Source organism: Schistocerca gregaria, chromosome 3 (genome assembly GCF_023897955.1).
Source record: "Schistocerca gregaria isolate iqSchGreg1 chromosome 3, iqSchGreg1.2, whole genome shotgun sequence".
NCBI lineage: Eukaryota > Metazoa > Arthropoda > Insecta > Orthoptera > Acrididae > Schistocerca > Schistocerca gregaria.
In genome coordinates this window covers 640,511,908-640,656,086 of record NC_064922.1, presented here as the reverse complement: position 1 = coordinate 640,656,086, position 144,179 = coordinate 640,511,908, and the positions used below count along the sequence as shown (strand labels likewise).

The 144,179-nt window shown below is 42.6% G+C and overlaps 2 protein-coding genes across 2 annotated transcripts; one reads left to right on the top strand and one right to left on the bottom strand.

Moving 5' to 3' along the window:
- The first annotated feature begins 31,586 nt into the window (after positions 1–31,586).
- On the top strand, positions 31,587–52,555 carry LOC126354312 (uncharacterized). The gene is made up of 4 exons (XM_050003866.1): positions 31,587–31,680; positions 31,836–32,059; positions 49,635–50,096; positions 51,617–52,555. The coding sequence occupies exons 2-4, from the start codon at positions 31,936–31,938 to the stop codon at positions 51,724–51,726; spliced, it is 696 nt and encodes a 231-aa protein (XP_049859823.1). The 5' UTR covers positions 31,587–31,680; positions 31,836–31,935; the 3' UTR covers positions 51,727–52,555.
- A 662-nt stretch (positions 52,556–53,217) lies between these two features.
- Positions 53,218–88,176, bottom strand: LOC126354311 (uncharacterized). The gene is made up of 5 exons (XM_050003865.1): positions 87,727–88,176; positions 85,298–85,520; positions 78,101–78,384; positions 58,364–58,598; positions 53,218–53,728 (listed from the first exon to the last, which is right to left on the bottom strand). The coding sequence occupies exons 1-5, from the start codon at positions 88,108–88,110 to the stop codon at positions 53,724–53,726; spliced, it is 1,131 nt and encodes a 376-aa protein (XP_049859822.1). The 5' UTR covers positions 88,111–88,176; the 3' UTR covers positions 53,218–53,723.
- Between the last annotated feature and the right edge of the window lie 56,003 nt (positions 88,177–144,179).

The window sequence follows — 144,179 nt, the reverse complement described above, 5'->3', positions numbered from 1 at the left end:
CACTAATGAAACATGGAATGCGACAAGCGAATGTCACAGCGGAGGCTGCTGTCAAAGTGATGTCTCTAGAAAATGGAACCACTTTTAGCGACAGGGTCAGTTGAGGTTTGTCTCGGAAGTGGTCGCGGAAGGAAAACAACAGGTGGTGTGGAGCACCGATAACTGAGGTCAACAGCAACGCTAAACGTCTTGGGCGGTCATTCCCCAACAGCTACAGGACTGCAGGTGGCAACACAAGCGACATGAAATAGGCTCTGTGGTCAAGGATTACGTTCCAGAAGACCTCTCAAGACTCCTGCTCTAAATCGGTTTCGGATTCCTGGACTACGCAGCAATGGATCACAACGTACTTTTCTGATAAGGCCAGTATTAGCCTCCACGCTGAAAGGACTGATGTTCGTGTGTGACGGCAATGAGGCGGTTCAATCATGATTTGGGGTGGAATCATTTATGACCCACAGGACACTCCTTGTGCCAATACACGGGAGGATGACGGGTGTGAAGTATGGGGACGACATCCTTGCGAGCATTGTGGCTCCATTTGGTGAACATATTGGACCGAGATTCACTCTGACGGACGACAACGCATGCACTCATCATCGCAGTCTTGTGAACAACTTGGGAATGGATTAGAGAATCAACCTGATGGAATGGCCTTCTTATTCTCAAAATCTGATATGGGCATCAAAGATGGGCGAACTGAAAATAACACCTTACGTCTCACCGTCGGCTGCAAGATAGTGTTAAATCTGTGAGCTACTTGCCAAGGACGCAGTGCCAAGTAGCGCGGAGAGGTTCACAGCACCCAGGGACCACATACTGCAGCCGCAGAGTGTCTCGTGCACTTGGCGCTAATGACAGCTGGGTATCGCGTGCGACACGATTGTGGCTCGTTTTTCATGGCCATCAGAGCAAGGACACAGAGCAGTGCAGCCGAAAATGTGGCAAGTGACAGCCTGAAACACAAGGAAAGTTCTCACATGGGAACACGGCATGCACGCTTTCCCTCTAAGGAAACCACCTATGAACCTCTCATACACTCTAAGGCAAATAAAAACGACATACCACGAAGCAGTTATCCGAACGGGACGCTTCGCTGGTGATGGGGCTCATTACGAAGCAGGATTCATCACTGAAGAGTCAATGAGATTTTAGGCCGGAAACGTGTCTTTACAAGCCCCAGACTGCGGTCGGATACTAACTTGACTGTCGCTCGCCATAGGGATCGACAATCAGGAGTGATTGTCTGGAGTGGCTGTTCTTTTTATAGCAGGACTGCTTTCGTTGGCATTCACGACACCCTTCCAACACAACGATACGCCGACTATATACTACGCACCGTTTTGTTGCCCTTAGTGGCAAGCCATCATGGCTTCACACTTCAGCAAGACAGTGCCCGCCAGCACTCGGCGAGAATTCCTGGTACTGGACTTCGCGCTTGCTCTCACCTGATGTCTTCAGTCTAGGCTGTTTATTTTATTCAGATGGGTTGTGACGTCATTCCGACAGCGTTAAACAAGCCGTGCGTCGGTATTACAATTATGAATGATAAGTTTCATATAATTTTAGTTACGCTGATGGCCAATTATATGGATAGTTTGGTGCACTTAAGTGAAATTTCGAGTTTCTCGCGTATTGCTAGTTCGCATCCAAATCATGTTTATAATATATTGATTATACCTAACTGGACGGGGGCTGGAAGGGCTAAAAACAAGCGGAAACAAAAATCACTAGAGAAATGCAAAAAAAAAAAAAAAAATCAAACAGATTGTGAATCTGAAATTTGATTAAGGTAGTTACTGGTGTATCTTTATCGATGTTTTCATCAAGTGGTAGTAATTGAAACAGCATCTTTTCAGTGAAACTGCAGTAGTCAGCAAAATCGAGGTATTCTGAGGTATTTTTGAGGTACCTAAGTGCCTACTTCGTATAAAATGCTTTGTTAAAAAGGTGTCAAAATTAAGATTAGCAGTGTTCTTCTATCACGCATTCCATATTAGCTCATGGAAGCTACCCCCAGAAAAACTGATACACATATATTTATTTTTGATATATTTTTTTGGCAAGCTTAGGGCTTCCAGGCCCTCTCTTATATCCAGTAAGACTTACTCAGTAAACACTACAATCTGTACTAAAACATGATCAATGTATAATGATAACAACAATAAAACTTTAATAATAACAATTTTAATAATAATAATAATAATAATAATAATAATTATAATAATAATAATAATAATAATAATAGCAATAATATCTATATTAAGGAATATGAGGAAGTCAAAAAAATCAGTCTTATTAACATTAAGCAGTTTCTCATTACGTTGCTGTCGAATGTGGCAATCAGATGCCACGGAGTGAGAGATAATAGGATAAGCTTAGCAGATGAGATGTAAAGAAGAAAAACAGAAATAGAAAGGGATGAGTAATGCATTGTGAAGGAAGCTGCTCCCAGAAAGCAGAGCGCATTTGAATAAGAAAGAGGTTACAGGGAAGTTTCTTCCGTAGTCATGCGACTCAAATGGAGAAATATTTAGTGTTGTGAAATGGTACAGCCGATATGCTTGACATACACTACCTGACCAAAAGTACCCGGACATCTCCGAAAACATACGTTTTTCAAATCAGGTGCGTTGTGCTGCCACCTGCCGCCAGGCACTCCATATCAGCGACCTCAGTAATCATTAGGTATGGTGAGAGAGCAGAATGTGGCACTCCGCGGAACTCACGGACTTCGAAGGTGGCCAGGTGACTGGGTGTCACTTGTCTCATACGTCTGTACACAAGAGTTCCACGCTCCTAAACATCCCTAGGTCCACTGTTCCCGGTGTTACAGTGAAGTGGAAACGTGAAGGGACACCTACAGCACAAAAGCATACAGGCCGACCTCGTCTGTTGACTGGATGAGACCATCGATAGCTGAAGAGGGTACTGTGTAATGGGCAGACATCTATCCAGACCATCATACAGAAATTCCAAACTGCATCAGGATCCACTGCAAGTATTATGACAGTTAGACGGGAGGTGGCAAAACTTGGATTTCGTGATCGACCGGCTGCTCATGAGCCACACACGACGCTGGTTAATACCAAACGACGACTCGCTTGGTGTAAGGAGCGTAAACATTGGACGATTTTAACATTGGAAAAACGTTGTGTGGAGTGGCAAATCATATCTCACAATGTAACGATCCGATGGCTGGCTGTAGGTATGGCGAATGCCCAGTGAACGTTATCTGACAGCGTGTGTAGTGCCAACAGTAATATTCGGAGGCGGTGGTGTTAAGGTGTGATCGTGTTTTTCATGGAGGGGGCTTGCACCCTTGTTGTTTTGCGTGGCACCATCACAGCACAGGCCTACATTGATGTTTCAAGCACCTTCTTGCTTCCCACTGTTGAAGAGAAATTCGGGGATGGCCTTTGCATCTTTCAACGAGATCGAGCACCTGTTCATAATGCACGGTCTGTGGCGAAGTGGTTACACGACAGTAACATCCCTGTAATGGACTAGCCTGCACAGAGTCCTGACGTGAATCCTATAGAACACCTTTGGGATGTTTTGGAACGCCGACTTCGTACCAGGCCTCACCGATCAACATCGATATCTCTCCCCAGTGCGCCATTCCGTGAAGAATAGGCTGTCATTCCCCAAGAAATTTTTCAGCACCTGATTGAACGTAAACCTGCGAGAGTGGAAGCTGTCATGAAGGCTAAGGGTGGGCCAACACCATTCTGAATTCCATCATTAGCGATGGAGGGCGCCAGGAACTTGTCATTCATTTTCTGCCGGGTGTCCGAATACTTTTGATCACATAGTGTATAAGATCTGGTACTGCAGTTGTGGAATGACGATAGGTGCTTCATATGTGAGGAGAGATACTGGGAACCACAGTAGCTAAGAAACAGATAAGTTCACAGAGGGCGTGAAAGCCGCACCATCTGTCTCACCGACGTGAATATAGGAATGTCTGTCAGGCAGCAGCCGACCGCTGATAAATAGCAGAAAGAGGGAGCAGGAGCAAACAACATACTTCCATATGTGTGATTTAGTAGTTTAATTTTTGGATCTCTGCATATTAAACGTCTGTGTCGGATAATAAATCAGTTTTGTGACATTTTACGAGTTACTAACCAGGAACGAACTATTTAGTCTCTCCTGCGTGCTTTGGTAGTTAAGTTTCTGAATGTCTGCTTGTGAATCTAATTCATTAGACACGGTTCGTGCGTTCTCGTCAGTGTCTACAGTAGAGTTCCACAGCATGTGTCGATAGTCTTTTTTTTTTTTGTCTGTGTAGCGTAGTTTCCCACGGTCTTTTAGTATGAATAAGAACTGTGATTATATGCTCAAACTGTGATACTACCGAGGACAACACTCAATGAAAATATGAGAAAGCACCAATTTTTGGTGGTTTATACATCATTCCAATGAAAAATTTCGGCTTAGATACATTTACATAAAAATTTGCTGCCCTTCCACAATTTGTATCCTATGTCCTTAGTTATAGATCATCCGCAACACCACCACAATTAGTTGCACGGTCAACGTTTACAAATGTTTAACCTTTGAAACGTACAGAGTCGAAGGAGATGTGTAGTTTGAGCGACATGTCTGATAGACACTACTATTCTGCAGTTGTGAGTCCATACATTTTAAATAACCAAACTTAAGATGGTGACATTCAATAAATTTAGCCTTTCGCATATGAGATCTTCCGTGCGAGTAACTTCTGTCTGGACGATTTTCCTCTTCTGGCTAAACTTTTCCGCTCTTTCCCAGAACGATATAAATGTAATTACTAAGTGCCTGGATTTCGTGGCAACTGGTAATCTGCATTACAGACGACGGCTTCTGTCGACATCCGCAACGTTAACCTGCACGCCAAGTGTCTCACGCGCAGTACTGATAAACATATAGCTTTCGGTCATTCCGAACAAGCGCAAGTTGTAGTTCTCTGGTATTGCTCTAGCTCGCCGGTGGCCACGGACGGTTTATTTTTTAAATCGTCAGACTTTTCCTCGTATTCAGCCTAACACTTCCTTACAGGTCGGGTTTCGGGCCTATTACGTCCGACTTTCTCCTGGATTATTGTCCATGATCGCTGCCGTCACAGAGTCCGTGACTGGTTCTACAGTGAGGTCTCTCGTGTCGCTGCTGCGCACCGCGGTGCCACACATTAGGTGGGACGGGACATGAATCGTTAGCGCTAGGATTTCACCTGGAACAAGTCCCGCCCATTCACCCCCGGCTTTCCCGGTCTTTGTTCGGCGCCTGGGCATCGCTTCAGTTGACCCACGTGGTTTACCGCGTTCGGCTGCACTAGGAGTGAATGTTACATTAATATCTTGCTAGGTCTTAAATTTTGCCAGATAGTTAAAAGACACGTTACAAAATCCGTGCACAATTGGCCTCAGCTGTGCCAGGTACTTCCACAGCAAGCATAAGAGGAAACAATTTAGCACTGAATTCTCTAACTACGGGAACTCAGTATTCAGATGAATAGCCATATGAAGAAACATACTTCTATGTGAGAAAAAACACCCAAAGCTACAAATGAAAAACCTACCTAATTTGCTTGGAGAAACAGGAACCACAGCACACTTGACAATTGTTTCAGAACTCAGACAGTATATGTGAAACAAGCACCAACTTTCACTATACTTCCAGATGGCATCAAGATTATTTCGTTCTTGCTAGATCGGTCCTAGCTGTTTTGCGTCTTATTCACTGAATAGTTTTGCTGACAGGTTTTAGGGGTGGAAGAAGAGCGAGCACAGCATGAAGGACGTTTTACAGCCGCGAAACACTGCACTGTGCGGCTGGTCCCGGTGGAGGTTCGAGTCCTCCCTCGGGCATGGGTGTGTGTGTTTGTCCTTAGGGTAACCAGTGTGTAAGCTTAGGGACTGATGACCTTAGCAGTTAAGTCCCATAAGATTTCACACACATTTAAACATTTGAAATACTGCAGCATTTATATCCTCCATAAGTGCTCTGTGACAAACATACACATCATCATTATTATTTTTAAGAAATGGTTTGAATGACATTTACGAAATTAATAAATCTTTTGGTTAAAAACAGACAGGAGAAAGAATAACGACAGATTATTTTCCTGAGACGTTTGCAACAGCATATAGGACACTAATCACACAGAAACAGCCACAATTCTTTATAACCTCGTTTATAAAGCGCATTTACGGCATTGGAAGAATTTACAAGTTAAAATTCACCCATTACCCATGCAAATACTAACGAAATACGTCATATAAGCAAATATCTTACTGCTTTCATTAGGAATTTCTACTTCATGGCATTCTTATATTCTTTAATTTTCGTGAGCTTCTATGAGGACCTACATAAACAAAACGACTTTCACTTATTTCTATATAACGCTGTTTTTAGACAACAGAGTTAGTCGAGTGCATCTGTGGCTTTACTACCGACATGACACATACAAGACCATTGTTTTCGCACGGTATGTTTGCTCTGCTGTTTCCCTCAAATAAACGTATTATAAAAGTGAATTACTTAATGAAAATTTGTCCCTATTGCTCTTAAATAACATCACGTTATTTTTTGTTTTCTGTTGCTGGCGATGCTTTCAATGCTCTATAAATACTTTCATTTCTTTAATAATGCACATTCATATTATATTACTATCCAGAAAAACTTAAATTTCTTATCATAACAGACTCTCTTCACAGTGTAACGTGTGTTGGACTGTGACGATAACAAGTTTGATGTAGCTTCCAGTTTGTGGAACTGGCGGCTGTTCAGGGGAGAGCCTTACGCGTGGAGGGGGGTGAATGGGCGGGACTTGTTGCGGGTGAAATCCTGGCGCTAAGGGCACGTGGACGGGACCAGCTCCACGATGTCGGGCAGCGAGCCCCCCCCCCCCCCCCCCCCCCCACCACCACCCTCCACCAGCGGCGCTGGGGCCACTCCTGCTGCTACCACCCCTTGGTTTTCCCGTAACAACACGGCTATCATTCGGCATATCCCACTGAACACAACACAGCAAAGCAATCAGCAATTCTGTGACATGTCACACGTGTAGTGAACTACCGTACTGCTCTATAACACCACATCTTAGTAAGGCTGGGATGATTTCTGAAATAGAAACCAAACATTAAAACTTGAACCATAGGAAGAAAGCTGATAAAGATAATGGTCGATGTTGAAGGGGACGGGTAAACAAGCAGTTTTGTGCAGTGCAGTAAAGTGTCTATTACGTTATCTACACCACTCGATTACTAAAATTTGGAATGGCCACAATCCTTACCAGATTTACAGCGAGAACGGACAGCGTTCCAAGCTGTGTGGCTTCGAAACGAACTGCCACAATCCAATTTTATACCCCGCCTATGTCTACAGCATCGATTTCATCCCTACTACAGACGTGATTCTACTCTGTATTCACGATCACAGTGAATAGATTAAGATTGGAATGGAGCAGCTCAACTTTACTTTAATAAGAGTCGACTGCAGACACAATACGAAATATGTGCACTTTCACAAAGACACACCAGCGTATAAAGAACGAAGATCACAAAACTCCGCTACAGAGTGAAAACCTCATTCTGGAAACATCCCTCAGGCTCTGGCTAAGCCATGTCTTCGCAATATCCTTCCTTTCAGGAGTGCTAGTTCTGCTAGGTTTGCAGGAGAGCTTCTGTAAGGTTTGGAAGGTAGGAGACGAGGTACTGGCAGAAGTGGAGCTGTGAGGACGGGGCTTGGGTCGTGCTTGATTAGCTCAATCGGTAGAGGACTTGCCCGCGAAAGGCAAAGGTAGCGAGTTCGAGTCTCGGTCCGGCAAACAGTTTTAATCTGCCAGGAAGTTTCATATCAGCGCACACTCCGCTGCAGAGTGAAAATCTCATTCTGGGAACGAAGATCATAATTAATTGAGGTAAAAAATGCACTGAAATATGTGGAAAAAGTGTCTGGATACAAGAATGTTATCACTGGAGCGGTAGACAACGCTCAGTCGACCAAGAAAAAAGAGGGCACAAAGTAAAATGAAACAGGACCAGCGAGAGTCTGAGTGAAGATGATGGTGGCAGCCCCCCCCCCCCCGCAGGTTATCTTCGCGACTGTATAGGAGCTTGGTGCTCGGGAAGCGACCTAATTGCGACTTACGATCGTAATTCTGGATTGTCAGACTGGCGTAACTAGCGAGCTGCTTCTCCAACCAACCTACGATCTTTTAACGAACTTTCCGGAGTCTAGCGTTCAATCAAACTCTCACAACTTGACGCCTATGCAGTGCGGACATGAAGTTAGGAGATAAACTATATCAGCATCGGAAACGCATCTTGAGGGCAGAAGAACTCCGGGTGCAGTAAAGGACAGTTCTTGCTGTGAGGGTTATTTGACACCTCGGGTTTCGAAGTAACTATTCAACTGCGAAGGGGGCTCTAATTTTCGGGGCCAACCTAACAGTGCTCATTTGCACAGAGAGATGTCTTAGACACACTTCTTCCAATGGCCAGACTTCTGTTGTGACTCTCTGTTTTGTTGATCTGCGAAGCACCATTCGAACTTAACACGAAGGCCTTCCTCAGATCGGAAAGCGCCATCTTGGTGAAAGTGACTAACTTATCAGTTAACTGCAATTACGATTAGCAAAAGAGGCAGACAATACCTTTATACTTAGGCATCATTACTAACTATTTGTCAGTTCGTCTCATCTATTGGCTATTGACAGTTAATCTTCTGGCGCCCTGGTAGACATGACGTCTTATGTTACAGGAACGATGTTTTGTCGAAGTATGATGTACATAGTAGTTTTAATTTTGACATGCCATCGCATCGCTCATTTCATGTTTTATGTACCTGGAAATTCAATGGAAAATTTTGTTTGTAACTGGCACATGTTCATAATAACCTTTATGTAGATCTGAAGATGGCAACTTAGTTTTACCGAAACCGGTTACCTACAATTAAGTTTTTTATAGAGATTTCGGCTAAGAAGTTCTTCTTCTAAGTAGATATTTAATATCAATATTTCCTATTTCATTACGGTCTACAATCATATAGTAAAGTTACCAAGACTTTTGGAGTATTGAGTCTTCTGACAGATTTGGTTCGGCCCGACACTAATTCCTCTCCTGTGCCAAACACTTCATCTCAGAGTAGCACTTGCAACCTACGGCTTCAATTATTTGTTATATTTATTCTAACCTCTGCCTCCTCTACAGTTTTAACCCTCTACAGCTCCCTCTACTATCATGGAAGTTATTCACTGATATCTTAAAATATGTTCTACCATCCAGAACCTTCTCCCCGTCAGTTTCTTCATACACACATTAACGTTTTGCATCACCTCGGTTCCGAGAGTTCCGGAATCTGTACAGAAAATTGGAATAGAGATCAACATAAACATCATTTCTGCTCTTTTTATTGCTCATCAAAACCACACATTCCATGTGTTGTACCACCATACAGCGTGACCTTCAGAGGTGGTGGTCCAGATTGCTATACACACCGGTACTTCTAATACCCAGTAGCACATTCTCTTGCATTGATGCATGCCTTTATTCGTCGTGGCATACTATCCACAAGTTCATCAAGGCATTGTTGGTCCAGATTGTCCCACTCCTCAACGGCGATTCGGTGTAGATTCCTCAGAGTGGTTGGTGGGTCACGTCGTCTATAAATAGCCCATCTCAATCTATTCCAGGCATGTTCGATAGAGTTCATGACCAGAGAACATGCTGGCCACTCTAGATGAGGGATGTCGTTATCCTGAAGGAAATCAGTCGCAAGATGTGCACGATGGGAGCGCGAATTGTCGTCCATGAAGACGAATGCCTCGTCAGTATGCTGCCGATATGATTGCACTATTTGTCGGAGCCTGGCATTCACGTATCGTACAGCCGTTAGCGCGCCTTCGATGACCACCAGCGGTGCACTAAATGCCACCCCAAAACAGCAGGGAACGTCCACCTTGCTGCACTCTCAGGACAGTGTGTCTAAGGCGTACCGCCTCACCGGGCTTCCAAACACGTCTCCGACGATTGTCTGGTTGAAGGCATATGCTACACTCATAGATGAAGAGAACGTGATGCCAATCCTGAGCGGTCCAATCGCCATGTTGTTGGGCCAATCTGTACCGCGCTGCATGGTGTCGTGGTTGCAAAGATGCACCTTGCCATGGAGCTCTGGAGTGAAGTTGCGATTCATGCAGCCTATTGCGCACAGTTTGAGTCGTTATACAACGTCCTGTGGCTGCACGAAAAGTATTATTCAACATGGTGGCGTTGCTGTGAGGATTCCTCCGAGCCATAATCGGTAGGTTTCTGTCTTCCACTGCAGTAGTAGCCCTTGGGCGGCCTGAGCATGGCATGTCATCGACAGTTCCTGTCTCTCTTTATCTCATCCATGTCTGAACAACATCGCTTTGGTTCACTCCGAGGCCTGGACACTTCCCTTGTTGAGAGCCTGACCAGGCACAAAGTAACAATGCGGACGCGAGTGAACCGCGGTATTGACCGTCTAGGCATGGTTGAACTATAAACAGCACGAGCCGTGTACCTGCTTCCTGGTGGAATGACTGGAACTGATCGGCTGTCGGACTCCCTCCGTCTAATAGGTGCTGATCATGCATGGTTGTTTACATCTTTTGGAGGGTTTAGTGACACCTCTTAATAGTCAAAGGGACTGTGTCTGTGATACAATATACACAGTAAACGTCTATCTTCAGGAGTTCTGGGAACTGGGGTGATGCAAAACTTTTTTAGATGTGTTTATTTTCCTTTCCTCTCTATCTGTAGAACATCATCATTCCTTACCTTAGCAGTCCACCTGCTTTTCAGCATTCCAGGCCTCTCTGCTGCCCTTGAAGTGGAAAACTACCCCTAAAAGGCAGAAGATCAGCAATAATCAACGGCATGAGGATGCAGAAAGCATGGGAAACCACTGCATTAAAGATACATAACGTGTATCCCCAGGACATGTGGCCTGTAATTGTAAAAGTGTCATGATAATTTCTCCATTGGCAAAAGATCCCAGACTAGTCCCCCACTGGAATTTAAGGGAGGAGACTGCTAAAGCGGAGGTGGCCATGAAAGAAAGATCGAGTAACCTTCGAAAGGACCACGTACTAGGAGTCGGAACGTGAATTTTCAGGTCTGAACGTGGTAGGGAGGCTAGAACATCTGAAAAGGGAAATGCTAAGGCTCAGTCTAGATATAGTAGAGGTCAGTAAAGTGAAATGGAAAGAAGACAAGGATTTCTGGTGAGACAGTACAGTGTAATATCAACAGCGCTACAAAGTTGAATAACGGGAATGGGATTTGTTATGAATAGTAAAATAGTGCATAGTGTGAATTACTATGAACAGTTCAGTGAAAGGGTTGTTCCCATCATCAGAATCAATAGCAAACCAACACCAGCAACGATAATTCAGGTATACATCCGGCGTCGCAAGGCCAAAGTGAAGAGATAGAGAAAGTGTATGAGGATACTGATCGGGTAAATCAGTATGTAAAAGGAGATGAAAATCTAAAAATCAAGGAGGATTGGAACGCAGTTGTAGGGAAGGCATTAGAAGAAGAGGCTATAGGAGAAAATGGTCATCGTACCAGGTATGAGAGTGGAGAAAGACTAATTGCGTTGTGCGATAAGTTCCAGTTAGTAACAGCGAACACTGCTCAAGCATCAAGCGCTGACGAGAAGGTATACTTGGAAAAGGCCGGAAGACACGGGCAGATTTCAATTAGATAGCACCATGCTCAGGCAAGGGTTCCAAAATTGATGCTAGATCGTAAGGCGTACCCTGTAGCAGATATAAAATCAGATTACAATTTAGTAGAGACGAAGAGTAGGCTGAAATGAGGAAGAGTGAATGCGGAAAGAAGTGGTATATGAAAGTGCTAAGGAATTAAGAGATACGCTTTACGTTCTCTGAGACTATAGATACTGCGATAAGGAGTAGCTAGTAGGCACTTCAGTTGAAAATGAATGGACATCTTTAAAATGAGCAATCAAAGAAGTCGGAAAGAAAAACATAGATACAAAGAAATACTTCAGTTGATCGATGAAAGAAGGAAATACAAATAATGTTGAGGGAAAGTCAGGAATACATAAATGCAAGTCACTTGGAAATGAGATGAATAGCAAGTGCAGGGAAACTAAGCGACATGACTGCATGAAAAATGTGAAGAAATCAAAAAGACATGCATATCACAAGGCCTGACTCTGCATATTGAAAAGTTAGAAGAACCCTCGGTGAAATTAAAAGCAAGTGTTTCAACACTAAGAACGCAATTGAAATTCCGCTATTAAATGAAAAAGAGAGAGTAGATTTTTTGAAAGAGTAAAGTGAAGACCTCGTGCAACGAGGAAACCGAAGGGTAGGCAGGATTCCATAGAATTTCTCAAATCTTTGTGGGAAGTGACAACAAAACAACTATTAACGTTGGTCTGTAGAATGTATGAGACTCGTGACGTAATATCTGACTTTCGGAGAAACATCATCCACACAGTTCCGAAGATTGCACGTGCGAACAAATGCGGGTATAACCAAGCAATCAGCTTACCTCATGCATCGAAGCTGATGACAAGAAAATGTACAGATGAATCGAAAAGCGAATTGAAGATGTGTCGAATGGTGATCAGTTTGGCATTAGTAACGGTAAAGCACCAGAGAGGCAGCTTTGGCGTTGCGGTTAATGATGGAAGCAAGACTGAAGAAAATTTAAGACACGTTCATAGGATTTATCGACCTGTAAATAACGTGTGAAAGAATATTAATGATAAGATCCGCTGATGACATTGCTATCCTCAGTGAAAGTGAAGAAGATTTATAATATTTTCTAAATGGAACGAACAGTCCAGTAAGTACAGAAAATGGATCGACAGTAAATCGAAGAAAAAGGAAAGTAATGAGAATTGGCAGAAAATAGAACAGCGTGAAACTTAATATAAAGATTGGTGATCAGGAAATAGATAAAGTTCAGCAATTCCTAGGCAACAAAATGACCCATGACGGTCGGAGGGTGGAAGACGTAAAAAAATACAAGCACAGCCAAAAGGGGCTTTCCTGGCCAGGATAAGTCTGCCAGTGCCAAACATAGGCATTAATGTGAGGAAGAAATTTCTGAAAGTTACCAACGCAAATCGTCATTTCGTAGCATCACGTAGATATATCACAAAATTTGTTGAGAAGCAGTAGCAAATACACTCATGGAAATGGAAAAAAGAACACATTGACACCGGTGTGTCAGACCCACCATACTTGCTCCGGACACTGCGAGAGGGCTGTCCAAGCAATGATCACACGCACGGCACAGCGGACACACCAGGAACCGCGGTGTTGGCTGTCGAATGGCGCTAGCTGCGCAGCATTTGTGCACCGCCGCCGTCAGTGTCAGCCAGTTTGCCGTGGCATACGGAGCTCCATCGCAGTCTTTAACACTGGTAGCATGACGCGACAGCGTGGACGTGAACCGTATGTGCAGTTGACGGACTTTGAGCGAGGGCGTATAGTGGGCATGCGGGAGGCCGGGTGGACGTACCGCCCAATTGCTCAACACGTGGGGCGTGAGGTCTCCACAGTACATCGATGTTGTCGCCAGTGGTCGGCGGAAGGTGCACGTGCCAGTCGACCTGGGACCGGACCGCAGCGATGCACGGATGCACGCCAAGACCGTAGGATCCTACGCAGTGCCGTAGGGGACCGCACCGCCACTTCCCAGCAAATTAGGGACACTGTTGCTCCTGGGGTATCGGCGAGGACCATTCGCAACCGTCTCCATGAAGCTGGACTACGGTCCCGCACACCGTTAGGCCGTCTTCCGCTCACGCCCCAACATCGTGCAGACCGCCTCCAGTGGTGTCGCGACAGGCGTGAATGGAGGGACGAATGGAGACGTGTCGTCTTCAGCGATGAGAGTCGCTTCTGCCTTGGTGCCAATGATGGTCGTATGCGTGTTTGGCGCCGTGCAGGTGAGCGCCACAATCAGGACTGCATACGACCGAGGCACACAGGGCCAACACCCGGCATCATGGTGTGGGGAGCGATCTCCTACACTGGCCGTACACCTCTGGTGATCGTCGAGGGGACACTGAATAGTGCACGGTACATCCAAACCGTCATCGAACCCATCGTTCTACCATTCCTAGACCGGCAAGGGAACTTGCTGTTCCAACAGGACAATGCACGTCCGCATGTATCCCGTGCCACCCAACGTGCTCTAGAAGGTGTAAGTCAACTACCCTGGCCAGCAAGATCTCCGGATGTGTCTCCCATTGAGCATGTTTGGGACTGAATGAAGCGTCGTCTCACGCGGTCTGCACGTCCAGCACGAACGCTGGTCCAACTGAGGCGCCAGGTGGAAATGGCATGGCAAGCCGTTCCATAGAACTACATCCAGCATCTCTACGATCGTCTCCATGGGAGAATAGCAGCCTGCATTGCTGCGAAATGTGGATATACACTGTACTAGTGCCGACATTGTGCATGCTCTGTTGCCTGTGTCTATGTGCCTGTGGTTCTGTCAGTGTGATCATGTGATGTGTCTGACCCCAGGAATGTGTCAATAAAGTTTCCCCTTCCTGGGACAATGAATTCACGGTGTTCTTATATCAATTTCCAGGAGTGTACTTACATAATACGAGTACATGTTCAATGAAAATTGAAATGAATGCGTTGTTCCGTAATTTTTCAACTTTTTAACACTGCGTTACATAAAAAGAAGTTAATCGATTCTTTGATGAATTTTCATATCGTTACTTCTAAAATATTATTCAGAAAGTGAAAAAAACATGCCTCAGTCTACAACTGGTTATTTGGATGATTCAGGTTGCCATTTTTTGACCTATAATGCCAGCAGAAATCTGCCAAATGTTACAGAATTTTCTTCTGAAAAAAAAAAAATGAAATTTCGTCGGTCATTCAAGCCTGAGATCCTATGATGTATCTACAACCTGATTTCACTATAAATATACTTTCCTGACAAAATGTGAGTTTCTATGGCGATCATGTTGTAAGCCTTTTACTAAGAAGAATCGTCACTTTGGAAACAAAAGTACGAGTGATCTTTGAAATTTTAGTATATCAGCACGACACATTTACGACAAATGTATGTTTAAAGTGTTACGTACAACTCCGTAACAAACAAGCTTGTGTTACAGCTTCAAATCGATCTTAAGAAGCTGTGAAGTGACCACAGTCAGCAATTTTAGATAACTGGAATGCATGAGCAGGTGTAATTATATTCAACCATTGTCAGGCTCGGAAAGAAAATGCAGAACTTTACACATGCTGAGGAAATTCATATCCTCATATTGACACCGAGGTTTTTTTTTTTTTCCCCTCTTCTGACTGGTTTGATGCGGCCCGCCACAAAGTCCTCTTCATCTCCGGGTAGCACTTCCAACCTACGTCTTCTATTATTTTCTGGATGTATTCCAATCTCTGTCTTCCTCTACAGTTTTGCCTTCTACAGCTCCATCTAGTACCATGGAAGTCATTCCCTCATGTCTTAACAGATGTCCTACCATCCTGTCCCTTCTCCTTGTCAGTGTTTTCCACGTATTCCTTTCCTCCCTCCTCATTCCTTACCTTATCAGTCCGCCCAATTTTCAACATTTGTCTGCACCACCGCATCCCAGATGCTTCATTGCTCTTTTGTTCCCGTTTCCTCACAATCCATGTTTCACTACCATACAATGCTGTGCTTCAAACGTACATTCTCAGAAATTTCTTCCTCAAATTGAGGCCTATTTTTTATACTAGTAGACTTCTCTTGGCCAGGAGTGTCCTTTTTGCCATTGCTAGTCTGCTTTTGATGTCCTGCTTGCTGCGTCCGTCACTTGTTGGTTTACTGCCTAGGTAGCAGAATTCCTGAACTTTATCTACTTCAATCCTGATGTTAAGTTTCTGGCTGTTCTCATTTCTCCTATTACTCATTACCTTCGTCTTTCTTCGATTTACTCAGAACCCTTACTCTGGATTCATTAGACTGCTCATTGATTTCAGCAGATCATGTAATTCTTCTTCACTTTCACTCAAGGTAGCAATGTCATGAGCGAATCGCATCATAGATATCCTTTCACCTTGAATATTAATTCCACTCCTTAACTTTTATTTTCATCATTGATTAATCGATGTACAGATTAAAAAGTAGGGGCAAAAGGCTACATCCTTGTCTTACATACTTTTTAATATGAGCACTTCGTTCTTTATCGTACACTATTATAATTCGCTCTTGTCTGCTGTGCATATTGTATACGACCCGTCTCTCCCTACAGCTTACACCTACCTTTTTTTAGAATTTCGGACATCTTGCACCATTTTACAATGTCGAACGCTTTTTCCAGGTCGACAAACACTATGAATGTGTCTTGATTTTTCTTTAGCCTTGCTTCCATTATTAACCGCAACGTCAGAATTGCCTCTCTCGTGCCTTTACCTTTCCTAAAGCCAAAATGATCGTCATTTAGCCCATCTTCAATTTTCTTTTCCATTCTTCTGTATATTACTCTTGCAAGCAACTTGAATGCATGAGCTGTTAAGCTGATTGTGCGATAATTCTCACATTTGTCAACTCTTCTAAGGCGCTGCAGTCATGTACTATACGGCTGGTCCCGGCGGAGGTTCGAGTCCTCCCTCGGGCATAGGTGTGTGTGTTTGTCCTTAGGATAATTTAGGTTAAGTAGTATGTAAGCTTAGGGACTCATGACCTTAGAAGTTAAGTCCCATAAGATTTCACACACATCTAAACATTTTTTTGTCATCTCTTGCCGTCTCCGGAATTGTGTGGATGATGCTTTTCCGAAAGTCAGATGATATCTCTCCAGACCTATATATTCTACACATAAACATTAATAGCCGTTTTGTCGTCACTCCCCCAATGATTTTAGAAATTCTGATGGAATGTATATCTATCCCAATATCTGCCTTATTGCATCTTAAGCCCTGCAAAGTGCTTTTAAATTCTAATTCTAATACTGGATCCCCTATCTCTTCTAAATCGACTCCTGTTTCTTCTTCTATCACATCACACAAATTTTCCCCCTTCATAGAGACTTTCAATGTATTCTTTCCATTTATCCGCTCTATCCTCTGCATTTGACAGTGGAATTACTGTTGCACTCTTAATGTTATTACCCTTGCTTTTAACGTTACCGAAGGTCGTTTTGACTTTCCTGTATGCTAGTCTGTCCTTCTGATAGTCATTTCTTTTCCGATGACTTCACGTTTTTCCTCCATTTCGTCTTAGCTTCCTTGCAATTCCTATTTATTTCATTCCTCAGCGACTTGTATTTCTGTACTCCTGAGTTTCTCGGAACCTTTTTGTACCTCATCCTTTCATCGATCAATTGAAATATTTCTTCGTTTATCAATGGTTTCTTCGCAGTTACCTTCTTTGTACCTATGTTTTTCTTCCCAAATTCTGTGATGACCCTTTTTAGACATGTCCAGTCCTCTTCAACTGTACTGCCTACTGAGCTATTCCTTATAGCTGTGTATATAGCCTTAGAGAACCTCAACCGTAACTCGCAATTCCTTAGTACTTCCTTATCCCACTTCGTATTGATTCTTCCTGACTAATGTCTAAAACTTCGGTCTACTCTTCAGCGCTTCTACATTGTGATCTGAGTCTATATCTACTCCTGCGTACACCTTACAGTCCAGTATCTTCTTTAGGAATCTCTGTCAGACCCTGATGTAGTCAATTGAAATCTTCTCGTATCACCCGGCCTTTTCCAAGTATACCTCCTCCTCTTGTGACTCTTGAATAGGGTATTCGCTATTACTAGCTGAAACTGAATTAGTCTTCCTCCTCTCTCATCCCTTTTCCCAAGCCCATATTCTTCTGTAACCTTTTCTTCTAGTCCTTCCCGTACAACAGCATTCCAGTCCCCCGTGTCTATTAGACTTTCATCCCCTTTACATACTGTATTACCCTTAAAATATCCTCATGTAATTCCTCTAGCTCTTCATCTTCAGCTTGCGACGTCGGCATGTGTACCTGAACTATCGTTGCCGGTGTTAGTTTTCTGTCGTTTCTGATAAGAGCAACCCTGTCACTGAACTGTTCACAGTAACACACCCTCTGCCCTACCTTCCTATTCATAACGAATCCTGCACATGTTATACCATTTTCTGCTGCTGTTGATATTACCCTATACTCATTTGACCAGAAATCCTTATCTTCTTCCCACTTCACTGACCTCTACCATATCTAGACGGAGCCTTTGCATTTCTCTTTTCAGATTTTCTATTTTCCCTAGCAGGTTTAAGCTTCTGAAATTCCACTCCTCGACCCGTAGAAAGTTATCCTTTAGTTGATTATTCAATCTTTTTCCCATGGTAACCTCTCCCTTGGCAGGCCGGCCGCAGCGACCGAGCGGTTCTAGGCGCTTCAGTCTGGAACCGCGCTGCTGCTACGTTCGCCGGTTCGAATCCTGCCTCGGGCATGGATGTGTGTGATGTCCTTAGGTTAGTTAGGTTTAAGTAGTTTAAAGTCTAGGTTACTGAAGACCTCAGATGTTAAGTCCCATAGTGCTTAGAGCCATTTCGTTGTAATGTTGTGCACCAACCAAAAATTACCTCTTCATAATGGCAAAGTGTGAAGTAAGAAATTTTGAAACAAAGCTTTGTATTTCAGACTGTTTTTAAGATTATGGTGCTCTTCCATTACATAATGTAGGTTCTTGTCTATACTGTCATGTTTATTCGTAATTTCAAAATATGCGTACTGGCCGATAATCCAAGTGCAGCTGTTGTTCTTTGTTTCAGGAAAGAAATGTCAGTCTGATTGAAGTACTTCTTTGTTATAGCAGAGTCTGTAGTTCTAGTAATTATTGCGAGTTTTTTTCTAGTCAAGTACCATATGTGGCATTGGTCTCGTCAGATGTGGATGTGTGCCGAGGTATCTACAGTATGGCAATGATCGAAGTACGGACTCTGCTTCAATTTGATATTATGCAGTTTTTCGCCCGTGGGGACCTTCTCGTTTACAATGTCATAGCCTGTGGACACTACTTTGGAGTGGAGGATGGGATTGTTAATATTTTTCCAGACGCTTCTCCAGTTGACCTCTGGATATTTCGCTTCCATGGGGTTTTGCCTATGGTGTCTCGTGAGGTGTTAATCAATCTGTCTGGTGTTAAGCTGCTGTGGAGTATCTTGAATATAGCTCATATCCAGACAGTGAGTTCGGACGTAGTCGAGTTGAGCGCTGTTGTGACCAGCATCGACTGGAGCCTATTTGCTTTGTTTTGTAATTGTCGGATGGGGTGTCTACAGTATTTTGCGGATACGGTCCATGTCTATGCCAGAGAATTGTTTCTGGATGTCTTTGACGGCCAAACAAGCAGCAGGGCGGGTTGACACTGTGGTTGGCATGTTGACTTTAAAGATATTTCCGCTACAGATGAACCAATACGCTGTAGCCAAAACCTTGTGCACTATATCGTTGGATACTGGTGACACTGCTGCGATGTGGTATATTTTGCTTAGAGCATAGCTGTTAATCAAGAGAGTATCCAATTTAGTGTTCTAGTTTTGAGTTCACGGCGAGTAGCCCTGAATATATTTAGTTTATGGTCCCTGTTGGCAACTTTCATCTCTCATGGGTTGGACATTTAAATCATTATTAAGTGATTCGTCTTCTCTGTTCTTGGTAGCCACGTTATTTGAATGTTCTCCATATGGGCTCCGAGAGGTAAAACTTTAGATTTCTGTTCATTGAGTTTGGCTCCAGAAGAAGTGGTTTAAGCTTGGATTATTTGTTGAACAATTTCAATATCTGACTGCGTGTTAACTGTTGCACTGCGGTAATCCGCATAAGCGTGACACACTGTTTCTGTGCCCAACACCTGTAGACGTTGTAACCTGTGATGCAGGTTTAACAGTAACGGTTCTAAGGCGATTGCGCACAGCGTCATAGAAAGGAGGCAGCCTTGTCTCACTGACTGCTTGATCGGGACTGGTGAACTGAGTTTGCCATTAATTTTGATTCGAGAGGAAGTTCCGTATTGCGTATGATCTGAATAAAATGAGCACTGGATCCCATCCGCTGCATTATAGTTAATAGAAAGTGGTGGTTGATGCGGGCAAATTCCTTACGAAAGTTTAAAAACATGAGACCAACATTGCATTTACATAGCCACGACAAATATATAATATTTCGATATTCATATAATGCATTTGACATTGATCTCCCTGGGACAGCACTCATTTGATAAGGGCCAAGTTCCTTCCGCAGTACCGTCTTCACTCTACGATTTATGAGTCCGGTGAAGATTTTATAGTCGGAATTGAGCAGAGTTAATGGTCGAAAATCCTTCAGCGTAGTGCTACGTGGTTTTTTGGGGATCAGGACAATCATTCCTACCGTAAACTGATATGGCATCTGCACTTCTCCCAATAATTCATTGCATATTTTGGTGAACCCCGGTCCTATGACGTGCCAAAAGCAAGCATAAAATTCTATGGGTAGGTCATCTAAACCAGCCGATTTCTTTGTAGGCGAATCTTTGAGTATGGTAAATACTTCTTCCTCAATTATGTTGGCTACAAGGTCGGCGTTGTCAGTTGGATGGACCGTGAGTTGAATGCAGGATAAAAGCAGCTCACTTGCCATCGAATCAGTCTCCGACGGGGCGTAAAAATCTGTATAACGTTCTACCACGTAGCTTTTTATTGTGACTTGTTGATCGTATTCGTTTCCCCCCGTTCATTATTGAGAGTATGGAGTAAATTTTGTTTACCTCTCTTGGCTTCCCGGATCGCGTGATATACGGACTATTCTCCTGCGTCATTTCAATTGGAGGACGCGCTCAAACTTTTTTTCCCTCTAGAGATTGTCGTACCAACGCTGTTATTCTTGCTTTAGTGCGTTTTATTCTACAGCTGTTTGCTACTAATCGCATCAGGTCATCAGATAATTCGCGGGGGCAAAGAAAGTGATCATCCAAGGTGCGATTTCTCCAATACGCTTTCATGCGACCATATCTGCTGTTTTGCAGACTGTGACCACCACATGATGCGTGTCGGATATCTGGATTGCATCCAAACACATCGTTGCCATGTATCATGGATCTCCTGTTTCAGTTTGCGTCCTCCAAAAGTGACACGTTTAACTGCCATACGCCCCTTCCCAGGAATGTTTTTTGTGCAGTGTGCTGCGCTGTTATATGAAATGCGCAGTGATACGAGTAGTTAAGACGCCAAATTTCGCAGTTAATTACATTATGGATAAAGTCTGTCTAGTCTGCTTGCCGAATTACGTGTATTCTTGGGTGTGCGAACGAAGACGGCACCAAGTAGCTATCATATCTAGTCCATAAGTTAACAACAACAGCTCCCCGCAAAAGTTGAAGTTCGAGACTTGATCTTCTGGACGCAATACGCAGTTAAAATCTCCACCCAAAATTATGTGCAAACAAGTATCCGTTATTAATGGGATAATTTCGTCCCTAAACGGGTTGCTCCTTGCTCGTTTTTCGCTGTATCCAGAGGGAGCATATACATTAACAAGAAGTAGATCATATATTTTGGCAGTTATGTCTTGTCCAGATTCAAGTATAGGTTGTGCTGTACATGGTATGCCGTGTTTGAACAATATTCCGGTTCCACATTCATTGCGTATGTTTAAGGTTGCCTCATATCCGTACACATCCGCTATTTTCGTCGTAACTACCTCTTGTATCATTGTTATGTCAATGTCGGCGGCATATAAATAGTCCTTCACAGATTATAACTTTACGCCAGAAGCTATTCTGTTTACATTGAGCGTGGCAATTTCATACGCCTAATCGCGTTCAGTGTCGTCAGACCATGCGGTCCCCTTCCATTGGTTCTTTAATTGGAGGGGCGAGGTTCATGTGTACGTCCTCATTCGTGTTTGAGATGTCTGTTTTTCCGAAGTCTACCACGTCATACTTTCCTCTTCGATCTGTTTTTAGAATATTTTTGGTACGTGGTTTTCTCCAGGTCCTGAATCTCTTCAGGGCTTTGTTTTCGTGTTTGCCGTTAAGGTTTCGCCGGCTGCTTTCTGATGTTGTCTTTCTCGGTATTCTTCAAATATTCTGAGAGAGTGGTGTATCGAGCCAAAATATCACCAGTGATCTTAGTGGATGATGGCGTCACCAGAGAAATCGGTTCACTATAAGGTTGCTTATTCAGGGTTGGTTCTTGCGTAATGTCAATCTCAACATCGGAGGAATTGGAGAATTTGCGGTGATTGCCAATATCTTCCGGTGTTTGCTGTGTTGAAACCGCCACAGCTGTACGGGTGGTCTCCCTTTTGTTGTGTCAGCAGTGGTGGCAATCTGGGCTTCTGGTCCGTGTTCGCATTAGGGCTTTCGGTCAGGATTTGGCCCCGGGCAGCCGTAGCGTAAGTTGCTGGCAGCGCAGTCATAGCGGGCAGTCTCGGCGACTCGCCAGCCGGCAGCTGCGCTACTCGCCGCTGTAAACACTGAGCTCGGACGTGACCGGGATAGTTGCACGTCCTCTGCTGGCCGCCGTATACAGGATGGTCCATTGGTAATGACCGGGCCAAATTTCCCACGAAATAAGCACCAAATAAAATAATTACAAAGAACGAAACTCGTCTAGCTTGAAGGGTGAAACCAGATGGCGCTATAGTTCTCCCGCTAGATGGCGCTGCCATAGGTAAAACGGATATCTACTGCGTTTTGCGTTTTTTTAAATAGGAACGCCCATTTTTACTACATATTCGTGTAGTACGTAAATAAATATGAATGTTTTAGTTCAACCACTGTTTTCGCTTTGTGATAGATGGCGCTGTAATAGCTACAAACGTATAAGTACGTAGTATCACGTAACATTCCACCAGTGCGGATGGTATTTGCTTCGTGATACATTACCCGTGTTAAAATAGACCGTTCCCCAATGCGGAAAAGGTCGATATCGTGTTGAAGTATGGCTATTGTGATCAAAATGCACAAAGGGCGTGTGCTATGTATGCTGCTCGGTATCCTGCCCGGATCGTTCACCGGATAATTACGTTATTTAAGGAAATAGGCAGTGTTCAGCCACATGTCAAACGTCAACCACGACGTGCAACAAATGATGATGTCCAAGTAGGTGGTTTTAGCTGCTGTTGCGGCTAATACGCACGTCAGTGGCAGACAAATTGAGCGAGAATAGGGAATCTCAAAAACGTCGGTGTTGAGAATGCTACATCGACATCGATTGCACCCGTACCATTATTCTATGCACCAGGAATTGCATGGCGACGACGTTGAATGTCCTGTACAGTTCTGCCACTGGGCACAAGAGAAATTACGGGACGATGACAGATTTTTTGCACGCGTTCTATTTAGAGACGAAGCGTCATTCACCATCAGCGGTAACATAAACCGACATAATATGCACTATTGGGCAACGGAGAATCCACGATGGCTGCGACAATTAGTGCATCAGCCACCTTGGCGGGTTAATGTATGGTGCGGCATTATGGGAAGAAGGATAATTGCCCCCATTTTTTCTATGGCAATCTAAATGGTGCAGTGTATGCTGATTTCCCATGTAATGTTCTACCGATGTTACTACAAGATGTTTCACTGCATGACAGAATGGCGATGTACTTCCAACATGATGGATGTCCGGGACATAGCTCGAGTCCGGTAGGAAGCGGTACTGAATAGCATATTTCATGACAGGTGGTTTGGTCGTCGAAGCACCTTACCATGGCCCGCAGGTTCACCGGATCAGACGTCCCCGGATTTCTTTCTGTGGGTAAAGTTGAAGGATATTTGCTATCGTGATCCACCGACAATGCCTGACAACATGCGTCAGCGCATTGTGAATGCATGGGGGATCGTTACGGAAGGCGAACTACTCGCTGTTGAGAGGAATGTCGTTACATTTATTGCCAAATGCGGACATATTATTGAGCACTTATTGCATTCATGTGGTATTTACAGGTAATCACGCCCTAACAGGATGCGTTCTCAGAAATGATAAGTTCACAAAGGTACATGTATCACATTGGAACAACCGAAATAAAACGTTCAAACGTATCTACTGTATCTAAACGTATCTTCTGTACTTTAATTTCTAAAAACCTACCTGTTACCAACTGTTCATCTAAAATTATGAGCCATACGTTTGTGATTATAACAGCGCCCTCTATCACAAAGCGAAAAAAGTGGTCCAACTAAAACATTCATATTTATTTACGTACTACACGAATATGTAATAAAAAATCGGGGTTTCTATTTTTAAAAAACGCAGTTGATATCCGTTTGACCTATGGCAGCGCCATCTAGAGGGCCAACCAGAGCGCCATCTAGTTTCCCCCTTCAAGCTAGACGAGTTTCGTTCTTTGTAATTATTTCATTTGGTGCTTATTTCGTGGGAAATTTGGCCCGGTCATTACCAATGGACCATCCTGTATACGGCGGCCAGCAGAGGACGTGCAACTATCCCGGTCACGTCCGAGCTCAGTGTTTACAGCGGCGAGTAGCGCAGCTGCCGGCTGGCGAGTCGCCGAGACTGCCCGCTATGACAGCGCTGACAGCGACTTACGCTTCGGCTGCCCGAGGCCAAATCCTGACCGAAAGCCCTAATGCAGCCCTACAGCAACCTACATCATTCTGAATCTGCTTAGTGTATTCATCTCTTGGTCTCCCTCTACGATTTTCACCCTCCAAGCTGCCCTCCAACGCTAAATTTGTGATCCCTTGATGCCTCAGGACATGTCCTACCAACCGATCCCTTCTTCTGGTCAAGTTGTGCCACAAACTTCTCTTCTCCCCAATCCTATTCAATACTTACTCATTAGTTACGTGACCTACCCAACTAATCTTCAGCATTCTTCTGTAGCACCACAATTCGAAAGCTTCTATTCTCTTCTTGTCCAAACTATTTATCGTCCATGTTTCACTTCCATACATGGCTACACTCCATACAAATACTTTCAGAAACGACTTCCTGACACTTAAATCTATACTCGATGTTAACAAATTACTCTTCTTCAGAAAGGCTTTCCTTGCCATTGCCAGTCTACATTTTATATCCTCTATACTTCGACCATCATCATTTATTTTGCTCCCTAAATAGCAAAACTTCTTTACTACTTTAAGTGTCTCATTTCCTAATCTAATTCCCTCAGCATCACCCGACTTAAATCTACTGCATTCCATTATCCTCGTTTTGCTTTTGTTGATGTTCATCTTATATGCTCCTCTCAAGACACAGTCCATTCCATTCAACTGCTCTTCCAAGTCCTTTGCTGTTTCTGACAGAATTACAATGTCATCGGCGAACCTCAACGTTTTTATTTCTTCTCCCTGGATTTTAATACCTACCCCGATTTTTTCTTTTGTTTCCTTTACTGCTTGCTCAATATACAGATTGAATAACATCGGGGAGAGGCTACAACCCTGTCTCACTCCCTTCCCAACCACTGCTTCCCTTTCATGCCCCTCGACTCTTATAACTGCCATCTGGTTTCTGTACAAATTGTAAATAGCCTTTCGCTCCCTCTATTTTACCCCTGCCAGCTTTAGAATTTGAAAGAGAGTATTCCAGTCAACACTGTCAAAAGCTTCCTCCAAGTCTACAAATGCTAGAAACGTAGCTTTCCTTAATCTTTCTTCTAAGATAAGTCGTAAGGTCAGTATTGCCTCACGTGTTCCAGTATTTCTACGGAATCCAAAGTGATCTTCCCCGAGGTCGGCTTCTACTAGTTTTTCCATTCGTCTGTAAAGAATTCGTGTTAGTATTTTGCAGCTGTGGCTTATTAAACTGATAGTTCGGTAATTTTCACATCTGTCAACACCTGCTTTCTTTGGCGTTGGAATTACTATATTCTTCTTGAAGTATGAGAGGGTATTTGGCCTGTTTCATACATCTTGCTCACCAGATGGTAGAGTTTTGTCAGGACTGGCTCTCCCAAGGCCGTCATGGATGCATAGCGATACAAAAAATGCCAATACATACTGGATTTCTCTATACCACGACCGGGCTATGAGTTTTAAGTACAAAATCATAGGTAAATCTTTTTTTTTCAAGAAATAGACGTGTGGGGTTTCTCAATATTCCCATTCACTTGTTCTGACTGCACTCACACCACAATTACAGTCGCTAAATTGTCACGAGCTTATACGGTAATTACTGATTCCTTAGAGAACGGTCCCTCGTTTTAATTCCGTATCAACTTCCCCTCTACGAAATTAGTCCTGAGCTTCAAAATTACTGTTTTATTCACGGAAAGTTTTCTCACATACATACTCGCCCAACTCGTTTAATGGCTCTCATGCGACTGGTTCACTCCTGCTCCAAACTATCCCCAGGAGCTAGCTTGTCCCCTCTAGACCGATGGAACATTCCCGTCAGCGACGTCGCTTCGGTGAAGCACAGAAGTGTAAGCTGTATGGTTTCTAGCATATTTTTGGTATCCAAGTAAATTGATGAGCTCCATTTTCATTCCATATGTCATCCTCGATATCTGCATACTGGATATTTTTCAAAAAAGAGGTTTTCAGTAATCAGTATGTTACGCTACAGGTTTCTGAGTACAAGCGATGTGAGCTTTGGTTGCTAGTGGCATCGTCGTTGCTGTAGCATTCTCAGATAAGTAAGATAAGCAGGTGAGGGAGTCGAATGTTGGCTACTCTTCTGGATGGTCTGCAACAGCTTGCAGAGAACAGAGACAAAAATACAGAGGAAGATGAATTTTGGAATATGTTATGGTAAATATTAATTCGATAAATAAAGACCTGAGATAATGTTGTTGCTGTACTGCTTGCTTGCAAGTAGTTATGATGTGTTTGAATAACAGAAGGTTTTAATGGAATTTTCTTGATTCGTTCCGGCTAGTTAGTTTCATTGTTCAAACATTGAATGGTGACTGCCGGACATTTCGGGAAAGACTGGACCATGGGTTTACAGACTTTCATTCATCTTTTTGTTACACAGTTTTATTCACCAATAAATTTAAAAATTTACCCAGCGATTAAATATCTTTGTAAAAGTTTTACAGGTTAAATAACTACACACAGACATTTTGCATGCTGTAAGTTAAGAAAAAATCAGTTAACAGAGAAGGCATTTAAATCCCAATGAAAGAAACCCAGTTAGTCAACTATAATTATAATGTTAATTTAATCTTCTATAAGCACCTGGAACAGAATTTTATCATAAAAAGCATATCTTAAGGCTTCTACCCAAGACAGAAGAAAGCAAGGTCTAAACTTAGGATAAGCAGCAAGGCCGAACTATTTCCGGTATACAAACACTCAGGAGTATATGAATTTTACATTGCTATTAATGAGCAGAGTAACAAGATCACCAATACTGCTCCCACAAAGGGAATTTTAACATACAGGAAGAACAAGGTACACAGTGACTCCATTAAAGGCATACAAGCTTATGGCCAACTTAATAACTGATATCTACCTAGTTTAGGACCAGCGGACCCTTGGGGTGTTTGAACTCTAGTGGCTTATCTGGAAACGACCCGGTAAGCAACTTCTGTCCCGGAGCCGCAGGACGTTACGGCATGGTTTAGTCTCAAGTGCCACGACCGAACACAGGACCATGGAAACGATAGCACGGGCGCAACTAGTCCCCATGGCAGTAAAATTCCTTTCGACCGGCCCCGAAAGACCAATCAGGAAATGAAATCCTCAGAGAATTTTGCTAACGATATGCGCAACCATCAATCCGAGATAGGACTAACGTAATCGTGAGGCGGCTACCTGGTATACAAACCACCGATCAGTACATTTAAATAACAAGGTTAAAGTTAGCATACAAGGATCAGATGTAAGAAACAAGAATCCAATAGGCAATTTATCATAGGATTCAGCACTTGCGGCCACCCTGATCCACTGACTTGTAACCGACACCTGAGAAGCATTAAGTATTTACATGGATACACGATAAGCAGATTATACTTAATAAGAAAGTTACTTCCGCGCTGAGGTGAACGGAATATAATATTAAATATGACTCCAGGTGAGAGTGCTTGACCTTGTACAGTACAGATTGGCAATCATTTATAAATACAAACATAAATATAAAAACAAACTTTAAAACCACTTACGTGACCAGATCTGATTATTATCCTGGCTTATTTCAGAGTCACACTAATACCAAATTTATGTAATTGAATGCATATACACTTAAACCGTTGTGTTAAATGTTACACACGATAACTGTCCACAAAGGAAGGAAACGTAGTCAAACATTTTAAGCTCCTTGAAGGAGAGAGAGATTAACAAATATAGCACTTGCTTCTCGCTGCACAAAATAGCCTGTAACAGCAAAAACAAGACTTTAGAGAGAAAAAACACTTAAGCAAACGAATTCGTAAAATATAGCATATGAATGCTAGCATATGACAAACAAAAACTTAATAGTGTTACAAATCGCATGACGTCACTGCTCGGGAATAGGCTAACTGAAAACTCACTTCCTTTTCCCGTCGCAACATAAAACTATCAGTCTATTCAAAACGTTGCGATCATGTTAGAGACAAGTACACTGCGGTCGTAATTACGCAGGCCAAAATATATGTCACTGGAAACAGAGACAGTCACTAGCACCTAAACGCGTGGCTTCAGCTTCACATGTGGCAATCTCACTGAAATCAACAGCATTCCTTGAGTGATGTAAGGTACCAGCTACACTCTATCTTTCTGTCTGTCTGTCTCTCTCCCTCTCAACCACGGAGCGATCCATTTCTCTCTGTGACGTTTGCCTACTCTCGTCTTTACTGCGACGGGGCCTAACTCTTAGCTTCCCCCAGACGCCTCCAGAACGCGCCAGCACCCGTTTACCACTCCTTCGTAGGGAAACCCTGCACTTAAGTGAAGAACTGATAAACAGAGAGCCACAATGGCTCAAACGTGATTCAGCAAAGTTATCTTTTCACTTGGGTTCCACTTACGGGCTACAGTTTACCATTCCTTTACTCATTCAATAATATTAATTTCATGGTAGAGTTTCTTATAAAAAGAAACATTTTAGAAAGATCACTGTAATTCACAAAATATGAGTTTTAGCTTGCGCAACACAATTTTTAAAAAATTAAATTTTTTCAATCATTTAGCAAGTTCAAATTTCACCGTCAACTCATGACAGTTTTTTTCTAATTATTATGCGTGTTTCCGCATTGTACTCTGAGGAATACATTGACTAAAGTCGAAACATGATCTACATAAGAACAGTTGCATGTCCTTGTATTCCATTGTGCAAGGTCTGCTCTACTTTCAATTAGGTTGCCGCTGCGCCGTATTTTTTGTGTTCATCTCTTTGAGCAGTATCGAGCTCCTGTAGCTGCAGACAAGCCATATAAATTTATTAGGGTCAGCCTTCCCGCATGGTAACACTGGTCCCCTTCAGATCACCGAAGTCAAGCACTGTCGGGCTTGGCTAGCACTTTCATGGGTGACAGTCCAGCTCTATCGAGCGCTGTTGGCAAGTACGGCGCACTCAGCCCTTGTGATGCCCATCGCGAAGCTACTTGTTTGGGAAATATCGGCTCCGGTCACGAAAAGTGACAGCGGCCGGGAGAGCGGTGTGCTGACCACGTGCTCTTCTACATGCGCATCCAGTGACGCCATCCTGAGGATGACACGGCGGACGGTCGTTACCACTGGGCTTTCAGAGGACAGTTGGAACGAAGCTTTACATTGAAACTACCTCTTTAAATATTTTTTTACTAAACACTGACCTACAGAATTTTCCCTGACAAAGACAACTCAAACTTAACCTATTCATTTACTACGCACAATATACAAGCCCAATGCAAATTGACTGCTATACATTGACAACATGACGTCCAATAATCTACACAAAAGAAAGGCCCTGGACTGCAAGAAATCCTAACACTAACACAGATTCAATAAAACATGAAATTAAAGAAATACGAAATTACCTCCAACTCTGATAATTGCCTAAACTCATTTCAATTACGAATCCCGATAGTGGAAAACCCATTCTTTCTCTTAAGTTCTTTACCTCAGAGAAAATCTTCATAACGCGATCCACAGCAGCTAAATAAAAAGATTCTAACTACTATAGACTCTAACAAGTAGGAGGCATATGGTTACCGAAAAGAAAGATTTTGTTGAAGAGCAAACGATGTATTTAGAAAACGTTACCTTATTCATGTGCCATCCGGTTCCAAAAATTATATAGTTGTCAATAATTCCACTACCCAAACATTATCAACAACACCCATCATCATACGTTTCCTTGCCTATTTTGTAACAAACACATCATTTCATCTCTCTTTACAATGGATGTCCTACCAACACAGAGTCTCCACTAAGAATATCATGTCCATACACTTCCCTGGCCACTCGATAACTGCTATTTCGTCCAACCACAGAATCTCTTCCCGAGGGCGCTGCGACATTAACACAATCCATAGCGCTACCAACATACAAACGGGTTACTTACATCAGTTATGAAACAATAAAACCATTCAAAATTCGTTTCAAAATTAATGTCAGGGTCATATGAGGTGAAGCTCATTTCAGATCTCATTTCGTATGCAGACAGTTTTATTCTCACAGTGTCCGCCCCATTAGCTGAACGGTCAGCCTGTTGGAATGCCACGCCCGGGGGCCCGACACCCGAGCACCGTTTCACCTGCGGGGATGCCACCAACATGTGGGAAGCATGCCAGCAGATGGTGGCCCACAGAACGGCGCCGGGAAGCGTCGCAGTGGAAGCAATCACCATACGATCATTTCCATTTTATTCTCACAGTGCAGTGTTACATTTGCGTGTGTATCATGCAGCGTTTGGAAATTTGTTTAGGCAGTTCGCGCAAGTAAATTCACAGGATTTTTAATAGAAACATTTTACTTATTCATTCTTTCAAAATTTGATTGGTAATTTTACGTAGCATCTTTTATTCTGTTAGTTTTGTGTGTTGCATTTGCTAGTCACATATTGGGACGTCTCACATCGTAACACTGATCACTGCACTACGTAATACAGACTTACACAGGATCGTTTCTTTAGTTTACAGTCCTCGTTTTCTAATTAATTTAATAGAAGCTAATTGCAGTACTGATGTACAGTGTTACAGTTTCAGGTAGTTTGGTAGTGCATTCATAATTACATCACTTGCATTGTTCAGGACAATAACACAATGACGAAGAGTTAAAGATAGGAAACCAGTACAGGTTTATACTGCAACATATGAATTTTATTTGTCCGGAAAAGCTGCAAAGGGTAGATTCGATCCGTCAAGTACCGGATCGATATCTGTACCCTTACACCCTGCTACATAGACATCTTCTGTACTTGCAGTGTGAAGTTGGATGCAAAAAGATTAAAGTACGGCTAATATCTATGCGTCGCAGAATGCACAACAACAAGAAGGCGCCCCTTAGGACAGCAGCCACGTGTTTTCTAGGCACGCTCTGAAAACCCGTGCGGAACCGGCAGTGCCTCCGTGCACACGCGATAGCCGGGAGTCAATAGCGCGTGCTTCCTTCCACTAGCCAATTAACACGTAATATTTTTGGACCATTCCTCACAGAAACAGAGCCATGGAGGCAGGGGGGAGGAAGTTCGTTACGCGTGCTGGGCTTGCAGACTTCTCCAAGGCTCTGCCGCCGCCAGGCTTGGCTGCTGCTGTGTGACTGCCATAAAAGATACACGCGTCTGCTGCCGCGTCCCACAACACAGACGCAGATCCTCACAGTGCGACCCACGCGACACCTCTTGTTGTACGTAGCTAACAGAAAAAGTCTTCTTTTTTAAAAACAAAATCACCAAAACACAGCTACGTTTGAATCATGCACCACAGTGTTCAATATGTCTCGCTACTAACTGTTGTATTGTTGCTGAAGACTGCTAACAACTCACCTATTACCGCCTTCAGCGCGTCTGAAGTTGACGCAGAGGAAAACGAGGTGGTGGATGTGCCGTGTCTCTTTGGTAGACTCAACTGTGACGAAAGCTTCGGGAACAGCGATGGACTGATGGGCCGCACTCTTCAGGAAAACAGTTCGCCGGTGTTCAGCGACAGAGCAACAATATCGACGACCGAGAGAGGTGCCAGCAACGACGATGCCGAAGAAACATCCGTAGCTCGAGACGCAAGAGGTTTGTCGTACACTTGTTTCATTAAAAATTCACCTTCAGGATCTACAGAAATCCTTGCGTCTTAGCTTATTGTATTGATACCACTTTTGGGGCGCAAAAAATGGTTCAGTTGGCTCTGAGCACTATGGGAGTTAACTTCTGAGGTCATCAGTCCCCTAGAACTTAGAACTACTTCAACCTAACTAACTTAAGGACATCATAATCATTTACAGGGACGTTTTAAGCCCATTTGATCCAATGCAAGTGTAAAAAAATTAAATTTCTAGTCACATTAAAAGCTTTTTCAGTAGCGAAGTTATTCTGATTCTATGTTCGCGGATAAATGACGGCTCTAGATCTACATCTTCTGCATGCATACTCCGCAAGACACCATGCGGTGCATGGTGGAGGGTGCCCTGCACTATTACTCGTCATTTCCTTTCCTGTTATACTCGCAAACAGAGTTATGGCAAAACGACTGTATATGTGCCTCCATACAAACTGTAATTTCTCCTATCTCATCTTAGTATTCCTTACGCGAAATGGCTGTTGGCGGCAGTAGAATCATTCTGCAATCATCTTCAAAAGCCAGTTCTCTAACTTTTTTCTGTAGTGGTCCTCGAAAAGAACGTCGCCTTATCTCAACGAATTCCCATCTGAGTTCCCGAAGCAGCTCTGTAATACTTGCTTGTTGTTCGAACCTACCGGTAAACAATCTAGCAGCCCGCCTCTGAATTGCTTCACTGTCTTCCTTCAATCAGTCCTGCTTTGGATTCCAAACACTCTAGCAGTACTTAAGAATAGGTCTTACTAGTGTCTTATGTAGTGTCTCCTGTACATACGAACCACAATTTCCTAAAATTCTCACAGTAACCGAAGCCGATCATTCACCTTCTCTGCCACAGTCATTACATGCTCGTTACATTTCATATCGTCTAAATATTTAAACGATGAGTCCTTGTCAAGCAGCAAACTACTAATGCTGTTTTGGAACATTATGGTTTGTTTTTACCACTGGTCTGCATTAGCTTACTTTTTTCTACATACAGAGCTAGCTGCCACTCACCGCACCCCTTAGAGTAGTTCTCGTGATTTCTAAAGGATAAGCTACAACAAGCGTTAATTTTTTCATGGGCTGCAATCTAGCTTCTTGCCTCCTGGTCAGCCTTACAATAGCTCTCACAATGATAACATTACTTCTCGTGTCTGCTAAAAACTAGTCAAAGCACGCTCATGGTTTATATTGTAGATCTGTGGTATAAATCTCGATTTTTGTAAAATATTGCTCAGTCAAATTACATTTTCCCCAAGAAAAAATATTTCCCCTAGGGAATTGTATCTGCAACAGAAATTATCTATAAATTATATGCATTAAAATCGAAAATTTCTAGCGAAGTTCCATACATTCTCCATGAACGAGTTCGCTTTTTTAAAAATTTGGTTTCTAAGAGTAAGCATCAAAGAGTCTCTTGAGGTAATTAGCGCACAATCTTTCACAGAATTCAGTTTTTCTATCTCTGTGACTTAACAAGATGATGGTAAGCACAGAGCCCTTCGTGAATATATTATAATAGATAATTATGTTCTTAAATTCTATTTGAACAGCCCAAGCTCCTGGACTGCTGGGATGTCCTCAGCTTTTTTGACGTAAATATTCTGAAACAAAATTTTATGAATGTGTACAAAAAGCAACATAGTGTTCAGTGTGGCAAACATAAATATACATTGATTGTTGACATTTAATTACCTCTGTGTGCTTCCATTTACAGTAGTCATATACATTTAGCTAGTAGAATATAATTATGTCGGAAATCAGTAAACTGTAATTTTAAATTAATTTATTGGTTATACGTATTTTTAGGTAATTGACTGTTTTTCCTAGAATTTTGCAGTAGTATGAATACCGGACAGTGGGAGGTGGCATATTGGTTACGAAACTGAATTTGTATTATGGAGGAGCGTTGTTCAAATCCCTTCCTAACCATCTAGTCTTAGATCTTCCATAGTTTCCGCAGATCGACTAAGATGAATTCCGTCATAAATCTTTTGCACGGACGCAGCCGATTCTTTTTTTTTTTCAATGATCGTCGAAAGCGAGATCTAATGACCTAATTGCCGACAGGACAATAAAGACAAACTTTCTTCCTTCGATGCTCAATACAGCGCAGTGACACATCCATCACGTATCTGGGCTTCTTGTTGTACTATATTTCGAGTTTTATGTGGTAGTCAGGAATCACGTGTAACAAGTTGTGGAGTGCATGATTTTTCAAGACGCAGTTGTGACCTTGCTAATGAACTTAATCATGAAAATGTGCCATATCACACTCGAAACTGACAGTAAATTCGTTACTATTTCTTTGCAGTTTTCGAGAGTAACTTACTTTGGTATCATCATGCTTCCATCACCCTCAACGGTCTCTTTGAACTCCATAAACTAAACGACAACGTTGTTACGGTCTCCATTTTGAGATCGAGGTCACATTTCAGAAATTGATGATTCACTTCATAGTAAGTTACTAGATTCATGTTAACGGATTCAGTCATCTTCATGGATAATTTCGTTCCTTCGTAGTTTCTTGTTAGTGAAATACGTAAACGGCGATTCTTTTTCATAACATATGCATTAAACTAATACGGTGTTTGGAAGAGAGTACATCATGTACCACCATCATTTCCACATTTTCTGTCGCATTTCCGAATTGTGTTTGGGAAGAAAGTTTGCTGGTAAGACTTTATTTCGGCTCTAATTTCTTTGATTACAGCATCAACGTCATTTCCCGAGGTAGACACGGGAAGAAGTAATATACTGCTTAACTATTCTCCCAATGTACGTTCGCAGAATTATAAAGGAAAATGACGTCTTTTTTAGGACAAAGATACTATGAACAAATATTTTCCGTAACTTGCAAATATACGATAGGACCATCGTAAAATTATTTTAAATTCAATGCCTAACTTAAATTCAAGAAATCGATACATACAGTGTAATCAAAATTGTTGAAGGAGATTGTTGAGGCTTTCGTAGCCACTTGTAAACATATGCCTGTTGGCTTCTGTCTCAAGAGCTTCGGTCGACGATTGTTTCGCGAATTTCCTGACTTTCGCCAGCACATGTGGTTGTCACTGTCAAAGGTTAACCCCTCCCCCAACCCCAAGACAGCGAATACGTTGTGTTTAAGAAAACTTACTATCGTATAGAAAGACAAAGGGCGACCTACGTAATTTCAATGAAGATGCAAGACAGTATTCTGCGCGCTATTCTGAGACGTTTGATTGTTCCACGTTGAATGATTGTTGTTGGTTTATATTGTACGATAGCACGTTTTTAGTCGAACGCTGAGGGTGTGGTGTTATAGCTGTTTCACCTGAGTTTCTCTGTTTCTTGTAGGACAGCGTTACGAAAGAGAGCTAGTTCAATAATGAAGCATCAAAAAATTGAAATAAATTAGGAAAATCAACTTACACAAAAGTTGTGTGTGGCGTTACAGCAGTAGCGCTGCAGAAATTCATCACATTCAGACTACCGTTACTGGAGTCCACTTCGGTCCTCTGTTCGTAACAGACAAGCGCTATGCATCTCATGCGCCTCCTGGAAAGCGTCCTATTCGCCAATTATGGTTTCCGTTATCCAGTTTGTAATTATTTTAGTGTCGTGTAAAAATTAACCTCACTAATTCATTTATCCAGACATCATATTCGTATATTGAGTGGCCTAAAGCCGAGGATAGAAATTGGGACAGAAGGTGGTCGCCGGATGCATAGGTCTAAGCCTGCAGAAATATCGATGGGTTTCTAAAGCTACACGTTCAGATCGGTAGTGATCTGCTTTCTTTCCTCAGAGACCTGGAGCGATTTAAGGCTGTGGAAACATTGTCTCGGCGACATTTAAGTTCAACCCTAGATAGTACCGACCTCAGAAACCCGACTATGCTGTGCTCTATGGCTAAAGCACTGGTTATCATTTCAGAATGAAAGTCGTATATCTCGCTGTTATTTCAATGAACATATCGCTCAGATGTCGCATCTACATTCGTACCGAACGCCGGAACAAACTGACGCAGTACACGGCACGTCTTCAAATGGGACAAACCTTTCCGTGACTTCGACCAATCAATGAAAACTGGAGAGATTTTTCTGTGTCATGTATAATGACCTAAGCTGCTGCTGTAGCCGTCCATAACTGCGAAGCTGTAGCCGGTGCAAGATTCTGTGGACAAACTGGCCTCTCGATTATGTCCCAAACATATTTGGCAGGATTCGTGTTGGAGGACACTGATGGAAGCCATTCGCTCTAATCGTCTAGAATATTCTTCTAATCGATCGTGAACAACTGTGGTCTGGTGACTTGACGCATTCCCATTCAAAAGAATTCCACTGTTGTTTAAGAACATGACGTCTATGAATAGCTGCAAATGGTCTCCAAGCATCCAGAGGGCCCAGTCCGCTTCATGTAAACACAGTCCACACCATTGTGGAGCCACCACCAATTTGCAAAGCGCCTTGTTGAAAACTTGGCTGCATGGCTTCAGGGGCGACTGCGCCACACCCGACTCTCGCTAAATGAAGTCGAGAAGCAGACCAGGGTCCAGTCGATATGGTCACGAGCCCAGGAAAGGCGCTGTACGCGATGTCGAACTGTTAGCACACACACACGCGTCGGTCTTCTGCTGCCATAGCCTATTAACGGCAAATTTCACCCCACACTCACAACGGATACGTTTATCGTACGTCCTACATTGATTTCTGAGGTTATTTCACGCAGTGTTGTTGGTCTGTTAGCACTGACAACTCTGCTCAAACGCCGCTGCTCTCGGTCGTTAAGTGGCCATGTCGTTGTCCGTGGTGAGAGATAATGCCTGAAATGTGGTATTCACGGCACAACTTCGACACTATGGGTCTCACAATATTGAATTCGGTAGCGATTTCTGAAATGGAATGTCCCTTGCGTCTAGTTCCAACTAACATTCTTCATTCAAAGGCTGTTAATTTCCGTCGTGCGGCCATAATTACGTCGTATACTCTTCCCATGAATCACCTAAGTTCAAATGACATCTCCGCCAGTGAACTGCCCTTTTAAACATTATATAAGCGGTACTGCCGCCATCTGTGTCTGCGCATGCCGCTCACCCATGACTTGTGTCACCCCGTGTATGATTTCTGCATTGTTACACCAAATATAGCGTGATAAACTCGTCAGTCACTTCTCAACTACAGTGCTAACGTCATTAGCTCAAATGAGGTAAACCAGTCCTGAGCATAAGAAATCTGAGCACTGCCTCTCCTCACTGATAACACCATAGTCATTATTCAAAAACTTTATTGTGTCCAAACATTTTGACAGCTGATGCTTATACTTTTCGTAATATGTTTTGTACACACCAACGATTATCTTTTGCCGACACGATGATACTTTCTGTTAAGATCACAGTGTCCTGGCTTTTAGCGTCATCAGACGCGACGCCTTATCTTCTTTCTGTGAGATTTTGTTCGTAATCTCAGAAGACTGAACAGTGAGTTCCGATGTATATATGTAGAAACGAACAGTTTAATCGCTTAAAATATGTACCTAATATATTTTGTGAATTATTGTCTTGATAATAACTTCTACAGTAAAACATTCTAATTGCAAGCTTGACCGCAGTTCGTATTTACACGTGTAGACTGCGAAGAATAGAATTATTAAGGAAGCGCGAGTAGGTTCAGAAATGGCTCTGAGCACTATGAGACTTACCATCTGAGGTCATCAGTCCCCTAGAACTTAGAACTACTTAATCCTAACTAACCTAAGGACATCACACACAACCCTGCCGAAGATAGTATTCGAACCTGCGACCGTAGTGGTCTCGCGGTTCCAGACTGTAGCGCCTAGAACCGCTCGGCCACCCCGGCGGCAGCACAAGTAGGGAAAATGATGTAGGATGAAATGCTTGTTATGTTATACCTCTGAATGTTCGCTAAAAATGTAAAGTTTGAAGTGAGAGGTGATCAAAGTTGGAACATTTTAAGGCCAGGAATTTTCTCTGATACTTCGAAGTTGAATAACAGCAGCCTAGAACGACGTAACAAGTGCTGGTAATGTTAATATCAGGATGTTAAGTAGCACATGGATGTACTGTGAGTGGCGTCACGACCGAGGTATTCTCCTAGGGCCAAGAGGAAGCCAACATGCTGCGAATTTCCACACGCACGCACACGCTGGTGAAAGAACAGACAATACTTTTTTCTTTTAAATTAAAGGACCTATTGAATGTGTGAATGACGATAAACATTTGATAATCTTAAGTAACTGTAAAGCTGTAGAGAGGAAGGGTATGGAAGACTTGGATATGGGTTTAGGGAAAGGATCGAAGTGGGTAGAAAAAATGGTTCAAATAGCTCTGAGCGCTATGGGACTTAACTTCTAAGGTTATCAGTCCCCTAGAACTTAGATATAATTAAACCTAACTAACTGAAGGACATCACACACATCCATGCCGGAGGCAGGATTCCAACCTTCGACTGTAGCGGTCGCGCGGTTCCAGACGGCAGCGCCTAGAACCGCTCGGCCACCCCGGCCGGCTGAAGTGGGTAGAAAAGCATCTAGAGTTCTACAATGTTTCACCTGGTCGCAGGGAACATTCTTTGCCTATATTACAAGAGAAGAAAAGACAAAGAAATAGAGATGAATGCAGATGAGGACACAGATCCAGATCGTGGAGTAGCAGTGATTACTAGCACGCTGAAGATTTAAAATAAACGATTAAGTAAGATACTGAAAATGTATAAGAAAATGAAATACGTCGAAATTGTTGGAGTTTGTAACAAAGGCTATAAATAAACGTGGCAAGAGTAAATGATGGAACTGAAATGTAATAAAGAAGAAATAATGAAGTCTGACAACTGGTCGTGAGCACTGTGACATAGAGCCAAAACTAGCTGACATGGGTAACGCAGGAAAGACACTAACGAATCGATGAAACAATAAAAACGTTATATATGAGAGTGGAAGGTAGTGGTACATGTTTCATAGAGATGGTACTAACAGGATGTGCAAAGAGGATTAATCACAATGAATGACAAAGGAATTTAAAAACTTTTCGAAAGATATGATCGTAGAAAAAATCACTGTCAAAGAGGACGTGTAGGTAAGGGGTGCAATTGCTAAACTTCTGTTCAGAGTAGAAGAAGAGGTGTTATGTAGCAGGACTACACAAAACTTGTCGACGATGGCAGGACCTATGCCATCCAGGGGCGAGTGCTCTATCAACATAAGTATCCAAGTAAGACTGACTACCAATCCTCATAGTCTCCAATCTTCCAAACTTCAGAGAAGTTCCTCTGCGACATTTGCACGACTAGCACTCCTGAAAGAAACGATATTGCTGAGAGATGGTTTAGCCACAGGCTGCGGGATTTTAAAGCATGAATTTTTCACTTTGCGTCGAATTTTGCGCTGATATAAAACTTACTGGCTTATTAAAAGTGTGTGCAAAACTGAGTGTCTAGTCAAAGACTTTTGCCTTTCGTGGGCAAGTGCTGCTCCTACTTGGTTAGTTCAGTTGGTGGAGCACATACCCACAAAAATCAAAGATCTTGGATTCGAGTTCCGGTACAGCACATAGTTTTAATCCGGTAGTATGTTTCGTATCAGAGAACATACCTCTGCTGAGTGAAATATTCGTTCTTGGAACTATTTTATCTGAAATGAAAAGTCAATGATGCCAGAGACTTTAGTCGGATTTCCATGTGAGCGTTATCTTCACACTAACGAAGGAAGTACCAATGGATAATCAAATACTCAGTCTTCGAAAATGTCAGATCCAGTAATAATACTTGCTATCGTGGGAAAAAAGTACAGGGACAAACGGACAACCAGCAGAAACTAAGAGGGAATAAGAAAAGTGAATGATCAAGAAAAACAAGTTTGTGAGAGTGGCAGGTGGGGTTGCAATTTATTCTCACTGCTGGACAAACTGGACGTCGAAGGAACAGCAGTGAAAGTGTGAATGAACAGACATCAAATCTACACTTTGTAGGCAACACATTGCTGTGTGCGGGCATGGTGACGGGTGTCTACAGTGGAAGATACAAGGGTGATATTGTTCTCGAGAGACATTTTAAGATCAATCCCTGTGTCACGGAGCAGGCAGGCGTCAATTTGGACTTCAGATTACCACTGTGGTCACATATTCCGAGAGCTCAGTAACGTGTCTCTCCTTATTTTAGATGCCATGAGATTGATTATTCGTATCGTCTTTCCATGCAGGACTTGTTGCACACCCTTTCAGATGCAATCAAGATGTTACGGTACTTTTGCTGCAAGCAGGACATCCAGTCGTCTACGAGAGAACAATCTATCGCCCAACAAAGCAGTTATTGTTTCAGTCGCTGAACTGTACTACAAGCTTTAGTGTGTTTTGGATTCGTTGAATCACTTAAGACACGTAATTTGTTTCTTTTGCACTATTTCTTTGGATTGTTTGACGTTTTTATCGATGTGAATAAAGTGCTTAACTAGTTATTTTCAGCTTCCTCTTAATACTTACCTGTCATAATTCTGAGGCCACTGTAGAGACCATAAAAAATCTATCAATCTGATTACCGCCTCTTATGTTTTTCATAAGTTTCCCTCAGGTTTGACAACTTCGACATCATTTCACAGATTAGACATCCATTAACACAGACACCACAGAACGAATGCCTGTAACAGAAAAGCTTCTCTCAGTGACCTGTGTTTGTTGGTAAACAGAAACGGGGAATGCATCCTATCGCTATAATGATACTAACAATACAGAAATGCCTTTCCCTGTAACTAGTCTGAGATTCTACATTTTTGGCAGCATTTATACGAGTTTAAACAGATAGGATGTCAGTACCGGCTTAGCAAGGGCTACGAAACTGTACACCCTGCTTTCGGCTACACCATCTACTACGCATTCATAAATGTAGTTATTTAAGATTTGCAAAGTTCTGCTGTACCAAAGGAACGAATGTTATTGTGTAGTGAACTCTGTACTGTGGTATCGTATCGTAGATATAGTATTTTCCGAGCAAAGTGGTGACGTGATTGAATTATATGTGTGTTTGGGACAGAACTTCGTTTCGAACAACTTTCATGAAAAGGAAAAAAAAATCAAAATCCAAAACAAATAACATCCCAAAAACCACGATTAAAAAAAAAAGCGTTCAGCGTCCTGTGAAGTTTCACACCAAACATTCCATCAACGGAAAAAGGAAAGTTTTCACCCAACACCAATGACATATAAAAATTTTTTCATATAACTGACGCTTTCTATTAGACACGTTATGTTACAATCACACTTCCTTATGTCTTTAGTAGTCGCAGTCTGTCGTGTTGAGTGAAAACCCATGACGGTCAGCGCTGGCACACTGAAAAATGCTTCAGTTCTAACTGTTGTTATCATTTTGTCGTACTTTATGCCCTTCCTTTGTAGATATGCAATCGTTTTTCTTGTGCAACCGTGTTTCGTTACAAGTAATACTTTCTTGTATCTTCCACCAACAGTCGACGTCGTAGCTCCAAATTACTCGTAAATGCTTCATCGAAGTATTTCAATTTCAGTGACGTCTTCGACGTAAGAGGAAATTTAAGAATGCAAATCAAAAGTTCCTATTGAGTTCTTCAACTCTCGTAAATTCTATTGTCTTATTAAGTGAAGTAATGGTGGAGTTGCTATACCATGGAATGAAAATAGCACATGATGGACGATTCAGTGAAAGTAAGCGCGCAGCTCGTGGTCTAGTGGCTAGCGTTGCTGCCTCTGGATAACGGGTTCCCGGGTTCGATTCCCGACCAGCTGGGGATTTTCTCTGCCTGAGGACTAGGTGTTTGTGCTGTCCTCATCATTTCATCATCATCACATCATCATTAGTGGCAGTGGCAAAATTGGACTGTGAAAAAATTGGAACTTTGTACGGACGTTGATGACCGAGCAGTTAAGCACCCCACAAACCAATCATCATCATCATCATCATCATCATCATTAGAGAACATAAGCAACAGAATACCACTGACACAGAGAAATTTGCTGTTACTATAAACGGAACTCAATTTAAAAAGATGTTTCTGAGCATGTGCATCTGAGTCAGAGTATTGTGTGGAAGTGGATCATGGACTGTACAAAACCCGAAAAGTATCGAAGAGTTTGAGATATGGTGTTACTGAAATATGTTGAACATTAAGTATATCCATAATATAAGAAATACTAGGACTCTAAGTAGGTCTGGCGAGTGAACGAATATATGGAAAACACTAAGACGAGACCAGATGATCGAACATGTGTTAAAGTTGCAAGGTATTACAAGAACCACAGGCAGCAAAAAGTCTATGGGGAAACAGAGATTGGAATATATACAACATGTTACCTGGAACAAACTGTGCTAATCAAGGCACATTAAATAATAGGATCTTACTAGATGAGGCAGCGCAGGTGCCGAGACACTGACTCATATCCGTAAGGATGGAACTGCTCTGCATGGCCGTCTTGATTTGGGTTTCCGAATCACTTAGGCAAGTATTGGGTTGGTTCGCCAGTCAAGGCCACGGCCGATCACCTGTCCTGTCCTCATAGACTACCTGTTCTATACTCACAAAGCACGTTATGTGTACTGTGTGTTGTACAACCTGACTTACTCATCTGCGTTGAGGTACCTTAACAAATCCTATATGATTGTCAGTTGATCCTTGGATGAGTAAAGACATATAAGAAATTATTATTTATTTCTTATGGCACACTGTGATGGGTACTATAGAATGAATAAATAATTGCACTGCTTGTTAGAGGCTGTTCTGGGATGAACTGACTGACCTAGCACAGTGCTCATATAAGTTTTGAGTTTGTTATATCGTAGTATAGGCAACTGTAATTTTGATTAATAGGAATACATCAGTAACAAGTTATAGTGTATTCATCGACAAAGAAAAGTATCTCTCAGCATTCAGACAATCAAGCATAGTCACAATATTAAATTTTAATTTTAGATGTGTGAACTCGAACGTATTGTATTATCTGTGATTGTTGGAGAACACGTGGCTGATTTCGTAAATATCACTGAAGGAATAACTGCAATCCGACATACTTTTTGAATGAATGATTTATTTCGCACTGCACACTGTAAGAAACCAAGATTTACTGCAAATACCCGCTTCAACCAAAGCTTGCGAACCCACCTTCTTCTCAGTAATGGTTTTGTTTCTCCGTAATAATGTTGTCCTGCAAAAGTTAGTTATCTACAAATTTCACTTTATAATGATCAAAATTCAAAGAGGCGTATGTACCTAAGCAAAACACAGTCAGGTACTTATTTTTTTACATCATTTGTAATTAATGACACGTAGACACGATTACTTTCGAAATGTAATTTACATAATGACAAACAGGACTGTATTGAATATCTAACTGAGAATCATCATTACATTTCAAAAACACATTCAACATCTTAATGTAAAATCTAAAGATAACCTTAAGAAATGGAATATTTTCGAAATTATTAAATGTATTTTATAAAGCAGAAATACAAGTCACTTAGAGATGACATAAATGGGAACTCAAGGGAAGGCAAGGCGAAATAGCTACGTGAAAAATGTGCAAAAATGTAAAAGAAATTATTGTCAGAAGGACTGGCTCAGCATGTAGAAAAGTCAAAACAAACTTTGGTGAAATTATAAGCAGAGTGCTGCAACATTAAGACTGCACTGGGAATTATAATGTTAAATGCAGACAGTTCAGATAGGTGGGAAGCGTACATTGAGGGACTCTGTGAAGGGAAGGACTTATCTGATGTGACAGAAGAAGAAACAGGAGTCGATAGGGAAGAGAAAGGGGATGCCCTATTGGGACCAGAATTTAGAAGAGCTTTGGTAGAACTAAAATCAAATAAGACAGAAGGGATAACTAACATAACATCTGAATTTCTAATATCTTGGAGGGGAGGGGAAACAAACTTCCATTCATTGTGGTGTGTAGAATGTATAAGACTGGCGATATGCAATCAGACTTTGGAAAAACATCATCCACACAATTCCCAAAATTGCTAGAGCCTTACAAGTGTGATAACTGTCCCACAGTCAGCTTAGCAGTTCATGCATCCAAGTTGCTGATAATAATATATAGGAAAATGGGAAAGAAAGTTAAGGATGTGTTATATGACTATCAGTGTGCTGTTAGGAAAGGTAAAGGCACCAGAAAGGCATTTCTTACATTTTGGTTGATAATAAAATCAAGACTGAAGAAAAATCAAGACACGTTCATAGAATTTGTCAACCTGCTAAAGCGTTCGACAATGTAAAATGGAGAAAGATGTTCGAAATACTAAGAAAAATGGGAATAAATTATAAGGAAATACATGCAAGATGCAATATGTACAATAATACTACGAAAAGAATAGATTACTAGTCATTGTTAAAATGAGTCATTAATTTTCAGAGAGACACAACGAAAAGACTGTTACACGTTTAGCTTTCGCCCGAAGTCTTCTCCCGAAAGAAAACATCCACACATCCACACAACCAAGCACACTTCACAGACACATGACTGTTATTTCCAGCAGCCCCAGTCAGAATGTTTTCTGGTCAGAGCTGCTAGAGACAACGGTCACGCAGTCTAGCTGTGATGGCTTTTGTGAACGCGTGTATGTATTCTTTTTTGATGAAGGCTTTGGCCAAAAGCTAAGTGTATAAGAATATTTTAGTCGCGCCTGTCTGCAGTTAAACATGTCATCATTATGGTGAGTAGTAATCTATCCCTTTCCGAACAGTGTTGATATTTTAACCTGGACGTCCCATTGTTTAAGGATTACGACTTTATTATATTTTATAGTCTTTCCTGATTACACTGATATATGCACTATAGGATTTCAAGTGAAAAATGGCCTCTAGATACCAAATTTTAAAGTTATGGTCATGTATGCCGCCATTCCCCCTTTATTTCTGTTACAGAAACCAGTATTATTTCGAAAAGAACTGTGAACATTCTGTTTCCAACGATTATACGTATGATACATTGTATATGTTGGTAACAGTGCAGGTTTCTAGTGTCTGTAAATGAATATTTTTGCTATTATATACTTTTGTTTCGCTGAAACAGTTTGTTCATGTGTTACTGAATGTTCGTTGCCCAAGTGCTACATATATTTGTGGAAGTACATATCCTTTAGTGTGCAGTAAATACGAACTCTGCCATGCATCAAGAAATTCAATTAAAGGAAATTCCGTAGTAACCAGTTCACAAAGAAAGAAAGCCACACTGTTGAAAGTAACCTATGTATCAGTTATTCAGGGAAGGAACTCCCACATGGGACGCCTCCTGGTGATTCCAAATTTTGAGTTAACAATAACGCTGTTTGTAGTTGATTTGTTGTTGTTTCTGTAGAGTCGTTTGAAAAAGCTTGGAGATTGACCAGCAGGCATGTGTCGTTTGTTTCGTCTCGAGGGTTAGCCAGCGTATGCTGTGGCGTCAGACTCTAAGCAGGATTCGCGACTTGCCAGCAAACGTAGTATTTAGAGGAACTTACAAGGAAAACAGCAACGGAGCTATCACAGAAAACGTGCATAACTTCCTGTAATATAACAGGCTAGCAGACGGCAAAGCCTGCTAGGGAACTGTCGCATCAGCGAACAAATAAGTTTACAGTGAATCTTACTAGTAATAAGATTGGGTTTCGCAGTATGCGCCTGTTGGATGAGTCGCGTTTGGCGACTAACAACATAATTGAGCGGCCCTGTATGAAAGGAGCAGGGGTCAAGCATGTGTCTTGCTGTTCGCAGTATGTGGGGGAGCAGTGGTTCTGTAGACGTGGAGTGTGTGGTTGCGGTAACAGGTGGCGATTGGCTCTGGCAAACTGTAGTAGCATAACCGTGTACCAGGAGGACAGAGCAGCCCCTGTAATCTGGGTGACAGAAAGAGTCTGCTGGGGAGCAACGCTACAGCCTAGTTTGAAAACATACACTTGCGCATCTGAGTGGTAGCTGATGGCTGACTATATCGAGAGAGCTTTGCTGGATACAGGAATAGTGGATCGGGTCGTGTTCTGCTCGATCCCAGGAAGATTGTGCCTGGAATGCACAGACATGGCTGTGATTAATCATAACACCTGCAGCTGGCTGAAGATGTTTTAATTCGACATTTTACACACATCAAAAAAGGTTTACATCACCCCAGTTCCAAGAACTCCCGAAGACAGACGTTGACTGCGAATATTGTATCACAGACACAGTCCCTTTGACTATTCAGAGATGTCGCTAAACCCGTCCAAGGATGTAAACAACCATGCATGAGCAGCGCCTATTAGACGGTGGGGGTGCGACTGCCGATCAGTTCCAGTCATTTCCCCAGGAATGTCTGTAGTTCAGCCATGCGTAGATGGTCATTACCGCGGTTCGACCACATCCGAATTGTTACTTTGTGCCAGGAAGGGCTCTCAACAAGTGAAGTGTCATGGCGTCTCGAAGTGAACCAAGGCGGACAAGGAGGAGATACAGAGAGACAGGAACTGTCGATGACATGTCTCGCTCAGACCACCCAAGGGCTACTACTGCAGTGGACGACTTCTACATACGGATTAAGGCTCGGAGGTACGCTGACAGCAACGCCATGTTGAATAGTACTTTCTGTGCACCCACAGGACGTCGTGTTACGACTCAAACTGTGCACTTGCAACTTCACTCCCGACGTCCATGGCGAGACCCATCATTGCAACCACGACACCATGCAGCGCGGTACAGATGGGTCCAACAAGATGCCGAAAGGACTGCTCAGGATAGGCATCACGTTCTCTTCACCGGTGAGTGTCACATATGCCTTCAACCAGACAATCGTTGGAGACGTGTTTTTTAGGCAACCCGGTCAGGCTGAACGCCTTAGACACACTGTCCAGCGAGTGCAAGAAGGTGGAGGTTCCCTGCTGTTTTGGGGTGGCATTATGAAGGTCCGACGTACACCGCTGGTGGTCATGGAAGGCTGTACGATACGTGAATTCCATCCTCCGACCTATAGTGCAATCATATCGGCGGCATATGATGAGGCATTCGTCTTCATGGTCGACAATTTTAAAAAAATGGCTCTGAGCACTATGGGACTTAACTTCTGAGGTCATCAGTCCCCTAGAACTTAGAACTACTTAAACCTAACTAAGCCAAGGACATCACTCACATCCATGCCCGAGGCAGCATTCGAAACTGCGACCGTAGTAGTCGCGCGGTTCCAGACTGTAGCGCCTGGAACCGCTCGGCCACCTATTCCGGCGACGACAATTCGCGCCCGCATCGTCCACATCTTGTGAATGACTTCCTTCAGGGTAATGACATCGCTCGACTAGAGTGGCCAGCATGTTCTACAGACATGGACCCTATCGAACATGCCTGGGATAAATCGAAAAGGGATGTTTATGAACGACGTGAGACACCAACCACTCTAAGGGATCTAAGCCGAATCGTCGTTGAAGTGTGGGACAATCTGGACCTACAGTGCCTTGATGAACTTGTAGACAGTATGCCACGACGAATGCAGGCAGGTATCAGTGCAAGAGCACGTGCTACTGCCAATTAGAGGTACCGGTGTGTACAGGACAATCTGGACTACCACCTCTGAAGGTCTCACTGTATGATACAATATGCAGTTTTTGGTTTTTATGAGCAATAATAAGGACGGAAACCATGTTTTTTGTTGATCTCTATTCCAGTTTCCTATACAGATGCAAAACTGTTTTTGATGTGTATATATTGAACAGCCGGGTTCTCTTAACCGTCTCTATAATGATAGACGTATAGAGACTTGTATTTAATGCTAAGTACTGTGTACACAATATTGCTGAAGGGAGCATTGCAGTGTGTGGTTAGCCTCCTTTGATACTTGTTACGTATTTCGTGGTTCACCACAGTTAATTGGCTTAGTTGTGTGCTCATTGTGTTTTGAAATTGTGCTGGTGGTTGTTCACTATCTACTACAAGAGACTGCACATCCAACTTCGATAACACAGTGACCTTACCTACTTTAGTTAGTCTCATTGTTATTGTTTGTAGGAAGGCTTTACGGAAAATTAGTTTTTACACTGTAAAAACATAGTTAATAAATTATCAAGTTTTGATGTTGGTATTTTGATACCTTCCAGTACTGAGATTTAGCTACCTTGATGTCTAGTGAGAGTCTTATAACTTGATATTATTCATGTTGCGATATAACGTGTGTTTGCAAGGAAGGTTTAGAATTTGTGTAATATTTTAGCTTAAGGCTGCGTGCAATGTACAGCATCAGTTATGTTAACATATTTATTCTGTGTAATTTTGCTTTTAATTGAAATGCTATTTTTTATTTTAGGGTTTTAGTGCTGGCTTGGTGATTAGTCTCTGATCAAGGATTTTGAGTATTATTGAACTAGAACGGCTTATGAATTGTGAGACTGGTAATATGCATGCATAATTACTTAGTCCATTGATAGTGAAGTATTGATACTAGTACTCCTCTCAAAGAACATTTTATATTGTTTTTAGGGATTATTATTATTTACTTTGAACTATCAATAATAAAGTTATATTATTGTTTTCTTTCAAACTGATTGTTTTACGACAAATTAATTAATATTTTAGTGATTGTGTTCAAAAGCTGTGTTGCTAATAAACAGTTTTACTGTTAAATCATCATTACATCTTCACAACTTCCAGCCACTTGCATTCCACAGCCTTTGTTCCTGCTAATGCTAATTTTTTACACAATTCACCAAACCATCTGCGAAGATTAACTACCTTTTCAAAGATGCTTTTACCAAAAGTATGAAGTTAAAAAACAAAGTAATGTGGAGTGAGGTACTGGGGCCATGACTGCTTGTCTGAAACATTCGTTGTGACAACCAGTCTGCAGTCAACACCGCTTAACCAGGGCTCTTGGCCCTGGACATTCAGGAGCAGTGGACATGCTAGACCTCATCGTCGACGCTCATGAGCTGGCAGAGAGACAGCTGTGTGACGATGCGTTGCAACGGTGAGATGTTGTGTATCATCTACCTTGCTCCATTGTCGTTGGTTTCTCCCTGTCCAGAAACCGTTCATTGCCTCGCAGCTTTAGTATAAATAATTAGCATAAGACATAAATAGTGCTTCCAAAAAGGAGATGACGAATGCCTTGAGCTTAGGGCGTGACTACGTTAACATACTGACTTAGCTCTTTTTATTCTGGCTTGGGAACTCAAGTGTGTTCCTGTCCTGCACATGCTGTATCAGAATGTAGGGACAGTGCATTGTGCAGCATGATACTGGAACAGGTTTTTAAAACGTCTCAAGCAACAGGTACCTTATAGCATCGTAAACACACCAGAATGTAGTAAACAAATAAATAATAATAAAGTAGAGAGTAAATTGTTGGGAGTCACATCAAACCAGTCACAAGGCAGATGAAGCAAAAGAAATAGAAAGGAAGCTTTAGTGTCTCCCCCACACATTCCTCAAAGATTCACTGTGGTTTGTAAATTTTATTGACTCTGGGACATAACATCTATATTTTTTGTCTCTGTTATTTGCTCTTATAACCTATTTCTTGTTTTGGCAAGTTGTGTGTTAACTTCCATTGTCGCCTCAATACTGATGCTGTGTGACTGCTTCCAGGATACATGCGGCGCGCAAGTAAGGTGATCGCGCCGCTGGTGCTGGGCTTCGTGCTCGCCAGTGTGGTGATGGGCGGCGTGACGACGGTGAAGCTGTTCCTGGTGAAGGCGCTGCTGCTGAGCCAGCTGGCGCTGGGCGCGGCGCTGCTGCTGGCCGCCAAGTCGCTGCTGTCCGCCGCGGGTGGGGGTGGCCACCCCTCGCACCAGCCCTACCTGCACCACGTGCAGCCGATACACTCGCCGCTGGTGGAGCCCTCGCCCTACCACCACAACCCCTACGCAGCTGAACACCACTTCGCTCCCTCTATGGAGGGCTATCCAGACTATGGCTACCACGCAGTTGGAAGATCACCAGAGGCAGTTCCAGTGGAGCAAGAAGATCTTCAAGCGCACTATTCCAATCAAGTGGCGGTAACGGCGCCAGCTGCCGCTGGAGCGCGGAATGCCACCTCCAGGATGGACGGTGAGTGAGCTATAAACCGTCCCCACATCTCTTTGCTTGCTCCAACCTCTCTGTCGCCACTATGAGTTCCTCATGAGATCCGCATTAAGTGTTCTTTATTCCTTAACCACAAAAAGAGAAGCCGCTACTTCATCAATTAAAAAGTGAAGCTGTTACTGGCCCTGAGGTTGACTTGAACATCACAGTGCTTTACTGGTTCTATTAGTGGTATGCGGTCGCCTTCCTGCAACTCATGAATTGATTAAACCAATCATGTAAAGGGAGACCTGCAGTTTTTTCCTCTTCTTACTGGTGACTATTCTCGTATATCTGCATTAATGTTGCTCAAACTGCGACGCAACATTATCTCTGAATCCTCGCTATTCCATCATTAAGATATAGACATTTTCAGCGAAACGGTCTACTTCGTAATGGAATCTGTTTTTCAGGATATTAGTGAAAGAACGAAGTAACATACCAGTAGAAGGGCCTTAGGGAGAATCGGTTTCGGTTCCAGAGAAACGTTGGAACATGTGAGGAATACTAAAGCTAGGACTTACCTTAGAAGACAGGTTGAAGAAACACAGCTTACTTTTACAGCACTTACAGATTTAGAGAAAGCATTTAGCAATGCTGTCTAGTCTACTTCCTTTGAAAATTTTAAGGTAACGGAGATGGCACTAAGAGCCACGACTTCAGGTGAACATTTGCATAACAAATCAAGAAGGATAACTGCTCTGAGACATCCACCAATACTCTAATCTTCTTACACTATTTAAAAAAACTTTTGCACAAGAATATTAAAATACCTGTACTCACATTATCAAAACATTGGAGCAAAAGATCCGGGAGCTTTGCACAAAACATTCATTGCCCGTCAAAATAAACACTGCTAAAAGATCATGTCAGTGAATAAAACAGCTTGATGCATGGATTCCACTCGAATACGGTGGATGGGGCCAAAACAAATTGTACCATACTGACCCGGTGTTAAGGTGCAAACATGTGAAAAACTAGATTAAAATATCTAAGAGCGCTTATAGCAAAGTTGAGAGATATTCAAAGTAATCTGGATAAACTGAGTCAAGCAAACAGCTTTGACAGAAAGTAAAACCTGAAAATATTTGAGTAAATTTTAACATTCTTATTCAAAAGTTTTCTTAAGTTTTTGAAATTTTAAAACTCTTTAAACAATTTTAGAAAATTATCATATCAGGAGATGTCTCAGGGTAGTTATTCCTCCTTGACTTATTATTATGCAGATTTTCACCTGAAGGTGTGATTCCTAGAGCCACTAAACCGTTATTGATCTAAAACTAAAGGACTAAATACAGCTGAAACGGTTTAGTAATATCCAAGATGATTATGCATATCTGTGGTTGCCCTATCTACAAGGGCATACCTCAAAGATGTCTTAGGTGTAATGTCAACTAGCCATAACATCGATAGTTTGTTGCCCAGTTTGCAGATTGAATAGCCTTCAGATTCTTGTAAACATGCTGTTCCCTCACTAAATTATTACGTGTGTTTCTGCGTTTCAGTGCGGCCGGTACCAGCAGGTGGCATCACTCTGGTCAAGAGCCAGTCACACCACGCGCCTGTCGTGGTGTACCGCAAGGTGGTGTCCACGGGACGTGCTGCCACTAGTTAAGAGATGCGAACCATCAGCGCTCTGAGTCTTTCGTTTATACACTTATTTATTAATTAATTTATTTATTTAATCATCGAGTAAACATTTTCTTACATTTCAGCAAGTTGCCCTGAGATAATATTTAATTCCAGGGAACATCTGCTTCAAAGAGTCGTTATGTTGTATGGGCGGGCTGCCATCAGTTAAGGGCAGCACTCTTATGTCTTTCGATTAAATACTTATATATCTATTTATTTAATCAATGAGTAACTTCTTCTCAGCTCACAGTTCAGAAAGCTGGCCTGAGATAACATTTACTTTCAGGAAGCTGAAGCAACGAAACAACTACTTCGGAGAGTCATTACGTTGTATGGGCCTTCGTTTGTACAGTACTCCGTACAAGATACAGCAAGTATTGTCTCTGTCTGATACTGAACTTTGTTCATTACGTGTAATATGTTTGAAAGAATCAAAAACAGTGCCGTTGACTAATTACTGTAACATAATTTTCAATAAACAAGCAGTTTTCTTAATGTGTGTTTAGGGAAAATAATGTATACTAAATTTTCCAAATCCATCACTAAATACTAATAACACCCGTGTTTCTATAAATAGTGCGTGTTGAGAATATAGAAAAAGAATCTTTTCTATTGTTTTACTTTTTAGTGGTGTAAAATCAAAGCATCTATTGGTTTTGTAACTATGAAAGTGAGCATATGCAGTGTCTAAGAACGTAGTAATAGATACAACGATGTTCATTACTGTATTCTGTGAAGAATCTACTTTAAATTTGATGTCTGCATGTATTGTGTGTTGATTTCGGAACTTCAATGTACGTTGCTAAATAGTTTGACATATTGAGACATGTTGGCACCTATAACATCTTATAATGGCTTGTATGGCCCAAACTGGCCATTCATGTGAAACTAAACGAAGTGAATACGTGTAAACAACAGCTGAGGCGGGACCATTAAAATGTCCTTCAACAAATAGTGACGCATTTCACAAAATCAGACAAAGTTATCATTTCCATAAGACTGTTTCGTTAAAATAAGTATTTTATTTAACACTACTAGCCACTGACGAGATTTAACTTGTTTTCAACTGCAGGAGGAGGTTCAGTATTTAGTTTTGGTTTCTTCTGTGGTAGTAATTTTCATAGGAAACATCGCTGCTTTTAAAAAGTAAAGGTAACTTATGCTATGATTCCGTGTGATTTGTAACAAATGGCTTTTCATGTAATATGCTTTCGGTTGCGCTAGTAACAGTCATTTTTGTTTCTCTAAAAACTTATCAGCTAATATATATTGTAGCTGGCAAAATGGCGCAGTATTCTCTGTAAAAATATACAAGATACGTAAATGTTTACGGTGTGATTAGGCATTTTATGCTTACATTCCAACATTCTCCAGAGGTATTCTTCCTTAGACGTTACAAGTTTCCATAGTACATAATTGTAGCTATCAAAACGCGACGTACAGTGAATAATTGCTTCTTTTAAAAGAACTAAAATGCTTTGTATTATTCAGTTTAATATAAAACTGTTTCATAACAAATAAATAAATAAATAATGATGTAAATGGAAATAAGGCGATGAGTGATACATTTCAGTGTGAACTACCATATGAGTGTATGGAATAAACACTCACACATTACAACTGAAGAGCAGTATATCTCTGCGCACAGTGTTGCTTCTTCACAGCTCCCACTCTGATAGTCACTTCACACTTCCTTGTAGGTATGCTTCGAATGTGCATAGATAATTGAGAGCCTAGTTCAATAGCCAATCTTTCCACTGGGCTTCCACCATTGTCCATGTGTAGCTGAATTAATACTGACAGTCACTTGTTATGTAAATATGTTTTGATGCTCATTTGTTTCTCAACAAAAAAGGTGTACTGGTGGAAAACACTGTGTTATCTGTTGTTACCTTGTGAACAGGTCCATGTTTCTGTCACTGGAATGAGATCTTGGGTCAATAAAAGGCATCCATTACTCTTTGAGAGATGGTCGACGATTTAACCTGGAAGAAACAGAAGCAGGCGAATTATTTACTTTGCAACTACACCCTAGCTAAGAACATATGGAATAAAAAGCTAAAGATGTGTTCATCATTCATTTAACGATGAATAATTACCTCTATTTCGCACGGTATTCATGTAACTTCTTTGTTTTTTCAGTATGTCTTAAGCTTTGTAAGTCACAGTTAGATTAAAACAATTTTTTCTATGAGGCTACATTGGTCATATAACCTCATCTTTAACTGGATTCACAACTGATGACCCAATGACGTCTTTTTTGAGTCTGAGCCTTCCAGTCATATACCTATTTAATTCCAATTCCCAAACGATTATTGTAATTTTCGCACTCGTGTATCTAATTTCATGTCAGACAGCGATGGATTAAAACCGTATTAAATGTTTTATCATTGCCAGAGTACACACTAAGTGTATGAAAACGCCACATTGAAAACAAGGTTCCGGGAAATTTTCTGAAGCTTGTATTGTGGTGGCAAGTACATAATCATTGGGAAATATGCCAATGTGCTATTTACCTGAGTAAATGTTTTCAATCGAATTGTTTCCAGAAATTATACTTTCTGTCGTCAGTTCCCAGCTGACAATGTGTTATACTGTCAGGGTTAAAAACTAATCTACGCAGCGAAAGCACTTGCTTGTGTTTTGCTTATAAGAGATATATGTTGCTGTTTGGGGCACGTTACAATCCATTTATGATATAAAAGATGCAGTTCTGTGTATATAAAATTATCATCGCTTCAGAATCTAGAGCTTCATTTAAAACCATATCATTTTGTTTTATTTCATTGGAAAGCCCTTGGTACATTTGACACATATTTAGATAAATGACAGCTACAACTACTTTAGCCGGATCCCTATATACGAATTTTCGTTGTTTTGTCGAAACTTGGTTTGTATCAGCCTTTCAAGAAGCAAGATAGCATAACATCGAGTGCTGCAATTCTGTGGAATCACACAAAATATTGAGTTCTGTATAAAAAAATTATATTAAAGTCTAGTCAGTTAACGTTGAGCTGATAGAAATCGTAGTTTCCAATGAGATGTAGTTGTAGCCGTGTCAAGTGACACAGGTGATTATATATTACGACAAAGTTTTCAACACAAAAATCATATTACCTCTGTTTATGGACGTGACTTGTTTCGAACGATGCGTCACACTTTTTTCTGGCTTCACTTCCAAGCATGTTCCTAATAACCATGAATAACATGAACTACGCTTTTCGACCAAGCAAACTGAATTCCAGCTAAGAAAAGAATCAACTATCCGAGAGCTAAGTTCTTTCACAAGCAGAAACATTATATAAATTGTTACTAAGTGTTGTTTCTTCTTAAATATACTACTTTTTAAATTTTTTTTCCATGCTGCTGGAAAGAAAATTTTTGTTTTTATGTGTATTTGTTTTACTTCCCGACGATCAGCTTTGCCTCTGCGCGAATAATGCCCATAATATCTGTAACTGAATTGCCTTTCTTAAGACATCATAGTATCTTTGAGTATATATAAATGATGAATCCTAGCTCGTTGACAAAATTTCGGAAGTCATTCAGTGAGTATTTGGTATAAGAGAGTCGTGTTATACGGTAGCTCTTAGGGAGTAATAATGTACTTATGAATTGAATACTGAGAAAACCCAGCAGATCTACTAAAGAGACTACATGCACCATGTTTGTTGGCCCTCTTCTGGAATATTCCTGTGCGATGAAGGATCCGCATCAGATGGGACTGATGGAGGACATCAAAAAGGTTCGAAGAAGGGCAGCTCGTTTTATATTATGGCGAAATAGGAGAGGCAGTGCCACGGACATGATACGTGAATTGAACTACAATCATTAAAACAAAGGCAGGATCTCTTCGTGAAATTTCAGTCACCAATTTTCTCCCCTGACTGCGAAAATATTCTGTTGGCGAGCGTCAACAAAGAGAGACGTTATCATCAACTGATGAAAGAAGACAAATCAGAGGTTTTATAGAAAGATTTAAGTGTTGGTTTTTCCAGCGCGCTGTTCTAGAGTGGAACGGTAAAGAAATAGCTTGAAGGCGGTTCAATGAACGTTCAGTCAGGCTCGGAACTTTGAATTGCAGAGTAGGTATGTAGATGTAGATATTCAGTTCGTTACCCATATTACCTTTGTTTCTGTGACAATATCCTCAAAACGGTGAAAAAGCCTGTAATGTGAATCACCATAACATGAAGGGATTCGATTTCCCGCAGGTACCTGTGTACAGATGCAAAAGTGCTTTTACAGGGTTCCCGCCGCTGAGTGAACACCTCGGCAAAAGGTGTTTGAGCAGTTCTTCCACTGCATTCAGGTAACCTACACAGGGGTGGTGTATCTTCAAATTCTTCGTTACTAAAGCTACCCATACAGCTGGGTATTACTTTACTACCGAATCACGATATTAATGCACTTGGCCACCCGCGGACGTTACCGAAAATCACGGCGACCTTACGATAAACAGAAACTATTGCCATTACTTCGACTGTCGTATACACGGAGCATCTCAGAATAACTTCGTAAGCAAGGAGTCTGGTCTCTAGAACAGCAGGACACTTTCTGACGGGTTTCAAGCGCACGGGCGAACGACCGATGCGCCCTTATTTCCAAGTACAACAATTCTGTTATCAATTAATAACGTACAATTACTATTGCCGCAAAAACAAGTCTAACACTGAATCTAGCAGTAGTGAAGGCAAGCTTGAGGACGAAGAGTAAAGTGGGAATCAAAGTAGACAACATCAAGTACCGTGAGTGAAGGGAGAAAGTTTGTTACCGAACAAGAGAGACGGCGCACACGTTCCACGTTTTCACAGTTGTACTGATATTCTCAATCTAATACAGAAACGGAGATAATTGGGAGTGAGAAATCAAAAGAAATGTGATTATTCCGTAAAGAATTACCGGAAGCCACGGGTCTCACATACCAAAGCATTCTTGAAGTATCCCTGAACAAGTTTCGAAATTTTGTCGGTTCAGTTCAGGTTCACCGCATACTTTCTATGATTTGCACTCGAAACAAACACGTGAACACGATATGTACATTCCATCGAATAAGGAAAAAGATTCTTTAACTCAAGAAAAAATAAAAAATAAAATTTATCTTAGAAAGTGAAGCGATGTACGGACTTTGGCTTGCTGCTGTCGAAAGGATGGTGGACATTAGGTATGACGTAATGTAATGGGAAACAAAACAGTGTTCAGATCAAATGAAAAATGTAGCTCACGTTGCTTAAATACAAGATTAAGTATCACCAAAGCTTAAGAAGATGATTGTGTGGAAGCTTAAAAGCATGCAGAAAAATGATACGAATCAGTGGACAAAGTAAGAGTATCTCGTCAAGTTTCGATTCATAATACGCCCCATGGCGTAGTTGCGGGATGTGCCACAAGGGGACAGGCGAGGTAACCTGTAAACAAATCATCTACGACATATTGTCCCATCTAATTAGTTCGCGCTTGCATGCGGACAACCTAATCGAAATTTTTCGAAACCATGCTGCTGTCATTGCACCTTTCTCTTCCGACTTCAATGAATTACGCGTGCTTTTCCGCCAGTATTTGCGTATGTACGCCACATACAGTAGCCACTGTATCGTACTGAACTGGGGACCTAGAAACGACGGAGAAGCTGCGTCCCCGCCGTAACCCTCAGTGGTACACAACAGGCTACAGCAGTCCATTCACCCCACCGCAGCGCCACACCGAACCCAGGGTAAATGCACGGTTCTGCCCCCAGTGGACACCCCCCCCCCCCCCCTCCCCTTTCCCTGGGAACGTCTCACATCAGTAGTGTATGCGTACGTGGAGACAGTGTAGCTCAGGCGGAATAAGAGGAACCAGCCTGCGTTCGCCGAGGAAGATGGAAAACCGCCTTAAAAACCATCCACAGAGTGGCTGGCATACTGGACCTCGACACTAATCCACTGGGCGGATTTGTGTCGGGGACGGTACTCCCCGCCACGAAAGCAGTGCGTGAGATAGCTCGGCTAACCGGGCGGGCTAACAGTAACTATACCGAGAGCCAATAATGTGCGGACATTAAGTGACGCATTTTTCCACTGCTATGTGTCTGTTGTCTGTATGTCTTATAGTTTCCACGAGATCGTTTAATAAATTCCGGGGATACTTAATGAATAACCCTTGTATAGAGATACACTAGCAAAACGAACAAGCAATACCGGAAAGTGAGGGAAGAAGATTCAGTTAGTGTAAGATGTAAAGCTCGGCATTTGTCTTGGGTTGTCAGCATTGTAGCTAATGGCAGACATCTTGGGAAGCCATTGGTCATTTTACGAGGATGAACCAGCTGAACAAATTTGACACCGTGAGTAAAAATACCAGTTATTTTAAGTCAAAAACTCATAGACTCAACAATAACAAAAATCAATGGTAAGAGGTAAAAACAAGGTATTTTTTTCACTACAGAAGAAGTGACACATAGTGAACGACATGCAAATGAGGTAACGTCTCAGTATTGTGAAAGGAACCTGACAAACATTTCGATGCAAATGAGGTAACGTATCAGTATTGTGAAGGGAACTTGACAGTCATTTCGTAAAGCTGAAGAGCAGCGTCTAGCATCCCCACTGCGTAGTGCTAGTTGTCAGTCTATCGCTCACCGTTCTGTTTGCGACGCTGAGCCCTGTAGGCCATGTTGTGTGCTGCTCCGTTGCGTCCCCAGTCGCCGCCACCGCCGCCGCCGCCGCCGCCGCCGCCGCCGCCGCCACCATAACCACCACCATAACCACCTCCGCCACCACCACCGATGTTGGAGTACGAATCACCACCGTACTCTTCCTGATGGGAGTGCGGGTCGGGTTCATAAGAGTCCGGCTTATTCTGCTGAGTCACCACCTGTACAAAGGAATAATAGCGGCTTAGTCCCTCGGAGTTCAGGATCAGAAAAAGAAACATATATACTCGTGCTTATCAAATGCACCGCATGTATGTAAATCACTGGATCGATATCAACCAAACTTGATATATACAGTATATCACTTGCTATGTGGAAATAAATACTGTGCGGACAGAAACGCTCTACCTCTCATAGTGGTGGAGGTGGGAGTTAAAAGGAATTTACAAAGAAGCAAAACTAAGGATCTTCAACGAAATTTTGGATATGCCTCACACATTTTTCATATAAAAAGGCTATGGAGTAATGTACGTGCAGCATTGACCCGTAAAAATATTGGATAACGCTCGATGTAAGTAAGTATCAAATTCATAGTTTTTGGTGAAAGCACCCCCGATGATGTTTCACACGTAGAAAACGGGAGAGGGTTGTATAAAAATACTGTTGAAGCAAGATATCCATACTGCCTCTAGGGGTGGAGGTGCGGAATAGATAGAGTGACGCTTACCTAGGTATACTTACAGATTTCTTGAGGATTGACATGAAACTTAATTCGCTACAGATACAGATGAAATATTTATACAACGGTGTGAAACGTGTATACATGTATTAAATAAGAATATGTGTGAAATTCGTGGTTGCTACAAATGCGTAACAGGTAAAGCTGCAGACAAAAGCAAGTTTGTTATATCTAGGATACAGAATTTTAAGTAAACTTGATCGTTTAAGACAGAAGTATCAATATTGCCTATATATACAACTGTACGAGGGCGTGCTGAAAAGTAATGGCTCCGAATTTTTTATGTGAAAAATCTTAGAGGATTTGAAATAAAACAAACGTTATTAGCTGTCTAAGCCTTGACTCTTCATGTCTACATATCCATGTCTCAACATAGACTCCCTGGAGACGAATAAATTTTTCTTAGTGAGAGAGCAGTTCGTTCATATTGTCACTGTAGAATGTTTGACTTTGTTGACGGACCACGAACCTCACCTTTGCTTGCAAAGCTTCATCACTAGCAAAGTGAAATAGTCGAAGGTATACTTTAAGTTTTGGAAACAGATGAAAATCAGATGGGGTAAAGTCGGTACTGTATGGAAGATGACCGATGACAATGAACACAATGCGTCGGAGTTTCTCTGATGTCGAAGCAGTAGTATGTGGTCTGGCATCGTAATGCTGAAGCAGAGGTTGCTCCATGTGTGGACGAACTTTTCGAATTCGAAACTCGGTTACAGCATTCTGTTTCTCACGTGCAGACATAACAACGTTACACACCGTCATGTTAAACGCTACAATTCGGAGCCCTCTAGCCGCAGAGGGCTGCAAATAAGTAATAAAATGTAATAACTTTGTTTCACATAAAAAGCTTTTGGAGTTTTCGCATAATAAATTCGGAGGCATCAACTTTCCGCACGCCCTCGTCCAAGCGTTATGAAATGTAGTCGAATAAAAACAGCACATGGTGAAAGTATTAAATTAGGAAATGATACGTCAAAATCATTAAGTGAATGTCGCTCTTTGAGCAACAAAAACACTGTCGATATCAGAAACATTGAGGAATTTAAAAGACTGACCGGTAATAGGAATCAAAAAGTTCCTGAAAAAAAGAGAAATTTGTTAACATCTACCGTCAATTTAAATGTTAGGAAGTCTTCTGTGAAGATATTTGTCTGGAATATAGCCTTTTTTGGAAGGGAAACGTGAGAGATATATAGTTGGAGAAGAAGAGAATAGTTTTGGAAAAGTGCTGCGAAATCGAACAGGGAAAAAAGGAATTTACGACATAGCTTGACTAAAAGAAGGGACTGTTCCACAGGACACATCCTGAGGCATAAATGAGCCGTAAAATTGGTAATGGACGGAAATTTATCTGGTAAAAATTGTAGAGTGAGACAAGGCATGATGTGGCAGTCATGTTGGAATAGCTGAGTAGAAATGTAAGGTTTGCGTATGATATGTTGACGTAGGAGGCTACATGAAATCAGTCTTTCTACTGGAGATCACAACATCGGAAACGTTTTACAAAAATAACTGGACGATTTTACATGTGCATGTATTTGCTAACTTAATAGTATATAAGCATTGTGTAGCTATTTTATATCAGATTCAAGAGTCTAAGTTGGTGTTTAACGACAAATGAGTCATGAGTAATGTGTAACGAGTAATGTGTTAGTTGCTTATGATAAATTTTTTACTGAAAGTATAGTATTTGACGAAATGAGGCTGTGACAAGTTAACATTTAACGTCGCTCGGTGAGGAGAACTATTTTTACTGAATGTATTCCAGTCTCTGTCTTCCTCTACAGTTTTCGCCCTTTACAGCTCCCTCTAGTACCATGGAAGTCATTTCATGATATCTTAACGTATTTCATATCATTCTGGCCCTTCTCTCTGCCAGTGTTTTCCACATATCCTTTCCTCTCCGACTCTGTGCACAACCTCCTCGTTCGTTACTTTAACTCTCCACCTAATTTTCAACATTCGTCTGAAGCACTAGATCTCAAATGCTTCGATTCGCTTCTGTTTCGGTTTTCCTGCAGTCCATGTTTCATTAACGTACAATGCTTGTACGTATTATATATTGTATTCACGTCACTCCCCATAGCTTAGCCTATTTTTCTCAAAATTTCGAACACCTTGCACCATCTTACATTGTCTAATGCTTTTTCCAGGACGATAAATCCTGTGAATGTGTCTTGATCTTTTCTTTGGTTTTGCTACCATTATTAACCGCAACATCAGAATTGCCTCTCTGGTGCCTTTAACGTTCCTAAAGCTAAACTGTTTTTCACTCAACACATCTTCAGTTTTCTCTTCTACTCTTCTAATCGTACATCTACATTTACACTCCGCAAGCCACCCAACGGTGTGTGGCGGAGGGCACTTCACGTGCCACTGTCGTTACCTCCCTTTTCTGTTCCAGTCGTGTATGGTTCGTGGGAAGAACGACTGTCTGAAAGCCTCCGTGCGCGCTCGAATCTCTCTAAATATACATTCGTGATCTCCTCGGGAGGTATAAGTAGGGGGAAGCAATATATTCGATACCTCATCCAGAAACGCATCCTCTCAAAACCTGGCAGGCAAGCTACACCGCGATGCAGAGCGCCTCTCTTGCCGAGTCTGCCACTTGAATTTGCTAAACATCTCGTAACGCTATCACAGTTACCAAATAACCCTGTGACGAAACGAGCCACTCTTCTTTGGATCTTTTCTATCTCATCCGTCAACCCTATCTGGTACGGATCCCAGACTGATGAGCAATACTCAAGTATAGGTCGAACGAGTGTTTTGTAAGCCACCTCCTTTGTTGATGGACTACATTTTGTAAGGACTATCCTAATGAATCTCAACCAGGTACCCGCCTTACCAACAATTAATTTTATATAATCATTCCACTTCAAATCGTATTTTACAGAAGTAACTGCTACCAGTGTTTGTTCCGCTATCATATAATCATACAATAAAGGATCCTTCTTTCTACGTATTCGCAATACGTTACATTTGTCTATGTTAAGGGTCAGTTGCCACTCCCTGCACCAAGTGCCTATTCGCTACAATTTTCTAATGCTGCAACTTCTCTGTATACTACAGCATCATCCGCGAAAAGCCCCATGGAACTTCCGACACTATCTACTTGGTCATTTACATATATTGTGAAAAGCAATGGCCCCATAACACTGCCCTGCAGCACGCCAGAGGTTACCTTAACGTCTGTAGACGTCTCTCCATTGATAACAACATGCTGTTTTCTGTTTGCTAAAAACTCTTCAATCCAATCACACAGCTGGTCTGATATTTCGTAGGCTCTTACTTACGCCTTCCGGAAGTCAAGAAAAATAGCATCTACCTGGGAGCCTGTACCTAATATTTTCTGGGTCTCATGAACAAATAAAGCGAGTTGGGTCTCACACGATCGCTGTTTCCGGAATCCATGTTGATTCCTACATAGTAAATTCTGGATTTCCAGAAATGACATGATCCGCGAGCAAAAAACATGTCCTAAAATTCTACAACAGATCGACGTCAGAGATATAGGTCTATTGTTTTGCGCATCTGTTCGACGACCCTTCCTGAAGACTGGGACTACCTGTGCTCTTTTCAAATCATTTGGAACCTTCCGTTCCTCTAGAGACTTGCGGTACACGGCTGTTAGCAGGGGGGCAAGTTCTTTCGCGTACTCTGTGTAGAATCGAATTGGTATCCCGTCAGGTCCAGTGGACTTTCCTCTGTTGAGTGATTCCAGTTGCTTTTCTATTCCTTGGACACTTATTTCGATGTCAGCCATTTTTTCGTTTGTGCGAGGATTTAGAGAAGGAACTGCAGTGCGGTCTTCCTCTGTGAAACAGCTTTGGAAAAAGGTGTTTAGTATTTCAGCTTTACGCGTGTCATCCTCTGTTTCAATGCCATCATCATCCCGGAGTGTCTGGATATGCTGTTTCGAGCCACTTACTGATTTAACGTAAGACCAGAACTTCCTAGAATTTTCTGTGAAGTCGGCACATAGAATTTTACTTTCGAATTCACTGAACGCTTCACGCATAGCTCTCCTTACGCTAACTTTGAAATCGTTTAGATTCTGTTTGTCTGAGAGGTTTTGGCTACGTTTACACTTGGAGTGAAGTTCTCTTTGCTTTCGCAGTAGTTTCCTAACTTTGTTGTTGAACCACGGTGGGTTTTTCCTGTCCCTCACAGTTTTACTCGCACGTACCTGTCTAAAACGCATTTTACGATTGCCTTGAACTTTTCCCGTAAACACCCAACACTGTCAGGGTCGGAACAGAAATTTTCGTTTTGATCTGTTAGGTAGTCTGAAATCTGTCTTCTATTACTCTCGCTAAACAGATAAACCTTCCTCCCTTTTCTTATATTACTATTTACTTCCATATTCAGGGATGCTACAACGGCCTTATGATCACTGATTCTCTGTTCTGCACTCACAGAGTCGAAAAGTTCGGGTCTGTTTGTTATCAGTAGGTCCAAGATGTTATCTCCTCGAGTCGGTTCTCTGTTTAATTGCTCGAGGTAATTTTCGGATAGAGCACTCAGTGTAATGTCACTCGATGCCCTGTCCATACCACCCGTCCTAAACATCTGAGTGTACCAGTCTATATCTGGTAAATTGAAATCTCCACCTAAGACATGCTGAGAAAATTTATGTGAAATGTATTACAAATTTTCTCTCAGTTGTTCTGCCACTAATGCTGCTGAGTCGGGAGGTCGGTAAAAGGAGCCAACTATTAACCTAGCTCGGTTGTTAAGTGTAACCTCCACCCATAATAATTCACAAGAACTATCCCCTTCTACTTCACTACATGATAAACTACTACAACAGCGACAAACACGCCACCACCGGTTGCATGCAATCTATTCTTTCTAAACATCGTCTGTGCCTTTGTAAAAATTTCGGCAGAATTTATCTCTGGCTTCAGCCAGCTTTCTGTACCTATAACGATTTCAGCTTCGGTGCTTTCTATCAGCGCTTGAAGTTCCGGTACTTTACCAATGCAGCTTCGACAGTTTCAAATTACAATACCGATTGCTGCTTGGCCCCAGCATGTCCTGACTTTGCCCTGCACTGTTTGAGGCTGCTGCCCTTTCTGTAGTTGCCCGAGGCCATCTAACCTAAAAAAAAAACGCCCAGTACACGCCACACAACCCCTGCTACCCGTGTAGCCGCTTGCTGCGTGTAGTGGATTCCTGTCCTATCCAGCGGAATCCGAAACCCCACCAACCTATGGCTCAAGTCGAGGAATCTGCAGCCCACACGGTCGCAGAACCATATCAGCCTCTGATTCAGACCCTCCACTCGGCTCTGTATCAAAGGTCCGCAGTCAGTCCTGTCGACGATGCTGCAGATGGTGAGCTCTGTTTTCATCCCGCTAGCGAGACTGGCAGTCTCCACCAAATCAGATAGCCGCCGGAAGCCAGAGAGGATTTCCTCCGATCCATAGCGACACACATCATTGGTGCCGACATGAGCGACCACCTGCAGATGGGTGCACCCTGTACCCTTCATGGCATTCGGAAGGACCCTTTCCACATCTGGAATGACTCACCTGGGTATGCACACAGTGCACATTGGTTTTCTTCCCCTCTCTTGCTGCCATATCCCTAAAGGGCCCCATTATGGGCCTGACGTTGGTGCTCCCAACTACCAGTAGGCCCACCCTCTGCGACCGCCCGGATGTTGCAGACTGAGGGGCAACCTCTGGAACAGGACTAGCAGCCACGTCCGGCTGAAGATCAGTATCAGCCTGAGATATAGGCTGAAACCAGGTCGTCAGACAAACTGGAGAGGCCTTCCGTTCAGCCCTCCGGAATGTCTTTCGTCCCCTGCCACACCTCGAGACCTCCCACTCTACCACAGGTGAGAGATCAGCCTCAATGTGGGCATTATTGCGGGCAGCCACAGTCGTAGTCCGATCGGGGGATGCGTGGGACGAGCTGGCCGTCCCCGACAAACCCCCATCCGGACCCCCACAGTGATGCCCACTTGCAACAGCCTCAAGCTGTGTGACCGAAGCCAACACTGCCTGCAGCTGGGAGCGAAGGGGTGCAAACTCAGTCTGCATCCGAAAACAGTAGTTGCAGTCCTATCCATGCTAAAAACTGCTGTACAAAGAACGTCTGAACTAATCTACAGAGAGCACAAACAATTCGACACAAAATTTAAACGGTTATTAAAATACAAGATTGCCTAGTAAATGCAGTAATGCTGCTACTTGCGCACTGCTGACACACTGCTCGGCGACGGAAGGAGACTACGCGATTTTACACTATTCAGGTACTAAAACGCGATGCTCCAACTCTCAAATACTATAATATGCCCGAAATTTATGAATTAAACAATTCAAATACCAAAAACACGCAAAGAAATTAAGAACTAAACTATGTAAGAAATAAGTGAGCTAAGAGCATACGACTGGCTGCTGCAGGTGCTTATTCAACGGAACTCCATTCTGTGAGTGCTCTTCTGGATATTAGTCCCCTCAGCAACTTGGATGCAAGAGGTGCTAAGTTGATTGTGCGATAATTCTGGCACTTGTCTGGTCTTGCAGTCTTCGGAATTGTGTAGATGATATTTTTCCGACACTCAGATGGTATGTCGCCAGACTCATACATTCAACACACCAACTAGAATAGTCGTTTTCTTGCCACTTCCCGCAATGATTTTAGAAATTCTGATGGAATGTTATCCATCCCATCTGCCTTATTTGATCTTAAGTCCTCCAAAGCTCCCTTAAATTCTGATTCTAATACTGAATCTCCTATCTCTTCTAATTCGACTCCTGTTTCTTCTCTATCACATGAGATAAATATTCCCTCTCACAAGCCCTTCAATTTACTCTTTCCACCCATCTGCTCTCTTCTCTACATTTCACAGTGGAATTCCCATTGCATTATCAATGTTACCAACCTCGCTTTTAATTTCATCGAAAGTTGTTTAGACTTTCCTATATGCTGAGTCAGTCCTTCCGACAATCATTTCTTTCCCGATTTCTTCACATTTCTCATGTAGCCATATTTTCTCAGCTTTCCTGCACTTCCTATTCATTTCATACCTCAGCGACTTGCTTTTCTGTATTCCTGAATTTCCCTGAACGCTTTTGTACTTCCTTCTTTCATCGATCAACTGGAGTATTTCTTCTGTTACCCAACGTTTCTTCGCAGTTGACTTCTTTGAAACTATCTATTTCTTTCCAACTTATGTGAGTGCTCTTTTTTGAAATGTCCATTCCTCTTCAACTGCACTGCCTACTAAGATATTCCTTATTGGTGTATTTATAGCCTTAGAGAAGTTCAAGCGTATCTCGTCATTCCTTAGTACTTCCGTATCCCACTTCTTTGCGTATTGATTCTTCCTGACTATTGTCTTGAACTACAGCCTACTGTTCATAACTAATACATTCTGATCTGAATCCTTATCTGTTCATGGGTACAGATCATAATCCGGTACCTGATTCTAGAGTCTCTATCTGACCATGATGTAATCTAACTAAAATCTTCCGTATCACCCGGACTTTGCAAGTATACCTCCACCTCTCGTGATTCTTGAACGGAGTATTCGCTGTTACTAGGTGAAATTTATTACAGAACTCAGTTAGTATTTCTTCTGTCCCATTCTTTATCCCAAGCCCACATCCTCCTGTAACTTTTTCGTCTGCTCCTTCCCCAACAACTGCATTCCAGTCCCTCATGACTATTAGATTTTCTTCTCGCTTTAAGTAGTGTATTACCGTCTCAATACCCTCATATACTTTCTCTATCTCTTCAGCTTGTGAAGTTGACATGTAAACCTGGACTATCGTCGTCCGTGTTGCTTTGCTGCCGATTCTGGTAAGGAGAACCCTATCACTAAACTGTTCACTGTAACATACTCTCTGCCCTACCTTGCTATACATAACGAACACCGCTCCGTTTTATACCACTTTCTGCTGCTGTTGATATTACCCTATACTCATCTGACCAGAAATCCTTGTCTCTTCTTTCCATTTCACTTCACAGATCCCTACTATATGTAAAGGGGGCCTCTGCATTACCACCATCGCCAACTTCTGACACCCCCCCCCCCCCCCCGGCACGCGTAGGATATTATCATTTCGTTGGTTATCTAATCTTTTTCACATGGACACCACCCCCTTGGCAGTCCTCTCCCTGAGTTGCGAATGGGGTCCATTCCGAAATCTTTTGCCAATGGAGAGATCTTCATGACACTTTTTCATTTAGAAACCACATGTCCTGTGGATGCACGTTATTTGTCTTTAATGCAATGGTTTCCATTGCCCTCTGCATCCTCATGGAGTTGATCATTTCTGATTTTTCCGCCTTTATGGGCAGCTTTCCACCCCAAGGACAATAGTGTTCTAAACCTACGTCCATTCCTCCGCTGTCTTTGAAAATGCCGTTGCCAGAATGAGGGAGACTTCTTATGGCGGAAGTCTTCGTTCGCCAATCCTGATTGTTAATCAGAATTTAACCAGGACTGATGATGTTTTGGTTAGTAACTAAAGATGCTAGCCCTAGAGCACGAATAAGTTTATGTACGTATATCGTTTCGTAATTGGTAGCCTACGGCTTACCGGAGACAGAGATTCAGGATCGAATTTTGTTTTAGAGCCTACAGTGGTTTGTGTCCTTAGTGGAAAACATCCGATCGCTGTATATAGTTGTGTTCTGAATGAGTATGAATTCGTCAGAAAGGACGATATTGCTGAAATTCATCTACAGCTACATATACATGGTTACTTTGCAATGCACAATTAAGTGTCTTTCAGTGGATTTATAGTAGCGCCTTTAAACTACTCATCTACGGTTCACTCTCGAACAGTGCGCAGGGAAAACGAACACTTAAATTTTTCGTGCGAGTTTTAATTCGCTTATTTTATTATGATGATTATTTCTCTCTATGCAGGTGGGCGCCAGCGAAACGTTTTCACATTTTGAGGAGAAAGTTTGTGATTGAAATTTCATGAGAAGATCCTTCCAAGGCGAAAAGTTTCTCTGTTTTAATGACAGGTTTGAGCGAAGGATCACCAACTCGGCCAACATCTCGGCATGAAATATAGGAATTGAAGCTAAAGTTACGAGAAGCTGTTCCTTCTTATGAGAAGCTGTGTCAAGTCACGGTACTCCGATACACTGCTGCTGTTTCTATGGAGCTACCACCATTGTTTCAGAACATGCAAGGGAATTTGGACATCATTAGCGCAATATCATATCCACTATGGTTAGAAGAATTTTGACACGGAGTAGGCATTTGCGATCAAAAAGAACGTCGCCAAAGCGACCTGTTGTAAATTATGATCAACGTGAAAGTTCGTACGACGTTCACAGAAACCAACAGCTACACCTGTCAGCACAGCTTCTCCTACTAATTGCAAAATTCTTAGGTATTCGGTCTGTTTTCCCCTTAGGGATTTTTTTATAATTATAGCTGTTGCCGATCACGATGATGGTTTGTACCAATGAAACATCATGAGGGAAGACGCAGTATTATCTCATCTGTCTAGAAATACAGACAGCTACAGTTCCTGGGTGAACTGAGCCCAGAAGACCCGTGTCGCCTCTAATACTGCATGTGACATTCAAAATGTAGAAGTGTTTTGTACTGCTTAGAAAAGACGTTAGTTCACCCAGTACTTTTTTCCTTACAAAATGCAATGAAACGAAAGTTCCTGAACATAGAACATTTGTTAATGCCACACGATCAAACAGAAGGAACAGAGGCGCTTGTTTTCTTCCACTTATTGGATTGGTCAAACATCGACAAAAGGGGGCACCTACTACTCATACTCACAGCGCTTCCTGTATCTCTCAAGGGGATTTCTTCCTGCACCAGTTTGTTAGGGACAGAGTTTACATCTGCCTACTTTGAGCAACGTTCCCAGAATGTACAAATACCCTTTGTGCAGCCACAGAGAAAATTACACCATATTTACTTGTAAATGGCTGACGTGAATTAGATACCCTCGGGCCGTTTCTAGCATCATGCCACCACTGTCTCGGTAATGCCTTCCACAGAGCACGTTGTATACGTGATACAACAGCACAGGACCACTTATTTTTCCTGAAGGAAGCTGGGTAGACAGCAGTCTTTGATTGGATTGTTGAGGCTGCATATTGTGTATAATTTCATAGTGAATTAGGATATGACAAGTAACACACATCAATGAACCGAAACAATGCGACCACTGGCTGCAGCGAGACTGAATAGGGACTGGAGGTGTTGCGAGCGCGTGACGTGGTGGACAAACTGTGAAGGCTGAACAATATCGACGTCTACAAAATTTTAGAGTGTTCAGAGGAGATACAAGGAAATACTTTTATTATAGAAGCAGATGGAAAGGGAATTTGTGGTAAGATCTTATGGGACTAAACTACTGAGATCATAGCTCCCTAAGCTTCCACACTGCTTAATCCAACTGAAACTAACTTATGCTAAAGACGACACACACACACATGCCGCGCGGACCGTGACATGAGGCCCCAGACCGCGCGACCACCACACACGGCAGATGGAGTGGGAGCTGCATTTCGCAATTCATTTTGTCTATATGAAGAAGAGTTTTTGGAAGTGGATACAATCATCACCGTATAACAGGAAAAATCAACGACTTACTACGACCAAGCGGTAGATCTACAACCAGCACAGCATCCGCTTTGGCTCTAACCCTCGAATCCTATTCTACGTCACACATCACTTATCAGACAGGGTATCTTCGGCCTCAAAAGGTTCGTGTTTATGGTGGGCAATACGCCAGATGTATTCCCTAACACGAAGGAGCCACATGGGTCAGCTAATGTGGTGCACTGCTCTCAAAGAGATGATCCAACAAAAGTACGGCAGAATTTTGTGAACATATAAGTTGTGGGCTAGTTACTGTAAGTCCTATAGACTAACGTGCCTGTAAGTGTTATAAATGCTGACAAAGAAGTCATATATATATATATAAGGAAAAATATTTTTGGTGAAAACTTTCTATAGTGAACCTCGTGATTGAAAGATTTCTTCGTATAAATGCTGCAGCGTGTATCATTGGCCGTAAGCGGACAAGACAACAAAATCTAAATTCTTCTGATGCTATACAACTCTTGTGTGAGTTACACAACTACATACAACTGTGCATTGCATTTTCAATCAAGTGGGTCTGTCATGTCACTGAACGAAAAGCTACGATACTTATTTCTGCTCGCGCTACAGTATGATTTTCAGATTCATCAAGAGTAAACATTCCTTAAATTTAAACAAACGTTGCAACTCAGATTGTCAACGAGCAAACATTTTTGGCCAAAACCGGTAGACCATCGCGTAGAGTGAATTTTTCTACTCGAGTGTGCGGTCTTAGTTTTCTTCACAGCATACACTGTTCCATTATGCGGGTGGTGCCCATTCTACATGAAGCACGTCGCCATTTTCTCCCTGGGAAGACTTCACAGTTTCGATATAAATATTTATTTGGAGAATGTTCTTGTTCTTCACTCTCATTAACATTTAACCTAACGGCAGTGTCAGGCACCTTGTCGGATGCAGCCTCAGACGTATAATACGTCGTATTCCAGTCCACATTTTTCCTTACTGCATAGTTTGAACGAGAGCTCATCCTATAAATGGGATTGATGTTGACCTAACGCAATGAGAACTAAGTTTACAGTTTACATATATGGGTTAATGATGACAACTATAAGGAAGTGTGTGTTGACTTGAAGTCAATCAAGCTGAGAACACTGTTTGAAGCTACCTTCGGCTTCTTGCGAGATTCTCTCTACTGTGAGCCCTGAATTTGGAGTAATAACGAAGGTAGGGGGCTTTTAAATCTATAATTGTTAAATATCAATAAGGACAAGCAGCTATAGTATAAAAATCTTTAGCTCTTTTGTCTACTCAGGATATAGTGCTACAAAAGGCCAAAGCAGAAACTAAATTCTTCTCTCCTCCCCCCCCCCCCTTACACACACACACACACACACACACACACACACACACACACACACACACACACACACAAACACACACACGTCACACTCTGCTGTCAGGACACTGTTCGAAATACTAGCAATGAAAACAGAAAACAAGATGGCGAAAGGACGAAAGTACTGTAAACATTTTATCAATGGGTGTGTTTTACAGCATGAAAGAGTTTAATAACGTTAAAACAGGGGTAATTAGGCTAATGTTTTTCTTATTTCCAATTTCATACCAAGCTGGAGGTACTGTGACGAGGAACACTTTCGTAGAGACATGTTAAAACCTAATGAATCCTGAATTCTAAAAAGAAGTTAATGTAATAATAACATCACATTGGAAGAAGACATACATGAACCACTATAACTGAAATACAGTCAAATATCTCTGATATTAGTAATTCCATCACCACTGAGTATGCTACAGCAACACTAGAATATGAATATGAAATAGTGAACGAAAAGAGGTTGTTTTCTGAGAAAAGTCAAACAATGATATACATTTTTAATTATTCAAACAAACACTGGTGTAAACAGTGTGCTATTGCATTAAAAACCATCAGGATGAATATGTGTAGATAAACTTGCGCTTAAACTGAAAAGCAAGATGAGGACAACAATAAAGTGTGAATAGAAGAAAAGCCAAAATTTACTGTCTCGTCTACTTGAGGATCATTACTTGGTTGTTGGTGTGTGGTGTGGAGGAAGCATGCGACCTTTTCCTTTAGTTGGGAGCTTTCCAGGCCCACCAAACTTTCTCTGAAATGACTTAAGCCACACATGGAAAACCTGCACTAGCATGTCGAAGTGAAGTGTTGAGCCCTCATACCCTCTTCCCCTCCTCTCAAATGGGAGACCACGCTGTCTACCCCTGCACACCTCAATTTTCCTATTAGTGAACATTACAGATCACATTTTGTCTTAGCAGCTTTGAGTGACAAAGAAACATCAAAGCTTGTAATGGTGTTGCAGCGTAGATTGTGCTGAGAAATAATTATAAATTCCATATGTTGCGCCGTTTCTGAGTTAATAACAATTAGCATTGAAGTTAGCCAATTAGGCTGTTTTGTGTCCAAGTTCAAGTGGTCCACTGGATACAATATCCTCAGTTGTCCTCAAAGCATAGATGATAGCTCATGAGACTGCTCAGTGTTTTGATTGGATGCGATCCATGTTCAATTTTTGTATCACTCTCTTGTTTAGTTTTATGAAACCAAACAAAGAATATGTTTGACAACACTGTCTCCGGTAGATTATTTGAATTTGTGTGTGCAACAGCATGATTGGCCAACTTCCAACTTTAATGCTAATTAACTCAGTAACAGCACAATGTACCGATTTTTTCTTAACAATTATTTCAGAAACCTTACAAGCTTTTAAGACAGTTTCTGCCCAACCTGTATAAAGCAGATCATATGTTTGCATGCCAAATCTCTGAATCGATTTCAAACAAATTTTGCACAGAAACAGCAGGCCTCATAAGTATCAACATTGTGGGGATTATAACCACCTAGCTTCAATACGAGCAGAAATACAGTCAAACAAGTGTTTGTTTTCAACACATGGTGTATAGACTGCCCAGCACAATAGACATGTTTTGTGGGAACGGCACTGCCCAGTCAAATCAATCTGCTTTGCAGGCAGCCTATGTGTCATGGGTGAGATAAGGCTTCCTAGCCCCTGGGATGTAGGCTGCCCTGTAAAAGAGGTATGTTGCGTTGGAACAGCATCAGCTTCCTACATCGACTTGTTTTGCACGGTGACCCGTGAATCGGAAGCAAATGAACGATTTTCAAGTCTCTGATATGTAGCCTGTCTTGTGTTAAATGCACACTGTGGGAGTAGTACTCAAGCTGCTTTACTAAACTGTATTGCAAGGGCTACACATGCTGAGGAGCATGGCTGTGGAGATGCTGAAATTGATAGAAAAGGGGGTGGGGAGAGCTAGGGGGAGAAGGAAGTAGATGGAGAGAGGGGGAGGTAGGGGGAGATGCATAAGGCAGGTGGAAGGTGTATAGCGGTAGTGGACAGATGGAAAAAGAAGAGGTGGAGGTGGAGAGAGAAACAGAGAGAGAGAGGAGAATATGGTAAAAGGGAAGGGTGAGGAAGATATGATGAAAGAGAGGGGATGGAGGAAATAGACAAAGAGAGGGGCAGCAGGAGATGAACAGACAGTGTGGGGAGGGGGCAGGTAGACACAAGTGAGAGGATGAGGTGGACAGACAGAGGAAGGAAGAGGTTGACAAAGAGATAGGGAGGAGGAAGTGTGGTCCACATACATCTTGAACACATATACAGGCGAAGCCACAGAGAAAAGTCTATTTTCAGATAAATAAAGACAAGGCTCTACCATTTTACAGTGCACTTTTGAGAAATTTTAGTCACATCAACGTTGTAACGAATTTATATGGATGTTGTTGTGACATTCTGAAATGGCATCTCTTCTTTCCTCAGAGTAAGATGTCAAATGTGTTTGCACTACGACGATGGCACCTATTACATTGACGAGCTAAAGAAACTTGTACATCTGCCTAGCTGGCCGCGGTGGGCGAGCGGTTCTTGACGCTTCAGTCCGGAACCGCGTGACTGCTATGGTCACAGGTTAGAATCTTGCCTCAGGCATGGGTGTGTGTAACGTCCTTAGGTTAGTTAGGTTTTAGTAGTTCAAAATCTAGGGGACTGATGACCTCAGATGTTAAGTCCCATAGTGCTCAGAGCCATTTGAACCATTTTTGAACACCTGCCTAATATCATGTAGGACCCCCACGAGCACTCAGAAGTGCCACAACACATCGTGGCATGGACTCGACTAATGTCTGAAGTAGTGCTGGAGGGAACTGACACCATAAATCCTCCCGGGCTCTCCAAAAATCCGGAAGAGTACGAGTGGGTGGAGACTTTTTCTGAACAGCACGTTGCAAGGCATCCCACATATCATCGATAATGTTCATGTCTGGGGAGTCTGGTGGGTAGTGGAAGTATTTAAACTCAGAAGAGTGTTCCTGCAGACCTCTGTAGCAATTATGGACGTGTGGGGTGTCGCACTTTCCAGCCGGAATTGCCCAAGTCCTTTAGAATGCGCAATGAATGGATGCTAGTGATCAGACAAGATGCTTACAGACATGTCACCCATCATAGTCGTATCTAGACGTATCAGGGGTCCAAGATCACTCGATTTGCACACGTTCCACACCATAACAGAGCCTCCATCAGCTTGTATAGTCTCCTGCTGACATGCATGGTCCATGGCTCTGAGCACTAAGGGACTTAACTTCTGAGTCATCAGTCCCCTAGAACTTAGAAGTACTTAAACCTAACTAATAAGGACATCACACACATCCACTCCCGAGGCAAGATTCGAACCTGCGACTGTAGCGGTCGCGCGGTTCCAGACTGTAGCGCCTAGAACCGCTCGGCCCATCCTGCCGGCCAGGGTCCATGGATTCATGAGGTTGTCTCCACACCAGAACACGTTCATCCGTTCGACACGATTTGAAACAAGACTCTTCCGACCAGGCGGCATGTTTCCAACCAACAACAGTCCGATGTCGGTGTTGGCAGGCCCAAGCGAGGCGTAAAGCTTTGTGTCGTGCAGTTATCAAGGGTACACAAATAGAAATTCAGCTCCGAAAACCCATATCGATGGTGTTTCGTTGAATGGTTCACAGCTGACACTTGTTGATGGCCCAGAATTGAAATCTGCAACAATTTGCGGAAGGGTTGCACTTTAGTCAAGCTGAACGATTCTCTTCAGTCGTCATTGGTCCCGTTCTTGCAAGATCTTTTTCTGGCCGTTGTATGTCGGAGATTTGACGTTTTATCGGATTCATTACATACAAGGTACACTCGTGAAATGACCGTACCAGAATATCCCCACTTAATCGGTCCTTCGGAGATGCTGTGTCCGATAGCTAGTGCGCGACTACATCATCACGTTGAAACTCACTTATATCTTGGTAACCTGCCATTGTAGCAGCAGTAACCGATCAAACAAGTGCGCTTGTCACTTGTGTTATACAGGAGTTGCCGACCGTAGCGCCGTATTTTTCCTGTTTTCGTATCTATGTATTTGATTACGCATGCTAATATTAGTTTAGTTTGGCGCTTAAGTATAATATTTGTGCAGAAAACGTAATTTTAGCTCTGAGCGACAGGTAATAATCAGGCCAGACAAACTCCTGGAAGATAGTCTACTCCTCTCATACAGTATCAGGGAGTTCATCGAGGTTATCGTTACAATCTCACAACTAATTATTAACTACAGTGCCAAACTGTTTCGTTCTATGAGACGCTGAGGAATAGTCTGGAATTTAAGCTACAGCATTGGCGCCCGATCTTTTCAAAGGTCCGATAAGATCGATTCTGAGCTGATACCCACATACTGTCTCAGACACAAGTTAAGCACACATTTAGGAAAAACGGTCCCGCCCTTTCACAGGACATAATAGTAGACACAGACGATGGGACGACAGGCTAAAATTGTCAGAACAGAAATGAAACACCAACTCCATGGAGAGATAAGAAAAGGCTACGAAGAAGAATAAGATTCGGACCCCATATGGTGATCGGAAATGTGTCTATTTGCCCTTATTGGCCAAATAAACTGATGAATACAAATGAAGTGATCATCTTATTAATAGTGTGTTGCTTCACCTCTGAAATGCAATGCACCGATGATTTTGCTTGCCTCGGATTCTTCAGGTCCTCGGTAGTTATCAGGAGGTATTTGGCATCGAATGTCTACGCTCAGACAACACAAATCCAGCAAACTACGGGACAGTTGCTTGAGTGCGTGGAGCTGGCGCCTAATGGTGTCCCTGATGTACTTTATCGGTTTCACATCAGATTCATTTGTTGGCCAAGAAATCTACGTGAGTGCACTGTCATGCTGTCTAAACCACTTCAGCGAGATTGTGACCTTGTGGCATAGACAGTAATCCTGAAGCGAGATACCATCGCCGTCGGAAAAAACATCAAACATGAATGCTTACAGGTGGTCCTCAATTGTCCAAGGCAGCAACGCTACCATGAGGCAGTGATAGACAGTGACTATACTTCCAGAATGAGATTTTCACTCTGCAGCGGAGTGTGCGATATGAAATTTCCTGGCAGATTAAAACTGTGTGCCGGAGAGCTTCTGTTAAGTTTGGAAGGTAGGAGACGAGGTACTGGCAGAAGTAAACCTGCGAGGACGGGGCGTGAGTCGTGCTTGGGTAGCTCAGTTGCTAGAGCACTTGCCCGCGAAAGGCAAAGGTCCCGATTTCGAGTGTCGGTCTGGCACACAGTTTTAATCTGCCAGGAAGTTTTAGTGACTACACTGTTTTAGTTCATCAGCGTAGTTTTAACAGTATCTACAACTACGATTCGAACCATCTATGTCGATTTCCAGCGCCTTGGGTACACTACCAGCTTCAACTGACGGTCAGTTTAAAAAGGGCAGTTTCTTTTCTAGTGGACATGAAACGAAGGTAACAGCCTTATTGTAGTGATCATCTCGAAGGATGGTTTCCAGCAGCTTTGCGAGATTGTCTATATGGTTCAGGTATCTTCATCTATGTGAAAGTAATGTGCCGTACATGCATTTGAATTTCTTTACTTTGCTTAAGTCCTCCTCTACAAGTTAAACCCTTCACTTCTCCCCATTGCGAAATAAATTATTTCTTGATGCCTCAGAAAGTGCCCGATCAACTGCTCCCGTCTTTTATCAAGTTACGCCACAAATTTTCCTCTCTCAGGTTTTATTCCGCACCTCTCCATTAGTTACCTTATCTAACCACCCGATCCTCAGCATTCTTCTGTTGCACCTTATTTCTAAACTTTATATCTACTTCTCGTCTGTGCTGTATCGTTCACGTTTCACTCGCGTGTAAGGCTACTTTCTAGACAAGTACTTTGAGAATAGGCCTCCTAAGACTCAAGTTTATATTAGATATCAACATATCTCAGGGAAGAAGGTTTGCATTATATATCCTCCACTCCCGCCACTGTCAGTTATTTTATTACTCAAACAGCATAACTTGTCTAATACTGTCAGCATCTCTTTACCTAATGTAATTTCCTCAGGATCACCAGATTTAATCCAGCCACACTCAGTTACCGTTGTTTTCCTTTTGGTGATGTTTTTGTTATAACCCGTTTTCAGCATATTATCCATCCCATTTAAATGATCTTACAACGTCTTTTCCGTCTCTGACAGAACTGGACTGCCATTGACAAACTTGGAAGTTTCTTATCTCTTGCCTCTGAGCCACAATTCCCTTTAGAAATTTCCCCTTACTTACCTTCACTGTTTGCTTAATTTACGGGCTGAATAACATGGAGCATCAAAAGATACGATTTGGTTCCAGTGATCTTTTCAAGTCACAAACATCCATGACGTGTATGTGCAAACTCAAACGACATATACAAAATTGAGGTAACGTCAGATTCGAGCACAGGTCTCCCGCTAGCTACGCTGACGACTACACCACACTGCCACAGTGACTTTTCACAAGTGCTTGGCGTGAACAGTAACTTCGATTGAGGAGGGAGATATACCAGGGTAGTCCGTGCCGCTGAGTAAACCCACTGTGCCAGGATGGCGTAGGTTCTAGCGCATCTGCCTTGTGGGTAGGAGACCTATTCAAAAATGGTTCAAATGACTCTGAGCACTATGGAACTTAACTTCTAGAAGTTACCACTACTTAAACCTAGCTAACCTAAGGACATCACACATATCCATGCCCGAGGCAGAATTCGAACCTGCGACCGTAGCGATCGCGCGGTTCCAGGCTGTAGCGCCTAGAACCGCTCGGCCACTCCGACCGGCTAGGAGACCTGTGCTCCAATCTTGACCTTGGTACAAATTTTAGTTGATAGCTTCATTCTGCACATACATCAAATCACTAACTTTGATTAATAGCGTAGCTGTAAAATAGGTTTCTTACTAAAAAGTTTTCTTCAGGTGAGGGAGCAAACTAGGAGAAAGTCACGTAAGGAAGTGATGCAGTTCTAAGTGGCTGACTGCTTTGCTGGTACGCTGAGGCTGCCGCTGCCCACCTGGTAGGAGATGTCCTTCTGGAAGCCGTGGAAGAAGAGCAGCGCGAGCACGGCGGCGGCCGCCGTCACCTTCATGATGACGGCCACCTTGGCGATGAGCACGGCCATCACCTTGAGCGCCAGCACGCCCAGCACCACCGTCTTCAGCACGATCGCCGTCATCGTCGTCCTCGTGCTGTTGTCCTTGTCGTTGTCGTCGTCGTCGTCGTCATCGTCGTCGCTCCCGCTGTCACTGCTGCCGATTGGTAAGTCGATACCGCCGACGGTGAGTTTCTCGCTGCGACCTGGTAACGTAAAATGTATTCAGTGTATTATTGATTGTATAATGAGACTTACGAACTCCACAGCGTATATCATCTGATCACAGTCTGTAAACGTGGAGTCGATGAAGACCAGAAGTGGTGCTTTACGAACTACACTCCTGGAAATGGAAAAAAGAACACATTGACACCGGTGTGTCAGACCCACCATACTTGCTCCGGACACTGCGAGAGGGCTGTACAAGCAATGATCACACGCACGGCACAGCGGACACACCAGGAACCGCGGTGTTGGCCGTCGAATGGCGCTAGCTGCGCAGCATTTGTGCACCGCCGCCGTCAGTGTCAGCCAGTTTGCCGTGGCATACGGAGCTCCATCGCAGTCTTTAACACTGGTAGCATGCCGCGACAGCGTCGACGTGAACCGTATGTGCAGTTGACGGACTTTGAGCGAGGGTGTATAGTGGGCATGCTGGAGGCCGGGTGGACGTACCGCCGAATTGCTCAACACGTGGGGCGTGAGGTCTCCACAGTACATCGATGTTGTCACCAGTGGTCGGCGGAAGGTGCGCGTGCCCGTCGACCTGGGACCGGACCGCAGCGACGCACGGATGCACGCCAAGACCGTAGGATCCTACGAAATGCCGTAGGGGACCGCACCGCCACTTCCCAGTAAATTAGGGACACTGTTGCTCCTGGGGTATCGACGAGGACCATTCGCAACCGTCTCCATGAAGCTGGGCTACGGTCCCGCACACCATTAGGCCGTCTTCCGCTCACGCTCCAACATCGTGCAGCCCGCCTCCAGTGGTGGCGCGACAGGAGTGAATGGAGGGACGAATGGAGACTTGTCGTCTTCAGCGATGAGAGTCGCTTCTGCCTTGGTGCCAATGATGGTCGTATGCGTGTTTGGCGCCGTGCAGGTGAGCGCCACAATCAGGACTGCTTACGACCGAGGCACACAGGGCCAACACCCCGCATCATGGTGTGGGGAGTGATCTCCTACACTGGCCGTACACCTCTGGTGATCGTCGAGGGGACACTGAATAGTGCACGGTACATCCAAACCGTCATCGAACCCATCGTTCTACCATTCCTAGACCGGCAAGGGAACTTGCTGTTCCAACAGGACAATGCACGTCCGCATGTATCCCGTTCCACCCAACGTGCTCTAGAAGGTGTAAGTCAACTACCCTGGCCAGCAAGATCTCCGGATCTGTCCCCCATTGAGCATGTTTGGGACTGGATAAAGCGTCGCCTCACGCGGTCTGCACGTCCAGCACGAACGCTGGTCCAACTGAGGCGCCAGGTGGAAATGGCATGGCAAGCCGTTCCACAGGACTACATCCAGCATCTCTACGATCGTCTCCATGGGAGAATAGCAGCCTGCATTGCTGCGAAAGGTGGATATACACTGTACTAGTGCCGACATTCTGCATGCTGTGTTGCCTGTGTCTATGTGCCTGTGGTTCTGTCAGTGTGATCATGTGATGTATCTGACCCCAGGAATGTGTCAATAAAGTTTCCCCTTCCTGGGACAATGAATTCACGGTGTTCTTATTTCAATTTCCAGGAGTGTATCTTTAAGTGAATGTAATGGGTGGAAATTGATGATCTTTTAGTTAAACTACACCACATTACTTTCTGCTCAAGAATAAGTGCAATAATACTCGTAAATGTGAGTGCCAGGAAAACAGCTCCGGCCGGCCGCGGTGGTCTAGCGGTTTTGGCGCTCAGTCGGGAGCCGCGCGACTGCTACGGTCGCAGGTTCGAATCCTGCCTCGGGCATGGATGTGTGTGATGTCTTTAGGTTAGTTAGGTTTAAGTAGTTCTAAGTTCTAGGGGACTAATGACCTCAGAATTTGAGTCCCATAGTGCTCAGAGCCAAAACAGCTCCGAGTATTACGCACACACACCCTGGAATACTCTCCAAGTCCGAAGAGACACTCCTAAGGTCCTAATTAGCATCACAAAAAGATAAAACCACATAATTAATTTTTTGTTTGTTTGCAGTCTTGGTACACGCTGACAAACCCGCGCCACAGTGGCGCCTCACGCTGCCATCACAGCCAAAACAAATTGGTGGAACACAAGTGTGGCCGTTCAGCGGAAATTTTGCAGGTGTATCAGGCCAGTCCAGATAAAATCCTTAGCAATCTGGGTGAACCTGACTCACCTGCAACATTTCTCTCGAAAAAGAATTACCACACAAAGGAAGGAAGATTACGGTTTAACGTCCCGTCCACAACGAGCTCTTTAGAGATGGAGCATAAGATCGGTTTGCATCAAGGATGGGGATCGAAATCAGCCGTTCTCTTTTAAAGGAACTATCGCAGAATATGTTTGGATCGATTTAGGGAAATCAGAAAAAATCTAAACGTGGTAGTCGGACGCGGATTTGAATCGTTATCCTCTCAGATGCGAGACCAGTGTGCTAAACACTGCGCCGCCTCAGTTGGTATCATTGCATGATACTGAATATCGTCAATGGGTAGCGCCGTTACATTTTGGTTCGTCTGACGGCATGCATCAAAACACGGAGGTACGAGGAGTTACCTACGTTGTAGCACTGCTGAATGAACGTTCACACAAAAAAACAATATTTACATAACTTTATTTTTTCGAGGTAATAATAAATACTTTACGACTATCTCTCATACAGTTAATTTCGATGTTGTAGCTCTACGAATACATGTTCCTCCCGCCAGTATCGCAATGCTATCTTCCCATCCCCCATCAGAACACCGTCCCGAACAATTACGTCACGAAATCAACAATTTGAATGCCTAGCCTGTCTCCAGGTTGTTTCAATAGTAGTTCCATATTCTTGCCAATTGTAGTTTCAAAATAATTAGGCCTATAATGCTATGGAAAAGTAAAAGGTGTACGCCTTCACAGGGCAGCAACGGCAGTGATAAAGATCGAGTAAGACCGACATACTGAGAATTAAAACACTGAGCACAGCTCTACATCAACTGATTTGCTGGAAGAGAGCAGTCTCACCGTACAAGGTCATTAAACATGTATCTTACGACACTCCCAAGATGAACTACAGCACCACTATAATGGTTTCTATGCACAATTATAGGACCACTTTGTCGCTAGAGAAGCTGCACAACGTACTAAAATCGTTTGACCGACCAATCTTCCCACTGACATTCATGACTGTTACTATGATCAGTTACAGCTGACAATAGGTAAGCTATCTCTTGCGAATAAATTTTATTCGTGTAGCTATCATTACTTGGAGAGCCCCTTTTTCATGTTCCACTACCGTATTTATGAGCCTCAGCCCACATTATCTCCATGACATATTGGCTCAGTCGTAGTTTACGGTTGTTCTAAATGTAGGAATTTTTCAGTATGGGTCAATTTAAAGAAAAAAGCACTCCCTCTTCAGGCCACGAGTGGCCTACCGGGACCAATCGTCCGCCGTGTCATCCTAAGTGGAGGATGCGGATAGGAAGGGTGTGGGTTCAGCACACCGCTCACCCGGCCTTTATGATGGTATTCTTGACCGAAGCCGCTATTATTTGATCGAGTAGCTCCTTCAATTGGCGTCACGAGGCTGAGTGCACTCCGAAAAATGGCAACAGTGCATGGCAGCCCGGATGGTCACCCATCCAAGTGCCGACCACGCCCGACAGCGCTTAACTTCGGTGATCTCACGGGAACCGGTGTAGCCACTGCGGCAAGGCCGTATGACGCAATATACTTTACTAAATTTTAAACGTCATCGGAAGCACCTAGTCCTTGATGCTGTACTTGTTCCTGGAACTGAGCGCACATCTTCAAAATTTTAATTTTGACCGTTTGTGAGTTTTCAAAAACCTATTCATTTTCAAGTGTACATTATAAACTTAATATTTTTGAGAGATAAAAGTGCGCCGAATTTTTTATACCTTATTAGATCATAAAACTGCACCAAACTCAAGGGCTTTTCATGTGAAGCTGAAATTCGTTTCATGTAGTTTACAGCAATGGTTGTCAGCCTGGTCCCTACTACCCACTAGTGGGCGTTCCTGCCTTTATAATGGGCGGTAGGTGGTAAGGGTTTTGAGAACATTTTCATTATGTTTTCACGAAACTTTGACATGGTATTTATTAAGTAATTATTATGAGATACTTTCAATTATTGCAACTCTGCTTTATACTCGTAAATTTTATGAAGTAAAGTTACTCCCCTACTTTGTAAGACACCACTGCTGTGGAACTTGTGGACTGTTATATAATTTCACTACGTTCAGAAATACAATAGTTAATGGAGATAAAAGATAGTTGACCAAACCTGGTTTAAAGTAATGTAAATGAACGACTCAGGCTTTTCGTTACAGCCACAATGGCTGCAAAAATGTTATATAAATTTTCATCAAAGGAAGTTCTAGGGTTATTGGTCCTACTGTTCATATGAGATATTAACAGTCACTGTCAACTGAATTTACACAAAACTAGCGAACCGTCTCACCTTCGCACAACAAGTATGGAGGATGGATAGTCTAGCGCAGCGGGAATTTTCTTTGCCACTGCGTACAGTTATGATTAAAATGCATTGAACTACGTTAGGTAACTGAATTTAACCAGCGCACGTCAGGGAAGTTCTCAGGAAGCACGACATAATCGATAAATGTCATCATAGTTCAAACAGTTTGGACCAAATATGTGTAAATTATACATAAAAACCTTCCTCTTGAATCAGTCTATCTGAAAGTGAAAATCGTGATTACTCTCCAAATACTGACAGAAAAAGACAGCAAGGGACTTTACGAAACGTAGTGATGAGTCCATATTGCTGTATGTCTTGGAGACCTGTATCTTCGACAGCCATAGTCACGCTGCACACATGATGAGATACTATAATGGAGGAATGTCGAGACATGATACAGCGCTGTGCCTAGTGATACAGTCATCAGTCAGTCTATTAAAAATAGAAAACCGGCCATTCAGATTACAGTTTCCCGTGAGTTTCCTAAGTCCCTTAAGAACAATCTCAGTCGTCATTAAAGAAGAAACGACTGATTTTCTTCACCACCATACCTAGTGCCCCATCTCTACTGCTTTCGTCGTCGACGGGGCATTAAAATATATGCTTCCTTCATCGTGGCTCCTTAGACGCATTTTACAGTATTTCCAGAAATCCACTCCTCGTTGTTTAGTTTTGCTACGAATTCAAAAGAAGGTAATGATGAAGTCAAAAAAAGAAGAAGAAGGAAAGAAGAGGCAGATGAGGAAACAGGAAGCATTTGGAACGCGATGCAATCGAAGAGTATTAAAAAGTAAGTCGACAAATAAGATAAGAAATGAAGGAGAACAGAGGACTAAAGAAATTAACAAAAAAATGCTTAAAGAAGACACAGGTGCTGGGATACCCACTACAGCGTGTAGTTACACTAAACGTATCCATGGAAAACAGCAGCTGAGGAGAAAAACAGAGGAGATAGACTGTAATAACTACATCATGGAGGATTCTGGCTATAGTAGTTATGTGACGATGAAATAATTAGCGTAAAATAAGAAGAGATGAGGAACAGTATCAAATTAGTCGTAAAACTGAGAAGTAAAAAATAAAAAAGTGTATGACTGATATGTAAATGGGAAAAGAAGAAATGATTTTGCCATTCCATGAAGTGCGTTCTTGTTGACCTGCTCCTCGCACTAGGAAATTCAAAAACAGCGTATTCCACATGGTCCGTCTGAGAAGCAGAGAAATTTTTGAAAACCCTGATTTGCGTAGTAGGTGTATGCCACTTTAATACAGATTATCAGATCCGGTCGTCAGGTATAAAACATCATTACAGGATAACATTTATCTACATCAATTCTAAAAACAACGTGTAGCAACGAGAAAGTATGCGGGAATTCAGCCAACACTTAAAGTAATATGTTAACTTATAACCTTAGGTGTGTGTTGGGCACTTCCCCAATTGCCATCGCTTTGATGCAGTTCCCACGATGTGACAGTCCCATAAGAGATATCATTTCATGCCTAAAGAAGGTCCGCTGTTTTACCGAAGCTGTTTGTTGATAGTAAAATGGCTCACAGTTAACGTGCAAATAATGTTTCTTCAAAAATATTTAGAAGTTGTAAATCGTAACCTATTAAAAACGACGTAATAGCGTTTCTACTGCCAGCCACGATTATCTTTTTTATTTATGTCTTTCACGACTCGTTTCGGGAAATGATTCCTATTTTCAAGAGCGTTTTCCGTGTGTTATTCCATTTTATTCCTGACATTATCGACATGTGAGGTACTGCACTGGCCTGTCGTATTTACAGAACAATGCATTTGTTTGTTATATTTAAAGAACAATGGCCGGCCGCGGTGGCCGAGCGGTTCTAGGCGGAACCGCGTGACAGCTACGATCAGGTTCGAATCCTGCCTCTGGCATGGATGTGTGTGATGTCCTTAGGTTGGTTATATTTAAATAGTTCTAAGTTCTAGGAGACTGATGACCTCCGCCGTTAAGTCCCATAGTGCTCAGAGCCATTTGAACCATTCTGAAAGAACAATGCAGTACCTCACACATTGAAATCATCACCAATAAAATGTCAGAACATATCACAAACTCACTTGAAATGGAACTCATTTCCCGAAATGCGTCGTGCAAGAAGTAAATAGAAATTTAATCGTCAATGGATATAGAAAAGTTATTTTATATACAAATCGACTGGTTTAAAGCCACAGACTATCGCTAATCATTTCTAACGGATAAAGCTGAAAAATATTCAAACGTAGGCTAAGAGTGTTCTTCAATACGGAGTGTCCTTTAGAAAAATGTGTTTTATTGTTCATTTAGATGCAATAGTTTACCAGGCTGACTGTTTAAGGGATTCCTGCTCCAATAAATTTCTTTCCTGTTGACTGGTCGTGTACATTAGATGAAGACACGTCAAAAACCATTACAACGCAGTTGCAGACGTGTTGTGACCAGCACCCACCTGCCCCGACTGCCTTCTCTAGGCTCCGAAGGAAGCCGCGCGTACGCGCTTCCTGCACGAAGTCCGCCACGGGCCGCAAGTCGAGGCTGAGCACGTGGCTGCGCGCGAACGCCCACACCTTCCGGCCGATCAGCTGCAGCAGCGACGGCCCGGAGTCGCCGTCAGACCGCGACGTCGCGGCCGCCTCTTCCTCGCTGGAGTTCAGCGGCTGCTCTGGCCACACCTGTGGAACGGGTATCCGTGTGACAACGTGCACGCGAAACAACACCCAGCACTAGCTGCTAGTGCTGAGATTGTCGCGGTGACCCAGGAAGGGTGGTAAATCTCCTATAGTCATAACCGGCACGAAACATTTTCTTGGAAGTACAAAAATTAACGATCGAGTGCTAAAACTAAGTACTGCGCTCTTTCCCACAAGTAGTCTTGCTACTGGCCTTGACAATGAAATGCGCAACATTGTTTAATTCACGCAATTTTACTTGACCACCATCTGTGATATCATACCAATGGACAACACTGTGCATTAAGAAGTAATTGGCAAAAATAAACAAGACTTCTGGTATTAACTACGATAATAATTATATCGTGTGACTGAATGACTGGGGTCCAGTCTCGAGAGAAAGGACTTGCACGTTGATGTAGAATCGGAACTATGTATAGTGTGTGGCGACTCCTAACACTGTTGGGGAAGTGGATGTTAGGTTAAACGCAGACAAGAGTTTCCTGGCTCTGAACGGAATTCGATTCTGCGACCTCTCGGTTTCTGGGCACGCCCTTTACCGCTAGACCACCATGCCTGACATCGAGCGTTACCGCCAGATTGAAAATGTGTGTCGGAATAGGACTCGAAGCTGGGATCTTTGCCTTTCGCAGGCAAGTGCTCTGCCGATTGACCTACCCAAAAGCACTTTAGTTTTAGTTCTGCCAGTACCTCCTCTTCTACCTGAGAAAAAAATAAACACAGATTTAAAAAAAAAATTAAGAGTGTAAAGTTTTTCAAGGATGATGTAAAAAGATATTTACGTTCTTGTACATGATTAAACACTCTTATCCAAAAAGTTAAACCTGAAAATTTGGTTTCAGTAGTCTAGTGAAATAAAAACGACGTTACAGACAAATGTCTTAGCAATTCAAGCAGAAACTCTGTCCTATACGCAAGTCGACGAATGGAATTGTGACCTTTCTGAAACAGTTCATATTGAGTACTAGTAACAATATACTTAATCACCAGTTTTCGACAAGAACCAAACAAGAACTTGACTCGGTTCATACATAAACATTCATGCAATAATGTCTTGTACGACGTAGTGCTGAAATAAAGACGAAAGTATTCTTTGGATGAAGAAACTATTGGTGGTCATTAGTTACTGTGTGTGACCTTCGTGTCGTGTAACTTTTTATTACGAGCGCATTAAATAATGACATAATATCAATAGGTTTCTTCTCAAGCCATGTTTAGATTAAATGAATTCTTCTCTCCTTACACGCTTTTACTGATTCCACCGATCCGGAAATAACAAGGGTAAGTGATAAAATTATTCATTCTAAACAGCCTGACACGAAAAAAGGAAAGTTGTAGGAGGAACAAAAATATTCAACAGTTGTGAATAAAGTGAAAATCGTTGCGCATCAAATGATGTGTAGTGCGCACGTGCAATGAAAAGTCATAAAGGATCACACACACGGGGTTCCTATACAGAATCAGCAAATGTTGAAGGACCAATATCTAGAGGAAGTAGAAAAGAGCATTAGTGGCTACGGCGCTAATAAGGCATACTCTTTACACTATCGCGCATCGATTAACAGGTTTCATGGGGTGAAGACACTATTTAGCCATTATACAGCCACACGACATGTGTATCTATCAGCAGTTTACCAATATTGTTCACTAACTTAATCGGAAGGATTGTAAACGCAAAGCCATATCGTTCAGTAAGCACTACTGACAACCGCAAAGTAAGACCCCTGACGACGCACATAAAAGTTTCGTGAGTATCGTACGGCGTCATACTGCGTCACCAGCAGACTCAGGAGAAACCGCTGCAACCGTGCCCGAATTTCAACTTAATCTGGCCGCAGAAGCCTACGCAGCTATATAAAATCACTGAGTTACAGACACGTGCAAACCAGTTTGAAATATAATCAAACACTTCACTTGTAAGTAAAGGGCGTAATCTAAAGGTGAACCACGCCACAGTACGCTTAACAACAGTTAAAAATTAAAGACAGTAGTTAATACACTAGCCTCGTGAGCTGAAAGCATCGAGGTAAAAATCCTGTGTATGTCAATTCTGAGAAGCAAATTCACTACTAAAACGTGAAACATTCGCATAAAACACCCGGATTCTGCGTCCGCTTCCTATCAAAACTGCCTTGGTCTCTCCTCCGTCCACAGGTATTCACCGAACCGACGAGTGAAGTATCCTCACCTGGGTGAGATTGACTCCAGGCAGCAGGTTCACGTTACTCCTGGCCATGAAGCCGTCGAAGTAGTCGGTGAGCTCCACCATGAAGCAGGAGAGGAAGTCTCCGGCGGTGCACCTCACGCCCAGACTCTGCATAACCAGACGCTCCCGAGTGGTCGGCTCCATCGTGTTTTCCTCCGTCAGTTCCGCGCCATTTCGTCGTCTCACTCCATTAGAGGACACATCGGCATCACTCACTGGCAGTCCCACTTCTCCGTCCGCACCGGGCTGTTCAAAACTGTGGCCAGGTTCCGTTGTGACTGTCGCGGCGGTCGTCTGCTCCACGGGCACACACAGGACGGCGCTGGCGCAGAGGAAGGCGGCGGCTACGAGGGGCCAGCCGGCCATGGTGTCGAGGAGAGGCGCCGTGTCGCTTCGGGCAGCGGGCGCCGGTGCCACTGTGGTAGTGGTGGCGTTACGCGTCCCGTTGTTCTTATACCGCACTTGCCAATCGCGTTCATGGAGGGGCACGCCGCCAAGTCAGTATTCAGTGCGGCCGCTAAGCGACGGAATCACGCCAAATCAGACGCTATTGTCTTTCTTTGGCACCTGCGACCGATGTCTGTTGCGTGCAGCGAGACGTTAGTGTTACACTAGAACTACGAGAGGGGCGCTGGGATATAGGTTCGAATAAATGTTCAGAAACTGACGTATTTGAATCACGCGCCCGCGTGCTAGTACAGGTTACAAACCACCAAGGGCCGGTCCAGTCTTCGTGTAAAGAATACGTATAGTGCAGACCGTTTTCGAGTAACAATCACGCGTTCTCATTGGCAACTAATACACACGCACTCTCTTTGGGGCTTTCTCTCATAATGTCGGTGTCAATACGGATTGGTACAGCGGAGTAGGTTAACGTTGCAGGAGACGAAAGCAAAGGTCTCTCGCAGAAAAAACTTTCGCAAGTATTCGTCATAAACCCCTTTGCAATTTCAGTATCATTTTGAAATGATTTTCTTTTGTTAATTATTCTATATGTTAGTTCTTACACTACTGACCAATAAAATTGCTACACCACAAAGGCGACGTGCTACAGACGCGAAATTTAACGGACGGGAAGGAGACGCTGTGATATCCAAATGATTAGCTTTCCAGAGGATTCACACAAGGTTGCGTCGGTGGCGACACCTACAACGTGCTGACATGAGGAAAGTTTCCAACCGATTTCTCATACACAAACAGCAGTTGACCGGCGTTGCCTGGTGAAACGTTGTTCTGATGCCTCGTTGTAAGGAGGAGAAACGCGTACCATCACGTTTCCGACTTTGATAAAGGTCGAATTGTAGCCTATCGCGATTGTGGTTTATCGTATCGCGACATTGCTGCTCGCATTGCTCGAGATCTAATGACTGTTAGCAGAATGTGAAATCGGTGGGTTCAGGAGGGTAATACGCAACGCCGTGCTGGATCCCAACGGCCTCGTATCACTTGCAGTCGAGATGAGAGGCATCGTATCAGCATGGCTGTAACGGATCGTGAAGCCACCTATCGATCCCTGAGTCAAGTGATGGGGACTTTTGTAAGACAACAACCATCTGCACCAACAGTTCGACGACGTTTGCAACTGCATGGACTATCAGCTCGGAGACCAAGGCTGCGGTTACCCTTGACGTAGCACCACAGACAGGAGCGCCTGCGATGGTATACTCAACGACGAACCTGGGTGCACGAATGGCAAAACGTCATTTTTTCCGATGAATCATGATGGTCGCATCCGAGTTTGGCGACATCGTGGTGAACGCACATTGGAAGCGTGTATTCGTCATCGCCATACTCGCGTATCACCCGGCGTGATGGTATGGGGTGCCATTGGTTACAAGTCTCGGTCACCTCCTGTTCGCATTGATGGCACTTTGAACAGTGGACGTTACATTTCAGATGTGTTACGACCCGTGGCTCTACCCTTCATTCGATCCCTGCGAAACCCTTCATTTCAGCAGGATAATGCACGACTGCATGTTGCAGGTCCTGTACGGGCCTTTCCGGATACAGAAAATGTTCGGCTGCTGCCCTGGCCCGCACATTCTCCAGACCTCTCACCAATTAAAAACATCTGATCAATGGTGGCCGAGCAACTGGCTCGTCACAATACGCCAGTCACTACTGTTGATGAACTGTGGTATCGTGTTGAAGCTGCATGGGCAGCTGTACCTGTACACGCCACCCAAGCTCTGTTTGACTCAATGCCCAGGCGTATCGAGGCCGTTATTATGACCAGAGGTGGTTGTTCTGGGTACTGATGTCTCAGGATCTATGCACCCAAATTGCGTGGAAATGTAATCACATGTCAGTTGTAGTATAATATATTTGTCCAATGAATACCCGTTTACCATCTGCAATTCTTCATGGTGTAGCAATTTTAATGGCCAGTAGTGTATTAATGCAGGGTGTTTCAAAAAGAATAATGTGATTCCAAAACTCGATTTCTATTGATGAGAACTTCCAACAAACAGGATCCCTAATCAAAAACTAACTGGCCATACTTCATTCAACAAGTTATCACGAAAACCTCCACAATTTTCTATGTTGTGCATTGGGTATAACATTAAAATCTCTGCACTACAGCCTACGGTTTTTAGAAAGATATTCATTCTGAACAAAAGTAACACGAAATAACAGACGTATCGGGCAATACTTTGGCTGTGATACAACGTATGACATTGAGCTTAATATCGATAACAAACTGAACTACAAGCCGCATGTGGAACAATCCGAAGAACATTATGAAGGAAAACGACGGAAGAAGAATGAAGTTTTGCGAAGTGATGGCTGTACCAGTTTTGCTTTACGGTTCACTGACGTGGGTGACGATCACATAACAGTAACGTACAGGGACCTGAAATAAGATTCCTGAGGTTCGCAAAAGGCAGCACGAGGCCAGATATTCATAAAAATTACAATGGACGGGGGAAAACAGAAGATAGAATCAACGAAAGTAGTGAACTATGGCTTTCACAGCTCGAGAGAATGCATAAAGAAGAATACCAAAAGAAGCTTTATCATACAGACAGAATGGTAAAATTGACACTGGGTAACAAAGGGAATATTGACAAAAACTTACTCTGTGAACAGGACAGGCGAATCAAAAACTCCTTGAAAGAAGAAAAACAAGTTGATGTTATTTTTCAGGCTAGACACCAACTGCTTCCTGGGGTAACTGTACCTATGTTACAACCCAGCGTTTCATTTCGCTTAACTATCCTTTTTCTCTTCATAAGTCTTCATTCAACCACATAAATTCTAAAGTATTTGATCTCCATATCTTAGTGGTCAAATTAGATTTTTCGACTAGCAATCCACCGATTAGGGAAATCACAAATGTTTTACACATAAAGAAGAATACTGGAAGTTCAGTGCATTCCCTGTAGCCAACGGAACGCTCTCTAGTTGTTCATTTAAGGTATTTTCCAGAAAAAAAGTGTTATTTGGGTGTAATCATTCATTACTCCAAATAAAGAACACCAATAGTGAAGTAAAACAGTTTACACTCCGCAACCATTTAAAAGGGAACCATTTAAAAGGGAATCCTTCATGATTAAAATTACTCATTTCTCTCGCCCCCTGGAATGCCAACTTTTTCTCCTCCGACACTCTAATTTTTACAGGTGTGAAAGTATATAATCCCTTAGCGGTAATCTAACGTAGGAGATGAATAAACAGGCCACAGCCAATTTATTAATATCATGTTTACTTAATAGCTCTGTCTTCACCGTTGAGCCAATCGACATTATGGACGAAGGATTTGAGTTTCAACGTGAAACTATTGACAACCATAGAAGCACCGAAGTACAAAACTTCGATTCTGTCCATGTTAAGATTTAACGCCTTTCGCTGCGAGACTCAGTTCGCTTTATGATACCAAGTGGTTGGCGCCTTTAAGTGTGCGCATTTTACGAGCTGAAGGTATATTTAATGAAATATTATTGCGAGTTCGTCTCTGGTTGCTATTTTAGTGTTTTTTGTTGATAAATTGTCAGTCTTCTGATTGGTTTTCTGAGGACCACCACGGGGTTCTCTCTAGTGTAAATCTTTTCATCATAGAGCAGCACTTTCGCCATACGTTGTCATTTCTGAAGCCGGCAGGTGTGGCAGTGCGGTTCTAGGCGCTACAGTCCGGAACCGCGCTGCTGCTACGGTCGCAGGTTCGAATCCTGCCTCGGGCATGGATGTGTGTGATGTCCTTAGGTTAGTTAGGTTTAAGTAGTTCTAAGTTCTAGGGGACTGATGACCACAGATGTTGAGTCCCATAGTGCTCAGAGCCATTTTTTGTTGTTGTCATTTCTGCCTTAGTGTCTGTCTACAGGTCACCACCTACCAGACCTACGTACAGAACAAACTGTAATCAAAGGTAATCAATTCGACACTAAGCAAGAGGAAACTGCGCAGAAAGCATCATGCATAGAAATATCTGAAAACAATAATGCCTAATTGAAGGTTTTTCGAATATGTCATTACAGTTAGACCTTGATGCCTTGAAGTCGTTATCTTACCCGCTTTGAAATAACCACAATTTAACATGCTGTTGGTTATTACGATATATTCCATAATTTTGTAGAAAAGTGAAAGTACCAATATGTTACCATTTCACAAATTTTGTATCTCGTTTTGAAGTGCTGCTGAACGTGTCTCATGTAGTCAACGGTATACAGCGAAAGTCAGAACGTACTAACACCAGTTGGAATCTGCTACGTCCACTTATAACCCTCCATTGCGCTACTGCTATACCATAACCTTAAAGTAGGAGGCAGGTCGTGAAATAAAACTATCTAGTTAAAGAAATTATGGTATAAAGCAACAGAGCAGAGTTACCCTATGAGAGGAATTTTGTTATGTTCACCGTGTTGTACCTAAAGTGGGTGGCTTATCGGAAATGAAAGTCAGAATTTCGTAAATATTTGAACAGTAACGAATAATGCTTCACCTAGCTACACTGTTTAAAGAATAAGGAAAACGGTCGCCAGCCTAGTTAGGCAAGAGAAAGATTAACGTTCTTGTTTAAGAAAGTAGGTATGAGTAACTTAAACGGATAAACACAACCTATACTTTACCACACGCGAATGCAATGAACTCTGACACCTGTATATGTTAACGTTAAGGTTGGAACTAACAGCTAGAGCAGCACAAACTATTTGGAAAAATATAACAGATAACGAAACACACTATTACTTTCAGGGATTATTCAAACTGAATGGTCTTTATAACGTTAATATTAATATTCACTGCAGAATCATTAATTGGACATAGGTTCAGTATTATTGCTCAAACATTTTCCTAGCTGACATAAAATTATAAATGTAGTTCAGTGCAAAATTATGAACTGGTCACAGGTTAAGTCTCTCTCAGTTAAATACTTTATTATTTAAAATGAAAGTTGATTGGGATTCACTAAAAGGTTACTTCTCACTGTCTTTTGAATAAAGAAATTATTGTTTTCATAAATAGTGGTAAAGGATAACCTGTGGATCTTATTACACTATTAATATGCACTTTCAATACTTAAGAGAAACAAGTGCTTAGCAAGCATCCAACTGTCCACAACTGCAATTCACGACTTTTACTGCAGTGAGACACAATGTTGACAAATTCACAAGAAACTGGCTCACTTTGTAAAATTTACTACAGGCAGCACTATGATCAGTAACTAAGCAAAACTTTATAAGCCTCAGTTTTAAGAACATTAATTTTTTGAAAGTTTGCAACAACATATTAATAAGCAGTTTTAATAGGAAAATTATTTTCAGCAAGCATCATTCACTTTAACTCACTCTCCTGCCACATTAACTTTAACTTTCTTTTTACTATTTTCATGAGGCATTAATTAGGAAAATACTGTGCTTTAATGTTCTTTCAGTAAGGACACTCGGTAATCACTTTAGTTCAAGTGGAGAGGAACCTGAGAGGTGTTATGATAAGGAAAAAAATAGAGGTAGGTACATGAATTCAGTTATAAGTTACCTTATATTTGAGCACACTAACACATCCAATACGCTGATCCTTCACTGTACATTATTGTAGTATTCCGTTACAGTGATTGTGCAATGTGGTGGCAACTGCATGTTGGTAGGTGGATTTGCAGGCAGAATTACTGGACTCTGTCCCTTCTTGGTGGCGATGATAGATACCAATTCCATAATAGTTCCAGCTATCTATCAATCCATCCGAGGCATTGGGAAGTGGCAGAAAAAGCCTCTCTCGGAACCAGCACAATATACAACTTTTACATGGCAATGAACAGTTTGGTAGCTCGTACCCTACTGACTCTTTGTTCCACCTTTTCTACCTAGGCCAACCACAATTTGCGCGCGCTACACAGTTCCGTTCCCAAGGGGAACCACACTACCTTTTACATACAGGATGACTAAGGACCCTAAGTGAGGCTTAGCAGTTTCGATAACAGTAACCAAACACATTAAATAAAACAGAACATTTGCACATATTGACATTTCTACAAAAACTTATTCACACAGAAATTATAATTATATATAGTAAGTTTTGTTCCCTCCAAATGGTACAAAGAATTTAAATGACAGATATACTACATTGCACAGAATCAAATCATGACATCAAAGTTTTAACAAAGAAGGGGGTATACAATTTTGTGCTATCGATTCAAACACATTTACTGATACTCAATGTTATAACATTAAACCAAAGCCAAAGGAAAAATAAATCCGTACAGCATTAGAGCTATGGTGTTACACACTGGACGACCAAAAATAAAGTAAGGCCACAGGAAAATTGAGAGTCTGCTTGCGTCCAAAAAGCATGCACCACTGAACTTTTGTTCTCAAGTTTATATGCCTGAATAAGGAACTTTTATACTTTTGGTCGGTGTCTAGAGATACTTATATCAACCAAACCGCCAAACTGATGAGATGATCTGGTTCACAGGATGCCAGAAAAGAAAATCGTGCCATTTTCAAAATGAGCGTACATGAGATGGGTGATGAGGTTATCAAAATACCAATTTTATGGATGATTGTTTGCCTTATTTACGAAATAACTTTACAAAAAGGTCAAAATTCAGTAGTTCGGAAAACATTGGCGGTAAAATATTGGCTGTGGAAGGACGTGTTTTCCACAGAACTGCATAGAAAGACAAGGCCTTTATACTATTTTTTTACTATTTATTGCCATCATAATTACCTTGTTACTGCCGAGTGGAGCAACATATTAATTAATAATTTGCTGAGAGATGATGAACATTTTAGTGCTGTATGCATTTATATAACACTAGGTCACAACGACGTTTAAGTAATGATGGCTAGCAACCATGAGATTGTTTCAACATATACCGTCTGTGAAAAATGTTGCTATCCCAACATCACATCCATTTATTATTAAAACAAACCTCATCTCTTTCTGTATATTTATTCAGAAAACGTGGTGCTCCAGTGGCAGTTTACGAATTTACCCAGTTTTCAGACAACAGTGGATGAAGTAGCTGCATAAATTAGATGTGTCCGTCGTTAAGGTTACACATTTCGTTCATACAGAAACGGTCAGGAAGCTCACGGAAACGGTGTTTACAGTGTTTTCTACATGAACCTGTTCATTTACCTGCTGATATAAATCCATGTTCCCATAGCTACAAGAGCATGAATGAGCCTATAGGAATAGAACGGGTGAACAGGATATGCAAAGCAGGACAGGATATGCATGCGATTAGAAATGCAGGGTCGACGCGCATGCTGGAACTGTGCGCTGCTCTCGAAACAGACGTGTGAGGCGTACTAACAGGAACTGCCGCAGCGTGAGACAGGAAGCGTACCATCCTGACGGCAGCTAGCTACACAGGGTAAGGGTATAAAGGATAACTACTTATAAAGTCCCACCATACCGCAGTGTTGTACAGGAAGTCAAGATGAGCAATTTGATATAACACACTTGCCGTCTATTTAACCGGGAAAGCCGGCCTGTTTGGCAGAGCGGTTCTAGGCACTACAGTCTAGAACCGCGCGACGGCTACGGTCGCAGGTTCGAACCCTGCCTCGGGCATGGATGTGTGTGATGTCCTTAAGTTAGTTGAGTTTTAGTAGTTCTAAGTTATAGGGGACTGATGACCTCAGAAGTTAAGCCCCATAGTGCTCAGAGCCATTTGAACCACTTTTGAAGCCGGGAAACAATCTCCAATTGGACTACAAAAACCATCTAAGCCCCAGCGCATACGCTCGGTATGAGATTTTTAATATCCTCTTGCTCTGCTGCGCCACCGGCTGCCTTGTGTACTTAAATATTTTGAAACGGACGCTGACAATTTTGTGAATTTGACAACGTAAACTCGACAGTTAATTCGTTTTGATTCCCTGGCTCTTTTACCTTAGTAACAATGCCTGTAATGGTACAGTTTGGATGAAACTAGAAACGTAATTAGTTTCAATGTAATTTGTTCAAAGACCTTTGCCTTTCATTACTCGCACAAGAAAGGTTAGCTTACTAATGTTAACAAAAGTCGCTGGCAAAAGAGGGCAGAGGACACTTCAAATATTGGGCGGCGCGCATGCGCTGTACCTTAAGTGGCTTTTGTAGGTTAATTTGCGTGTGTTTTCCGGCTTTATAGGACACAGTTGTCCGTTAAATTGTTCGTCTCAACATTCTTTATACCACAGTGGTACGTTGCACACAACTGCGACATATTCTGTAGAGAGTGTTGCGGAACCCAATCATACCAGGGAATACATGATTGAACTGTGTGCGAAAAACCAAAAATATGCACTAATTCTGCATCGTGCTCTAACGCAGGGCAATAAAAGTAATGACTGAAAGTGCCACTCTGAGGAACTAGTAGACACTACCCACTGATTTCAAAACATTCAGCTCATAGCAAGTATCTCTGATGCGCTGCAAGAGTGGGAAGAATAGGAGGTCAAGAGAAAATTGTTCGGATTAAAAAGGATGTATGGCAAGGAGGTAGCCTGTCGCTCCTGCTGCTCAATCGAAACAACGTGGAAGCAATGATGGAAGTAAAGGAAAGGTTGAGGAGTGAGATTCAAATTCAGAGTGAAAGAATATCAATGATCAGATTACTTGATGGCTTTGCTATCCTTAGTGAAATTGAAGGAGACCTACAGTAACTTTTGAATGGAGTTAACGGTCTTTTGCTCTCAGAACAGGGACTGAGAGTAAACCGAAGAATGGTAAAAGTAATGAGAAGCATAAAGGAGAGCAGCGACAAACTCAAAATTGGCGACCAGGTATTAGTCGAAGTGAAAAATTCTGCAGACTAGCAAAGTGAAAGAGGACATTCCAAGCAAAAATAAGTCTACTGTCATCAAACATAAGCCTTCAGTTTAAGCAAAAAGGTTCTGAGATTGTATGTTTGGAGCACAGTATTATACGGTTATTAAAAATAGTTTTAATGGTATATACTTCATGTTTATTACAAATACTTAACGTACACACGTTGGTTTAGAGGGGGTAGGTTTTGGGTCTGAACCCGAGGCCGAGATACAACCTTTACACAGGTAGTTTAGCTGATCAGTTTGCTCGTTTGCCGAACCCGATATTGTTGCTTATTAAGGATATTAAGGAACTGTCCTTGGATTCTGTGACTCAAGTTCAGCAGGTGTTGTGGTTGCATGTACGCCTTCAGGTTCATGCCTTACAGGGTGTAATATTAGTATTTTTCGCCTCACAAACATGGGTATACGCTCAATAGTAAACGCCTGATGGCCAAAAGTTATCGAACAATTGTAAAGTAAAAGAAATGAACCATCGCATAGCAGCGACAGAGTCTATTATTCTTTATCTTTGCCGTTCTTGCGCGGTGCCTGTAAATCTCTATCTACATGTATCGATTAATGATATAAAAAAGAATTCTGTTGTTTCAAGACAAATGAGGCTTTTGGCGCCTCACCTTTTATTGTTTGTATTCTATGAAAGGCGGCCGCGGTTTTATATTTTATGTGAAAATATTGGGTGAAGATGCTGTTTTTTTTTTTTTTTTCAATCAGGAAACGTGTAGTTTCTTGTAACTGATTTCGAACAGACAGCATCAAGAGGACATTTTGATTGTTATGTATAAAGTATTTAACCACAATAGTCATCTATTGTAATTTAATATGAAAAGGTACGTAGTATTAGAAAAAAACGTGTGTTAAAGATAGGTGTCCTTATTTTAGTAAATTAACCTTGATTATTTCCATCTCCTCATTCAATCAATTGATAATTAATTTGTGTTAGTTTATTACCAGAAATTACGATCACGCTGATGGGCCGAACGCAGCGTGAGACTCAAGGAACGTTATCGTTTTCCTATAATTTCTGAGCCATTTTTTTAAAATTGTGTAGTATTGCATTTCTTTTAAAGTCCATAAGTCTTCTGGTCCCTTAGTGTTGTTCCGGGTATGACTACATCGCGCATATAAAAATGCACAGAAATGATGTTTCTCTTATTCAGGTATTTAATGCTCAACGTATGTTATTATAATAGTGTAATCAATCCCTGATTCTGTTGCCAAGTGGCCCACCAAAATATTCACTTTTTCGACATTAACAAAAAATAACAATTCTTTTCTTTTCGTCCCCCAAGAGCAACGCTACAAGGTTCGTCACCCCGTTTTGCTAGCCTTACTTTATCCGGTAACCAAAGGCAAGTTGAATGTATTTTGGGCAGAATCCCTGCAGGAACGTGGGTCGTTAGGGCAGCTTAGGCAACGTGTGGTAAAGCAAAAACTGTCAGCGCGTATGCGCGTTCATTTAGAGCAAGAATGTCAGTGGAAAGTTTAGGCGCAGCAGGAAACCTTGGAACAATATTTTGACCGGGTACGCATCACTGTCGACGCATTAGTCATGCGCATCCCGGAAGCTCAGAGCTATGACCATCTTATTGAGTGGATGCGGCCCCAGGACCGTTCTCGTTGTACCTTTGCGAATAAGCCTTCCTCATGGAGTTAGTTGCAAGATCTTGTACATACTGCGGAAGCTCTCGCATTTGCTGACAAACAGTGCATTGCTTTGAGGGATGGTCAGGACAGTGTTAATGACTCCGCGTTTAAGCAGAAGCAAACACCCGAGATCCGACGTTGTTTTCGCTGTGGCGCCGACGACCATTTTGTTCGCCAGTGTTCGAAGCAACGAGTTTCCCGTCCTAATAGCTGACGATTAAAGAAGATGGGGTCGGCTCGTCGTAGGAATTGGCCAGTTAATTGTAGGACTATTGGCTCATCGCCCACCCATTTCCTCCCTTATATCTGTACACGCGTAGGCAATGAACCCGTATGTGCCCTGCTTGAGTCAGGCAGTTCGGTTTCTCTCACTGATCAGGGCTGGTACCTGGAGTATCGGCATTTGTGTCGGTTTTCGATTCCGAGCCGGTCTCACAAAGATGTAGACTTGCGGATGGCCAAGAGCTGCGTTTGTTAGGCAAGGTGCGCGGGAGTTTAGCAGCGCAGGGCTTTTCATGGCCCATGGAATTTATTATTGCTAAAAACTTGAGAGTACCGGTCATGCTGGGCTGTGATTTTATACATTGTACCCGGTTAGTACTTGATTATGCTGGCGTTACCTTCCACTTTCAGTTCTCTCCTGGAGACTGTTTGGGATCCTGTGCTTGCCGGAAGGGCAGTGGGGTGCATACCTTGCACCGCAGTGAGGGCAACATCGATCTTAGTCACTTAGATGATCTGCATCGTAAGTCTATGAGGGAATTGTTGAGTCGTTATCCTGATGTTGTGTCGGACAGGCTGGGCGTTACGACTCTTATCCAGTATGATATCTATCTTCTGGATAGCATTCGTGCGCGCTAGGCGCCCTACAGTCTTTCTCCTCCTAAGACGAAAATACTGCGAGATAAAATCGACTGTATATTGCAATACGGTGTTATGCGTTATTCTACCTCCTCTTATGCTTCGCTGGTCTTCCTTGTGCCAAAAGGGCAGGATGGCGATTTTCAAGCTGTCATTGATTATAGGGCCCTGAATAAGAACGTCATCCTGGAATCGGTTCCCTTGCCCGACCTTCATAAATGCTTCACTTGGTTTTCTGGAGCGCGCTTCTTCACCGTTTTGGACTTAAATCAGGCATAATGTCAAATTCCGCTGGCTGAGCACTCGAATATGGCTATGGCGTTCTGTACCGATTGGAACTTATTTGAGTTCAATCGAGTTCCTTTCGGTCTTGCCACTGGCGCAGCTGTTCTTACCCGTCTTTTCTGTAATGTTCTGGGAGATCTTGAGTATAACTGTGTTTATAATTATCTGGATGATTTGGTTACTTTTAGCAAATCTTTCTATGACCATCTTGAGCATCTTGATGAGGCTTTTTCTAGACCGCGAAGGGCGGGGCTTAAGGTCAAGCCGAATAAGATTAACCTGTGTCGGCCTTGTATTTCATTTTTGGGACATCTGGTCTCTGTCGACGGTGTTAGAATTGATCAAGAGCGAAGGACATCGCCAGATTAATTGGCATGGCCAGTATATTTCGTAAGTTCATATCGGCGTAAGAAGCATCACCCATTTGTTTAGGGGGAAGAGTAGCAGTATGCCTTTGAAGCGATTAAAACCGCTATCGCTAATCCTCTGGTTTTAATAGTATCTAACTTTAATGAGACTTTCATTGTGATGTCTCTCATGCCGGTATTGCCGCCGTTCTTCTTCAAGTACAACAAGGCGATAAGCGTCCTGTAGCTTATGCTTCTCGTCGGCTTACTTCGGCAAAGACTAATTATTACATCTAGGAATGCGAGGGTTTGGCGGTGTTGTTCGCTTCGAGAAGTTTGGTTTTTATTTGGAACACCAAGAGTTCCTTCTTGAGACGGACAATCAAGCAATGAGTTCGGTGTTAGCTAGGTCTCGCAAGGCCGGTCAAATAGCCCGAATATCTGCTTTCCGCTATAATGTTAAGCATGTACGGGGCATGAGAATGTCATCGCCGATGCTCTTAGCCGGATGTTCACGGAAGGGTTGGGGGAAGGCGGGGAGAATTCTCTGCCAGTTCTCGGTGCGAATAACATTCTAATTGAGACATCCGAGTTCTTTTGTGATCTGAATGCTAAGCAAGGGGAAGATCCTAATAGGAACCAATTCGCCAGCTACTCGAAGCGGGAGAGCAGAGTGAGGAGTACTGCCTGAATAAGGGCGCTTTATGCAAACGGGTGGGAGCCGGTGATTTGGTACCCATGGTGCTGCACTATTTTCATGATTCGATTGTCGGCAGCCATCTCTGGCTTTATAAACCTCTGAACCGTGTCTGTGAGGTATTTGTGTGGCCGCATACGTATCGCGATACTCGAAAATTTGCGGCGAGGTGCGATCACTGCAACCGCGCAAAGCTCGATTCGTGCCCGTAAAGGTCTTCTTCAGTCTCAGAGGGCACTCTATCCGCTAGTTAGGCTCTTTATGGATTGCATAGCTCATTTGCCTCGTACGAGGAGAGGTAACCGCTACATCTTAGTAGTTGCGGACGCATTTTCGCGCTTCACGTGGTTGCTCCCCACTCGCGGTGTTACTGCCGAGATCACTATCAGCCAGTTGTCTTAAGTCTTCTCTTTGTTCGGTCCTCGAAATCTTTTGTCAGTGATACTGCCCCTACTTTTGGTTCTAGGCTCTTGCTTTAGGCTTTTGCTTTAACCATGGGATTAAACACATCACCAACACACCATATTATCCCAATTCTTCTTTTGCAGAACGGGTTAATAGGAACCTGAAGACTGCCCTTAGCATGTACCATGCCAAGGCTCCAATCCGCTGGGACGCGACCTTGCCATGACATAACCAGGCTTTTAATTCGACACGCCATGAGACTACTGGGGCAACGCCTGTGTAACTCATGTTTGCCTACACTCTTAATTCTCCATTGTCTAATCTTTGGAATATCAAAGATCTTTTCCATGCGACCATTACTCCGGTGAACCAAAGAGAAAATTGGGAGCGGGCCAGGCGAAATATTATTTTGGCTCACCATCGCAAGGCCGTTAGATATAATCAAGGACGTCACCCCTCTAAGGGAAAGATGGGAGAGCTAATTTTTATCAAAAATCATGCAGCTGGAACCGGGAAAGATGTTAAGGGGAAAATGAGACCGCCGTATAGAAGTTCCTACAGGATTATTACAATAATTAATCCGGTTAATCTCGAGGTTAGGGAGATCTCACCTGGCAAGATATTTCACGACCATGTCAGCCAAGGTTAAACCTGGAGCTGGGCCATAGTGAGCCTGGCTGAGAGTGGTTGCCTGCTCTGGGCCAGGTCCGAGCATGGGTGGAGGAGGTTGATACGCCGCGCGGCTCGCGCCAGTACCTCTTTCTTTTAGTGTAATCTTTGTCATCGATTTTACTTTGGCCGGCCACGAGTCAGTGCTTCATCGCGGGTTCGGCTATTTTTAAATCTGCAGCGTCAAGGCTGTAGGTTCAAAAATGGCTCTGAGCACTATGGGACTTAACATCTGAGGTTATCAGTCCCCTAGAACTTAGAACTACTTAAATCTAACTATCCTAAGGACATCACACACACCCATGCCCGAGGCAGGATTCGAACCTGCGACCGTAGCGGTCGCGCGGTTCCAGACTGAAGCGCCTAGAACCACTCCGCCACAACGGCCGGCCAAGGTAGCAGGTCTGAGTCTGGTCTGTCGGTAGTGGTTACAACACGGTCGGGAGATTGACCCTTACAATCTCATTCCGCGTGGTTTTACTGATGTGCTGCGACCAGAGGAGGCGGAAAGGTTTTGGGCTCCGGCTCGAGGCGTAGTGTTTTGGCTTTTCTTGCCACGCACTGCATGTTGAGAAGAAGAGCTCGCCGAAGCGTCGCCTGGCATTAATTGTTCGCCTGGGCATATGGTGTGTGACCGGTGCAATTGTGTGCTTATATATATATTTGTTAATGGTTAACTAATTTTGTTTTCATTGACGAGTCTGATGTGTCAAAGTTATGCCAAACGTGATATAATAACGGGACTTAAGATTTCCATCTTAGTTTCCTACCGCTTGATGACGGAACTGTAGCTATATGTAACAAAACCCGGTGAGATCATTATTGAGTGATGGTATATCTAAAATTGTTGTAATCCTGGTGATTAAGTACCAAACTCTGCTCTTTAATTAACACGTAACGAAATACTACGTTGTAAAACTATACCAGATTCCATGGAAGTGTAGTTCCGGTGAGCTCTTGCCCGTTTAAGGTAATACTCAGTTGTTGTTATTACTCTTCAAGGCACAATGTTATTTACATTTTTATTCTAAGAGTTTAAATGAATTCTTATGGGTTGCTTTTAAAAAAATTGACGAGCCTTCCTGTTTTAGTTTTATGTTTCATTCCTTTATGTACTTTGAATGTGCAACCGCAAGAGTGCTGTTGTAGTTGGTTTATGTTTCAGTTGGGCGCAGCGCAGTGTACACTCCTGGAAATGGAAAAAACAACACATTGACACCGGTGTGTCAGACCCACCATACTTGCTCCGGACACTGCGAGAGGGCTGTACAAGCAATGATCACACGCACGGCACAGCGGACACACCAGGAACCGCGGTGTTGGCCGTCGAATGGCGCTAGCTGCGCAGCATTTGTGCACCACCGCCGTCAGTGTCAGCCAGTTTGCCGTGGCATATGGAACTCCATCGCAGTCTTTAACACTGGTAGCATGCCGCGACAGCGTGGACGTGAACCGTATGTGCAGTTGACGGACTTTGAGCGAGGGCGTATAGTGGGCATGCTGGAGGCCGGGTGGACGTACCGCCGAATTGCTCAACACGTGGGGCGTGAGGTCTCCACAGTACATCGATGTTGTCGCCAGTGGTCGGCGGAAGGTTCACGTGCCCGCCGACCTGGGACCGGACCGCAGCGACGCACGGATGCACGCCAAGTGCAAGGATCCTACGCAGTGCCGTAGGGGACCGCACCGCCACTTCCCAGCAAATTAGGGACACTGTTGCTCCTGGGGTATCGGCGAGGACCATTCGCAACCGTCTCCATGAAGCTGGGCTACGGTCCCGCACACCGTTAGGCCGTCTACCACTCACGCCCCAACATCGTGCAGCCCGCCTCCAGTGGTGTCGCGACAGACGTGAATGGAGGGACGAATGGAGACGTGTCGTCTTCAGCGATGAGAGTCGCTTCTGCCTTGGTGCCAATGATGGTCGTATGCGTGTTTGGCGCCGTGCAGGTGAGCGCCACAATCAGGACTGCATACGACCGAGGCACACAGGGCCAACACCCGGCATCATGGTGTGAGGAGCGATCTTCTACACTGGCCGTACACCTCTGGTGATGGTCGAGGGGACACTGAATAGTGCACGGTACATCCAAACCGTCATCGAACCCATCGTTCTATCATTCCTAGACCGGCAAGGGAACTTGCTGTTCCAACAGGACAATGCACGTCCGCATGTATCCCGTGCCACCCAACGTGCTCTACAAGGTGTAAGTCAACTACCCTGGCCAGCAAGATCTCCGGATCTGTCCCCCATTGAGCATGTTTGGGACTGGATGAAGCGTCGTCTCACTCGGTCTGCACGTCCAGCAACGAACGCTGGTCCAACTGAGGCGCCAGGTCGAAATGGCATGGCAAGCCGTTCCACAGGACTACATCCAGAATCTCTACGATCGTCTCTATGGGAGAATAGCAGCCTGAATTGCTGCGAAAGGTGGATATACACTGTACTAGTGCCGACATTGTGCATGCTGTGTTGCCTGTGTCTATGTGCCTGTGGTTCTGTCAGTGTGATCATGTGATGTATCTGACCCCAGGAATGTGTCAATAAAGTTTCCCCTTTCTGGGACAATGAATTCACGGTGTTCTTATTTCTATTTCCAGGAGTGTATTTCCTCTGGTACGATGGAACGTGGAACCGGGGCTTGACGACTTGGCCGCTGCCAGTGAACTCTATTGCATTAGACCGGGCTCCATGTTCCTGGCCTTCTGTCTCGATCTCGTTCTTAAGTTGAGTAGTGCTGTTCTGTTCGTTACTGGCTCTGTCAGGTCGTTAAGCTTTGTAGTTCGTTCCTCCGCAGCCTTGGCTGATGCACCTTTCGCTCAAAATATGAATTTCAACTTGTAAAATTGGCTCACTCTGTAAATGTTGCCCGAACAGGTTGCAGGAGGCTCCACCTTATTAATTCTGTATTCCATTATCAGCCGTTTTTATCATATTTTTACCCTGTATGCTGATTATGAAGTTAAGTTCCTATAAAGAAGTGTATTATGTGCCTATGTCCTGAGGGAATGTTCAGATGCCGAGGCGCTGTTGGTATTAATTGTTTATTTAATTAGTGCCTACCTGTACTGGCATTAACTGGATTATACCTTAATCAGAAGTTCGTGCGCCGGTGTCTTCTTTGCCGAGTGTTCAAGTCTTAGAAGTTGTCTTATTGATACTTCTGTGCATTATGTTATGCCTTAATGTTATACTTTGGTCTGAATTTATTGCAAGTCATTGTACAGGATAGTCTTGCGGGTTTCAAGTTTGGCAAGTTTTGATTGTATTAAGTATTAACATCAACAGAAATTTTCTTAATGTTTTATGCATTTGTTATTCAGATTTCAACAGGGGTTTAAGAAAAATTCTTATTGAGCTTGTTAAATTCGATTTTACTGTATTTAAATTGTGCAAGTTAATAAACATTGTTTAACACAAGCTGTGTATGTTTGGCCCTGCTGCTTCCTGTGGTATTATTTGAAGCAAATAGCATGTTCCAAATGGTAGCAGAGACGGGCTGCCCCAGCACTGCAGGCATTCTGCAGCCTAGCCAAGCGATGTGCGTGCCTTTGTGACGGTTGCGCTTTTTCTCCAACTCGACCAGAATTTTCCCTTCTACCGAGCAATTACAGCCGTGAGTACGTGATGGGACGTGCTAGGAACTTGGTTCCACTCCAACACATTACACATTTTTCCGTGTTTGAACTAAACTGAAAACGTTTCGCTCTGACAACTCCTGTTCTGCAGGAGACTATCTATTATTGCACTGTGTAGATGGTCATGAGTAGAAATTACTAACATGTGTCTGTTGTTAAATAAAAAAAGTCTAATAAATCATCAGCATGGAGGTATATTTACAAAAAAATATGTCAAGAAGTTATAAAATGACTCATTCCACACCATTAGGTTTTATCGTGCAAATGACACATGGCGCATGGCACGTGAAACTAACTATTTGAATCAGAAAGCATTGGTTTCGGAGCTCCAATACAAGTGGAATTAAATCGATTACGAAAGCATCCTTTTCACGTCACATCCTACTATCCTGAGTTATTCGAAATATATCAACAAAAAACAAGTTACATTAACGAGGCAAAATGTGTCATATTACTATATCAAATACGCAATAAAGATCAAGAAAACTTTATAAATTCCCTTCCTGACACTTTGTATGCTATTCGTGTAAGCACTGTAATATTTAGTGTTTAAAACAGCTGTTGCATGCACGTGACAGAAATAATGAACAAGACGCAATGGTAAACAGTAAGCTGCTAATGTTTTGAGCTATTTAAAATGACTCCAGGCCCCGCCAACTCTGGCTTCGAAACAACGTGTATTGTACGGCTATAGCGCCATCTCCCTTCATTTTTTTTCCTCCATGTATGAGAAGATTGATAGATCACCTGAAATTATACTACGCGAGAGTTAGAAACAATAGCCACCAGACAGGTTTTGATTGTGCTGAGCGCATCAGGTGCACTTCCTGCAAAGATATTAAACTGGGCACGGGACTATATATAAAAATGGCAACTATTTTATTAGACTTATTCCTGTATCAGGGCCTATGGTGACTGATAGAACCCAGAAAGAGAGGGGGAGAGAGAGTGAGCGCTTTTTTCTTTCTGCTTAACCAGTCGCTTTATGTTTTCAGATTGATTCTTCTAGTCAGATATCCTCTAGTAATATCAGGGTTGTCAATCATTCACCACAAGTCAACAGACAGAGCAAATAATAACAGACACTTATTACTCAATTCGTTCCGTACATAAATCTATGCTGTATCGATGGGAGGGTGTATGAAGTTCCGGTATTTGGCTTACAACCAAGGAAAATCTCCCGAAAACCTTGGTCTGACCTGAAGGGTCTTATGTCCATAGCTGCCGCTATGTTCACAACTAACAGCATCTGTAGTGCGGAAACGTCACCTTAATCGTCATCATGCGTGAAGCCACTACGGCGTAGAGCAGCTGTCGTGTTGAGCCGCTCATGTGTGTAGTAGGTTTGTAGTCACAGACTTGAATCATCGCAAACTTGCAATGTGGATCGTAGAATTACAGGGATGTAGAATCACAGGCTCATAGAGTCGACTCGATTCGCTGCATTCTTGAAACGCTTGCTTGTAGAATAGCAGACCCGTACAGAAACGGATCTGTATAGCAACATCTAACGAGACAGAGTTATTGTAGAGTCACATGCTTGTAGAGTCACATCCAAGTACGTAATCACATCCCCGCAATGACTGGCAAGTAGCCTCAACAGTCAAATGTGATCAACAGGTTCGTAGAGTCACGGATTAATAGAGTAACAGGTATCGTAGCGGTTTGTTTGCAATCACGACTCTGCAGTCACAGCCGCACAGAAACCCTAGCTGGTAGAACCAAAGAGTCATAGAACCCAAGACTTGCAGCGTCATGGGCTGTTACAGTTGCAGGCTGGTAGTCACAGGCTGCTAGAGCGATAGACTAGAAGAATGATATCTTCGTAGAATCATAGGATCGTAGAATCACAGGGATGTAGAATTACAGGCTCATAGAGGCGACTCGATTCGCTGTATTCTTGAAACGCTTGCTTGTATAATCGCAGACATCTGCAGTAGCAGGCTTAACTACATAGTCATGTACGGACCAGCAGAGCCGTGTACTTACTGTCAGTTAGTGTCGCCGATTCCTATAGAGTGTCAGACAGAGCCTTGTATATATCACGCGGAGTGTAAAGACGCCGTCAGTTCCAGTCGAATCCCAGTCCCGTGTTGTCCTCCGTTGTCAGCCTGATCCAAATGCCGAGGCACTGCCTTTACTATACAGTCGCTGCCGGTATTATTGAGGGAGAAGGCGTTATTTCCTGGGAAACGAAGAGCACTTTAATTACAACAGATTGCTACAGATAACTTGACGTAGTTTTAATGCAACAATAGACATGTTCCACAGATTTATGTGCTTTAATTCCAAATAAAATCAATTTTATATCAGGATTTTTTTGTGTTAGCGGTTTACTTGGGAAATCTCAAAACTTGTAATGTCCTCAGAGGTTCCATGGATAAATATTTGGAGTTTAGATATGGATTATAGAACACTGCAGTTATAAGTATGGAATGAAAACATATTTTCATTTATTAAGGTGAAATCGATACCTCTGTCTACGAGGGTTAAGGTGGATCACATATACTGATATGTATTTATATTTTGAAACTGAATAGTGCCCCTTTGAACATGTGAAGACAAAGGTGACTTAAACGCTGAAAAAGTAGGTATTGATTTACAGTTTGCAATCTCATAATAGAAAGCATTTAGGAAGTTTTATTATTACTTCATGCGTTGATTGTGGTGAGTGAAAACACCCTGAGCACGTTTAGATCTAGTAGAAGTCATTTACGCTGTAGAGAAATTACGTTACTGGTTCCAAAAAAACACTCGAAATATAGAAATATTTCCATCGAATCAGAAGTTTAAATGACTGTTAAATATGCTTATTTAGGTCAAATAGAGTTACCTATCGTATGGTCAGCATAGGTCCTCTTGCAGGACTACTGGAAGACTACAAACCAATCACGGGGCAAACCCTGAGACAGACATGTTTGATTCCGAAGTCATTTAAAAGCCATGGCCAGCGTAGATACTATAGTTAACATGTGTTCTCCAAAAAGTATGTTTTTTAGACTTTATATCTGTCCTAGCCCGTAAAGAATACCTATGCTGTAATAATTTGGAAAAGATAATGATGGTTTTTAGCTACCAACCTATTCACAAATAACAAATTGCGGAATCTATGCTGATTCATGCACCAGAGAAGCAGAAGTATACTACTATGGACAGGGCACAATCGTGTCAGTAACTAGCACATCGACTTTTAGAAAGAAAATAAAATTCGTCACCAATTCGAATTAATAGCTCAAGGAAGGATGTAATGGATTTTGGTCCAAAAAATAGATTTTTCAAAAATATTATTGTCTTGATCTACACAGTTTAATCCACGTTGTGTGTGAATTTTATCGTGATAGCAGCCTTAGAAATGCCTTTAAATTGTTAAACTGATTAACTCTGCACTGGCGGCCACTCTCACCTTTTCCGAAATTTTGGAAACTGCTTGCTTCAGCGGAATTTTTTCCAGTGTGAAGGCTATTTTCTTTCGATATCTTGGGCTGACATCTATATCTCTGGCTCTGGCTCAATACCATTTCTTCCAAATCCATCAGAAACAAACGCAAAATAATTTTATTTAAAAAAGCGGATAAAGTGTCACTAGAAGCCTTCCTAAAAGACAATTTCCATTCCTTCCGAACTGACTATGCAAATGTAGACGAGATGTGGCTCAAATTCAAAGATATAGTAGCAACAGCAATTGAGATATTCATACCTCATAAATTGGTAAGAGATGGAACGGATCCCCCGTGGTACACAAAAAAGGTCCGAACGCTGTTGCAGAGGCAACGGAAAAAGCATGCGAAGTTCAGAAGAACGCGAAATCCCGAAGATGGGCTAAAATTTACAGACGCGCGAAATTTGGCACGTACTTCGATGCGAGATGCCTTTAATAGGTTCCACAACGAAACATTGTCTCGAAATTTGGTAGAAAATCCGAAGAAATTCTGGTCGTATGTAAAGTACACAAGCGGCAAGACGCAGTCAATACCTTCGCTGCGCAGTGCCGATGGTACTGTTATCGACGACTGTGCCGCTAAAGAGGAGTTATTGAACGCAGTTTTCCGAAATTCTTTCACCAGGGAAGACGAATGGAATATTCCAGAATTTGAAACACGAACATCTGCTAGCATGAGTTTCTTAGAAGTAGATACCTTAGGGGTTGCGAAGCAACTCAAATCGCTTGATACGGGCAAGTCTTCAGGTCCAGATTGTATACCGATTAGGTTCCTTTCAGATTACGCTGATACTATAGCTCCCTACTTAGCACTCATATACAACCGCTCGCTCACCGATAGATCTGTACCTACAGATTGGAAAATTGCGCAGGTCGCACCAGTGTTCAAGAAGGGTAGTAGGAGAAATCCATTTAACTACAGACCTATATCATTGACGTCGGTTTGCAGTAGGGTTTTGGAGCATATACTGTATTCAAACATTATGAATCACCTCGAAGGGAACGATCTATTGACACGTAATCAGCATGGCTTCAGAAAACATCGCTCTTGTGCAACGCAGCTAGCTCTTTATTCGCACGAAGTAATGGCCGCTATCGACAGGGGATCTCAAGTTGATTCCGTATTTCTAGATTTCCGGAAAGCTTTTGACACCGTTCCTCACAAGCGAATTCTAATCAAGCTGCGGAGCTATGGGGTATCGTCTCAGTTGTGCGACTGGATTCGTGATTTCCTGTCAGGAAGGTCGCAGTTCGTAGTAATAGACGGCAAATCATCGAGTAAAACTGAAGTGATATCAGGTGTTCGCCAGCGAAGCGTCCTGGGACCTCTGCTGTCCCTGATCTATATAAATGACCTGGGTGACAATCTAAGCAGTTCTCTTAGACTGTTCGCAGATGATGCTGTAATTTACCGTCTAGTAAGGTCATCCGAAGACCATTGTCAGTTGCAAAGCGATTTAGAAAAGTTTGCTGTATGGTGTGTCAGGTGACAGTTGACGCTAAATAACGAAAAGTGTGAGATGATCCACATGAGTTCCAAAAGAAATCCGTTGGAATTCGATTACTCGATAAATAGTACAATTCTCAAGGCTGTCAATTCAACTAAGTACCTGTGTGTTAAAATTACGAACAACTTCAGTTGGAAGGACCACATAGATAATATTGTCGGGAAGGCGAGCCAAAGGTTGCGTTTCATTGGCAGGACACTTAGAAGATGCAACAAGTCCACTAAAGAGACAGCTTACACTACACTCGTTCGTCCTCTGTTAGAATATTGCTGCGCGGTGTGGGATCCTTACCAGGTGGGATTGACGGAGGACATCGAAAGGGTGCAAAAAAGGGCAGCTCGTTTTGTATTATCGCGTTATAGGGGAGAGAGTGTGGCAGATATGATACACGAGTTGGGATGGAAGTCATTACAGCATAGACGTTTTTCGTCGCGGCGAGACGTTTTTACGAAATTTCAGTCACCAACTTTCTCTTCCGAATGCGAAAATATTTTGTTGAGCCCAACCTACATAGGTAGGAATGATCATCAAAATAAAATAAGAGAAATCAGAGCTCGAACAGAAAGGTTTAGGTGTTCGTTTTTCCCGCTCGCTGTTCGGGAGTGGAATAGTAGAGAGATAGTATGATTGTGGTTCGATGAACCCTCTGCCAAGCACTTAAATGTGAATTGCAGAGTAGTCATGTAGATGTAGATGTAGATGTAGATGTAGACATTTATATCTTTGCCTGAAATCTTTCTTGCATGTAGTTTATTTACGTTTTGACAACACTAACACATGTTAGTAGATGGTAGAATGAATTCGCAATCCTTTAACTGGAAGTCAAGATTTATGCATAATGTGTGGTAGCAAAACTGTCTTTAGGAAACAGAGGTTTCATTGAAATCGGTTTCCCAACAAAAAAGAGGAAGCAGCTCGAAATGAAGAACATAAGCTCTCAGCTTCAGCATCGAAACTTGGGACAGGAGAATTGGACAGGCGCGTGAATGATGTTGATATGGATTCCACTGGATTCAGACTTATTGATTTAGAGCTTTTCTGCCAGGCTATAAAGTTTTCATGTTCATGTGTTAAAACACAGAATGCATTATTGTTATTGAAGAAAGAAGTGTGGGTATAGTTGTTATTTTAAATTAATTTGTAATTCGTGTGGTTATGAATTTTCATTTTCCTCCTCCAAAGAAACTGACGCTGGTACCTATGAAAGCAATTTCACGTTAGTATATGCTCTGAGATGCCTTGGACAGGGGCCGCGGTGGCCTCGCGGTTCTAGGCGCGCAGTCCGGAACCGTGCGACTGCTACGGTCGCAGGTTCGAATCCTGCCTCGGGCATGGATGTGTGTGGTGTCCTTAGGTTAGTTAGGTTTAAGTAGTTCTAAGTTCTAGGGGACTGATGACCACAGCAGTTGAGTCCCATAGTGCTCAGAGCCATTTGAACCATTTTTGAGCCTTGGACAGGGCAGGGAAGGAGGTAATTTATTGTGTAGTTTTGTGAACATGCCTCCACCTTGTGTAAGGTTTGAAAAAATAAATAAAGAAATGTCTCGTGCTGTATGCAATACTGCCAAAGTTTCTATGAAGGAAGCAGCGGAAGAATTAGTGGAAATAAATCAAAAAGAAATAGATCCTGCGGTAGATACTCATGACAGTGAATCTACTACAGTTGTTGCTGACCTGTGTGTGTCTGTAGATGGGACCTGGATTAAAAGGGGTCACACATTTCTGTATGGAGTTGCATCTGTTATTGGTATTGACTCAAGTAAGGTTTTAGATGTAGAAATTATGTCTAAATACTGCCACCAGTTTACAACAAAGACAATGTCCAACAATTAAGGCAGTGAGGAACTGCGGCAAGATAAGCATGCAGTAGCAAGCTCTAAAATTTATAGTGGCTCAAGTGGGGGCATGGAAGCTGCTACAGTTCTGAGGGTGTTCTCCAGATCTGAGGACCAGTATGGTACTATACTAAATACCTTGGTGATGGGGACTTCTCTTCGTTCAAATCTGTAACAAATAAGAATCCGCACAATGCAACAATAGAAAAGAATGGTTCAAATGGCTCTGACCACTATGGGACTTAACATCTATGGTCATCAGTCCCCTAGAACTTAGAACTACTTAAACTTAACTAAACTAAGCACAGCACACAACACACAGCCATCACGAGAAATCCCTGACCCCGCCGGGAATCGAACCTGGGAACCCGGGCGTGGGAAGCGAGAACGCTACCGCACGACCACGAGATGCGGGCAACATTAAAAAAGTTGGAATGTGTTGGCCACATCCAAAAGAGGCTTGGTGGTAGGCTTCGTCGCTTGCTGAGAGAGAAGAAAGGTGAACTACTTGAGGATGGAAGACCACTAGGACGAAAAGGCAGGCTTACTCTGAAAGAAATTGATTCTCGTCTGTTATTTTGTGGGAGACCTATCAGGAAAAGCAAACAAACTATCCACTGACCAAACGCCAATGCACAACCTATGTCGAAAGACCACTGGTGTAAGTTCAACAACAGAAATGAGACGTATTCACATAAACATTCACTACCAGAACTTGTTATGAATGCAATTAAGCCTACATTCAGGTTTCTTGCAAACCCTGGTTTATTGAGGAAGTGTCTTCACGGAAAGACACAAAATGCAAATGAAAGCCTCAATAATTTAATTTGGATTAGACGCTAAAAAGAACATTCTATGGACTTGAAGTACTCAAAATAGGTGACTATGATGCAGTTATATGTTACAATAACGGAAACAATGGCAGAATTGAAGTGCTGAAGAGGGTTGGTATATGTCCTGGTGTGTTTAAAACAAGAGACTTTTATACCATCGACGAGAGCAGGGACGAGAAAGCTAAAGGATCAGTGTCTTACCTGCAAGGATGAGGAGAATGAGTATGGAGGATTTTAAAATTGAGGTAAGCTCAATACGTGTAGAAATATAAGAAGAAGACCTTTGGACCTTATTTTCTCTGTTTTACTTTTTTTACGTCATTAAAAGCCTTTTCTCAAAAAGTATATGTGCTAATGCTACGAAATTTTCGGGAACTGTTCGAAACATGTTGCTGTCTGTCTGGAACTAAGAAATATGAGATCTTGCAATTACATTCTGATTTTTAACGATTATATGTAGAAAAAAGTTAATTTTGTATGCGCAAAATTTAAAACTCTGTTAATTATACAATTTGTAGCATAAATAACTGTAGTTCAGTGGTCATATACAATTCTAAGGACACTATAATAAATTTATCAGATTAATTGCATGATTAAAATCTGAGTTACAACTTTTTATAAAAAAGACAATAACAAAATTTTAATTCAAATTTATTGCAAAGTAATAACCATGCATATTTTATTATATTTTACCGTTAAATAACAGCTCTTTTTCTTTACATATGCAAAATTTTAGATTTGTACATTAATAAATATGGCTATGATGATTTTTTAAATAAATGTTTACATTTTCCATTACATCCAACCTCAATAGTACGTTCTACGTAGGAATATACGCTGAAGGGTCAAAGATATTGGTACACCTGGATAATATAGTTTAGGGCCCCCGCGACCACGTAGAAGAGTCGCAACATGATGTGGCACGGACCCGACTGATGTCTGAAGTAGTGCTGTAGGAAACTGGCACCAGGAATCCTACAGGACTGTCCATAAATCCGTAAGAGTAGGAGAGGGTGGAGATTTCTTCTGAACAGCACGCTGCAAGACATCCCAGATGTGCTCAATAACATTCATGTCTTGGGAGTTTGGGGGCCAACGGAAGTGTTTAAAGTCAGAAGAATGTTTATGGAGCCACTCTGTAGCAATTCTGAAAGTGTGAGGGTGGGGGGAGGAGGGGCGGGCGCATTATCCTGCTGGAATTGCCCAAAGTCCGTCGGAATGTACAATAGACATGAATGGATGCAGGTGATCAAACAGAATGCTTACGTAATTGTCACCTGTTAGAGAATCAGGGGTCCCAAATCACTCCATCTGAACGCACCCCCACACCATTACAGAGGGTCCAACAGCTTGAACAGTCCTCTGCTGACATGCAGGGTCCGTGTATTCATGAGATTGTCTTCTTAACCATACACATTCATCCACTGGATACAATTTGAAACGAGTCTCGTCCTACCAGGCAACAAGTTTCCAGTCATCAATAGTCCGACGTCAGTGTTGACGGGTCCAGGCGAGGCGTTAAGCTTAGTGTCGTATACTCATCCAGGGTACACGAGTGGGTCTTCAGCACAGAAAGCTCATATCGATGTTTTGTTGAACGGTTCGCACGCTGAGACTTGTTTATGGCCCAGCATTGAAATCTGCAGCAATTTGCGAAAGGGTTGCACTTCTGTCACTTTGAACGATTCTCTTCAGTCGTCGTTGGTCCCGTTCTTGCAGTATCTTTTTCCGGCTGCAGCCATGTCGGTAATTTGATGTTTTATCGGATTCCTGATGTTCACGATACAGTGTGGATTGGTCGTACTGGAAAATCTCCACTTCGTCGGTACTTGGAGATACTATGTTCCATCACTCGTGCGCCTACTACAACACCACGTTCAAACTCTCTTAAATCTTGATAACCTGCTATTGTAGCAGCAGTAACCGATCTAACAATCTCGCCAGACACTTGTTGTCTTACATTGGCGTTGCCAAGAACAGCGCCGTGTCCTGCCTATTTACGTATATGAGTAAGCATGTTTATACCTCTTTCTTCGGCGCTTCAGTGTTTGCCGTCAGTTGTCATGAAAATGTTTTGTGCAAATACTACATTTAATATTTATTCGTATTTTGCTTGTAAGAAGATAGACGTTCCCAGTAATGATAAGACGGTGACTAATGGTCGCAATCCCTCAAGTTTTAAACAGTAGCATTCAGACTAAGTAGAAAATTCTGTACTATTAACGTATATTTGTAAGGAACACAGTTGTTCAAAAGCGTCATGAAGAGTACACCGACTTCCATACAGTCGCCAGAGGTATTGTTGGCGTGCTTCTGTCCTGTGGCAACAGTATATAGTGATATTTTGACAATGTTCAATACTGTGCGTTGAGCAGTGTCCTCCGAAACACTTGTGCGCCTACACGAGCATTATATTCTTGTGTCAAACCTGTCACACTTTGCCATCTTTCCGCCTTTACAGAGCTGGCACACCTCCGACCTCAGCCAAAAGACGGAATTTAGTTTCGTGTTGGAAAGTGGTCGTAAAGTGTTACCTCACTATATATAGTTACTGGATTCGAAAACTCCAATCGGGTCATAGAATTACCCTCTTCCCCCCCCCCCCCCCTTGCCATTCCACGTACGTACCACATGTCTCAAGACCTCAGCATGTGATACCTAGTGACAGTTAAGGAACAGAATTTGTATTCGCGAGGAGCAAGCTTCGAATTCTGGGCAGGTCAGCCAACTTCAAATTTTTAGTTTAGGGATTACGTAAAAAAATCGCTAGCAGAGATCTTTACTGCTATTCTCAAAACTGGTAAAATACTCTGTTTTGAAAGACCTACAAATGTTGGCTGATACTTCTGTAACTGGCGGTTACAGCTAAGTTCAGCCACGTGTTGTTTGTGTATGATGTCTTCTTTCGTATAGTACGGTATGTTCTGATAGTAATGGAGTCAACTGAGTTTCCTGCATCGGTCAAACCCGAATACGTCGTTTCACGGCACTACAGAGCTAGGTTTCGTACTGTGTCTGTTTTATATAATACTAGCTGTTATATGATGTTTCGCTCTCATGTCAGTAGCTATCTTATAATGAGTGATGGAGAGTAAGCAAGCGAGAACATTGTAAGTGATTTGCTTCTGTGTTGGCAGCGCTGTGTAGCGCTTTGCATTGGATCTCTGACTGCGCTTTCATTGTAAGAGACACTATGGCTGTCGGACTCGTTGTTGGAAGTTAATCGCCAGTACTGTTGGGAAGTTGGAAGTTAGTCGCCAGCAGTGACGGAAGTACTGTTGAACAGTTGGAAGTTAGTCGCCAGCAGTGATGGGTGTTAGATGTGTGAAGCTAGCGATGGCGAAAGGTAGAGGTCTGATGTGTTAGCGAAGGCTAACGATCTGGAAGTATCCGAATTGGAGATTGAAAATTATTCATGATTATATATCTTTGAACTGGATGTCAATGACGATTTATATTCGTGTTTGAACTGGATGTCACGTTATTAAGGTAAAAAATACATTATTTGGTTTGCAACAAAGTCTTTCCTTTGCTAACCACATGCCTATTAGTAGTTAGTGGTTTTAGTAGTTAGAATCTTTTATTGACCTGGCAGTATTGACGCTCGCTGTATTGTAGTAGTTCGCGTAATGAAGATTTTTGTGAGGTAATGTGTAGATTATTGTTAGGATTTCTTTTCAGTCAGGGTCATTCTTCTGAATTAATTACATGAAGCCAGGTTATCTCTCTCTCTCTCTCTCTCTCTCTCTCTCTCTCTCTCTCTCTCTCTCTCTCTCTTTTAAGCTCAGTACGTTCAGTTTTACTCAAATAACGTAGAAGTTTCATCTTCTCAGTCATTTTGCAATTTAAATATAGACACGATCATTTAAATAAAGAAGTTTCAACATTTACGATCTGTCTGTATGTACTGTGGTGTAGAGACGTATGTGTAAAAATTGCATGTAGTGCCCGTACGTAGGTACGTAATGAAGGTGTTTCTATTATTTTGGTGTGTGTCGAATCTGTAAGCATGCATTATATTTTCGATTGCATTTAAAAATGCCTCGATTCCTTACATTCGTGATGAAGTAGAGTTTTTGAAGGGTTTCTCCGGCTCACCTAGCACTGGATATGCTTTTGCCACCAAAGCAACACATACCAACCGTTTCTTCCTTCCATTGTAATGTGTTATAGCGTCTACATTTTTGATCCTCCTACGGTGACTAATTTGTGATTAACGTAGTTGGTTAACACATCGCAATCAAATGCAGTCTCTCCAAGAGCCTCCGACGTTCCACAAGTAAAGGTCCGACTCTCTGTTTCGTGTACAGCCTTCAAAGGATGCCGTGGTCGTTGAGTCTTAAAACGTTTTGAAAGCTGAAAGAGACGAGTGACGCCCAGCGTCTAAAATACGACGGACTTGCGATTGTTCGCTGTATCTGGAGCTCTTAAGATCGCCTAACGTTTTGCATCGAAGTTCTATCGGACATGAGATTGCTCTGAGATTTGTTGGATTCGAAAAACCTTCGCAGCTTGAGATAAGTCAGACTTAAGTTTGCAAGGTTCGTAGCAATAGTTTTGAATATGGTTCTCGGACTTACCGTTTGATTTTATTTTTGTTTCTCCACCAGAACTCTCCAGCCGTTAAAGGTGGTGTAGGAACTCAATATCATAAACTACGCGCACAATAACTTTGGATTTGCACTGTCACGGAATAATCTATAGAAACTAAGAGTCGCCGACCATCGCGCCAACGTCATCTGCATGCCACTCACGTACACCATATTTAAAAATGTTAATGACACTCAAAAAGTGGCCTATTGTCTTCCCCAGGGTTCAAGCTATCTCCATACCAAATACCATCGGGAACGGTTCAGTGGTAGAGTTGTGAAAACCTAGCAGAGTGAATTACTTTCCCCATTACTAATGCTGGTATTAGCTTGGAATTATGGATTAAACACGTTGAGAATTGAATGAGCATTGTATTGATTACATTGAATCATATTACGTACAACATATCAACAAATAAAAGAATTTTCACAAATGTGGTAAAGTTCAAAAGTTAAATAGCAAATAATTTTTTTAAGGGGGAAGTATTTTGCCTTAACTTGCGTTATTTTCTTCAAATCCATACATCCTGTATTACACACAACATAAAGTAGCCTATCTTCTTCATCATTGTCTAACCTATCTCATGCAAATTTCATGGGTATTGGTTCAGCGGTTTAGTCTCGAAAACGTAACAGAAGGAGTTACCCTCTCGTTTATAATATTAGTATGGGAATACGAATTGGCATGTATTAAACACGTTGACGATTGTTAAGCATTGTATTCGAGCTGTTACCGCTGCGTTCACCTGTCAGAAAAGTGAAATGAAATGAAATGCGCGTAAGGTTTTATAGGGCGGCAAACTCCGAATGAAATGTTTGGGAGCACGGTACAACTCTCTTTGTCTGACGACACCTCGATGAATTGCTCGTCGATGATAATAAAAAGACAACGAGAACAACAGACACATTCAGACGCGAGCAGTAAAACAAACTCACCAGGGCAAAAAGTGAAATCGGGAGATTATGATTCTGACGCATCAACGTTAACCGCATGACCACTAACTCGTAAGTAGAAGCACGACGAAGAAGTTATACGCAACACATGACGATCAGCGGCTAAAATATGACGGATTTGTGACTGGTATTACTATGGAAGTATGGATTAAACACATAGCGTACTATATATACAGTGTATTCATTACGTTAAACCGTATTATGAAGAATAAATCAAACAATATGAGCATTTTCACAAATATGATAGAGTTCAAAAGTCAAAGAATAAGTAGCTTTCTCAAAGAGTAGTTCTTGTTCCATATTTCGTCTTATATTCTTCAAATCAATAAATATGTTGCACTACACACTTTCTAAAGTAGCCCACCAGTTTGTTCTTCTTCAGCGTTCAAGACATCTCCATACAAAATTTTATCAAAACCGGTTCAGCGGTTTAGTCGTGAATGCGTAACAGACAGAGTTACTTTCGCATTTATAATATTGGTAATGATAGTGCAGCCCATCATATTAATTCTAGTACTTTGTTGTTTTCCTATTCCACGTTTTTGTTCATTGTATTACAACACATTCACATTCCTCCGCATCTGTAGTACAAATATGGAGCTATATTAGATTAGGTTCAGTTTTCGTTCCCTATATCCAAAAATGAGATGATTCTCGTGGGTGTGGAACATGTCAGAAAGTCAGCATAAAGAACATAGGACCCATTTGAATACCACACTCACTTCCCTGACCATTTGTCGGGAAACTGTCAGAATTAAGAATACATTACAGTAACAGGAACTGCTAATAAATTTATCATACACAAAATACTTAGTCCTGCCTGTTATAAGCAAGTGCTGTTAAAACTGAAATCTAACAATCACTTGTAGTTAAGCTGGTCTAACAGTCCCTGTTACGATATACATCTATAGAATAGGAGTTGCCTATCAAAAAGTCTTTCAAAATCTGTTTAAACTATGTTTTATCTGAAACCAAGTTTTTAACGTTTTCTGACAATTTATTGAAAATGTATGTTCCTGAATATTTTTGGACCAGGGTAACTGATTTTAGGTCTTTATGTAGATTGTTCTTGTTCCTAGTATTTATACTATGCGTTGAGATATTGGTTGCAATAGAGACATATTATTTGCAACAAATTCCATTAAAGAATAAAGTACTGAGAAGCAGCGATTAGAATACGCTGTTGCACTCTAAAAACTTTTTCTCGGTTTGACGAGTTATCCAAAAATATGATTCCATATGACATAACAGAATAAAAGTAAGAAAAGTAGCAAGTTCTTTTATGTTTATATCTCCTGCATCTGACATCATTCGCATTTGCAAATATAGTTTTGTTTAGTAGCTTCAGCAGTTATGTGGTATGCTCTTCCCGACTGAACGTATCATCGAGTTTTAATCACAGAAATTTACTGTCAATCTCTTCTATCAGTATGTCTTCGTATGTTATGCACAAACTCAAGGAAATCTCTTACAGGTTATGAACTGCATATAGAGTGTCTTTTCAAAGTTTAATGACAGGGAATTATCTTTAAACCATTTATTAATGGCAGTGAAAATTTAATTAGCAACCATTTCTAAATATGTACTTACCATTTATTCCAGTGTTTGTGTCTTTTGCAAACAAAACAAACTTATCATCCGGCAGTGTAACCAATGAGAGGTCATACTTTCCTTACAACGATGATCAACACTTGGCTTACGATTGACTTTTGTGTACAGGTTCATCTTTTTCACCGTGTACAAACTCTAGTGATTGATTTGTGAGAGGATATGGAACAAAGGAGGTCTAATGAAATTATGACCGAAAAAGCATGGTTTCCATGCTAGAGACCATTTATTCAGTCATACTATGCTACATAGATTGCGGTCTAATACGCGCTGTACCATGCAGCCACAGTTACTTGGTTTTCTCCTAGAGGGTGGTACTGTTCCTCATACGTCATGCCCTAGCACCCTCTCCAGCCATAATAATTGATACTGTTGCGTCCGATTCAGTTCTCTTGCTGACTCACCTTGTAGTGGATGAGATACAGCGTTGTACGCAATGGTTCCGTATTCGAATCGAGACCTTGTCGACACGATGTTCTCTTACGGAAAGGCAAATGGCAACGGGTGGCGGGCGACAAGGTTGTAAACAGAAATCTCGCAAAGGTCTTGACAAATTTACATCAGATTTTTACACCATACTCTAATGTAGATTATGTCTTCCTCTAATGCATTTGATATATAAAAACATATACAGAGCGATTTTTCCCACCGTGTACAAACTCTAGGGATTGATCGGTGAGGGAAGCCACATAACTCTTCAAATTATCAGTGGCACTTCTTCCGGCAGCAAAAAACGTCAATAGCTCCTGCTGTTAGCCGAAGTGGAAGGAAGACTGGTCCCTAAATACGGACGTCAATTATCCCCACCCACACAATCAGGTTGCTCCGATGCTGATAATTTGATGTCACCATACCATGTGGGTTCCGCATACAGTCCCACAGATGACTGTTATGGAAGTTAAAGATACCACTCCCCGTAAAGGTGACCTCATCTGTGAATAGGATGGATGACACAAATCCCGGAATCGTGAATGCCTGCTGAAGAAATCAGTGAGAAAACCTCCTCCCGATGTGGTAAGTCTGTCGCTAGTAAGCCCTGCACACGCTGTAAGTGATAAGGGTAGTAACAATTGTCATGGAGAATAACACGATGCATCGTGTAACGATGGCTGCATGGTACAGCGCGTATTAGACCACAGTCTCTGCAGCAGCGTATGATTGAAAAAATTGTCTCTAACATGGAATCCATGCATTTCCGGACATAAGTTCATTAGACCACTTTTGTTCCGTATCGTCTCATCGATCAACCCCTAGAGTTTGTACATGGTGCAAAAAATCACCCTATATAAGGAACTGCATGTTTTTAGGGATGATACTTTTACCGTAAGTCGTCCATTGCCCTAACTTATCCACGATATCACATAAATGTTCTCAAAATTAGTCTACTAATGCACTTATGAATAGCCATTTTGAACAACATAATGCGCGCTAGACTGATATGGTAGCACTACATACTAATGCTGTAACTTCGGTGGCTGGCTTTTTCTATGGTGCATGTGCAGGCCAACATCCGACTTAGTTTAAACTTAGTTTATAAGCTCCTTCTAATTAGACTAATCCGTGCGATGACTGATATTTGTCTGTTGTGAGATTGTACAATTGACGGTGCACTACTGTAGAGAACGATTTGATTTATACTTTAATTTTTCGGTTGTTTAGTGTGTGACCGGCTTGTTTTGTGGTATGTCTACTCAGTTAGTTTCGATTTATCGTGGCTGATAACTGTGTTTCACTGACTTCTGTAGATCACTAGTCACAGCAAATATATGCATGATTTTGTCACACGGGTCGTCCCGTCCCTCTAACCCGTGATATTATTAAATCTTTTAAGTTGTGGGATTGTGTGTCCACGGTGGTGCTTTGGCTTCGTTTCTAGTCAGAGATGTTGGATCCATTCTGGTATTTGTAGTTCAGAGTAACTTGGTGCTTATACTTTTCCTCACACAGCGTTCGAAATTTGTGATTGGACAGGTTTTCTTTTTTCCGCGCGCACCGTTCCTAGTTGGTTTATGTACAGACAGTTATATTACACTTTCACTAACTTATATTAGGTTTTCACCGTTTTCACCGTAGTTTATTATCGCAATATATCTGGTAGCTTGCGCATTTGGTTCACGCACGTATTTCAAAATATCTCTTATTACTAACAAATTGCAGCTGTATCACGATAATATTGTTTAAGGTTATTCGTATCCATATAGTGTGTTACTTAATCCAGGTATGAAGGTGGGTTACTCAGTGTAGTTTGATTTGACTGGACCATTGTTGCTTCCAGTTGTAGATGTCATTCTCTTAGCTGGCTTGCTACCTGGTTAAGCAACGCACATGAGAATTGAGGCTTTCTCTTTCTACATAAATCCTATGTGTTCCACTTTTCTTCAGGTGTAGGTGGCTGGCAATGTACGTATTTCTGGGTGCTTACTCCGCGTACCACTGCGCAGAGTACACTATTCTATTCATTGGGTTTGATTAGTGTATCCTCTTTTATGTCAGCCTACCTACTTAAATTGCTGAATTGTTGAAATTAAGCGTTTTTGGGAATGGTATTAACGTAGCTCACCTTGTCGTCTTTAATAACGATGTCTTCTGTTGATTTCCATTTGCAATTTACCCTATAACTATTGTGTGGCGTTGGTTTGGCAGTCTACTATGATACTGATATTGCTGTTGACACATTTAACTCAGACGTGGTGGTCTTCCACTCTTTTAGTTTTTGACATTGTCTCAATTATATTAAAGGTCACTAGAAAACAGTTCAGATCATATACTGGTAGTCATACAACTATTTTGTTTTGATATTGCACCTATTTCTGGGCAGTTTAATTAGTAGGAAGCTTAAGCTTAAGCTTCTATTGTATCTGTTAATTTATTTGTTAACTGACATTTAAAGTTTCGTAGTGCACAAAGAACATATATTTCGTGACAGGCTTATCCATGTTCGGAGACTCTCGTTTTTATATTTCACATTATTATCTTTCATATTATATAAGAAATATAGCTTACGGATTGTCGTACGATGTGGCCTTATTTTCAGACTTGTTTATGAAAAATATGTTCTCATGTATCTACAGTTTACAGTTCCTGTTGGCAATACCGCTGATAATTTTTTGTTTGGGGCCTGATAATGGCCTACAAAATAAATTTCGACTGAACTTAAAAATGACAGTTTTCTTGCTATTGTTACATTCGTATCGGCTGTTGTCCTATCTTTCAGTAAAGCAAGAAAGGATGCATCTATGTTACTGGAACATATTCAGTAGCTGGGTATGTCTCTGTGACATTCTTTGCTTTGCAAATAATGTAAATTTAATTTACTTATAATTATGAATTCTTTTCGTGCAATGTTATTGTTAAAAAAAACTTTCTTTGTGATATGATATTAGCTTTACGATAAGTACATAAATAAATTTGGTGAATATGACGGTGGTTACTTCCACATCATTGTTCTATCTGGCGCTGTAGTCCGTCTTTAATAAAATTCTTGTCACTGCGACATTAAACCCTATTTTTTTCATTCCAAGAGGAACAGTGACGCTGTGGTAGGAGCTGAACCCTCGGAACAGCTATCCAATTCAGATTTCTTATCGGTTCTCTGGTACACTGTTCATATGAACGCTGGTCATGTTTCTTGTACAGGTACTTGTTCCAACTTCCCCAGATAAAACTAAATTATTTAGTTATTTTACCATTATGTGCAAAGTTTTTGTTCTAGAGGCTAAGGCAAAAAGTCCCAAATACTGTAGTAAAAAATTAAGGGTATGCTATAATTTTAGAATAAAGTCTGTGTTACATAAATTGCAGCGCAGTATATCAGTATTCGACAGGGTGTTCGGAAATTCCCGTTATAAAGGTCTAGGACCCGTAGTGGGGAGTGAGTACATAGTATTCTGAATAGGAACCCATGTCTTGAAACTCACCGTTCTCGTCCTACGACGATTTCAGTTCAGATGGGTAACGCACCCACTTGTGTTGAGGGAAATAAAAAAGTTTCAAATTGCTTTTCCTGGTATGCAGTAGGGTAGTACATTTATTTATTTGCCGCTGTTTGCAAATTACCTGCCATCTTGTTACTAAGACGGCTCGTACTTTCAGAATACGTGATTGTACATGTATGGAGTGTCATGCTTACTTGCTATTTCTTATTTTTAATAAGGATTAATAATATTGCAGATTTAAATATTTATAGACTTAAAAGTAATTAAGAAATGAAAATCTTAAAATTAACGATTTGAATGGAAGATAAGAATTTATGAAGACAGAGAAGACATGTTATAACTTTAAGTCATAAATTCGGAAAAAAATTTTCTAAAATAAACAAGATTCTTGCGTTTAAAACGGACAGATAAAAGTTGCTAAACTTTTATAAAATCAACAAAATTTCCGAAAATAGAATTAAAAACCAAACCATATTTTTAGGAAGAATTGTGGGGTAGATAAGATGAAGTGTACTACATAAGACGGTCACGTGATGTCACTTAACTTCTGCCTAGCTGCTCCTCTACAGACAGAGGAAGATCTGCTGTTACGAGTTCTGGCCGCTGCTCTAGAAATTGAAGAGACGCCAGGTGGGGATGGAGAGTGTGTCCAGAACGTGCTTTCGTAGGTACAATGTCTGTAACACATTTGGTGGTTGCCACATCAGTAATGCACAGTATGCCGAGTTCTTTTGTTTTTGAATAACCTAAAAGCGTAATATTATCTGTTGGTACAAATAACTGTGCTTGAGTGATAAACGGATGATACGCTATGTTTCTTTTCGAACTGCTAATTAATAATTGTACTGTGACACGCCTAATTCAGTCCCTCTAGCAGAAGTGGATGAGCTAAACATCTGAACTGAAATCGTTGACGAACGGAAACGGCATTTTTACAAACATGGGATCCTATCCAAAATATTATGTACTCATTCCCCTCTACGAATCCCAGAAGTTTATAATTGAAATTTCCGAACACCCTGTATATTGTACATTGATGGAAGATGGAGTTTCAGGCGGGTGGTAGCGTTGAGATACAAAAAGAAGAAGAGCGTAAACTCATCGAAACGTCGCAGAATCTCAAAAAAATCTGTGTGAAATCTTATGGAACTTGACTGCTAAGATCATCAGTCCCTAAGCTTACACACTACTTAACTTAATTATCCTAAGGACAAACACACACACCCATGCCCGAGGGAGGACTCGAACCTCCGCCGGAACCAGCAGCACAGTCCATCACTGCAGCGCCCTAGAATGCTCGGCTAATCCCGCGCGACCAGGGCAGAATCTCATACGATGGGCAAGTATACATTCACGCATGCATTATAAAATGTTTGTATCAAAAGAGAACAGAACTGCATAGCGCCGATTTATCTTCGAAGATATCACAAGCAGATAGGGAAGAAACGTCAGAGTATAGTGTTACACATTGATAAGCCAGAAAGTTATGAGCACCTACCTAATAGCTGGTATGTCTACTTTGGCACAGATAACAGCGTTGACGCGTCGTTGCATGGAAGCAACGAGGCCTTGGCACGTCGCCCGCTGGAGGGAGTTGGCATCACATCTGCACCTGATCCTCGTAAATTCTAGGAAGGGACGCCACGTTCAGTAATATCCCACAAGTGTTCGATCAGGTTCAGATCTGGCGAGTTCGAAGACCAGCACATTAACTGGAACCCACCACTTTGTTCCTCCAACCATCCCATCCCTGGCCCTGTGACATGACGCATTATCTTGCTGAAAAATGCCACTGCCATCGGGAAACATATGATCGTCATATGTTTGCAACTACGTGGTTTGCAACCAGTGTACGATAGTCCTAGGCTGTTATGGAGCCTTGCATTAGCTACACTGGACCCACGGATGCCCATGTGAATGCTTCCTAGAGCATAATGGAGCCGCCCCCAGTTTGTCTCTTTCCCGCAATACAGGTGTCAAGGAGCTGTTCCCCTAGAAGACTACGGATTCGCGCCTTCTCATCAGCAGGATGAAGAAGGTAAGACCACGCAACGCTCTGCCACTGCGCCAACGCCCAGTTCTGGCGGTCACGTGCCTACTTCAGTCGTAGTTCCCGATTACGTGATGTTAACATTGGCACATACATGGGTCATCGACTGCGGAGGAGTGTCCGGTGCACTGTGTGTTCAGACACACTTGTTATCTGCCCAACATTAAAATCTGATGTTAGTTCCGCCGCAGTTCTCCACCTGTAATGTTTTACCAGTCTGCGCAGCCTACGACGTCCAACATCTGTAATGGTCGGTGGCGACCAACTCCAAGACGTCTGGACGTGTTTTACCCTTTTTTTCGCCACGTGTTGAAAACACTCACCACATCATTCCTCTAACACCCGACAAGTCTTACAGTTTCCGAAATGTTGATGCCGAGCCTCTGGGCCATCACAATGTGCCCCCGGTCCAGCTCAGATAGATCGTTCGCCTTCCCAAATCTACACGCGGATAGCACGCTCTCTGATACTAAATGCTCCGTGCCTATGTCTCACTAGCAGTCGTTCCTCGCCAAATGACGCTGCTGTCGCCTGGACGGGTTTATACAGGTATTCGGTAGGTGGTAATAATGTTCTGTATGATCAATGCGCAGGGTGATTCTTATTGACGTCTAAAAACCTTCGTAGCGACTTAGATGACTCTGGCACAAATAATTTAATATAAGGCGCATGGGGTTGCAAATGTCGGGATATGCCCCAGAAGTGGATGATGTATGTTGAACATGTGACGTCAGTAGACGACGTACCTCACCGCATGTGCAGCGGTTGAACCTACCGGTCTGTCACACCTGACCATCCCAACCATATTAAGCTTTCACGCCGGTGTGGCTCTGGACCCACGAGGACGACTTCAGCGTGTGGATTTCAGGGCTCGAGTCTTGCGTCTGGCAGGCAGTAATATTTAGCACTTCGTTGGGGAATTATTAGTTTACATTGAGGTAAGATTTATATGTTTATTTATCGGTCTCGCCGTATCCACTGGTACTGCAAAGTACAGTACAACAAAAACATAACGTATTGCGTCACAGGTAAATGAGTAAAATGGCGTACGTTTCCTTTATCAAACAAAGTCTGTAAACAAGACAAGAAGCGACAATACGAAAAATACACAAAATACACAAAATACGAAGCGTTTGGGCCTGGGTGTGAAGAGATAATTGAGTGATGCAGTACTCACGCTAGAGTAAATTTCGAACACCGTTTGTAAATGTAATCCGTGAGTACTGCACTAGCGTGAGTACTGCTTCACTCAATTATCTCTTCACACCCAGGCCCAAACGCTGCATGTGCCGTGAGTTACGTCCTCTGGTGAGGTCACATGTTCCACATTTCTCATCTGTTTTTGGAGTCGTCTACGTCATTCTGGGTATTTTTAAACGTTAATAATAATCATACTGTATATCTATATGACCTCTCAGATCAGATGTTTTAAATCATCTTCATCTATCGCAGTAGGCAGCTCTATTGAAGAGAATTGGACATCTCTAAAAAGAGCGATTACAGATGTCAGACAGACATACATAGAAACAAGGAAGGTAACAAGAAAGAAAGAGTACAAAAATATTCACACAGAGACAGGAATACAGAAACATAAATCACTAAGGAACTGAAGAAAGAGTACATGATGAGCGTCCAACGCGAAATGTCGAGAATAGAAGTATGAAGAAATCGAAAAAGAAATGATTGTCGGAAGGATTGAGTCAGCATACAGGAAAGTCAAGACAGCCTTCGGTGAAATGAAAAGCAAGGGTGGTAACATTTAGACCAAATGTGAGTCAGGGATTGTCTGATGGTGTGACATAAGAAGAAATTGGAATTTATTTGGAAGATATAGGGGATCCAGTATTAGAATTTGAATTTAAAAGAGATATGGAAGACCTGATAACAAATAAAGAACAAGTCACAGATAACACTCCATAGAAATTTCTAAAATCATAGTGGTATGTGGCAACCAAGTGATTATTCAAGATGGTGTGTAGAATCTATGAAACAGGCGACATACCATCAGAAAAATACTATCCATACAATTCCGAAGATAGCAACAGCAGATAAGTTTGAGAACCATCGCACAATTACCTTAACAGGTCATACATCCAAGCTGCTGACAACAATAACATACAGAAGAATGGAAAAGAAAATTGAGGATCAATTAAATGAGGATCTCTTTCGCTTTAGGAAAGGTGGAGGCACCAGACAGGAGTTTCTGACGTTGCGGTCGATAGTGAAAGGAAGACTGAAGGAAAATCCAGAAGGTTCATTGGATTTGTCGACCTGAAAAAGTGTTCGGCAATGAAAATTGGAGGAAGATGTTGGAAATTCTGAAAAAAGTAGGGGTAAGCTGTAGCGAAATTCAGGTATTACACAATATGTACAAAAAACTGATAGGGACAACAAGCCTGGAAGACCAAGAACGAAGTGATCGTGTAAAAGAGGGCGTAGGACAGGGATGCAGTGTTTCGGCCCTTCTGCGCAATATATACACGGAAGAAGCAAGACAGAAATAAAAGAAAGATTGAAGGGTGAGATCAATATTAAGGGTGAAGAGAGATCAACGACGACATTCACTGAAGGTGAAGAAGAATTACACAAACTGTTGAGTGGTAGTGAGTACAGAGTAATGATTGAGAGTAAACTGAAGAAAGAAAGTAATGAGAAGCAGCAGAAATGAGAACAGCGATGAACGTAACATCAAATTTGGTTATCACGAAGTAGACAAAGTTAAGCAACTGTTGTACCTTAGAAGCCAAATAACACACACAGAATGAAGCAAGGAGGACATAAAAAGCAAACCAGCAAAGGCTAAGAGAGTGTTCCTGGCGAAAAGAAGTCTATTAGTATCAAACTCAGAACTCAATTATAGAAAGAAATTTCTTAGAATGTAGTTTTGGAGCACAAACTTACATGGTAGTGAATCATGGCCTGTGAAAAAAAACGGAAAAGAAAAGAATTAAATCGTCTCAGATATGGTGATACAGGAGAATGTTGAAAATTAGGTAGGCTGATGAGGTAAGAATTGAAGAGGTTTTTCACAGAAACAGTGAGAAAAGGAATATATGGAAAACAGTGACAAGAAGAAGGGACAGGTTGGTACAACATCTGTTAAGAAATAAATTCCATGATATTAGAGGGAGCTGTACAAGATAAAAAGTGCACAAGAAGACGTAGATTGGAATACATCCAGCAAATAATTGAGGACTTAGGTTGCAAGTGCCACTCTGAGATGAAGAGGTTAGCGCACGGGAGGAATTCGTGACGGGCCGCACCGAACCATCCAGAAGACTTCCGCAGATGAAGAAATACCGCATGAACATGGGGCATTAGCGTACTATGCTCTGGATGTCAAGGACGAATAGTTAGAAGTGAGTATCACAAAACGTTTGTTTGCGGTATTCATGTTCATATTTATAGAGAAGTTTTTTTCGTTCTACAAAAACGGTCATAATGCACGAGCGTGAAGCGCGCTCCACAATTTTACAAGAGACTGACGTTAGCAATATACACTGAAGAGCCAAAGAAATTTGTACATCTGCCTAAAATCGTGTAAGGGCCCGGCGAGCACGCAGAAGTACCGAAACACAACATGGCATGGACTCGGCTAATGTCTGCAGTAGGGCAGGAGGGAACTGACACCATGAATCCTGCATGATTGTTCATAAATCCTTAAGAGTAGGGGGGGGGGGGGGGGGAGATTTCTTCTGAGCAGCACGTTGCAAGGCATCCCAGGTATGCTGAATAATGTTCATGCCTGGAGAGCTTGGTGGCCAACGGAAGTGCTTAAAATGAGATGAGTGTTTCTGGAGCCACCCTGCAGCAATTCTGGACGTCCGTGGAGTAGCATTGTTCTGCTCGAATTGCCTAAGTCTGTCGCAATGCACAATGGATATGAATGGATGCAGGTGATCAGGCAGGATGCTTACCTACGTGTCATCTGTCAGTGTAGTATCTAGGCGAATTAGGGGTCCCATATCACTCCAACTGCACATGTCCCACACCATTACAGAGCCTCCACCAACTTGAACAGCCCCTGCTGACATGCAGGATTCATGGATTCATGAGCTTGTCTCCATACCCGTACACGTCAATCCGCTCGATACAATCTGTAAAGAGACTCGTCCGGCCAGGCCACATGTTTCCAGTCAGCAACAGTCAGATGTCAGTGTTGACGGTGCCAGGTGAGGCGAAAACCTTTGTGTTGTGCAGTCATCAAGGGTACACGATTGGGCCTTCCGCTCCGAAAGCCCATAGCGATGATGTTTCGTTGATTTGTTCGCACGCTGACATATGTTGACGGCCCAGTATTGAAATATGCAGTAATATTCGAAAGGGTTACACTTCTGTCATGCTGAACGATTCTCTTCAGTCGTCATTGGTCGCTTTCATATGGGAACTTTGTCCGGCCTCAGCGATGTCGGAGATTTTGATGTCTTAACCGATTCCTGATATTCACGGTACACTCGTGAAATGGTCGTACGGGAATATCCCCACTTTATCGCTACCTCGGAGGTACTGTTTCCCGTCGCTCGTGCGCCGACCATAACAACAAGTTCAAACTCACTTAATTCTTGATAAGCTTCCATTGTAGCAGCGGTAACCGATCAACAAGTGCGCCTGTCACTTGTTGTCTTATATAGGCGTTGACGACCGCAGCGCCTTATTCTGCCTGTTTACATGTCTCGGTATTTGAATACGCGTGCTTATACCAGTTCCTTTGGCGCTTCAGTGTAGGTCTGTCGTTTGCCTGTAACTGTGTATATCTCCGGACGACCTTTCTTCAAAAACAGGATGACATCTTTTTTTCTCAATTGCTTCTTGCTCTCGTTGCTCTAGCGAAGTATTGCTAGAAGGGGAGCGATTTCTTCTCCATAACTTCACAGATATCTCATCTTGTATACGATGCCATTCCACTGTTCAAGGAATATAGTTGAATTTCCATTCCGCGAACACTACTCTCAACTCGGCGTTCGTGTTATTATTTAAAACCGTAACCATATTACAATCTACCGGGGTGAAACCATTTCGGAAGACCAAAGTAAATATTTTGGCCTTGTCTTTGTTCGCACAGTCGGTCCGTAAGTATGTGATACTACAATTAGGGCAATGTACTGTGTGAAACCTGCGCAAGATGCGAATAAAACTTCATTCTAGCGGATCTATTGCAGCAGTGTATATGTTTCCTTACGAAACAGTCTTGCACGTTTGTCGCCTCTGAGCCACTGTGTCCGTACCTGCAGCCAGAATTGTTGGAAGAGCGGCTTCAAGGCGAAACAACAAAACAGCACTTGGCAGCCTGGTCACATCCTGACGTCCACTGCAACTGTTCCTCTCGCCTGTCCAAAACCTGGCGCCAGCTGTTCCTGCGGTGTTCCGGTAGTGCAGTATTACGTGACCAGGCCAAGTAACATGCCAGCTGCTGCTCGAAATATCTCGTACGCTCCATTATTTTACCCAAAAAATTCCAATTATTAAGAGTGTACAAAACTATATAGATGATGCTGTCATATTTAGGCAAGTGACAGTCCTCCCTCATATACGTTCCTCTGGTGATCTTCTTCCAGAATGGAGAACAACTTACACTCGATTGGAAATAATAGGTGGCAAACCAGTGGACAATGGAGGTTACGCCTGGGGCATGCACAAATAGCTAGCTGCTGTAACAGTCCCCGTCTCAATAAAAGGAGCAATACGACGAGGCTGTCCACTGTTAAATTCATATGCCATCACAACAGAGTCACTACTGAGAGTGCTTCATAGCAACTTTAACGTAACCAAAACAATTTCCTAGGCAAATGACGATGAGATACGCTCCATGGTGAAAAACCATACAGAGTTGATAGTCAAATAAACAATCCTAAACAATAAGAATGCTTGTGTAACCAGAGTACAAACGCCTGCGTAGCAAAACTTAACACACGAAAACAATAACGCTAAGACCTAATACTGACTATAACTATAAAGTTATCAAGACGTCATATGTGTCATACAATGGCATAATTTCGTAGAGACATTCAGAAGCAAACGAAGACACCATCTGCAAAATGTATTGTGAATAGAATTAATAGCAAAAAAGTATTAAATTTAAAAGTCATGGGCAACGCGACAGTTTTACACACATATCAGAGTTTACGATGTCATTTCTACTGAACTGTGAGTAGTGCGATGTATTTTTGTAGCTGGATTGGAGGAATATGTACACTCCTGGAAATTGAAATAAGAACACCGTGAATTCATTGTCCCAGGAGGGGGAAACTTTATTGACACATTCCTGGGGTCAGATACATATACATCACATGATCACACTGACAGAACCACAGGCACATAGACACAGGCAACAGAGCATGCACAATGTCGGCACTAGTACAGTGTATATCCACCTTTCGCAGCAATGCAGGCTGCTATTCTCCCATGGAGACGATCGTAGAGATGCTGGATGTAGTCTTGTGGAACGGCTTGCCATGCCATTTCCACCTGGCGCCTCAGTTGGACCAGCGTTCGTGCTAGACGTGCAGGCCGCGTGAGACGACGCTTCATCCAGTCCCAAACATGCTCAATGGGGGACAGATCCGGAGGTCTTGCTGGCCAGGGTAGTTGACTTACACCTTCTAGAGCACGTTGGGTGGCACGGGATATATGCGGACGTGCATTGTTCTGTTGGAACAGCAAGTTCCCTTGCCGGTCTGCCGGGCTGCACGATGTTGGGGCGTGAGCGGAAGACGGCCTAACGGTGTGCGGGACCGTAGCCCAGCTTCATGGAGACGGTTGCGAATGGTCCTCGCCGATACCCCAGGAGCAACAGTGTCCCTAATTTGCTGGGAAGTGGCGGTGCGGTCCCCTACGGCACTGCGTAGGATCCTACGGTGTTGGCGTGCATCCGTGCGTCGCTGCGGTCCGGTCCCAGGTCGACGGGCACGTGCACCTTCCGCCGACCACTGGCGACAACATCGATGTACTGTGGAGACCTCACGCCCCACGTGTTGAGCAATTCGGCGGTGCGTCCACCCGGCCTCCCGCATGCCCACTATACGCCTTCGCTCAAAATCCGTCAACTGCACATACGGTTCACGTCCACGCTGTCGCGGCATGCTACCAGTGTTAAAGACTGCGATGGAGCTCCGTATGCCACGGCAAACTGGCTGACACTGACGGCGGCGGTACACAAATGCGGCGCAGCTAGCGCCATTCGACTGCCAACACCGCGGTTCCTGGTGTGTCCGCTGTGCCGTGCGTGTGATCATTACTTGTACAGCCCTCTCGCAGTGTCCGGAGCAAGTATGGTGGGTCTGACATACCTGTGTCAATGTGTTCTTTTTTTCATTTCCAGGAGTGTAGATACTGTTAGCGAAATGTATTGCAAATAGATTTAGTAGCACAGAAGTAATAAACTTGAACGTCATGCATGATGCACCATCTCATATTTTATGACTACATAGCTCCTGAACTATGGTAAGTAGCTGGTTCTTCCCCCCCCCCCCCCTCCGCCCCCCGCCACCCACAGCAATTGTTACATGACAGTAAGGGATGCGTGTACCAAGTTTGGAAAGGACGCTGCCAGTACTCAGCTGATTGTTCTTACAAACTTTTATATATGTTCATAAAGTTGTAAAAACATGTAGAAGCAAGCTTCTGCAAATGAGTATAAAATTTCGCAATGTATCGTGAGTATCTAAATAAAACAACAGCAGTCAAATGACTAGTAATCGAAAGTTATTTTCATCATGAGAAATTAACTTATATTCATCAGCCTAGAGGCTTCTCAGAACTATCGTATAGCAGATAAAATGAAATTACGTTTAAATTAATGAGATTGGAAATTTATCATTTCTCTTCGGATGGCAGTAGCAAATCCCCATGTCGTTCAAATTATATAGATGATTACGCATTTAATTAGCTGTGTAGTGTAGCCTGAACAACTTGAACATTATGGAGATGGGCCTTATTACACGAGTCTTACAATTATTATTGGGCCACTAAGGTCCTGCATACAGAAAGATGCTTGTATGATGCAGGATGTATTTTGTTATGTTTCATAGATATGAAGAAGTGTCTTGCGCGGTTTGAGATACTTCCTATTAGCAGCTCGTGGTCTTGCGGTAGCATTCTCACTTCCCGAGCAGGGGGGAGGGGATGGGGGGGCGGGTTCGATTCCCGGAGGGTGAGGGATTTTAACCTGCCTCGAGATGACTGGGTGTTGTTGTGTCGTGTTCATCATCATCGTTCATCCCCGTTACTATCGGGCGGTGCGTTCCCCTACGCTCTGTCAAAGAGTATGGGCTTACATCAGTGGCCAGCACTTAGTCCATTAATGTGCATTAACTTAATATCTAGCATAACATGGCAGACGATATTACTTCTGCTCTCACAATAATTATAGCTTTAAAATAACGAGAAGAACACAAAACGGTAGGCAGCCTTACCACTAAGAGCTATACATCTACGAAGGAATACGAAGTTCAAAGCGTCATTAATTAAACCAACTAGCCCCAGAACAAACACAAGTAGAACTAACCAGAAATCCAAACAGTAAATACAAAGACTTTTTTTTTTTCAACCTCGGATCGGTCGCGAAATGAAAACTGTAGTGGAAATAAGAAATAGTTTATTTGCAACGTTTAGCTACATTTTCAAGATACTTCTGCATAAAGTCACCGCTCCCTCTTAGACATTTGTCGTAGAGGAGTGCCTACTTTCCAACACCCTAGTTATAGAACGCAGCTGCCTGTGATATTTGCCAATTCCCAACACTGGTCTGCAGCTTTTAGTCTGTACTAAAATGCTGTCATCATGTCCAGCGGCTCATGAGAGCGAAGAGTTGAAAAGGAGAGGGCACGAAGTTCGGCCTGTATGATGAGTGATCGAAAACGCTGCTCGAGAAATTTCATGAAGAACGAAAGGACAGCTATGTTATGTGGGATGCATGAAATCTAATGAAGGCCACAAAACTGTATGTCATGAAGATAAAACAATACGATATTTTCTTTTGAGTCATCAGTGTTCTGACTAGCTTGATGCGAGTCACCACGAATTCCTCTCCTGTGTTAATCCCTTAACTCAGAGTAACGTTTGTATCCTATGGCCGGCCGGGGCGGCCGAGCGGTTCTAGGCGCTACAGTCTGGAACCGCGCGACCGCTACGGTCGCAGGTTCAAATCCTGATTCGGGCATGGATGTGTGTGATGTTCTTAGTTTAGTTAGGTTTAAGTAGTTCTAAGTTCTAGGGGGCTGATGACCTCAGATGTTCATTCCCATAGTGCTCAGAGCCATTTTTTTGTACCTCATGTACTGAATTATTTGCTGGATATGTTCTAATCTCTGTCTTCCTGTAGAGTTTTTGCCCTCCACTACGCCCTCTAGCATCATGTAGGTTAATCCCTGATATCGTAACACGTATCCTATCATCCTGTCCCATCTTGTTGGCTATTATTTTCTGTATGTTCCTTCCTACAGCGATTCTAAATAAGAGCCGCCTCATTCTTTGTCTTATCAGCCCTACTAATCTTCAACGTTTTTTTCTATAGGACAATATACCAAATGCATCGATTCTCTTCTGTTACGGTTTCCGCACTGTCCGTGATTCACTACTATACAAGGATGTGCTCCAGACGTACATTCTCAGAAATTTCTTCCTCGAATTAAATCCTATGTTTGATACTAGTAGACTTCTTTTGGCCAGGAATACCCTTTCTGCCATTGCTATTCTGTTTCAACTTCATCTCTTCGTAATCAACAATTCTGATGCTACGTTCCTCGCTATTCTCATTTCTGCTACTTCTCATTACTTTCGTCTTTCTCTGATTTGTACTCAGTCTATAATCTTTACTCATTAGTCTGTTCGTTCCATTCAACACGTTCTGTCATTCTTCTTCACTTTCCCCAAGGATAGCAATGGCATCAGCGCATCTTATCATTGATATCCTTTCATGCTGAATTTTAATGCCACTCTTTAAACTTTCTTTTTTTCTGTCGTTGCTACTTCGACGTACAGATTGAACAGTAGGGGCGAATTACGACATCCCTGTCTTACAGCTTGTTTTCTCCGTGCACTTCGTTTTTCGTCATCCATTCTTATTGTTATTTCTGGTTCTTGTACATATTGTATGTTAGCCGTCTTTCCCTATAACTTATACCAGTTTTACTCAGATTTTCAAACGTGTTGGATAAGCTTACATTGTCAAACATTTTTCCCAGACTGACAGATACTGTACACGTGTATTGATCTTTCTCCAGTTTTATTCACAATGACCACTCTTTGAAAACGGAAAGTTCTGTGCTTTTTCCCAATCACAAGGTGCCCTTCGTTGCTCTAGTAACCTACAGTGAATAGTTGTTAGAAGGGAAGCTAATTCTTTTGCAAAATCTCTGTAGTGTAAGGTGACACTGCTTCCCCACATGCGTAGCGTTTTTTCCCATTGCAATTTTCTCATCTCTTCTCTGACTTATTCCAAACGCAATGGGAGTGAGTGTGACTGTATGTGATAATTAATAACACACTAAAGATTTTTCGCTTTAAATCCATAATGGGTCATGAGACGCTTCTACCAGACGAAAAATATGCGCTCTTTGAACGATGGAATTAAACAGAGCAAAGGCGAAAGTTATGAAAATCACCAACACAGAACACCAGAGAATCTAGAGACAATTAATAAACCTATGGAGATACAACGAGGGGAGTTGTCATGACGTTGCAAACTTTAAGCAGAGATGCGCCACATAAGTTGCCGCAAATGTTGTCTTCTGCTACTTTGTTGTGCGGAGTCGTGGACGTACTTTCTTTGATAGGAATAACGTTTCATTTGTGAATGGACTCTTTCCAGCGTTATTCGCTTTTATACACAGGAATTCTGGTTGTGCTGTTTACTTTTAATGTAGCGGTTTTGTTTCTATCACTAGACTTTAGGTTTGCCTGTCAATCCAAGTCGAACAGCCCTCTGGGTGATAAAAACTTGGAAACTGATCAAACACAGAAAAATATGTTTCCTGGTTTTTTGGGAAGAGGACAGATGCTGAACAACAGTTTCTTTAAAACTTTACAGAAGCTCTCCTGCAAACCTTGCAGAACTAGCACTACTGAAAGAAAGGATATTGCGGAGACATGGCTTAGCCACAGCCTGGGAGATGTTTCCAGAATGAGATTTTCACTCTGCAGCGAAGTGTGCGCTGGTATGAAACTTCCTGGCAGATTAAAACTGTGTGCCCGACCGAGACTCGAACTCGGCACCTTTGACTTTCGCGGGCAAGTGTTCTACCAACTGAACTACCGAAGCACGACTCACGCACGTTACTCACAGCTTTACTTCTGCCAGTACCTCGTCTCCTACCTTCCAAACTTTACAGAAGTTCTCCTGCAAACCTTGCAGAACTAGCACTCCTGAAAGAAAGGATATTGCGGAGACATGGCTTAGCCACAGCCTGGGGGATGTTTCCAGAATAAGATTTTCACTCTGCAGCGGAGTGTGCACTGGTATGAAACTTCCTGGCAGATTCTGTAATGTTTGGAAGGCAGGAGACGAGGTACCGGCAGAAGTAAAGCTGTGAGTACCAGCCGTGAGTCGTGCTCGGTAGTTCAGTTGGTAGAGCACTTGCCCGCGAAAGTCAAAGGTGCCGAGTTCGAGTCTCGGTCGGGCACACAGTTTTAATCTGCCAGGAAGTTTCATACCAGCGCACACTCCGCTGCAGAGTGAAAATCTCATTCTGGGAACAGTTTTTTTAGATTACGTTAAGGAAAATTCTACATGATGAAAACAGCCTACTCACACCACATACTCCTCTTCCCGTTTATTCGAAACGCAAAACAGAGAATAAGTTACGTTAACGAGGTTGCTGTGTTACTGGACCAAACGTATATTTAAGACCAGGAAACGGTGAAAATACCTCCTTGGCACTGTTATTCAAGGGAGCATTGCATTTTCTGTTGAAAACAACAAATAAAGGAAGAACAAGACTCAGTCGTCAACTGCAATAGTCTTCTAATGTTCTGCGGCACCGAACATGAGGCTGCAAGCTTCGAAGCAACGTATAGCGTTAAGCCTGTAGCGCCATCTCCCTTAAGGATAAAGGGGACATTTTAAACAAAGTAAAAGCAAACTGGAATGGCTTTCAGAGGGCAATGCAGGGCTGAAATTTTTATATGAAAGACATTGTTGGCTAAGAAGAGATATGTGGGCTGTGATCAAACGTCCAGGAGTATCTAGTGCAACCGTGGTGCTTTTACATCACCGTTGCAATCTCGGGCAGGGTTGGCTAGGAATTACAGTTAACTGCGAGACCATGTTTCAGGAATAGGTCATACGTAGTGTTTCTCCAGGTGATTTGAGCTTTTTTTTCTAGCAGCAATAGACCAGCCAGCTAAGTAAAGACGAGAAGAATTAATAACATATTACGTTAAGATAAATAGACGTGATAAAAAGTCGCCACTTTTAGTGGGCCCTTTTCAGTCTTCAATAGGGAAAAACAGTATTCAAATTAGAGACACTGCATGTATTTCTGAACATCCCTCTCGTAGTTTAATTCTCAGTATACAAAGTCTCTGAACTTAACAGTGACGTAGAAGAATCACAGATATATTAGTAATTATTCTTGTATATTCAATTACAGTCCAAATGAACTTATTGCACAGTGTGTGGAATTGTATGTGGATGTTGGTACATCACACGATTGTTCAAAATACAGATGTTTTATACTGAACTATTTAATAGTCTAGCATAGACTCGTTACAATAACTCTCGTTTTACCTCTTCGATTGCGTATTACTACTGGTTAGTTTGTCATCGAAGTGTCATGTAGTTTCCATTATGTGACAACAAATGTTTTGAACTGCAAGCTGAAGTTAATACCTCACCAGCGGTTACTATAATGTTTGGCTGACTTTGCTATCTGTTATAGAGACGAGTTCCTGACGATCTAGTTGTGGAAATATGATTATTCACTTTTGTATTTTTCGTCGACAGTTGCACTGTAAGCTGCAAGTAGGTCACCAGTAGTGCTTAGGTGTGTTTAGCAATGTTATAGATCTAATTTTTATCTATTTTATGAGTTTAATGCATGATATTAATGCGTAGTACAAAGATCAACTACACTCGTACAATAACCCGCAACTGATTTCAGCAGTGTCAATGACGAAGTCACTAGCATTTTAATAAGAAATGCAGGTGGATTAGATATGAAAATATTTAATTTTCTGGTAAACTGTGCTGCAAAGTCTAGTACATCAATTAAACCTAATTGTCAACAAGTACTTCTTGACCTACAAGTTTTAACATTAATGTGAATGTGCAGTTATGTGTATTTTTCTAATCTTATAAAACAATTTAGTTACAACAGTAACCTAATGTGTATACTGTGCCCAAAATCACACATAAATGGTGTTTCACAGAGATTGTGTTTTCGAGACATATACCTTCATCTCTGTCTTGTTCTATGGTCTTGATGTGTAATATGTGAACATTACGTGTTATCAAATCGTTCTTGTGCAGTACAAGAATATACAGTTTAAGTGTACATAACAACAAAAATCTTATCAGAACGCCTTCTTCCTTTCTTCGTGAAATGCTGTTTGGTCAGTTCATTTGTTTGTGGCTATGTTGAGTATTTTTACAATGAGTCTTTTGATTGTGTTTTGGTATTACGTAGTAGGAGAATCCGGGAAATACAGTCTATAAAGGTTTTAGAAAGCCTTGGCACAATAATTCTGATTTGTTAATATTGTAGCCTACCTAAAAAGTTATTTTTGTACATAACCTCAATTGAACCCAAAACACGTAAAATCATCAGGTAAGGTCGTCGTATTATGAAACACACTTACATAGCCGCAGATTATAATTCCAAAACCCTTTATATAGTTTCGACGTGAACATACTACTGTAACGCTTGACAAGTATACAGAACAATACTGATGCGGGTTTATTTACTTTGAGAGTTAATTGTGCCTTACACCAAGTCTAGGCCTAATTAGTTTCTGGCAGCACTTGGCAGTAATCTGGTTGTGTGCTTTCGTGCATAAAAAAGTATGTTAGATAATACGTATTTTCTACAGTTTTCAGTTTTGTCAGTTTAGTTTTGTTAGATCGGCCTATTTAGGTCCAAACATGAACTACCTGTTTAACACGTTATTTTTTAGCCATGGGTGTTTTGTAACTATTTATGCACGGAAACAGCATGGGGCACTTTGCTTCAGAGTTCACAATCATCTTTTACGCTCTAATTTGACAGACTGAGAGAGGTGGCGCAGTGTTAAGCACACTGGACTCGTATTCTGGAGGTTGATGGCTCATATCTGCGTCCAGATTTAGGTTTTCTGTGGTTTCCCTAAGTCACTGAAGGCAAAATCCAGAATGGTTTATTTGAAAGGACAGGGTCGAATTTCTTCCCCGCTCTAAAAATAGCCTGAAGTAACGCGCTCTCTCCAATGACTTCATTGTAGGTGGAAAGGGGGCGTCGCTTGTCGCATGGTGTTGATTACGTCGTTGATAAAGGTGGTAGGTCTTGTGAAGTTATGAGTAGCGGAGATATGGTGTTTCCAACCTATTTGTACTTTCCAGTGTCATTTCAATACGAAGACCCCAGAGGTCCCATAGAAATACGTTTCACTCCTATAAAACCCTGATCTATTGCATCCGTTGCTATTCAAATGTAGGATGGATTTCCACTTCTCCAACATTCTGTCAAACTTGAACAGCTTTCGGATATCCGACAGGGTAGCGTCGTACTTTCTCCACAATATTTCGGCAGACGTACACGCTGCCATCTTCAGGTGGTTTCTGACGAATGCTCTGTGCAGTTCCTCTCGGCGCCCTATATATATAAATAGCCGTTACCCCCCTCCACCGTTCCTCTCCTGGTGTCTTTGATGCGGCCGGCGCGGTGGCTACTGGAGGTGGTGGGGGAAGCGGCACCTGGGTCTGAGCTGCGGTCTGCAGTCTCCCTGCTGCCGCCGTCGGCGCTGGCCGCATCAAAGACACCAGGAGAGGAACGGTGGAGGGGGGTAACGACTAATATATATATATATATATATATATATATATATATATATATATATATATATATATATATACACTCCTGGAAATGGAAAAAAGAACACATTGACACCCGTGTGTCAGACCCACCATACTTGCTCCGGACACTGCGAGAGGGCTGTACTAGCAATGATCACACGCGCGACACAGCGGACACACCAGGAACCGTGGTGTTGGCCGTCAAATGGCGCTAGCTGCACAGCATTTGTGCACCGCCGCCGTCAGTGTCAGCCAGTTTGCCGTGGCATATGGAGCTCCATCGCAGTCTTTAACACTGGTAGCATGCCGCGACAGCGTGGACGTGAACTGTATGTGCAGTTGACGGACTTTGAGCGAGGGCGTATAGTGGGCATGCGGGAGGCCGGGTGGACAAACCGCCGAATTGCTCAACACGTGGGGCGTGAGGTCTCCACAGTACATCGATGTTGTCGCCAGTGGTCGGCCGAAGCTGCACGTGCCCGTCGACGTGGGACCGGACCGCAGCGACACACGGATGCACGCCAAGACCATAGGATCCTACGCAGTATCGTAGGGGACCGCACCGCCACTTCCCAGCAAATTAGGGACACTGTTGCTCCTGGGGTATTGGCGAGGACCATTCGCAACCGTCTCCATGAAGCTGGGCTACGGTCCCGCACACCGTTAGGCCGTCTTCTGCTCACACCCCAACATCGTGCAGCCCGCCTCCAGTGGTGTCGCGACAGGCGTGAATGGAGGGACGAATGGAGACGTGTCGTCTTCAGCGATGAGAGTCCCTTCTGCCTTGGTGCCAATGATGGTCGTATGCGTGTTTGGCGCCGTGCAGGTGAGCGCCACAATCAGGACTGCTTACGACCGAGGCACACAGGGCCAACACCCGGCAACATGGTGTGGGGAGCGATCTCTACACTGGCCGTACACCTCTGGTGATCGTCGAGGGGACACTGAATAGTGCATGGTACATCCAAACCGTCATCGAACCCATCTTTCTACCATTCCTAGACCGGCAAGGGAACTTGCTGTTCCAACAGGACAATGCACGTCCGCATGTATCCCGTGCCACCCAACGTGCTCTAGAAGGTGTAATTCAACTACCCTGGCCAGCAAGATCTCCGGATCTGTCCCCCATTGAGCATGTTTGGGACTGGATGAAGCGTCGTCTCACACGGTCTGCACGTCCAGCACGAACGCTGGTCCAACTGAGGCGCCAGGTGGAAATGGCATGGCAAGCCATTCCACAGGACTACATCCAGCATCTCTACTATCGTCTCCATGGGAGAATAGCAGCCTGCATTGCTGCGAAAGGTGGATATACACTGTACTAGTGCCGACATTGTGCATGCTCTGTTGCCTGTGTCTATGTGCCTGTGGTTCTGTCAGTGTGATCATGTGATGTATCTGACCCCAGGAATGTGTCAATAAAGTTTCCCCTTCCTGGGACAATGAATTCATGGTGTTCTTATTTCAATTTCCAGGAGTGTATATCGCCGAGAGGAACTGCACAGAGCATTCGTCAGAAACCACCTGAAGATGGCAGCGTGTACGTCTGCTGAAATATTGTGGAGAAAGTACGACGCTACCCTGTAGGATACCCGTAAGCTGTTCAAATTGGAAATACGCCGAGAAAACTTCAGATCGCATTCTGTCAAACCTTGCAGATCCTAATACGCCACATACTCCGTCCAGCAATATGAATCAACTTATCCTTCTCTAAACTAAATCTCTATCAGTTTACAAAATTCACCACCCTTCTATACCCCGCTGCTCGTGGTCTTGTGGTAGCGTTCTCGCTTCTCACGCACGGGGTCCCGGGTTCGATTCCCGGCGGGGTGTCTGGGTGGTGTTGTGTCGTCTTAATCATCATCATTCATCCTCATTAAGATCGGAGGAAGGCAATGGCAAATCACTTCCGAATCCTGCCTCGGGCATGGATGTGTGTGATGTCCTTAGATTAGTTAGGTTTAAGTAGTTCTAAGACAATGAGACTGATGACATCAGATTTTAAGTCCCATAATGCTTAGAGCTATTTGAACCTTTTTTTTTAAACCTTAAATTTTCGTTCTCTTTTCTGTTAAGCATGGCTGCAGTTGTTAGGGTACGTCCATTCACAGAACAATCGAAGCAGAAGTTCTGAAAATCCTTATCAATTACTTCTTGATCAATAATATGAAAACAGGAGTGTCGTGTGCAACAACTGCAACTTGAATTATTGGACTGACCTTTTTTTCCAAACAGTAACTTTTGACTGATATTTATTTGTTTGTTATGTTGTAGGCTGCTACCTATAATAATAGCAGGCTCACAGAAAGGGGCCTGAGCTCACGGATCCCCTTGCAGCGACTGTCATTGACCTCTGTACATCAACTAGCCCGTCAGCAACTGTGTCGCGGACATTCGGACAGGAATCTCATTTATTGGAATAGAAATGTCTTCACTGGTGAGTCCCGATTCGAAATGAGTACCGATGGCCAGAGAAGACGTGTGTGGAGACGCCCCAAACAGCGGTGGGATACCAACCTGGCTGTGTACGTCGTATGGCCCGACAACCAAGAGTGGTGGTCTGGGGTGCCATTTCTTTTCATAGCAGGACTCTTTTGGCTATCATCCGCGACAGCCTTACAGCACAGCGGTACGTCGACTATTCTACGCTCTATTCCGTTTCCTTTCATGGCAACCCATCCTGGGCTTAAACGTCAGCAAGATAACGCCGCCCGCACACGGCCAGAGTTTCTGCTGTCTGTCTTAGTGCTTGCCAAACCCTAACTTAGCCAGCAAGGTCACCGGGTATCTCCTCAATTGAGAACTTTGGGGCAGCGCCATTCAACGAGCTCGGTATTTTGATGATCTAACACCTCAGTTGGACAGAATTTGTCACGATATCTCTCTGGAGGACA

What these genes read in the sequence shown, in the direction of transcription:
- LOC126354312 (XM_050003866.1), top strand. Translation starts at nt 31,936, where the DNA reads ATGGGCCGCACTCTTCAGGAAAACAGTTCGCCGGTGTTCAGCGACAGA. An exon ending in CGTAGCTCGAGACGCAAGAG is followed by an intron (nt 32,060 to 49,634) that starts GTTTGTCGTACA and finishes GACTGCTTCCAG; the next exon opens with GATACATGCGGCGCGCAAGT. An exon ending in TGCCACCTCCAGGATGGACG is followed by an intron (nt 50,097 to 51,616) that starts GTGAGTGAGCTA and finishes TCTGCGTTTCAG; the next exon opens with TGCGGCCGGTACCAGCAGGT.
- LOC126354311 (XM_050003865.1), bottom strand. Translation starts at nt 88,110, where the DNA reads ATGGCCGGCTGGCCCCTCGTAGCCGCCGCCTTCCTCTGCGCCAGCGCC. An exon ending in AGAGAAGGCAGTCGGGGCAG is followed by an intron (nt 78,385 to 85,297) that starts GTGGGTGCTGGT and finishes TTACGTTACCAG; the next exon opens with GTCGCAGCGAGAAACTCACC. An exon ending in AGAAGGACATCTCCTACCAG is followed by an intron (nt 58,599 to 78,100) that starts GTGGGCAGCGGC and finishes TCCTTTGTACAG; the next exon opens with GTGGTGACTCAGCAGAATAA.